The sequence below is a fragment of the Benincasa hispida genome, chromosome 4 (assembly GCF_027475165.1).
Source record: "Benincasa hispida cultivar pf3 chromosome 4, pf3_genome.v1.1, whole genome shotgun sequence".
NCBI classification, from domain to species: Eukaryota; Viridiplantae; Streptophyta; class Magnoliopsida; order Cucurbitales; family Cucurbitaceae; genus Benincasa; species Benincasa hispida.
In genome coordinates this window covers 5,669,386-5,788,539 of record NC_143481.1, presented here as the reverse complement: position 1 = coordinate 5,788,539, position 119,154 = coordinate 5,669,386, and the positions used below count along the sequence as shown (strand labels likewise).

Below are 119,154 nucleotides of genomic sequence, written 5' to 3'. Positions count from 1 at the left end.
AACAAAAACAAGTTTTTAAAAACTATTTTTTTGTTTTAAAGACTACTTTTTTGGTTTTCAAAATTCAACTTAATTTCTAAAAATATGAGTAGAAAATAGATAACAAAACAAGAAATCTAGAGGTCTAAAGGTGTTTGTAGGTTTAATTTTAAAAAACTAAAAACCAAAACTCAAATAGTTATAGAAACGAGATCTAAGGTCCCATTTGGTAACCATTTGGGTTTTTCTTTTTGTTTTCGAAAATTAAGCCTGCTTACCGTTCTAAATTTCTTTATTTATCATATACTTACCAATGGTTTAAAAAACCAAGTTAAAATTGAAAACTAAAAATATAGCTTTTAAAAAGTTGTCTTTATTTTTAGAAATTGGCTAAGAATTAAACCATTGTATTTAACAAAGATGCAAATCATTGTAAAAAAATTAGGAGGAAATAAGTTTAATTTTCAAAAACCAAAAACAAAAATCGAAATAGTTATCAAACGAGACATAAATTTTTAATTTTAAAAGTTTAGAGATTAAATAGACATAAATTGAACAGATGAATAACTAATCTAATTGATGAGATAGTTTACTTTTGTTGGTTTTTCACCTAATTGAGTTATTGCAAAGAAAGGTGTGATATCAAGCTTAGAGTTGTCAAATAGAAACGTGGATCCAATTTGGGGAATTTTTGGCACAATCATTCAATTAGTTTGGATTTGTTAATGGTTGAATTGGAACCAAGACAAAATTATTTGTTAATGTTGACCTCTACAACATTGAAATTCATGTTTTAATATTAATTAGGTATATGGATTCATCGTTTTACTTGATTAAGTAACTAACCTTCGTATTATCAAATGATTAATCATTTTACTCAATTCATCATCTTATCTAACAACTATCTTGATTTTACTAGACTCTTCACCATCTTAATTAGTTTGTTGAGTTAGCCTTACTAATCCAACTAATTCAATCAACTAAGACCTATGTACTTTTAGGATTTCTAATATTACAACCGAATAAGAAAGGGCAATTTTGATAGGGCACAAGATCTTTTATGGTTTAGGGTTAGGCAGGTCACATCAAAATATTAGTAAAAAAAAATGTAACAAGTTAGACCTAATATACAAGAGATGGGATCTATATTTGAAAACCTTTAAAAGAGAGGTGACAACACTTTTGACCATTGATACCAATCTCTCTACAAAACCATTGATACTTAAAATGATTATCTTTCTAACTAATCCTTTTGAAATCATTATCATGATTAGCCGTAAGCAATTTCTGTCTCAAGCTCTCTCACCAAGAATAGTACCATTGCACCCACGATTTTAAGAGAGCAAGAGAATGAAAAGAATTGACAAGAAAAATAGTAAATTTTAAAGTTTCATTTGTAAAAATGGTAAAAAAATTTTAAAATTATAAAAATAGTAAAACAAATTTATGTAATAAAAAAATACTAATTAGTAAATGATAAAACTACTTTAAAACAACAAATTTAAGTAAACGAGAATGCAAAGATACACGGCTTAAGAACAACTCGAATACCATAAATACACCCTACCTAAACATCGAAAATTATAAATACACAATATCTAAACAATCCATAAGCAAAAATTAAAATTCACCTAATATGATTTTTAATGCTTCAGGTTGGCTATAGAACATGTTTATGCAAGGGAGGAGGATGACCAGGCGGTGGAGGTCATTAGAAACTTATGGATGTCCACAACAATGGACTTCCTTCAAGGTGAGAAAGAGTAAAGTTGATTGTACCAGTGAAGTTGTTGTGCTTGACAAGTGAATATTTAAAGGAATTGCAACTTCATGACGATGTGACTATTGGAAATATGATTGCGTTTGACACCCAGCCAGTTGTAAGGAGTTTCATCATCTTTATTCCATCTAACCATTTTGCTCATAGGATCTTGAAAGCCAACTTCAAACACTATCAATCACAGAACGTCATTGTTGAAAACGATGTTCAAAGTATAAACAAAAGCAGGAAACGTGTGTAACAAAAAAAAAATCAACGACCTGGTGAGAGTGGTTGTCAAAAGCTAGCCAAGACGATGGAATTTAAGAAAAGGTTGTTGAACCAACGATCGCAAACATGAGATTGATAAGAAAAAAAAAAGAAAAAAGAGATTTTGGAGACGGCTAAGTGAAGAAGATGAGATTTATGGTCTTTTGTTATCATATTTTAATAATAATGATGATGATAATGATAATAATAATAAACTGCCTATATATATATATATACACACACGCATATGCTTCAAATATTTAAAGTTTAGCTCCCCATTATATATTTCTTTTTAAGTATAACAAGCCATTTTTATGTGTTTATATGAAAAATTGAAAACATCGAAAATATGAAGAAAAAAAATCATTATTTTGATAGCAATATGTATAAAATAATGACAAAATATTTAGATACAATTCAATTGGTAACAAACATTTAAATAAATGGAAAGTTAGTTAGATAAAATCAAATTTGATAATAAAAAATAAATTCAAATATAAATTGGAAAGAAAAACATAAAGTTTTTGTTTATTGTGATTAATTCGGAGAAAAAACAGGAAGGGAACTCATTTATTTACAATTAAACTATAGTCATAATTTCATTTTCATTTAAGCTTCAACAATTACTCAGTATTTATAACTTTATCAACCACGAAACATTTGAAAGAGGAAAGAGGCCTAACTCATTATAGAGGCATAGAGAAAATAGTTTGATTGCAAAATTGAATATTTATTTATTTGTCAAAAAGACAAACTAATGATATAATAATATAATAAGATGATAAAGAATAAAAGGTGATTAAAAATACAAAAAAATGATAAAATTTAGATGAGATATACAGTTTGTTAGATGATAATATGTATAAAATATTAAGTAAAATCCTAATCAAGATATAAAAAATTTTAATCCGAATTTAAAATAATTAAAAAAAATCAATAAAATAATGTAAAATATAAAGATATATTATAAATTAAAATCAAAATGGTGATAAACAAATTAAAGATTGATTAATTTTGAATATTTTTTAAAAGTTGTTAAATCAAATCAAAATAGATATGAAATCATCAATTCAAATTTTAAAATGGGAGAAAAATTCAGCACTTTAATCTCTTGAATCCATTAGGTTAAAATTTCATAATCGACAATTTCATTCACACTGTATTTCTATTAAGAATTGATGCACAGTCTCATAATAGACGATTTCATTTACACTGTATTTCTATTGAGAATTTATACATGGTACGCAATTACACAATACTAAAAACTACTAATCGACAATACTAGGGGAAATTTGGAGATTAAAAAAACATATGTCATGTGCATGACATGCTTTTTGTAAACCCCTGAAGTTGTTTTACTTGTTAATCAAGTTTAAGACCTCTTAATTATGAGTTAAGACGTGAATTAACTTTAATGGAATAAGTAAGTTAAGTAAGTATAGTGAATAATTTGTATGAAATATAAGATAAGAAAAATTTTCTAAATCTTATAACTATATGCATTAAGGTTGTACCCTAGTCGATGCGTAGAGAGTTGAGAATAACAATGGAAAGACGGAATAGGGCAAAAAAAATATGTTAAATGTGGAATGCTATGTTCTCGGGTGAAGTACAAACGAGTTAACACTTAGGAAAGGTAGAAGGTTCCCTGCGTTAAAACTATGAGGCACCATGTGGCCAGAGGTCCAAGAATGGGGACGTTATGGCTAAGTACAACAAGTGGTATGAAGGATTTATGCAACCAACTTTGTATGTCATTGATGAGGGATAAGCTGGTAAGTGATGCGACAAAAGATCATGAGTTGAAAGGAGAAAGCTTAGGTGGCCACAAGGCCATACGGTCAAGTTAAGCTAAGGAATTCAGCTTAAGTAACGAGTAAGTAAGTCATGTGGAAGCCTTGTAAACATCAGTAAAGGGATAAGTTTTCCAGATGGCAATTAATTAAGCAAACTCCTCATGCAAGCCCAAGTATAAAAGGGCTTAACCAAGAAGGAGACTGTTTTGCCAAAATTTTTCTGATGCCTAAGTGAGGGAAAGTTGTTTCCATCCGAAGACTTTGAAAGTTGAGCCAAAGGATAATTTGAGAAATTTCTAATTGATTTTGGAAGAAATGATGCTCAAACTCTAAGGTAAGTAAAAGTTAAGATGTTTTTTAGAAATTTCGTTTAAGGGAGTTTAGCTTTTATGAGCGCTGGAATTAAAGCTAAGGGATCTGGAAAATTGAAGTTGGAATGTTGAGGTTGATGCCCTAAACTCTTGTAGGGTTCTGTAGTTTGTAAATACCTGTATGAACAAACGCTTGTGATGTAATAATATGAGATGTTTTATTTGCATTTACCACAAACCAATAAACTAAGATCTTTGCTTGTCGTTGTAACTTAAGCATGTATGTGGAGACACACAAGTGGATCATGCCTTAAGTGATAACCAAAATGGTCTATAGTATATGGATATAGGATGGAACCATTATCCTGATGATACTATGGATGCAGCCCGCTTTGTAGATAGTTATAAGTGTTGTGATGTGCTACAGATGGTCTGATCCTTATCATTCATGTGGAGACATGCGAGTAGAGGTGTCTTATACAAAGGAGTTTGTATAAGACCAGACCATGAAGTGTTTAGTCTCGTTATATAACAACATTCATGACAGAGACTTTATTTCATTAGGATGACGATAGGTAATATGACCTTAATCCTGAGTGAGTTGGGAACTCTTGCCTTTAAGGGCGGTCCTTTGATTTGCAGGGGTGCAAGTGGCTAGATTATCGACTCAAACCTACTACTTTGGGGATTCGTCTGATTGGGGAACTGGAAACTCAGCTACCAAGATGGAATTCACTTCTTCCTCGAAGCAGGAGTAAGCAGATAGATTGTTCCCTTCTCATGGCCCGAGAGGTGTCCACTCATAGTAGGACTATGATGTATTGTTCATTAGAGGGATCAGTGGTACTTAAGAAGTTAGATGTAACTACAGGGGCAAAACGGTAAATTGGCCCAACTGTACTTACGAGCATCTGTGAAGGGTTATCATACTGTTGACAAGTTATATCCGATGGACACAAAAATATATCTATAGTGAGAAGAGTGCAGCTGTCGGTCTTTAGTGGAGTGTCCGACAGTTAACGGATGGTGGATCTCGTGACTAAAGAGTTTAGTCAGCTATTCATGTACCGTTGGAGCTTCAAGCTACAGGTCCATAAGGTTCTCTTGGTAGCTCAATGGATTCAAGTTGAGAATCAGATTTTGGGTCAATTTAAAGTGTTCAAATTGACAAGAGGGAGTTTATTATATATGATATGATTAAACTAGTTTTGTTATATATGATGTATGAGATACATTAATTGGAGAAATTTGATATAAATATGATTTATATCAAGTAAATGAGAAAAGGACTATGATTTAAATGTTACATATGATATGATATTAAAACTATAGGTTATAAATATAGTATGATAAGTTAGTTATTATATTTATTTATAATTAAAACAATTATATGATAATTATAGGCAATTTCTCCTTTAACCGTGTGTGAAGTGGGAGGTTATATTCATTTTTCATAACTGAAGGATAAAATGAAAAATGTTTTCATTTTGTAAAGAATCGCTTCATTAAGTACATTGCTAATAGTTTAGCTCACGAGAGACTACAAGAAAGCCTTCAAGTGTTTGTTTAAACGATCATATACAGCACCATTCTCTAAATGATCGTGTAACATTTTACTAAACGATCGTGTGGTTAGCGAGATTCACTAAATGATCGTGTAAACGATCAGACCTTTTTTTCTAAATGATCGTGTACCTGCTGAGATTTATTAAACGATCAAGTAAACAAAGTCTATACGATAGACAGTTCATTCTCCCACTTGCTTGGTCGTATAGTGCGATCGTAGTTTCCTCTAACCTTCTACCGAATTCATAACAGAGTCCACACCTCCTGAATTCTCACTCCGGGAATACCAAGGTTACTAAGCTGTGGTATTAGAGAGGTTACTTGTTCGTGGAGAAGTGTGTTCGTGACTACTGAACGATTGGGTAGACGATCTGGACGAGAGCGAGTTATTGCTGTCCAAGTTCTTCACGCAAGCAAGAGACCTGTGAAATAAGAGTTCTTCAAAGGTAATCCTCTCTCTCCTTTTGTATTTAATTTCTAAAGCATGTCTAATTTGTTCTGAGATGTATAACTTGTTTATATGCTTGTGAATGCTTGTAATTCTGTCACAATGAATGTTGTGTATGAATAAGCAAGCAGTTGCATACAAAGAACAAGTAAGCAACTGACTCAGTGATGTTATGTGTTGATGCATACAACATAGCTAGTTCACAACAAAGGTGCTTGAAGTACGTCGCATAGTAAGTGTTCATCACAAAGGATAAGAAGGTGTTTCAGCGCTTACTCGAGTGCCTTGAGAAAGAATTTTCAATTATCGGCTAAGTTATAAGGTAAGATGGCTAAGGATAGTTGATGCGTTAAGGATGGTTTTGATGCATCGAACTTAGCTATGGTACGATAACTATTAGTATGTGATGAAGTTAAGCTATGCGTTAAGCTAAGAAAGAAGCTAAGTATACTGACCAAGGGACCTTTCCTTTTCAAGGCAAACACAAATAGGAGATTGGTCCGAAAAAGTTGCACATTGGTAGTGCGATGGCACTATCGTGCAAGGTTTATTGCAATGAGGGTTTCTATTGGGCAGTTTGATAGTGATGTCACTCAAAACTACATCAATTGATATAATGATATTACAAGGCACTATGTTACTCATTCGGAAGCAGCTGTGGGTCATCTGGTATATAAATAAATATAATCTAATTATTTTTAATTTAAATTTATTTTAAATATTGTCTAATTGTTTTATAATTCACAGAGATTGAACAACAGTAGACTCCGTGATATTGAAAAATGATCTGAACTAGGTTCTTGCTATATGCAGTAACAACGAGAGCTATATAGAGGAGATACATTATATGTACGATATACCTATTGTTTCTCTACCCGTTCCTAAATGTAGGGGACCCGTTCGATAAGAAGAAGATGAGCTTGATGAGGTTGCCCACAATGTAAAAGAATTGCCCTCTATGATGCAAACGCTAAGCCAAACTGATTATGTTAGTCCGATGATGATGATGCCAGCATTTGGTTCAAGATATTATGATTCAGAGGCTGGTTCATCGTCTTCATACGTGCATGGACATGGCCGCAGCCGTGGAGAGTATAATGAACATTTATACTATGAAGCATCTGCAGAAGTACCAGAGCAACATCAAGAGGAACCAGAGCAACCTAAAGTTTGAAGTCGACGACGACAATCAGCTTGAAATCGACGACGTCTACCTTGTGGTACACATTGATTTTTTTAATTTTTTTTAATGAATGAGATAATAGTTGTACTAATATGAATATTTTAATTTACATTTTATTATTTTTAAATTATGGAAGAAAACATGAATGAGATATCATTTTTTTAATGATATTTCTTAAAGTTAAGTTAAAGATCAAAGGTAATATATTATTATTAAGAGTTAAGAAAATGATGGTCGAAAATAATAACAAAGAGAGATCGAATATAATAAATAATAAAATGAAAAAAGGAGGTCGAATATTAAAATAATATAATGAAAGGGAATGAAAAAGTCGAGTGTTGAACACTCGACTTACCTTTGTCGAATTTTGAACACTCAACATACTGAAATTTAAAAAAAAAAAAAACACACAATATTTCTCAAAATTCTTTTGAAACTAAAATATTTTTCTAAATAGTTTTAAAAACAACAATATTAATCCAAATTTACCTTTTGCAAAGAATAGATTGTACGGTACCATAATAATAATAATAATATTCTTTGTCAAAAAATAAAAATAAAAAATTTCAAGTCGAAGACTTGTGTTGGACACGTAGTTAGGCTATACAAAAATGGGATAATGTCCGGGGGCGGGTATTTTTCATATAAAAACGTGAAATAATAAAAAAAGCATATTGGCATTTTTCATTTGTCGTGAGATTACCCAGCCTGATCGATTTCCTTATTCTTCAACCATTCAGCAAATTAATGGCCATCTGATCTTAGTAATTATCAGAACATGAAGATTCTTTTCGGACATATAATTTTTTAAGCATTTGCTTTAATCTCTACCTATTCTCAATGGCGTCTGTTTATAGTTGGCGTTGTGGCAGCTTTTATTTCAATATCACATATTCTCATGGTATATCCCTTTGTACTACCTCCCTACTAACTCTTGCTTTGGGAGCAAATATTAAACCCCTTTTTCTTTGTCATCTCTAAAACACATTTAATATTATATTCATGGTTCATTTACCACTTTACTCCTTGCATTTCGATGCTTGTATCATCAAAATTAATTACTCCAAATAAACTTTCAAAAGTAGTTTTTAAAAAATGCATTATTATAAATTATATGTTTGAAGCTCGTTCGCCCTTTAATATTCTTATGCGTAGCATATTGTTAAATCATGAGAAGGTAATATTGTTAGAATTTGAACACATGACCCCTAGACCACACTCTAATACCCTTATTTATAGAAAAGTCACTAATGTCTTGATTGTTGAGTTATACTCACATTAACAATAAGTTAATTTATATTATAAAGGGATGTTTGGGGCTAAGGAATTAATTATCATAGTTCTAGATTATTATAGTTGGGTTATAATAGTTTATGTTTGAGGTGTAGATTATTTTAGTTTGATTTATAATAGTATGTGTCGTTTGAGGTGTAAACTATTTTAATATGAGAATGAAATAGTAAATACTGTAGTAAATAATAAAAGAAATAGATGAATGTAAAATAATAAAAACTGTAGCAAATAGTAAATACAAGTAGAAATTTTGAAATAATATTGACTGTCGCAATAGGTGATTATTATAGTCTTAGGATACTACTTACCCTAAACACACCCTAAATCTCTGTTTCTAATATTAACTTTGACATATCATAAATATTTCAAAATTATTCTTGGAACAGAAATCCATAAAAATTTTAGATTGAAATAATGACTTGAAATGCTTGTGTAATGTTGAGCTGGTGTGATTTGGCAGTGTTTGAATCTCAATTTTTTGTTTCAACTTTCAAGTTTTATACATGGGCTAGAAGTGTCTATGAAGGGTAAATAATAATATCACTACTTTAGAAAGAAATATTTTCAATGAAGAGAAGGGTATTTTTGTAATTTAGTAAAAATGACCCATCAGTAATTGACTAAGCCTCTTCTTTTTTTAGTATAAATTAGGCAATATGCGGCAAATCAGTTGCATAGTTGAAAAGAAGTAGGGAAAAAAAAAAGGAGAATATCAGATAATGTTGTACGAGAATTTTGATCCCTTATTCCCGGACCAGCCGGTGGTCGACCGGTATCTCCCGGTTTGGGCTAGCCTTCCGGCGTTCCGGTCGAAGCCGGCGTTCATCTGGTCAGAAGACGGCACCGCCGGAAGCCTGAATGACGGCTCATTTCTAACATACCAGCAACTTCACGATTCCGTTCAGTTCATCTCCGATCAATTGCTCCGGCAGCTGCGGCGGCGCGACACGGTGGCTGTATTATGCTCGGCGGGGCTGGAGCTTGTCCAGCTCATTTATGGGTGTCAAAGAGCTGGCCTAGTGAGTGTCCCAATTAGCCCGCCCGACCCTTTTCTCGAGAATGAAAATTGTCACCATCTCGCTAGAGCTCTCTCGCAGACCAAGCCTAGAGCCGCCATAGCTCACCAATCTTACATCTATACCATTTTTCGGTACGTTTTGGACAGGAGAATCAAACTTTAAATTTCGAAGTCGAAATCAACCTAAAATATTTTATGCTATTTAAATTAGGGTTATTTTAGCTTTGGTCAATAGCTTATTATATATTTAGTATTTTACAATTTTATTCTTTCTAGTGTATTTATATAATGATGGCAAATTTAAATATGTATTTTACACTCTCTTATCAATTTTTTTTTTAAACTAATATTTAAGACTATGTGCAATTTTTCATTATTTTTTACCATGATTTTCATTATTTTTAATTAAACAATTAAATTACTGTTGATCGAGCTTGGCTATAAAAAAAAAAAAAAAAAAAAACACTATTAGTGTATTAATTAAAGAATTCGAAATACATCAACCCACCATTTCTCATAAGAATTTATGTTTTATGTTCTTTTTTTACTCGAATGAATAATCGAATTTTTTACGACAAAAATTACTTAAAGAGAAACTCACTTTGTCTTAATATTTTTTTTATTAAAATATAGCTAAATTTAATTTTTTTTCCTTACAATATGTGGAATGAGCATATCCAACATTTGACTTCAAGGTCAATAATACAAACTTTATGAGCTATATACATGTTGAGTTAAATTTAAGGAGGTGTTTGGATCCCAACTTAAAGTTGATAGAATGGACTCCAAATATAACATTGATTTTTACAACTATTTATAATCTATACTTATCTGCAATAATACCTCTTTTTATTATCGATTTTAGTATTTCCTATCTATCATCTCTCATTTACTATTTTATATTTGTATTATAATAATATGTCTTCCAAACACAGACTATTATAACTCAAACTCATATACTATATTGACTAAGTGAAGGACTCAAATACCACTTACAAATTTTGAATCAACTAGTTATAGAATATATATTATTTGACAACCCTTCTATATCAAAATTATTACAAAAATATTATCCAATCTCATACTATGAAAAAAAAATAATAAAAAAAAAGGAATTTGGTTTTTTTTCTCCTTTTGTTTATATAGGTACCTCTCCTCGTCCCCGACCGACGAGAAGCTGGCTTTGTTGTTGCAGAGCGTGCAATGGATTTCAATGGACAGTTTAAAACAACCCGACAAGAAAGCAGAGGTCAATCAAGACAAACACCAACCCATTCTTTATCATTCTTCCTCTTACTACGGCTGTAATCCAAAGGAGCCTTATCTGATTCAATACACCTCAGGCGCCACCGCAATTCCCAAGCCGGTGGTGGTTACCGCCGGCGCCGCGGCCCACAACGTCCGTGTGGCTAGAAAAGCCTACAACTTAAACCCAAACGACGTCATCGTTTCATGGCTCCCACAATACCACGACTGTGGCCTCATGTTCCTTCTTTTAAGCGTCATAACTGGCGCCACCTGTGTGCTAACCTCACCCATGTCTTTCGTCACCAACCCAATCAGGTGGCTCCACCTCATCACCGCTTTCAAAGCCACGTGCACTCCCGTGCCGTCTTTCACTCTCCCACTCGTACTCAAGCGGGTGAAGGATGAAACACCCTCTAGTAAGGGTTTGGATTTGCGGAGCTTGAGGAATTTGATCTTGATTAATGAGCCGATTTACCGGGCGGCGGTCGAGGAGTTTGTGGATGAGTTTAAGGCGGTTGGGTTGGACCCGGGTTGCGTTTCTCCGTCGTATGGTTTGGCGGAGAATTGCACTTTTGTTTCGACGGCGTGGAGCGGTGGCCGGAGGTGGTGGTTTCCGGCGATGCCGAATTACCGGAAGTTGTTGCCTAGTGGGAGGTTGAGGGATGGATTGTGTACGGAGATTAAGGTGGTGGTTGTTAACGGCGAAACTGGGGAGGTGGTTGAGGACGGCGTTGAAGGAGAGATTTGGGTCTCGTCGCCTAGTAATGCCTCAGGTTATTTTCTTTATTTGGATAAATCAAACTTTACCTTTTTACCAATCTCGATATTATCCTAATTTAAATAATATTAGAATTTAGTCGATATAGTTGTAAGAATTAAAATTAAACCTATAATTTTTTTTATCAAAATAATAAAAGATTAACTCTACCCCTGGAATGATATTTTAAGTAAAAAGAACCCTTCAAATGAGAAATGTCGATATTTTTCTCATTATTTATCAAACTTACCTTTGTCCTTTTGTTATTATTATTATTGTTTTTTTGGAAATTAAGAAAATTCTAGGCTAAGAGGCAAGTCTCAAAGAAGATATATCTTAAAAAGTAATATTTAAGTACAATTTAGACTACACCTAATTTCATACTCCCCATTTTATATTCACCAAAAAAAATTTAAAAAATATTTTATAATACAAAACTATCACGTGACAATTCCCTAGACTATATAGGGATAAATACATCACAAAAAGCACCAAAATATTTCCTATCTCGAATTGCATTCATGTTTTTGTAGTTTATTTCAATCCTTCGTTAAAATACATACATATATATGATTTGTGATTTGGCAAACGATGGGATGATTGGGTGGATTAGAGAAAGACAAGTAATAAGAAAATACTTATTACAAACATAATAGGTTATAGATGATTTGGCAAGGTTTTTTTTTCCTCTTCTTTAAACTAAAGGAAGAGGACTAATACTTTCAACCGGACGGTTTTTTTCCTTTTTTTTTTTTTTTTTTTTTTTTTCAAAACAAGAATAATAAAGTGGAAGTTTTTTATTTTTGGTGGTTTGTTTTATATATGATTATCTATATACACGTAAATTTTATATTCAAATATTTTTTTTTAAAAAAAAAAAAAAGGACGTGGCCAAATATTTTAGAGAAGTGTAGTTTTATAAAAATAATGAAATTTGTTAAAAAAGAATGGCGGTAGAAATAAGAATATAGAAATGTAGTTTTATAAAAATAATAAACTTGGTTGAAAATTAAGATTATTTTCTCTCCATTTCTTAAAATGATGTATATTTTTATTAAGTATAATGATTGAATTCTTAGCTAAAATTAAAAAATAAAAACAAGTTTTTGAAAGCTACGACCTCGTTGGGTAACTTTTTGTTTTTTATAGTTTATTTTTTAAACTATTGATAAAAAGTATATCACAAAGAAAGAAAATTGGAAATGAAAGTAGTGTCTATAAACTTAATATTCAGAAAACAATTGGAAGTAGAAGCAATGTTTATAAACTTAATATTCAGAAACAAAAACCAAAATCTAAATGGGGCCTAAAAGAGTCTATTTTATAACTATTTGGTTTTTAAAAATTACAAATATATTCTTTTAATTTTTTTAGCATGATTTGCATTTTTTTTAATTAAGTAAAATGGTTTAATTCTTTATCAAAATCTTTTTTTTTTAAAAATTACAAACTTTCTATTCCAAAACCTAGGTTCTTTTCTTGATTTTATAACTATTTGGTTTTTAAAAATTACATATATTTCCTTTTAATATTTTAGCATGACTTGCATTTTTTTTAATTAAGTAAAATGGTTTAATTCTTTGTCAAAATCTTTTTAAAAAATGTACAAACTTTCTTTTCCAAAACTTAGATTTTTTTTTTTTTTTTTAAATAGCAGTAATAAGTAGATAAAAAGTCTAGATACATAAATGATGTTTATAGGCTTATTTTAAAGGAAAATTAAAATAATATTAAAAAAAAAAAAAAAAAAAAAAAAAACCCTAATTTTTTAGGTCTATTTATTTAATTGGTACTCTAAAAATAAAAGCTCTGACCAAGAAGATAAATTATCCTCCCTCAGGTTACCTTGGCCATCCATCTCTAACCAAAAAGACATTCCACAGTAAAATCAACAACAAATCAAGCCCTAATTTCATCCGCACCGGTGACAGAGGAGTAATTAGAGGCGCCGACAGGTTCCTCTTCGTCATCGGACGGTGTTCAGACCTCATCAAATTCAACAACACCCAACAAGAAATCCACCCTCATTACATCGAATCCACAGCTTACAACAATTCCTCCGCCTATCTTCGAGGCGGCTGCATCGCCGCCGTCAAAATATCGGAGACAATCGCCGTCGTTGCCGAGATGCAGAGAGACGACAAAAACGACGCCGAACTGCTGAGAAAAATTTGCGAAGAGATTCGAAAAGCAGTGTCGATTGAAGAGGGAACTGAATTAGGGCTTGTAGTTTTGGTGAAAAGGGGAAACATCCCCAAAACGACGTCGGGGAAAGTGAAGAGATGGGCGGTGAAGGAGAAGCTTGCCGGCGGCGGATTGGGGGTTTTGATGGCCATCGGATTTGAAAAAAATTGTGAGGTTTTACAGAGAGAAGAAGAGTTGCGAACTCGTCCTGCCCTGCTCTCTCTGCTTTAATTTGAGTCTTATATGTGGGTGAAATTAGAAAATGTTGGCTACACCCACTTTAATTTTTTGGTCTCTAGCTTATGCTTACAACACATATAATACATCTATGTATAAGATTGGAAGATTACTGTAATTTTCCTAAGCACGACTTTTATGTTTCAATAAAATTTTTATATGTATTATGATAATAGATGCTTATTAGATGAACTAGTGTATCGATTTTCTAAATGATGTTCAAGTGTCTTAACTTTGTCCATGTAATCACCTCCATGAAAATTATAGAAAGTTGAGAATTTAGATAAATTTCTTATTTTATATTTTATTAATTTAATTTATTTTATTTATTTATATATTATGTTTAATTTATTTTTATATTATATTTTATTCGTATCCGTGTTCCCGTCGTATTTTTCAAGTTTACAACACGTTATCAATACGAATACCTATTGTTTTTCCCGTTAAAGGTAGGTTTAAAAGGTATATCGATTTTTTTCTCTTCGTTATAATTAATAAATTTAACGTTATTTTGCATATTTAATATCTATTAAATTTCTAATATAGATAAAGTATTTTATGATACTACTACCATAACATATCTCACAAAATTAGAATTTATCGCCTTGATATTAATGACAATAATTATTTGTCATGAGTGTTTGATGCCGAAATCCACTTGAATGCTATAAATCTTGGAGAGACTAAATACGACATACAGTCAAAACAAAGCAAAAACTATTATTTTCCTTCGTCATCATCTCCACGAGGGATTAAAAATTGAGTATCTTACAATAAAAGATCCCCGTATCTTGTGGAAAATTTTGAAAGAAAGGTTATGTGAATGATTGTGAGGTCCGATGCGGAAGCGTGAATCGTGTCCCAATTTCAATTTCACATAATTATAATACAGAGAAACACAAATTTTACAGAATTTTACAGCATGCTATTTAGATTAAACAGAGAAGGATAAGGAATTAGATTTTATACGTATCCTTGAAGAACAATCCAATCCAATTTGGACGCCACCAAGAGGTAATTGTAGGCTTCTCCTTAGGGATTGAGAACTATAGAAATTGTAAGCTCTATTAATCTTGGAAAAGAGAGAGAAATTTTGGAAGAGAGGAAGTTTTCTGTAAGAGAGGTTCTGGGTGTTTTTTGGAAAAAACTACATTAGTTGTTGATCTCATAGATCTTCTGTGATCTTTTAGGGAAGAAGTCAAAACTTCCCAAAAAAATTTCGAGTATTAAGGGGAGGCTCCCTCCCTTTAATTTAAAATTTAATTTAATTTAATTTAATAAATAAAAAATATAATATATAATAACTAACTTATATATATATATAGCTTACATTATATCAAATATAATATAATCCATAGTTTTAAAACTCTCAATCATTCATGATATTTAATATAAATCAAATTTATATTAAATTTAATTATATGAATCTAATCCATATAATTAATATTTGAATTATATTCAAATATTTATTTCCTCTCATAATAAACTTTATATAATGTATCAAATACATGTTACAGAGAGAACCTTGTGGACATGTAGATTGAAGTTCCAATGGTACTTGAATAATTAATTAAATTCATTTAGTTAAATTAGTCAACATCCCTTAACTGTCGGTCACTCCACTAAAGACCGACAGCTGCACTTTTCGCACTACAAATATATTTCTGTGTCCATTAGATATAACCAGTTAACAGTGCAATGACCCTTCACAATTGATCCCTCTGATATATAATAACTATGACCAAATCCTTCTCAGGCCAAAAGAGGGTGTGGCGCCACATTGTTCAAGCCTTAGAATCAGCCCTTAATGTAACAATTTATCTATTTATCCCAACATTAAAAAATGAGTGAATTTTATCTTGTGTAGTTGTGCTCTCAACTCCCCAATCAGACGAATTCTCAAAATGGTAAGCATATCGAGTCAACGATCTGCCACTCTCACTCATGCAAATCAAAGGATCGCCTTTATAGGCAGGAGTTCATAACTCACTTAGGATTCAGGTCATGTCACCTATGGTCATCCTGGTGAAATGTAAGCTTCTATTATTAACGGCGTTATATAATGAGACTATTCATATCGTGGTCCGATCTTATGCAAACTCTTTTGTATAGAACACCCACGCTCACATGTCTCTACATGAATAATCAGGATCAGATCGTTTGTAGAACTTTACAATAATTACAACATCTATAAAGTGGGTTCTATTCATAGTGTCACTAGGATAAGGTACTCAGTCTTATCCATTTACTATAGACCATTTAGGTTATTACTTAAGCATGATCCACTTGTATCTACATACACATTTAAGCTACAAAAGATAATCTTGGATGTTAGTTTATTAGTTTTGTGGGTTAATGCTACTAAATGTCAAATAAAATACCTCATATTTTATTAAATAAATAAATTATTTGTATTTTATAATTACAAACTACAGGACCCATGAGATTTAGGGCATCAACCCCAACAGTATGATCATAAAAAAAATAGTTATTCTTCCTAAAGTTCGTTATGAGTGGATGCACTTGAGGCTACAAGATTTCAAATCAGCAAGTGATTACAACTCCACATTATTTAAAATCAGTTCGAAACGGTTGTTATGCAGAGAGAAAATTACCGATATTGATATATTAGAGAAGACATTTTCTACGTTTCATGTCTCAATTATGCTTTTCTACGTTTCATGTCTCGATTATGCTTCTGCAACAGCAATATCGAGAGAGGTTTTAAATTATATTCTAAACTAATTTCATGTGTTTCTCATGGCTGAACAAAATAACGAGTTATCGATTAAAAAAAAAAAAAAATCATGAACCTTAACCAATTGGAACGACACCATTCCCTAAAGTGAATGCTGTGAATCTTAATAATAACCGAGGTCAAGGTCATGATGCTGGTCGAGGTCGTGACCGTGATATAGGAAGAAATAATAATTATTTTTGTGGTGGTCGTTCTAGTCATTCAAATTTGAAAAGAACCACAACAAATGATGATCACAAAGGAAAAGCTCCACAATATAAGAGTTTAAAAAGTATAAAATATAAATGCTTTTGATGCGGAATGACTGGGCATTGGTCACATACATGTTGTACGTCAAAAAACTTAGTTGATCTCTATCAAGCATCCTTGAAGGAAAAAGAGAAAAATGTGGAATCAAATTTTGCATACCAGGATAATGACACATATGACCCATCCCATATGACAAAATTTGGATGTGGCGGATTTCTTTGAATCTCTTAAGGAGGAAATGGCAGAATTGATGGAACATCAAGTGTTTCCGTTGACTTTGAAAATATCTAGACTTAGTGTTATTTTTTTATTCATCTCCATGTTTTTTTCTCTCTCTTAATAGATGTTAATCTTTGTATATTTCAAATGTTGTCTTTCTTATTGTAATTATTTATTTTTAATGAATAAACTTTGATCATTTTCATATGTTGAGTGACTAAAAAATGAGTAAAAAAGATTTATGTTTGGTAGACAGTGCAACTACACATACAATACTTACAAGTAGAAAATATTTTTTCAAACTGGCAATGCTAGAAGCAGAAGTCAATACAATATCAGGTTCTGCTAACCTAATTGAAGGGTTTGGAAAAAAAAAATATTATTTTGCTTAGAGGAACAAAATTTACAATTGACAATGTATTGTTCTATAGTTAATCAAAGAGAAATCTACTTAGTTTTAAAGATATACGTTGCAATGGTCATCATATTGAGACTGATAGAAAGAATAATATGGAATATCTTTATATCATATCTATTGTCTCATATGAAAAACGTATACAAGATTTGCATGTTTTATCTTCTGGATTATATTATGCTCATATACAAGTAATTGAAACATATGCAACAATGAACCTGAAGTTCATAAGTCCATACATATTTACAATTTGGCATGACCAATTGGGTCATCCAGGATCTATAATGATGAGAAGAATTACTGAAAAATTTAAATGGACACTCACTGAAGAGCTAGAAGATTCTTCAATCTAATAAATTATCATGTGATGCTTACTCTCAAAGCAAATTAATCATTAAACCATCACCAGTTAAAGTGGGGACTGAATCACCTGCATTTTTAAAATAAATTTATAGTGATATATGTGGACCTATTAACCCACCAAGTGGACCATTTAGATATTTTATGGTATTAATAGACGCATCCAACAAATGGTCACACGTGTACTTATTATCAAAGCGAAATCTTGCATTTGCAAGATTACTTAATCAAATAATTAAGTTACGAGCACAATTTCCTGATTACACAATTAAGACCATTCGTTGTGATAATGCTAGTGAATTTACATCCCAAACTTTTGATAATTATTATATTTCAAGTGGGATAAATGTTGAACATCTTGTAGCTCATGCTCATACACAAAATGGTTTAGCATAATCATTCATAAAACGTTTGCAGTTAATTTCTAGACCATTACTGAGAGCTAAGCTTCCTACTTATCTTATCATAAGTACTCACCATTACAATTAACTTAGGTCATGAGCCAAATATTTTCCATTTGAGAATTTTTTAATATGCAGTATATGTTTCGATTACTCCACCACAACGTACTAAGATGGGTCCTCAAAGGAGGTTAGGAATATATATTGGATATGATTCCCCATCAATTATTAAATATCTTGAACCCCCAATGGGTGATGTATTTACTGTATGATTTGTTGTTTGTCATTTTAATGAGACAGTTTTTCTAATATTAGGGAGAGAAATTAAGAAGTTGGAAAAATAAATTATATGGAATGCATTGTTATTGTCTTATTTAGATCCCTATACAGATTAATGTAAACTTGAAGTTCAGAAGATAATTCATTTGCAAAATATAGCAAATCAGTTACCAGATGCATTTATAGATGCAATGAAAATAACTAAATCACATATACCAGCTGCAAATATTCCACCGAAAATCGATATCCCAATGCAGCAAGTTGTCATTAATGAGTCTGGAACACGTAAAAAGCATGATAAACTAGTGGGTTCCAAAGATAAAAAACATAAAAAAAGAAAAAGAATTAATAGTAAAAAAGGCTTGGTTGAGGATGTAAATACCCATGAAGAAATCTTTGACATGACTAGTGAGGAAGGTAAAATACATAAAGATGATAACGAGATTTCAATAAACTATGTTGTGAGAGGAAAAAGATGGAACCAAACTCATGTAATTATTGAAAACATTTTTGCATATAATATTGCTCTTGATATTATATCTGAAAATGAGAATTTTGAACCAAAAACTGTTGAGAATGTCGACATAGAAAAGATTAACTTCAGTGGAAAGAAGCAATCGAAGTAGAATTAAACTCACTTTCAAAACATTGGGTTTTTTGACCAGTAATCTGAACATCAGAAGATGTCAAAGTTGTGAGATACAAATGGATATTTGTGAGAAAAAGAAATTAAAATAATGTGGTCACAAGATATAAAGCACTAGTTGCATAAGGTTTCTCACAAAGACCTAGTATTGATTATGAGGAGACGTATTATCCGATAGTGGATGCAATTACATTAAGATATTTAATTGGTCTGAATGTCAACGAAAATCTGGACATGCATCTTATGGATGTAGTCACAACATATTTATATAGATCTCTTGATAATGATATCTATAAGAGAATCCCAGAAGGATTTAAGGTATCTAAAACATATAAATCAAACCTGGAAATTGTATTCAATAAAATTACAAAGATCATTATATGGATTGAAACAATCAGAACGAATGTTGCACAATCGCCTGAGTGGATATTTTTTCGAATGAATGATATCAAAACAATCGCATATGTCTATTTGTTTTTATAAAGAAATCACAACCAAAATTTGCTATTATAACTGTATATGTTGATGACTTAAATATAATTGAGACTCTTGAGGAGCTTTTAAAGGCAATGGAATATCTTAGGAAAGAATTTGAGATGAAAGATTTCGGAAAAACAAAATTTTGCCTTGGTTTACAAATTGAACATTTAGCATATGAGATATTTGTTTATTAGTCGAATTATACAATTTTTTTTTTTTTTTTTTTTTTTTTGAAGAGGTTCTATATGGCAAAGCACATCCATTGAACATTTCAATGAAAATTTATTCACTAGATGTGAAAAAAGATATATTTTGACCTCGAGATGACAATGAAGAACTACTTGGTCCTGAAGTGCAATTGGTGCACTTATGTATCTTGCTAATAATACAAGGCCAAATATTGCATTTTCAGTAAATTTATTAACTAGATATAGTTCTTTTTCCACAAAAAGACATTGGAATGAAGTTAAGCATATACTCCATTATCTGAACGATTTATATGAATTTATTTTATTCAAATAAATCAAAATTTGATTTAGTTGGTTATGCAGATTCTGGATATTTATCTCATCCACACAAAGCTAGATCTTAAACAAGTTATCTACTCACGTGTGGAGGAATTGTTGTATCATGGTGGTCAGACACAAATCATAATAGCTACTTCTTCAAATCGTGCTGAAATTCTTGCAATTCATGAGGCTAGTCAAGAATGTATATGGCTAAGATCAATGACTCGACACATTCCTAAAACATATAGTTTGTCTTCTAATAAAAAACTTCTAACAATATTATACGAAGACAATATACCATGTATATCCCAAATCAAAAGAAGATGTACTAAAGCAGATAGAATAAAACCTATTTTACCAAAGTTTTTCTACACTTATGATCTTGAAGAAAATGACGATATCACTATACAATAAATTTGTTTGAAAGATAACCTAGCACACTTATTTACAAAGGTAGTACCTATCGCAATCTTTGAAAAATTGGTGCAGGACATTTGAATGTGGCGACTCAGAGATCCTAAGTGATGTTTCCATGAGGCAGAGTAAATATACATTTTAGAAGTATAAATTATACGAAATATATACTCTTTTCCCTTCTCTAGGTTTTTTTCCCTTTTTTTCCTAGTAGGATTTTAACGAGACATATTTTATATATATAATGTCAATCTAAAAAGAAGTATTATAAATATTATGATAATAGATGCCGATTAGATGCTCATGCTTAGTGTTCATTGACCATATGTCATGTCTCCATTTCCCAAAGTGTTGTCCATGTGTTTCAACATTACACATTATTAGTGTTCATGTAATTCATCTCCTATTTACCAAATTGCTTATAAATAATGACATTTGGTGGGTTTTGGAAGAAACACACATTGGGCAAATTCTATGAAAATTGAAGAAAATGGAGAATTTAGAGAAAATTCTTATTTTATATTTTGCTAATTTATTTTATTATGTTTATTTACATATTATGTTTAATTTATTTTAATATTTATTCATTTTTTATTGTATTATATTATATTTATTTTAATAATATATTTTATTGGTATCCGTGTTCCCGTTGTGTTCCTCAAGTTCACAACAATATATATATATATATATATATAAGCTCGTTCTTGCATTTTTTTTAGAGGAAAAATTTCTTCTGTCATCTCTAGATTAGAATGGGTGGTGTTAAATGATTGATTGTTGTATGGATGATCCAGAAATTTGGTAAAATAAAATTTGACCAATTTTTCAAAACAAAAAATTTCTAATTGTTTACTTGAGTCACCATTGTTAGACGCATTTAAATACTAATACGTTTAATTAAAGTATGAGTTATGTATGTGAACTAATAATTTATCACATTGGATTATTTTATTAGATTGGACATATTATGTGATCTAATTTATTAAGACCTAGATTCCTAATTGAGTATGAACTAGTTAATTAGGGTTTAATGGGAACCCTAGTATAGTATATAAATAGACGTTAGGACTATGGTCCCAACATACTAAAACAATAAGCATTCGGTATTTCTTAATCCAATCTAGAGAGAAATCCCAGGACATTCGGAGTTTGAATTGAGGAAGACAAAGTCACTTTATAGCCATCATCAATCTTTCAATAGAATCCGGTACATATATATTCTTGACAATTTTGCATGAACAATTCAATATAGATTTAAATCAATTATGCTAATAACCATGTCTTCTCATGTTTTCTTCTGTTTTTCAGTTCTCACACACGAATTCTTCCTCTTGCTTCCTCATGCTTTCTCCCTTTCATTTACTTGTTTCCTATGTACTTTCCTCAACATGAATGAAATATTAATTTGAAAAAATGTTATAAAATCTAATTTTGAGAAATTAGATCAAATATTGCTTGAACCCAACTTTTGGGACAGTCTATTAAATTATTCTTAAATAACGGTAATTTTTTTAAATAGTAAAATCACTAAAAATATTTTTAAATATAAAAAAAAATGTAATTATTTATTAGTGACACTATAGACTGGAACTAATAAATAGTAATATTTTAATATATTTATTAATAAATTGACTCATTTTGGTATATTTAAAAACCACTGCTTTTTATTTTTTGAAAATGTTTGAATGGTTGAGCTTTCATGTCTTATTGAATCTACTTATTTTGGGTAAAAAAAAGAAAACATCATGAAAAACGAGGCACGTGATGGATGCTATTAGGCATTGTAAAAACAGGCCCATTGAAAATAGCCTGACGTCGATAATGGGCCCCATCTTAAAGTAACGAATGAAATACACTTGAGCCTAATTTTCCCAAGTCGAATAAAGCCCAAAACAAATGTTATCCTTATAGAAAAATGAATAAAATAAAAATCAAAGTTAATGTAAATTTATCAAAATCGAGTTAAAATATTTCAAACATTTTCTAAAATGATCACAAAAAAATAGCAAAAACAATATAACAAGCATCGATGAGTCATTATCATGACGATGATCTATCATATTCGACTTAATTATTGGCTGTTATTATTATAATTTGGATTAATTATCATTGATTTGAACATTGTAAGAGTGAAAGTTAAAAGCTAATTCAATGGAGTTAATCTAAATTATGAATCTTCTTATAACAATCATTAATAATTAATAACAACTAAAAAGTAATTCTCAAAATAAATAAATAAGTAAATCAAAGTTATAAAAACTTATTATATATATTTTTTAACGTATAACAATTAAATACATACCTCCCCCCTCAAAGTTCAAAATTTTATTTAAAACTTTTAAAGTTAAGAAATTATTTAGACACTTTATTCAAAAAAAAACCAAACTTATAATAATAGAAGAGTTCTAAAATTTTACCTAAAATTTCAAAATGATTTTCAAAGTTGTAGACTTATAGGGGGGAAAACAGAGTTCAACGAACCGATTTTATTTTATTTTATTTTTAATAAAATATCGAATTACATCTTAGAGGAATTTAGAAAGGTCGCAAATATTGGTTAAAAAAATACTTAAATAGATTATAGTTTCTATCTGTACTAATAATGTTCACCTTTTTCGTCAATAATCGAATCATAGGCTCAACGATTAGGCATGTTTGACTTAAAACAATCCTACCTTGGGCTCCTTAAAAAGAAGAAAAAAACAATTATATATTGGGTAACCTTTTGGATGAGACAAATCATTCTGAAAGGACCAAGATGCTTGTTGGCAACAAAATTGCAGGAGATATAGGACGTGTGTGAGTCGAATCAGATTTTGATTTTTAATGGCTTGAACCATCATATTTTATAGACCTTCACAAAGTTTAGAAATATGTTAAATACATGCAAAAGCCATCAAACAAACCCATAAAATAAAAAACGCTAGTTCATTTTGAGTGGTTTAAGAAATTGACAATCAAAGAAACACATAAAAACTATTAGAATGCCTTGAAGTTGTTGTTTGGCCCTAGAGGCATACATTATGTTCTAATAAAATTGTTCCCTCTACCTCATAAACATAGATAACACATTGTCAATAAACCACGTAAATCTGTGTATCAATTCTCTATATTTTACATTTTTTGTATTATTTATTTGTCAATTTCGAAATAAAAACGTAAAGAGTAAAGAAATTATCATAGAGATTTACATGATTTACTAAAAATGTGTTAGTTAAGTCAACTAACAGAATATGTTTATTATTAGAGAGAAAAGATCACTTTGAACAAAAGAGGAAGAGTTCATATAACGTATTCTTCTAAATCCTACGATCAAAATCATAAGTAATATAAATATCATTATAAATCAAGATTCAAATGTGCTAACGAAACTTTGTAATTGATTATTTGAAATCCCAGATAACTGATTTAAGACATTTGAACCCGTATAGAGTTAAAAAGGGAGGGAAGAGAGAAGGGGGCTTAGGGTTTGGTTGGTTATTGGGAAATAGGATTGGGGATTGGTTGAAGAAGTTTGAAGGAGCTGTGTGGAGCAAAAGAAAGAGAGAAAAAATGGGTTTAGGGAAAAACAAGTACCAAAGCAAAGACGTGGAAAGAAAGACAAATAAAAGCCATCGATTGCATCACAGAAAGGTAAAGACATTGCTTGGGGCAAGCGTGCTGTTGCAGAGGTTTCAGAATTAACCTCTTCCCTTCTCTCTCTCTCTCTTCTGTACCAAACCCAAACACACACACACACTCACACAGAAAGCAACGCGACAATCCCATTTACTGTTCACCTTCTCACTTTTCACTTTTACCCCTCCCATTTTACTCCACTGTTAATTCATGTGGTTTATCAATGTCCCTTTCTCCTTTCATTTTAAATCTTATTTTAATTCATAAATTTTCGTATTCTAAAAGCTTTAGATATGTTGTTTTCGTTTATTTTGCTGTCTCTTAGTTGGATGATATATTTGCAGCGGATATTTGAAGTTTTGTTGGTCAGGTTGAGTTTGGATGTCAAAATGGATTGAATTTTTTTCGTTAAATGATATATAAATGACAAAAAAAAAAAATGAAAGACTAAAATAAAATGTGTGATAATAAGTTAAGGTATCAAGAGAAATAAACCGACAAAAATGTGTTAACTACGTCTATAGAAATAAACAGTCATATTATCTTGATGAACAACATAATACATGATATATAGATGATGTGCAAGTAAGATTTATAATGGTTTATATGACATCCCTCCTAAACTCTAAACAAAATAAGTCTAAAATAAAGGTGCAAAACTTCAATATCATGAAACGATCACGTCAAGTGATTTGAAATGTTAGACAACAGAGTCAAGATAGTATATAAAATATGATGGTGAAGTTGATGGTTAATCGGTTAATAACATTTGGTAATTTAGGGGTGTGAGTGAGTGTATAGATTAAATTAGTGTGAATTTAAAAGGATTAATGATATATGTGGACTAAATTAAATAGGATTTAACATTTTTTTTTTAAAAAAAAAAAAGGATTTGTAATGATTAGCTTCATACACAGAAAATATATTTTCATGCATGGTTTCGTTTGAATATTATGGGACCGCAAAATGATGTACCAACAAATGGTAGAAGGTCACCTATACAACAACAAATGAATTAGACTAAACCAAGGAAAGCAATAGATAGTGCATCCTCGAGAGCTTGTTTTTTAGTGATGCATATATTTTTTTTTTCCTCTTTTTCGTATGACATTTTGAAATTTTTAATGAGAAGATTTTTTTTTGAATTTTAAATATTTTCAAAAAAAACTTATTTGAATCCTCAAATCAATGAGTGAAAAGTGTCGCGCTCAATTAACATGCATTTATACTAAATAAAAAAAAGACAATTGCAAACATAAAGAGAATGGATCCAAACGTATTAACAGATATAACATAATACAAAAGAAATTTGTAGATGTAGAAAAATTTAGATCTATTTGTAGATACAGACAAATTTAGATCTATCTTTCGATGTCTATCAATGATAGACTACATCGCTAATTCAAGTCTATTACTAATAGATTTTGCTATATTTGCAGTTTTTTAAAGATGTTGTTATACACTTAATTATTAATACTAAAAGTGCTCTATAGTTAGCCTAAAAGAGAGGGAAAACTTTAATAAACAAGAGTATGTTTGGTTGACAATCCAGATTTTGTTTACATTTTAAGATTTACTAAAATTAACAAATATGTGTTTGGTAGACAGTTTAAATATATTTTGTTTATGAAAACTGTTTTCAAATTATGTGATCCAAGTAGTGCAAACTCAAAATAATATTTATATGTTTTTTTTATTATAGGGTCGTTTTCAAATATAGAAAAATGAACCAAAATATTTACAAATAATAATAAAATATCAACTACTATCTGTGTATATCATGACACAGATAGACACATATCGATATTTTGCTATTATTTGTAAATATTTTTAACAGTTTTACCATTTAAAATAATTATCCTTTATTATATCTAAAATTTGTAATGATAGTATTTAAGATTCATGATTATATATTAAATAAAGATAGAAAGTTTATCATGTTACAAGCCTAATTTTTTGTAAAAAAGAAAGAAGTTAAATATGTATCGCGTGGTTTAATATAAATTATATAATAATACAAACTAATAACTATATAATTTTTTTATTAGAAAATATGTTCATAAATTAATTAATAATAATTTATAGTCAATCTAATATTAAACCAATAATTACAACTAGTTTTATGATTTACAAATATGAAATGAAACACAATTATAATATGAATTTATTATCAAATACATATATTTAAATTAGATTAATTTTATTCTCTCAAACTTCCGTGAGATTGAATATTTAACCTCATTTTTCTTTTCCTCCATAGAATACATATTTAATATAAGAAGAATGATCTATTTTAAAGCAAAAAATCAAAAGCAAAATATCGAATAATTAAACTCATAGATCGAATCATTATTCCAAGGAAAATAAATGGCCAATAATCATAAAAGCCAAGCAAAAAAAATAAAAAGAAACTTACATGATTATTAGTTATAGTGGTCAGGAGGATATATAATATAGAGTTCAATGTTTTTTTTTTCCTCTGATTAAAAATGGGAGTACAAATCTTGTTTTGATCCTATAACTTTCCTACCTATTTCACTCACTTTATTTCTTAAACCTTTCAAATATTCTAATTTATAAATTTCTCAACTTTAAATATTCTACATTTTCCCCAAACACAACTTTAAATTTGTCTTTTTTTAAAAATAATAATAATAATAATTATTATTATTAAATCTACCCTATCATTCATTCTTCATTAACCAACAAAGATATATGGATCAGTTTCAAATTTCAACACCTAAACTTACAACAATAAAGTCGAAAATACTTGGTCTATGCGAAGACGGCCTACATATTAGGTACGATAAATTAATTGAAACACGCGCCTATATACAATGTGTCTATAAAGCAAGTATATATTTATATGTTCATGGTTAAGTTACATGTTTAAGCCCTAAATTTCATGATTTATTCGATATTGGAACTTTAAAAGTAAGTCTCTAAATTTTTAAATTTGTGTTAAATAGGTATCTAAGTTTTTAAACGTGTCTAACATGTTCTTAAACTTCTAATTCTTTGTTCAATATATCCATGAATTTTCAATTTTGTATCTAATAAAACATTGCCTTATTAGGTGCTTTTTAAAATTCGCAGTTCTACTAAGTACAAAAATAAAATTTTAGAGTTTATTAGACATGAAACTTTAATTTATATATAATAGATCAACTATTTTTTTCCTTTAAATTTTGAATACATCAATGACCCTATTAGACACAAAATTGAAAACTAAGTATTTATTAGATATATTTGAAAGTTTAAGAGCAAAATAAACACCACTCTAAAAGTTCTTAAACTAAGGTTATAAGAAAAAAACTTAAGTGCATACTGCACTACACCCATTATTGTACATTTCACCCAAGTGTCAAATCACGAGTTGCCAAGAGATAGATTTTTATTTTACTTAAAAATATTTTTTAAATATTTTTTTCCCTTTATGATTGGAATGGTGGTATGAAGATGAGTGTAATTCGAGTTTGGCCTAATTGCAACTAGTGATGTAATCTTTATTTAACTAAAAATATATATTCTTAAACTTTGCTCTTTTTCAAAAACACTTTTATTCTTTGAAAAGTCGCAATAATATTGAGACTTTATACAAATATTTTTAAATTACAATTATAGCATTAGACCGTATGTTGAAACAAAAATGACATGAAATGATATAACAATGACTAGTATATTTGGTTGGATAAAGTTAAAAAGAATATATTTAAATATTATCAACTCTTCGTCCACCATCCTGATAATTGTTTAAGGATAATAGAGCGGATTTTACGACGAACTCCAATGTTTTTAAAATATAATTTGGTCTCTAAAAAAAGAAAGAGGGATTAGGATGTGGTGGTAGAGATATGTAGGGTGCACTTAAAGTAATATGCTACCACAAAATAATATATTTTTTTTTAAAAAAAAAAAAAAACTTGTGATATGTGTCAAAATTGAATTGAGGAGAGAAGGGGTTAGGAGGTAAGTATTTTGGTAGTTAAAATGAAAAGAGAAAGAAGTTGAATTAAGGAAAAGAAAGAAGAAAAGATGAGGGTATTTAGGGAGGGGGAATATGAAAGGGAAGTAAGGTCGCATCAAAAGGGGGTATGGTTATGAGTAGTAGTACAGAGCATTGTGATGGACCATGGTCAAGTGCTTAGAGATAGAAAGAGAAATAAAGCAATAATGAAGGGGGTGGGTTCTGGGTCCCATTTATGGCAGGGCGTGGGAGAGGGATGAACATGACGTTGTCGGTTGTTTTTGTGTATTGCCCTTCTCTTTGGGTGCCATTTTACCCATTCCAAAAAATTCCAAAATTACCCCTTCCTCCCCTCCCTTCTCTCTCTCTCTTCTTTCTCCTTCCCTAGCTTCTCCTTAAGCAACCAACCTGTCTCTTGTTGGATATGTACCTAGCCTGTTGGATCCCTTGAAGCATCCTTCCTCTTTTCCTTCTCTCTCTCTCTCAAACCCTAATCTCAAAAAAATTGGTTTCTGATTTCTGATCACTTTGATCTTTTTTAATGGCTAACCCCAACCCTAGCTAGCTTGGTCCCAGTTCTTCTTTTCCTATTATTCCCTTGTTTTTTTCTAATTTCATGGAGGAAATTCAAATGAGCATGCAGCAGTAGTAGCGGCAGTTTAATTTAATTCGATTTAATTAGATGTATGTAGTACCTGATTCTTGCTCTCCTTGCTTCTTTGAGATCTGAGCTTTTATTTGTTCCTCCAATTCATTCTCTATCTATCTCTGTGGTTTAGGGTTTTGGAATTTACTCGTATGGATATGAGAGAACAAGAGAAGGAAGTAATAATGCCTGGAGCTTCTTCCGGTGGCGCCGGTGCTTATGGTCATATTTTTGGGGAAACTTCCTCAGAAAGGAGAATAGACTCGATTCATAACGGCTCTCATCACCATATCCAAACCGACCACCACAATGGCGAGAATGTTGGTGGCGGCGGCGGCGGCGGGGGTGGTGGAGGTGGAGGTGGAGGTAATTTTTCCGCTGGCGGTAGATCCAAGGTACGGGGGGCGGTTTCTGGAGTTAGGTATCGTGAATGTTTGAAGAATCACGCGGCGAGCGTTGGGGGGAATATTTACGACGGATGTGGAGAGTTTATGCCGAGTGGTGAAGACGGAACCCTAGAGGCACTGAAATGCGCTGCTTGTGAATGTCACCGGAACTTCCACCGGAAAGAAATCGACGGTGAGAGTCAATTGAATATTAGTCCTAATTACAGAAGAGGTCTAATGCTTAACCATCTCCAGCTTCCTCCACCATTGCCATCTCCTTCCGCTCTCCATGGTCACCATAAATTCTCCATGGCATTGAACCTTCATTCCAGTCCTACTGCTCCAATCATCGCTCCGATGAACGTCGCCTTCGCCGGTGGCGGCGGAAACGAGTCTTCTAGTGAGGATTTAAACGTTTTTCAGTCTAATGCCGAGGTCATGCCGCCGTCTTCCTTCTCCTTGTCGAAAAAGCGTTTCCGTACAAAGTTCACACAGGAGCAAAAGGATCGAATGCTTGAGTTTGCAGAGAAAGTCGGATGGAGGATTCAGAAACAAGACGAAGAAGAAGTGGAAAGATTCTGTACGGAAGTCGGAGTGAAACGTCAAGTTCTTAAAGTCTGGATGCATAACAACAAGAACACTGTGAAGAAGCAGAACGAAAATCACGAACCTGAAATCGCCGGTACCGGCGCCGGTGCCGGCATTATGAATGAATCGTAACTTTGAATTATCCATGGCCAATACCTGCAGAAGAAGGTAAGAATCACGTACGTTAAATTAGAGGAATATAACGTTTATATAATTGAAGGAATATTGAGAGACGATTTTATGTCAGAGACCTTCTTTGTGATTCTTCATCTTAATTAATTTTAATCCCTCAATTATTTATGGTTTTAATTTTTTTAATCATTTTTTTCTCAACAGCTTTTCATTATTTCTGACCAATGGGACCAATTTTAATCCCCTTTAATTTTGACTTAAAATTAATATCCCTCCCTAAGTCTAATGCTCTAAAGTCTGACACTCACATTATTGTATTGTTCATGTTTATATAATTTCTCCATGTCTTAATAATGTTTTAAAACTTTTTTACTAGTGACAAATGTTAACAAAATTATAGGTTAAAAAAAAGGTTTAGAGAAGTATTATTTTGTTTTTATTTTATTTTAGTTTGACAGAAATAATAAATCCAAGTTAATTAGCTGTGGAAGTGGACAATTAACTCAGAGAAAAAAAAAAGGAAAGAAAACACATGAAGCAAGGATTGTTCCAAGAACAGTTTCTGAAAATAAAACTTGCCAATTTAGTTTATGCATCAAATAATTGTTTCTTATCCTATCTTTAGTTTTGTCCTCAAATATGCCTCTATTAAGTACTCTTCATAATTAACTAGGCAAGGGACTGAGCTCATACTTGTTTTTCTTTTTCTTTTTTCCCCTTTAAATTACTAATTTTAGCTTTGGAATTATTTGCTATTAACGATTTTGTTTAAATAATGATGTGACATGCTAATTTAACCTTTTTTTTAAAAAAAAAAATCATTTATCTAAAAATGTATCGATTAGAATGGATATCGATGGAGACATTGATGTCGTTAATCAAACTTTTGAGATACATATAATGTTTCTCAAAAACATTTAAGAAAATATTGTCTTTTGACGAAAAAAAAATAAAGCTATTGATGTTATGTATGATAGAGTATGTATATTGAAGATTTGTTATTATTATTATTATTATTATTATTATTGGAAAGAAAAACATTGGGGCCAATGAACAGTTGTAATGAATTTATTTTAGATGGGGTACGTTAAACTTTGAGGTTATTGTGCTCCCAGGAATAATATTATGTTACGTATATAGAGAGATTAGATTTTAGGTTTAAATTCCTCTTTTAACTTTGGGTTTTATTTTGATGTATAAAACTATGAAAAAGACTATTAAAAATAATGATCATGGTATATGTTTAAAACTAACACGAATATTTTCTATATTTGTTGTAATAAAAACCCACACATAAATTTAAATATATATACAATCGAAACCATTTAAATGCAAAAGAATCAAAAAAAAAAAAAAAACTTTTATTTAAAATGAACATATACTTCAACTAGTATAAGGTTTGTGCGATCGACCTTAAAGTCAGATAATGTTCGAATCCAGTAACTTCTATATGTTGAGTGACGACCCTTTCATTTAGAACCATTGGATCACTAAATTCAAATTGTATCTCTATTTGACGGGCGAGTCCTACTGTCAATCTCCCTTCTACATTTGCATTGGATGGTCAATCTCTGTTTAGTTCAAAGAAACCTTTGCACGCCTTTATTACCTTTTGGGAGGACTATATCCTATAGAAAGTTAAAACCTATGTATCTGTCTCTGAGACTGTCTCTTTGCTCGAAGATCCTGATACAAAGTTAGAATTATAATTCTACCTATCTCATATATTGTGAAAAAAAAAAAAGTTAAAATATAAAAATGAGGATAAGATTTAAACCTAGGTTTTAAGTGGAGCTATATTAAAGTATAATTTGGTAAAAATTATAGTGCAGAAATATGTGATATTTATTATTATTAGTATTATATTTGTGTTGGGGGCCTCAAAAGAGTCCTTTGGATTTGGAGGGATGCGTGAGATTGAGTGTGATATATAAAGCTGATTTGACTTGAAGCTTTATTTATTTATGGTTGAAAATAGGGAATGGGTACATGAAAGATAGGGCTACCCATAGGTTACAGACTGGGAGGAGGAAGATGTCCCCCTCGTTTTAAATTTAAAGTTAAAAACTATATTAATAATTTAAAATATATATACTTATCAATTTTGAGATTTTGTTACACGTCTGTATTTTGAATTTTGAAAATTTTTATTTTTACTTTTGAATTGTGTTTTTTGAATTTTTAAAATTTTTATTTTTACTTTTGAATTTTAAATGTCGTTGAACTTTAAAATTATTAAAAAGAAATGAATATATTCTTTTATTAAGATAAAATGATGAAAAATTATTTTAAATGACAAAACTATTTAAAATATTTATAAATAATAATAAAATATCATAATCTATTTATGATAGATTGTGATAAATTACTTATTATCTCAAATGGACGGTGAAATTGTACTATATTTATAAATATTTTGGTTTATTTTCATATATTTGAAAACAATCGATAAATGGTAAAAGAAAAATAAATTAATAAAGTTGATGTGTAAATTTCTAGTTTTATTTCTAAAAAAAATATGTATGATATTATTTATTTATTTTATCTTTGAAATATTGTTACAATCACTTATGTAATCAATTTTTACACCTTAATTAGTTCGTTAATTATTTAGATGCATGATGCTACAAATAATATCACATTAGCATTTTAATTTGTATACATTAATTAATTAGTTGATGCTTTAATGTTTATCTTATTTTAAAGAGAAAAAAAAATCTCTTCAAATGTTTTTTCACGAACAAATCAGAGATGGAGAATAAAAATAAAATTTTCAAAGTTGAATGGTTGAAATGTTCAAGAGTATTTTGCATTATTGAACATAGATTTAATATAAACTATTGAATTGGATTTTATATTTAGTGCCAATTTTATTTGTTTTAAATTATGAACTTGTTAATCATTCTACGCGTTACGTAACCGATAAAAATTAGTGCTAAACACCTGAATAATTCAGGGTAATTAATAAATACCTTTTCCCTCGAAATTTCTTTCATATTTGGTGCCCTCAAAAAACTAATAAAATTGGACTTATGAAATCTACTCTATAACATCCAATCAAATTTGATTCGGTCGGATAATCATTTGATTTTTTTTAAAAAAAAATCAAACCTATAATCATTATTTCTATTCCATTAATTTTTATGTGTGCTGTTTGCATTTCAAGAATGTTTTCAAAATCAAAACAAACTTTGAAGATTAAGGTCACTTTTGATAACCATTTGATTTTTAGTTTTTGGTTTTTAGTTTTTTGTTCTTAAAAATTAAGTTTATAGACACTACTACTACCTACAATTTTTTTTATCTACTTTTTACCAATAATTTAAAAAATAAGCCAAAATTTGAAAACTAAAGAAATAGTTTTTAAAATATTTGTTTTGTTTGCTTGTTTTTTTTTTTTTTAATTTGACTAAGAATTCAACTATTATACTTAATAAATATGTAAATTATTGTAAGAAATAGGGAGTAAATATACCTAATTTTCAAAATTAAAAAAAAAAACGAAATGATTACCAAACGAGGTATAAAAAAGTTTTCAAAAAAATCGTTTTTATTTTTAAAAATTGACTAAGAATACAGACGTTTAGATAAGAAATATGAAAATCATAAATAAGAAACGAAAAGAAAACACGTCCAAATTTTAAAAACAAAAACCTAAATCGAAGAAAATGATTACAAAATAGAACCACAATTGTTTTAGTATAGATTTTATAAATTCAGAATCATTAAAACACATGAAGCCAACATCCCTTGGAGTTCGATGCATATGAACAACGTAACAGATTGGTTTAATAGGAAAGTTTGAAAGACTTTGCAGACTTCGTGGCTAACTAAAATTGGAATTGGAACAACACATCAAATATGACTTAATTTTTATGGTATTTTGGGCATCGACTTTGTGGGCTCATATATAACTTTTTCTTTCTATTTTGAATGAATTATAAATATATATATTGGGAAAAAAAATCAATATATAGACCGAAAATTTCAACCTTCAATTTTTAAAAAATGCATCAAGAGTTATGTAAATTACTATATAAGAATGAGGGGCCAAGTTTGTATAATATATACATTTAGATTAGGTGAATGAACTTGTATTGGTTGTAGTGTTTCTTTTGTAATACAAGATCTAAGTTTTACAAATTTTGAATACGATAATTGTGAAGATAGAAAATCGAACGTTGGATAAAAAATATGTGATAATTAGGTTAAATTAAATTCACTTTTGAAATTTTATAGGTTTATGTTAATGTTTTAGTTGTGCTTTTAATAAAATGAGACTTTATAATAAGCCAATCAAACACATAATGGAAAAGTTTACCTTGATTTTTACATTTTTTTAAAATTATTTTCTCCATAAATATCAATTTGTATTCTCAAATTTTGAGAGTTGATCTATTTAACTTTAAATTAATAATTATATCAATTTCGACCCTAAACTTTGAGGGTTATCAATTTAAACCATGAACTTTCATAAGTATATGAATTTAAATTCTGAACTTTTCTAAGTATATCCAAATAAAACATGATGAAGGATTTTAAGTTGATAAAAAAATGAAAGTTCGGAATTTAAATTATTAATTTGAAGTTTAAATTGATATAACTTTAATTTAGAATTTAATTTGATATAGCAACTAAAGTTTAAAGATATAAATTGATATTTAGATTTTTTCGAAAACAAATTGTTCCCTGAATTTGATACAGAACAGTGCATGGGATGTGAAAAATCAACTTAATTTAGAAACAATATAATATACTTATTGTGTTCAGTTAATTTGATAATCATTAGATGAATGCTGAACTCAGCCTACTTCCTTCTAGATTTGTTCACCAATGACCCAATCCATCATTTGGTGGCACTAATCTCCATCACTTATTTTTTTAATATATATATGTGTGTGTATTTATTTATTTTATTGTAGGCATACAATGCTTTTCTAAAAACAATAAATTAAAATAACACACTCCATCTATGTATTCTTTTTTAATATTTTTTCATGTAAAAAAAAAAATACACTGAAAATATTCCATAGTTATGAAAAAGTGATAATAGACTAAATTTAAAGTTTTATTAAAGTACGTAAACTTAAAGATTTGAAAATATGAAGATTAAAATAGAAAAAAATCTAAAGTACACGGATCAAAATGATGTTTTAATCTTTCATAAATCTTAATTTTTTTTAGTGGTACTTTAGGTTATTTTTCTAATTTTTATTCGTTAAAACAAAGTTTTCTTTTATCAAAATTGATAAAATAATAATATTCATTTTCATTAGAAAAATGACATAATGTGAATATATTTTCAAAATTCATACTAGAAAGTGGATATGAATTTTGATATATATATATTTGTTTTTTTTAAATAGATTGTAATTTTAAGATTTAATGAAAGTAAAAAAAAAAAAAAAAATTAATGTATATGGAATAACATTTAGCAAATTTTATAGTACATGGAACATGATCTCGTTTTTGCCAAAGATTAAATTACGAATTTATGTCACTAAATTAAACTTTTAGAATTGTGTATAATAGGTAATAAAAAGTTGTGTATAATATGTTAAAAAAATTTATAAACCATCTAATAGGTTATTAGATTGTAAAAAGTGATATATAGGTCTTTAAACTAATTTTCGGTATTTATTGAGTTTCTAAACTTTAAATTTTGTATTGAATTGGTCTTTTAATATATTTGACATTTTAAAAATTCACACACTTGTTGTACACACTTGTTATACGCGGTTAAGATATTGACCTTTTAGTTTTATATCTAATAGGTCTACGATCTACATTTAAAAAGAAAAAATTAAATAGGTCAATAACTTACTAGACACTTAATTTGTGACATCCCAAATTTATGTGTAAATTAAATTAAGTTATTTTGTAATATTTAAGAATTATTTTAGATTTTTGAAGATTAAATTAGATTATTGTGAAAAATTATTTAATTTTAATTTTTTGCTTAGAGAAGAATTTTGGAATTTAAATTTGATTAAAGGAAAATTTGGAATTTATGTCAAATTATTTCAATTTTAATTTAATTTAGAAAATTGAATTAAAATTGGGAGATTTGGATTTTGGAATTTAAGAATGAAAAGGGAAAAAAAGGAATTATATATAAATGTTGTAGGGTTTCCTTTAATTTGAAAAAGAAAAAAAAAAAAAAAAAAGCAAAGAAAATTTATTTAAAAATTGTCACTCTTCCTTTAGTAAGTGTGCGCCAATACCCCATCCCCAACCCTCATCTCCGTTCGTGTGGGAGCCTTTACGCTGTTGTCTGCACGAGCCACTAGCCAGGCTGCCATCCTTCCACCACCAGATCCGTAACCCTCATCGTTCATGAAAGAACTTGTGAAGGCCCTGAGTGAAAACGTGAGGATTAGTCTCAATTTTAGATTTACACAAAAAACAAATTACAGTCACAAAATTATGCAGAAAAATGAATTTACAACATGCCATAATATAAAAATAGAAAAGGAAATTAGGGTTTCAAGAAACCCTTACCTTTGAAGAACATTTTTCTTCACGTTATTCCTTTTCCAAAACAGTCATGATCAAAATCGATTTCCAAATGGCTACCACCACAAATGTTACCTCTGTATTCTCTGAGATAAGAATCACAAGAGTTTAGTGTGTTTTGTGATTTTTGGAGAGAGAAAGGAAGAGAAGAGGATAGATTTGGGAGAAAAACTTTATCCCCTCACACACAGAGAGCTCTGTGAAGAAGAAGGAACTGATATAAGAAAAAACACCACCCTCCCCCCACTACGTGAGAGTTGAGAGAACTAAGGGGAAAGACGCTATTTCCCTCCCTTTATTTCAAAATAAAATTAAAATAAAAAATAAATTAATTCTAATTTAATATATAAAACATATAACTTATAGTTTAATTTAATATTTTATCATATACAATATAACCTATAGTTTTAATTCTCTCATTAATGACATTTATATTAAATTCAGTTATATGAATCCAATTCATATAATTAATATTTGAATCATACTCAAATATTTATTTCCTCTCAAATAAACTTTATATTATAATGTATCAAATAAATTTTAGTAATTATATCCTATATAATTAAATTAAATTAATTATATCACATATAATTAATTCCCTCAATTAATTTAAAAAATTCAAATTCATCCAAAATTGATTCTCATTAAATCCTTGTTGAGCTATAGAGGGACCTCATGGATCTTTAGTTTGAAGCTTCAATGGAACTTTGCCACTTAGAGCAACAGAGGAGTGACACATGGTGGGCTTTTGATTTTTTGATTGATTTTAAAAAGAAAATGAATTTAATATTATTTTAGGTTTGTGTCTAACGACTAGTTTTGGAATAATTAATTAAACTCCTTTAATTAAATTATTTAACATCGATTAACTGTCAGGCACCCCACTAAAACCCGACAGCTACACTCTTCGCACTACAGATATATTTTTGTGTCCATTGAATATAACCAGTCAAAAGTACGATGACCCTTTACAAATTGCTTGTAAGTACAATCGGGCCAAAATTATCGTTTTGCCCCTATAGTTACATCTAACTCCTTAAGTACCACTGATCCCTCTAGTGAATAATAAGTCATAGTCCAACTATGACCAAATCCCTGTCAGGCCAAGAGAGGGTGTGGTCACATCGTTCAAGCCCCAAAATCAGCCCTTAAGGGAATAATTTATCTACTTACCCTGACATCAAGGAAGGAGTGAATTTCGTCTTGTGCAGATGTGTTCCCAACTCTCCAATTAGATGAATGCCCAAAATGGTAGGCATATTGAGTCGACGATTTGACCATTCTCACCCACGCAAATCAAAGGATTGCCTTCATAGCCAGAAATTCACAACTCACTCAGGATTCAGGTCATGTCACCTATGGTCATCCTGGTGAAATGTAAGTCTCTACTATTAACGGCATATAATGAAATTAGTCGTGGTTCGATCTAATACAAATTCTTTGTATAGGATACTCCCGCTCACATGTCTCCATATGAATGATCAGGATTAGATCATTTGTAGTACTTTACAACATCTGCAACATCTACAAATGAAGTCGTATTTGTATTGTCACCAGGGGTCCATCTACTACAGACCATTTAGGTTATCATTTAAACATGATCCACCTGTATGTCTCTACATACATGTTTAAACATAAAATAACTAAGGATCTTAGTTTATTGGATTGGGTAAATGCTCATAAAACAATAATTATTTTATTAATAACAATTTTTTTGTACAATGTTTACAAACTACGAGAAAACAATATAGATTTAGGACACCAATCCCAATAATCTCCTACTTGTCCTAAAGCTTAAGGAGCCAAATGTACAATACAAATAAAGTATAAAATACAATAAACTAGGGCATACTCTATACCCCAGTAACTGAATGAACTCTTATACAAGAGTACCTCTAAGCAGAAGCAGATCGTTCCAAACTCATTATGACAGAATTACCACATTTACAATCTAACAGAATAGATGTGCATTTAACAACTAATTACAGGCATGTTTTTAACAATTAAATAATAAGAGAACGACTACATACTAGTTGAAGACTCTTCTTCATAAAAACTTATTCTCCTCCAAGGAATGCTCTTCTCGCTCTCTCTGGAAAAGTCCAAGCAAACCGTCCACCAAAACCCGGCCGTTTACCTATGAACGGTCGTCACACGAACACAGCAATAGGGAGGACACCACCACTTAGAACCCTCGGTATTCTCGGTGTAAGAATTCAGGAGGTGTGGACTCTATTGGATTTGGTAGAGGGAAGGAAGAAAGGAAGATCGTATACCACGACTAAGTAAGTGGGAGAAGACTGGTGTCTATCATATAGACGATGCTTGATCGTTTAAAAGAAGGTACACAATCGATTAGTAGATAGGCCACAATCATATAGATGATAATTTAGTAAATGCTCAGGCGCACGATCGTTTAGGAAAGAGCTAGACGATCGTTTAACAAATCCTATGCGATCGTTTTGAAAGAAGCGCGTGTGTATACGATCATGTAGAAACGCTGAGATATCATGTAGGCTCTCGGTTTGCTATGCGATAGGCAGTATACAACTTTCGTGAGCGAATGACCGATCCCTTTGCAAAATTAAAACGATTTTCATTTTATTCTTCAGTAATGAAAACTGAAAACAACCTCCCACTATCACACGGTTACGGAGAAAACGCTGACACAATTATCCTATAATTATCCAAATTAAATAATAAATATAATCATATTATATTCATTAACCTATGGTTTAATATCACATCATATGCAATACATTGACCATTGTCTTTTTCTCCTCTACTAGATATAAATCATATTTATATCATTTTCCTCCAAATAATGTATCTCATACATAAAGTCAATCATATCATATATAATCAACCCATTCAATCATATCATATATAATCGAACGCCCTCTTATCAATTTGAACACTTCAAACTAACCCAAAAACTGATTCTTAACTGGAATCCATTGAGCTACTAAGGGGACCTTATGGACCTATGGCTCAAAGCTCCAACGGTACGTGAATAACTGACTAAACTCTTTAGCCACGAAATCCACCATCCATTAATTGCCAGAAAATTCCACTAAAGACCGACAGTTGCACTCTTTTCATCACAAATATATTTCTGTGTCCATCGAATATAACCAATCAACAGTACGATAACCCTTCATAGATGTTTGTAAGTACAAGTGGGTGAATTTACTGTTTTGCCCCTATAGTTACATTTAACTTCTTAAGTACCATTGATCCCTCTAATGAACAATACAACATAGTCTTACTACATGTGGACATCTTTCAGGCCATGAGAAAGTGTGTGGTGCCACATCGTTCAAGCATCGAGATCAGCCCTTAAGGGAGCAATCTATCTACTTACCCTTGCTTCGGGGAAGGAGTGAATTTCATCTTGTATAGTTAAGTTCCCAGCTCCCAAATCAGACGAATCCCCAAAGTGGTAGGTTTGAATTGGTGATCTGGCCACTCGCACCCATGCAAATCAAAGGACCGCCCTCAAAGGCAGGAGTTCCCAACTCACTCTGGATTAAGGTCATGTTATCTATGGTCATCCTAGTGAAATGAAGTCTCTGTCATGAACGGTGTTATATAACGGGACTATATCACTTCGTGGTTCGGTCTTATATAAACTCTTTGTACAGGATGCCCCCGCTTGCATGTCCTCACATGAATGATCAGGATCAGACCATCTGTAGCAAGTCACAACACTTGTAACTATTCTACAAAGCGAGCCGCATCCGTAGCGTTACGAGGATAAGGTTTCCCTCCTATATCCATATACTACAAACCATTTTGGTTATCACTTAAGACATGATCCACTTGTATGTCTCCACATACATGCTTAAGTTACAAATGACAACTGGGGATCTTAGTTTATTGGTTTGTCGTAAAGCAAATAAAATATCCAATGTTCATAGACAAGGGTGAAGAAAATATCATATATTATATTTGTTTAAAATTATGTTTACAAACTACAGGACATGAGAGTTTAGGGCATTATCCCCAACAATCTCCCACTTGTTCTAAAGTGAGTGGAGTGTATAAATAACTAGTACAAAACAATAAACTAGGGAAATAAGGCCCAATACAAAAATATCTCCCACTTCCCTAGTCCAGTTGTGGGCGGTCCTATAGACCCATGCTCTAAAGGTGACCCTCAAACACTGTATCTGTGAGAGCCTTCGTAAACGAGTTAGCAATGTTGTCTCTAAAGCGATCTTCATGATAATCATGTCCCCTCGACGCATTATCTTGCGGATGAGATGATACTTCCGCTCTATGTGTTTGTCGTGCCTGTGACTCTTGAGCTCCTTGGAGTTTGCCATAACACCACTATTGTCACAATAGAGGGTGATGGGCCTAGACATGTCTAGAACAACTTCCAGATCTATCAGGAACTTCCTGAGCCAAATGACCTACTTAGCAGCTTCACAAATCGTTACATACTAGGCCTCCATCGTGGAATCGGTGATGCACCCTTGTTTAGTGCTTCGCCACACTACTACTTCTCCGTTAAGAGTAAAAACTGACCCTGAAGTGAAGTTCCAAGAGCCCTTATCAGTCTGAAAGTCAGAGTCCATGTTTTTAGTAAGGATCAAATCCTTAGTTTCATACACGAGCATGTAGTCCCTCGTTCTCTGAAGATACTTGAGGATATTCTTAACTACGGTCCAGTGACCTGGCTTGGGTTAAATTGATACCTATTGACTATTCCCACAGCATAACAGATGTCTGATCTAGTACAAAGCATCACATACAACAAACTGTCAACGACAGATGCATATGGGACTCGTCTCATCTCCTCAACCTCTTGAAGCATCTTAAGACAAATTTCCTTAGACAAAGTAACTCCATGCCTGAATGATAGTAGGCCCCTTTTGGAGTTCTGTATCGAGTACTTGAGCAACATCTTGTCAATGTATGATGTCTGAGATAGTTCTAGCACTTTGTTCTTACGATTCCGAAAAATCTGTATACCCAGAACAAACTGAGCCTCTCCCAAATCTTTATTTGGAATTGGGTTGCTAGCCAATTCTTAATTACAGTTAGTAGTCCTACATCATTCCCAATTAATAGGATATCATCTACATACAACACTAGGAAAACTATTGAACCGTTGACGATCTTCTTGTAGACACAAGGCTCATCAACGTTTTGGTCAAAGTCATACAATTTAATCGCAGTATCAAACCGAATATTCCAAGATCGAGACGCCTGTTTCAGCCCATAAATGGACCGATTCAGTTTGTAAACTTGTTGTGTTAGCTTTAGGGCTTCAATTAAACCAAGTATTTTGATGATAACAAACTCAGATTTTTTGTACTAATATTTTCAGTGTTTCAGGGTCACTATCTTGTAGAGCTCGAAAAGAGGATTCCAACGCAATTTGAATCGCTCAAATCAGAGTTCAAATGAGAAAGTTATAAGCAAAAGAAGATTGGAGAGGAAATCCAACGCGATAGTGACACGTGGCACCTTGATGATGTGGCATCCGACGTAGCGGCTGACGTGGCACACAAACGGTCAATATTGATGGCGTGGAGCTCCAACCGGTCACCTTTTTGCTGACATGGTGATGACGTGGCATATGATGTGGCAGTGACGTGTCGACCGTAGACGAATGAGATAATGACTAGTGGCGGTCACCTAGCTTCACACGCGGACGCGCGCGTGTGCCACATGTGCCACGGTTTCTTCACAAAATGCGGCATGTGACGCTCAATTTCCTCCCCTGTGCGCGTGGTGCTCATATCATCCGGTTATTTTTTTATTTTTTATTTTTATTTCCTTATTTTCTTTTAATTTCCTATTCCAATTTTCTCCAAAATTCTCACCAAATTTCAGTCTTTTTCAAATTTGATTTCCTTCCTAAATTGTCATCTTTCAAATCCTTTTTATTCTCCAAATCTCAATAATTCCAATCTTTCAAAATTCCTCTTTTAATTACAAATCCTTTCCTTTCTATTTTTATTCAATCTCCACCCTTCATTTGCAATCATATCCAATGGCCAAAATATATCCCCCTCGCCTATAAATTCGAATTGATTTTACTCTTCATTGATACACCAAAAAAAAAGCTATCAAGTCTTAAGCTCTCAATCCTCTCTACTCTCAATTTTTTGTCCTCCATTGCTCCTAAATTGGCCTAGAGTTATTTTTATGAGTTTTTTTTGTTTTGAGTGCTCAACTTGTGTATTTAGCCTTCAAGAGGTAATATTGTGAGATTTTCTTTTAATTTTTGGGAATTGTATTAAGATGTGAGTACACCTTGAGTTGTGAAAAAAAGAAATTGGTTTGATCCTGAACCAGTAGAAAAGATTTTGGGTTTCTCTTTAGCCTAGGAAAAAGAAGATCGTGTGTCGGTTTGGTCCTCACTTACAAGAGGATCACTCGGTGAAATACCCAAGAAGGAGTCTTGGAGAGTGGAGTAGGCAATTTGCCGAACTACTATAATTCCTAGTGTTTTCTCTTCCTCTCTCTTTTATTTCTTGTTTTCAAATTTTTTTGCTTATTGTCTTAGTTATTTTTTTAATCTTTCCTAATTGCATGATTTAATTTTTAGTGTGTTAATTAAATTTATCCTTGATTAAATTGTCTTTAAATTTGAATTTATCATAGCTTGCATGATTTAAGTTGTCTTGCATAAATTTTCTTTAATCAAATTAGTGGGTTAACTTTATTGAACATTGTTTGAAGATAAAATTATATTTTAAAGTAGTCAACCTTATTCACTGCCCTCTAGTGTTGCCTTTAGATCCTACAATTGGTATCAGAGCGGGTAGCTCGATTTTCTTATTTAAAACAGGTTTTGTAATTTTTTCCTTGATTTTACATTCTGTTTTTTTAATCTTATTAAATCTGGAATTTTTCTAATTTTTGCAAAAAAATTGAAAATTTGAGTTTTAAAAGTCGTTTTCATTAGAAATTTTTTCCTTGAAAATTGGTTATTAAAACCTTATTTTTTTCTCTACTTCTTGATCTTTAAAATGTTTTTGATTAAAATCTAAATTTTGGAAAAGTATTTCTCTTTATAAAAATCTTTAAAAAAATCATTATATTCTCTTCCTTTTTCGAAAAACTTTATTGTTCGAGCTTATGACAACTATTGGAATAAATGGATATGGTGAAGGTCAATCTACCACTAGGCCACCTTTGTTTGATGGAAATAATTATGCATGGTGGAAAACTAGGATGATAATTTATTTTATTTCTATTGACTATAATCTATGGGAAATTGTTTTTAATGGTCCTTTAATTCCTACTAAGATAGTTGATAATAATTATATTCCTAAGGAAGAAAAAGAGTTTAATGATGAAGATAAAAAGAAGTTTTCTATTAATGCTAAAGCCATGAACTGTCTGTTTTGTGCATTATGTCCTGATGAGTTTAATTGAGTCTCTGCATGTAATTCTGCTAAAGAAATTTGGGATATGCTTGAAGTAACTCATGTAATCAAGTTAAAGAGTCAAAGATTAACATGTTAGTTCATAATTATGAATTGTTTAAAATGGATGTAAATGAAACTATGTCTGAAATGTTTACTAGGTTCACGAATATTGTTAATGCTTTGAAGGGATTAGGAAAATCTTATACCACCTTTGAAAATGTGAGAAAAATTCTTAGATCGTTGCCTAAGAGTTGGGAAGCTAAGGTGACGGCGATCCAAGAAGCAAAAGACCTCTTAAAACTTCCACTGGAGGAGCTCATTGGATCTCTCATGACACATGAGATAATCATGAAGGCCAATGTGGAAGAAGATGTCAAAAAGAAGAAGAGCCTAGCATTAAAGTCCACTCAAGTTCAAGAGGACTCTGAAACTGAAGCTGAACTAAATGATGAGGAGTTCGCGAAGTTCAAAAAGCATTTTAGGAAAAGGAACTTCTCAAAGAAAGTCAACAATCAAGAAGGCAGAGGAGAAAAGAGCAACAGAGATACAATCATCTGTTATGAATGCAAGCAGCCCGGACACGTGAAGTGAGACTATCCTCAAAGAAAAGCCATTTCAAAGAAGAATAAGAATGCCATGAAAGCTACTTGGGACGAAAGCGATGAAAGCGAATCTGAAAGCGAGGAAGAAGTAGCAAATTTGTGCGTTATGGCTTTTAGAGACGACGACGACGACGACGATGAAGTAAGTCCTGAAAACCTTACTTTTGATGAGCTCATTGATGCACATAATGAAGTTAAAATTGAATTTGAAAACTAGGTTGCAAATATATGTCTCTTAGGAAGAAAAATACTAAATTAGCTCTTGAAAATAATAATTTATTAATTGAGCTAGATAATCTAAAAGAGAAAAATGAGACATTAGGAAAAGATATAGATTTATATAAATCCAATTTGCATGCTTTAAAAGAAGAGTATAAATTATTAGAAAATAAAAATGAAGATATTTCGTCTCATCTTTTAAGTTTACAAATGGGAAAAAGAATTTAGATATCATGATGGATAAACAACAATGCATATTTGATAAAAGTGGCTTAGGTTATAAACCTCACTAAAAACAAAAGAAATTTACAAACTACTTTGTCAAAGAAGGTTCTATTATTTTTCATGCATATGGAAAACATGGTCATAAAGTTTATGCATGCAATTTAAGAAAAATCAATATTATGATTGAAAAGAGATGGATTCCTAAATTTTTGTTAGCTAAACCCCAAGGACCCAAACAAATTTGGGTACCTAATGTTACACCTTGAGAATTATTTCTCTCAGGCATGTTTGAGATCCATAAAGAATAAGTGGTACTTGGACATCCAAAATATATGACTGGGGACCATACAAAATTCACATACCCAGAAAAGAAAGATGGAGGAACGTTACCTTCGGTGACAATAAAAAGGGTAATGTTGGCAAAGGTAATATTAGTAACGGTTCAAATTTTCTTATTGAAAATGTTTTGTTGGTTGATGGTTTAAAGCATGATTTATTAAGTATTAGTCAATTATGTGATAAAGGATATAGAGTAATTTTTAGTGATAAAAATTGTACAATAGAAAATGCATGTGATGGAAAATTTCTATTTGTAGGAAATAGAGATAAAAATGTTTGTACTTTTAATCTATTAGATTGTCCTATAGTAGAAAATAAATGTTTATCTACATTACATGAAGATTCGTGGTTATGGCATAGAAGGTTAGGTCATGCTAGCATGCATTTAATTTCAAATATTTCTAAGAAATCCCTTGTTGGAGGTCTTCCAAAATTAAACTTTGAAAAAGATAAAGTTTGTGATGCTTGTCAAATGGGTAAACAAACTAAGTCTTCTTTCAACCTAAAGAAAATGGTTTATAATTCTAGACCTTTGCAACTGTTATATATGGACCTTTTTGGACCTACTAGAGTTGCAAGTCTAAGTGGAAAACATTATACTTTTGTTATAGTTGATGATTTTTCGAGATTTACTTGGGTTTTATTTTTATCTCATAAGGATGAAGCTTTAAAATATTTTATTAGCCTTTTAAAAAGAATTCAAAATGAAAAAGGTTTTATGATTTCGAAAATTAGAAGTGATCATGGAGGAGAATTTGAAAATGCTTCTTTTGAAAATTTTTGTGAAGAAAATGGAATTTCTCATTATTTTTCCTCTCCAAAGACACCTCAACAAAATGGTGTTATAGAAAGGAAAATTCAATCTTTACAAGAATTAGCTACCTCCATGCTTAATGAATATGATTTACCAAAATCTTTTTGGGCTGAAGCTGTTAATACTGCATCTTATGTAATGAATCGTGTTTTAATAAGACTTGTTTTAGATAAAACTCCTTATGAGCTTTTTAATAATAAAACTCCAAATATTAGCTATTTCAAAGTCTTTGGTTGTAAATGTTTTATTTTGAAAGACAAAGGGAAACTTGGAAAGTTTGAGTAAAAAACGGACATTGGCATATTCTTAGGATATTCTACATGTAGTAAAACATATAGAGTTTTTAATGAAAGAACTCATGTACTTGAAGAGTCAATGAATGTTGTTTTTGATGAAACACATGTTGCCACTAATAAAGTTTCTGCTAGTGATGAATTAGAAATACCTGTTGAAGATCTTAGTATTAAAGATAGGGAAGCAGTATCAAATGAATCTTAGAAAGAGCCAGAAAAATCCCTCCCTCAGGATTGGAGATTCTCCACTCACCATCCTCAGGAGTTAATAATAGGTGATGTATCTCAAGGGGTAAGAACTCGCTCTTCTTTAAATGCTTTAAATAATGTTGCTTTTATGTCTCAAATTGAACCAAAGTCTTTTAAAGATGCTGAATCTGATGAGTTCTGGTTAATTACTATGCAAGAAGAATTAAATCAATTTGAAAGAAATAATGTGTGGGAACTAGTCCCGCGTCCTAGTGATCATCCTGTTATAGGTACTAAATGGATATTTAGAAATAAAATGGATGAATCTGGTAATATTGTTAGAAATAAAGCTAGACTAGTTGTTCAAGGCTATAGTCAAGAAGAAGGAATAGATTATGAGGAAACATTTGCTCCTGTTGCTAGATTATAACCTATTCGCATGCTGCTTGCATTTGCATCTCATAAGAATTTTACTTTATTTCAAATGGATGTAAAAAGTGCTTTCTTAGAAGTGTATGTTGAACAAACTCCTGGTTTTGAAAGCTTTGATAATCCAAATCATGTTTTTAAATTAAATAAAGCACTTTATGGTCTTAAACAAGCTCCTAGAGCTTGGTATGACTGTTTGAGTAAATTTTTGCTAGAAAATGGTTTTAAAATGGGACTTATTGATACTATTCTTTTTATCAAAATTAAAGATAATGATATTTTATTAGTGTAAATCTATGTTGGTGATATTATATTTGGTGCTACTAACTCTTCTATTTGTGAAGAATTTTCTAAGTGTATGCATAGTGAGTTTGAAATGAGCATGATGGGAGAACTTACATTCTTCCTTGGGCTTCAAATTAAACAACTTGAAGATGGAATCTTCATAAATCAAGAGAAGTACACAAAGGCTCTACTCAAAAGGTTTAAGTTCGATAATGCGAAAGTAGCAAAGACCCCGGATGAGTACCACTACAAATCTTGATAAGGATGAAAAAGGTAAAAACATAGATATTAAAGTTTATAGAGGTATGATCGGATCCTTGCTTTACTTAACTGCGAGTAAGACTGATATTATGTTTAGTGTATGCATGTGTGCTAGATTTCAATCATGTCCTAAAGAATCACACTTACATGTTGTAAAAAGAATTCTTAAATATTTGCTTGGTACCGTTGATTTAGGCTTATGGTATCCTAAAAATGCATCTTTAGATTTGATTGCATATTTTGATGCTGATTTTGCTGGTGACGAACTGATAGAAAAAGTACTAGTGGAACATGTCATTTTCTAGGTAGTTCTTTAGTATCTTGGTATAGTAAAAAGCAAAATTCTGTTGCATTATCTACCACTGAGGCTGAATATATTGCTGTTGCTAGTTGTTGTTCTCAAGTTTTATGGATGAAACAAACGTTGCGCGATTTTGGTTTAAATTTTGAACAAGTATCAATCTTTTGTGATAATACTAGTTCAATTAATTTAACTAAAAATCTCATTCAACATTCTAGAACAAAGTATGTAGATATTAGACATCATTTTCTTCGAGAGCATGTGCAAAATAAGAATATTGTCATTAATTATCTTAATACTGAGAACCAGGTAGCAAATATTCTTACAAAGGCATTAAATGAAGAAGCCTTTTGTAAAAATAGACTTGCACTTGGTATTATTAGAATTGCCTAATTATGTTTGATAGGGGAGCATTATTCATATTTCTTGAATTTATGTGTTATAATTTATTGAGGGGGAGCATTATTTATATGATTAAGGAGGAGAAAAATCACTTGTATATCTTTTTGTTGATAACAAAAGGGGGAGAAGTATTTTTGGTATTATAGTGGTTTGTCATCATCAAAAAATGGGAGATTGTTAGCTTTAGGGCTTCAATCAAACAAGGTATTTTGATGATAACAAACTCAAATTTTTTGTACTAACATTTTCAGTGTTTCAGAGTCACTATCTTGTAGAGCTTGGAAAGACGATTCCAACGCAATTTGAATCGCTCAAATCAGAGTTCAAACGAGAAAGTTATAAGCAAAAGAAGATTGGAGAGGAAATCCAATGTGGCAATGACACGTGGCACCCGACGTGACGGTTGACGTGGCACACAAACGGTCAATATTGATGACGTGGTGCTCCAACCGGTCACCTTTTTGCTGACATAGCACATGATGTGGCAGTGACGTGGTGACCGTGGACGAATGAGATAATGACATGTGGCGGTCACCCAGCTTCACGTGCGGACGCACGCGTGCGCCGCACGTGCCTACGGTTTCTTCACAAAATGCGGCGCGTGACACTCAATCTCCTCTCCTGTGAGCGTGGTGCTCATATCATCTGGCTATTTTTTTATTTTTATTTTTATTTCCTTATTTTTCTTTAATTTCCTGATCCAATTTTCTCCAAAATTCTCACCAAATTTAAGCCTTTTTCAAATTTGATTTCCTTCCTAAATTTTCATCCTTCAAATCCTTTTTATTCTCCAAATCTCAATAATTCCAATCTTTCAAAATTCCTCTCTTAATTACAAATCCTTTCCTTTCTATTTTTATTCAATCTCCACCCTTCATTTGCAATCATATCCAATGGCCAAAATTTATCCCCCCCTCGCCTATAAATTCGACTTGATTTTACTCTTCATTGATACACCAAAAAAAAAAAAAAAAAGCTATCAAGTCTTAAGCTCTCAATCCTCTCTACTCTCAATTTTTTGTCCTCCATTGCTCCTAAATTGGCCTAGAGTTATTTTTATGAGTTTTTTTGTTTTGAGTGCGTAACTTGTGTATTTAGCCTTCAAGAGGTAATATTGCGAGGTTTTCTTTTAATTTTTGGGAATTATATTAAGGTGTGGATACACCTTGGATTGTGAGAAAAAGAAACTGGTTTGATCCTGAACCAGTAAAAAGGATCTTGGGTTTCTCTTTAGCCTAGGAAAAAGAGGGTCGCGTGTCGGTTTGGTCCTCATCTGCAAGAGGATCACTTAGTGAAATATCCAAGAAGGAGTCTTGGAGAGTGGAGTAGGCAATTTGCCGAACCACTATAATTCCCGGTATTTTCTCTTCCTCTCTCTCTTTTATTTCTTGTTTTCAAATTTTTTGCTTATTGTCTTAGTTATTTTTTTAATCTTTCCTAATTGCATGATTTAATTTTTAGTGTGTTATTTAAATTTATCCTTGATTAAATTGTCTTTAAATTTGAAGTTATCATAGCTTGCATGATTTAAGTTTTGTCTTGCATAAATTTTCTTTAATCAAATTAATGGGTTAACTTTATTGAACATTGTTTGAAGATAAAATTATTTTTTAAAAATTGGTAGTCAACCCTATTCACCCCCTCTAGTGTTGCATTTAGATCCTATATTGTGCTCTTGACCTTGGGCAATGAATCCCTTGGGCTGTCACATATAAATAGTCTCTTTAAAATTATCATTTAGAAAGGTCGTCTTGACATCCATTTGCCAAATTTTATAATCATAATAAGTGGCAATGGACAGGAGGATGCGGCTTAACTTCAACATGGAAACAGACGAGAAAGTCTCCTCATAGTCTACTCCTTCTACCTGAGTATAACCCTTTGCCACTAGTTGGGCCTTGAAGGTTTGCACCTTCCCATCGGCACCCTGTTTTTGCTTATAGATCCATTTACAATCTATAGGTTTAACCCCATCAGGTTGATCTAAAAGATCCCATACTGAGTTGAAGTTCATCGACTCCATCTCGAGATCCATAGCTTTGACCCATTCATCCCGGTCAACATCCTCCATTGCCTTCTGATAAGACAATGGATCCTCAACGTCACCGTTGACTACCATAGCCAAGATTTCCGTGAAATCTAGATAGTGAACAGGTGGATTCGCAACCCTCCCACTGCGTCAAGGTTCCCTCAACTCTTGAGGTGCAACCGACCTATTAGATGAACTATCATCAACAACTCTTACTAATGAAGTAGGCCTTTCAATAGTTGTTGTTGAAATATCAGTAGTTTTGTTGGAAAGCTCACGTAACACTACCTTACTACGTGGACCGTGCTCTATAATACACTACAGTCTCCACTGCAAAACCCCAAAACGAGTCTGGTAAGGAAGTATAGCACTTTGTGGTCCGGTCTTATAGAAACTCTTTGTATAGAACCCCCTGCTCACATGTCCCCACATGAATGATCAGGATCAGACCATCTGTAGCAAGTCATAATACTTGTAACTATTCTACAAAGTGGGCCGCATTCGTAGCGTTAACAGGATAAGGTTTCCCTCCTATATCCATATACTATAGACCATTTTGGTTATCACTTAAAACATTATCCACTTGTATGTCTCCACATACAGGTTTGTAGAAAAGCAAATAAAAACATCCAATGTTCATAGACAAAAAGTGAAGAAAATATCATATATTATATATCACAAGCGTTTCTTCAAAATGTTGTTTACAAACTACAGAACAAGAGAGTTTAGGGCATCATCCCCAATAGTAACATCTCCCACTTTTCCTAGACAATATGCTGCATGTCTCGTAGACCTAAACTTTCTAGATGACCCTCGAACACTTTAGTCGTGAAAGTATTTGTAAACGGATCAACAACGTTGTGCTCTAAAGCAATCTTCATGAAAATCACGTCACCTCGATGCACAATCTCCCGAATCAAGTGATATTTCTATTCTATGTGTTTGGCTCTTCAATGACACCTAGGTTTCTTAAAATTTGCCACAGCTCCACTATTATCACCTATGAAGCATAAATACTTCATGTGAGGCAAAGAATCAGTATCAAATACGTATCAGATACTAATACTTCTAGATACTTTCTAGATACGTATCTGACACGCAATTTAACGTATCTATACTTTCAGATACTTTCTAGATACGTATCTAGCACACGATTTGACTTGTCTATTTCTATGCATACCTTTTTTAAGAAAAAAGACAAGTAACTCATTTAATCTTTCCCAATCTAAAATAAGGAAACCTATTTAAAAAGCTCACTACTCGAGTCCAAAACTAAAAGAAGAAAAAAAATGACGGACCAAATCCTAGACTAGAATCATCTAATCTACATCTTCACATTCGAGTCCCCACAAAATCCACCAAAATAACCATTTGGATATCTTCAACAATAAATTCTTTGTTTATATTCATACTTCTCTCTCTAATATTCTTCTTTTTCTTCTTTGCAATATGAGTAACTTTTCTATTGCATTTTATTAACTATTGTACTTCAACATCTTAGATGTTGCTTTTTTTTTGTATTGAATTTCAGTGTTTGTATTATATTTTGTGCTATTGTTATTAATTTGTATGCTAAATTTATCTATATCCTAGATTTTTTTTTTTAAAAAAAATGTATCTTCAACGTATCAGTATCCTCATTTTTTAGAAATATATATATTAAAAAATATATATAAAAAAATGACGCATCCTTATACGTATCCATATCTTAGTTTTTTAGAAATTAACAAATCGTCGTATCTGATCGTATCCGTATCGTATAGTCGTATCTGTGTCTGTGCTTCATAGATTATCACAATAAAGTGTGATGGGCAAAAACATATTTAGAACAACTTCCAAATTAGTAAAGAACTTCTTGAGCCAATCAGCCTTTTTAGTAACTTCACAAGCAACTACGTATTTGGCTTCCATAGTGGAGTCTGCGATGCATCATTGCTTGATGCTTCGCCAAACTATAGCTCCTCCATTCAAATTAAACACTAATCTTGATATGGATTTTCGAGAATCCCGATCAGTCTCAAAGTCAAAGCCTGTGTATCCTATTCTTATCTCCATACATAAACATATAGTCCCTCGTTCTCCAAAGGTACTTGAGGATTATTTTGACTGTTGTCCAGTGATCTAATCCTGTATAGCAAATATCAGGTCTTGTACATAATATTGGATACATAAGGCTACCAATAGCCGATGCATAGGGAATTTTTCTCATTGCCTCAACTTCTTGAGGAGTCTTAGGACACTGGTCCTTAGACAATAAAATTTCTTGTTTGAAAGGTAATAAACCCTCCTTGGAATTGTGCATTGAATATTTGACAAGCATCTTGTCAATATACGATGCTTGAGACAATGCCAACATTTGTTCTTACAATCCCTAATAATCTGGATCCCTAGAACAAACTGTACCTCTCCGAAATCTTTCATTTGGAATTGGGCAGCCAACCATTTCTTTACATCAATTAGCAAACCTACATCATTCTCAATGAGTAGGATATCATCCACATATAGCACGAGGAAAGTTACTGAACCGTTGATCATTTTCTTGTAAATACAAGGCTTATCAACATTATGATTAAAACCACAAGATTTGATCGTAGTATCAAATCTTATATTCAAAGATCGAGATGTTTGTTTCAGTCCATAAATGGACCGATTAAGTTTGAAAACCTTTTGCTCTTGATCTTGTTTAGTGAAACCTTCTAGTTGATTCGTGTAGATGGTCTCTTCAAGATTGTCATTCAAAAAGGCAAGCTTGACGTCCATTTGCCATATTTCATAATTATAATATGTGGCTACGGGCAAGAGAACTCTAATATAACATGACAATAGGTGAGAAGGTTTCTTTATAATCCACTCCCTTAACCTGGGTATAACCATTTGCCACAAGTCTAGCTTTAAAGGTCTGGATCCTTTCCATCTACACCTCTTTTTCTCTTATACATCCATTTACAACCTATAGGTTTTACCCCATCAGGTTGATCTACAAACTCTGAGATAAAATTGAAGTACATAGACTTTAGTTTTTGATTCATGACTTTATTCCATTCATCCTTGTCAACATCTTTCATTGCTTATTTATAAGACAATGGATCCTTAACACCATCATCAACTATGATGTCTTGGGATTCTATTGAACCCATGTAGCATACAAGTGGGTTCATAACTCTTCCATCACGTCGAGGTAATCTCAACTCTTGAGAAGGATGTGAATGACTATATGAACTGATATCAACATTTCTTGTTGATGTATCAGTCCCTTCAACAACTTTTGTTGAAGTCTGAGTAGATTCATTAGAAATTTCACTTAAAAAAATTTTTCTTCATGGTTTATGATCCCTTATGTGGTCTTCTTCTAAGATGGTAGCGTTTGTCGGCACAAACACTTTATTCTCATTTGGATCAAAGAAGTACCCACCTCTTGTTTCCTTGGGGTAGCCTACAAATAGGCATACTTTTGAACAAGGTTCCAACTTTTTGGGGTTTGCCATTAGCACATGGTTGGACATTCCAAATTCTAAAGTGGCGTAAACTACCTTTATGACCTCTCCATAACTCAAAATGTGTTTCAGAAACACTATTTGAGGGAACGTTGTTCAAAATATAAACAACAGTCTTTACTACATATCCCCAAAACGAGTCAGAAAGTTGAGCATAGCTCATCATAGACCGAACCATGTCCAATAGAGTTCTATTTCTCCTTTCTGATACACCATTCTAATGAGGTATACCGGGGGCTGAGAGTTGGTACGTAATTCCAAGTTCTATCATATAGTTTTGGAATCAAATCGTAGTGTTTTTATCTTTTTACCTAAACTTCGGTCTTATACTCTTTGAACTTTTCAAGTTCTTCAGACTTATGTTGCATTAGGTATATATACCCATATCTAGAATAATCATCTATGAAAGAGATAAAATATTCATACTCTCCTCGTGCTTTTACATTCATCGAACCATAGACATCTAAATGTATAAGTTCCAAGGTCTCTTTGGCTCTATAATCTTTTCCAGTAAAAGTCAATTCGTTATTTTGTCTTCATGACATGCCTCACATACAGGTAAATAGTTTTCTTCTAAACCATTTAGAAGTCAACTTTTCACCAATCTCTTAATCCTATTGAGATTAATGTGACCTGACCTTAGATGCCAAAGATGGGCATTTTCTTTAGGATAAACTCTCGGTATTTTCACAGTTGTTTCTGTTTTGAACATTTCAGTATTTAACACGACTTTTTAACTAACGACATTAGTACATATAAGTTACTTTTTATTGAAACAAAGCCTAGTTCCATTTCATTCTTAGAAATAAACACTTTATTTTCAGAGAAGGATATGAAATACTTTTGTTCAATCCGACAAGAAACAGAAATTAAGTTCCTCTTGATATGAGGAATTACACATACATCATCCAATAACATATATCATTTCTTGTCCAAAAATAACTTAAGGTTGCCTATAGCAACAGCTGAAATGGCCTCACCAGCACCGATCTGAAAGTCATCTCTTCAGTTACTAATTGTCTCCAAGAATTAAAATCCTGATAGGAAAAACACACATGATTAGTAGCTCCTGAATCAACTATCCAGGCAAAATCATCATTCTCTACTAAGCACATCTCCAAGACAAATAAAGCAAATTTATTTTCTTCAGTGTTTTTCCTCTTTCGAAGAGTAGTGGGATCAACTCAATAACCTATATCATAAACTCCAAGTTTCATCTCAGAGGATAGTCCTTGTTGATTAACTTCACTAGATTTAACAATATTTTCTTTTTCTATTAGTCACTTGACATTCAATATGGCGGGAGTTTATCTAGGGAGCTGACAATACTGGTTTCATCGTCATCAACCCTATTTTGCTTGAATTGTGAGAACTTTTGTTGAAATAATTCTTGCTTTGATTGTATGATCTAATATGTAGTGACCATACTTTAGAATCTTTTTGCTAAGGCATCAGGTATGCTTGCCAAAATATAGACTCGAGCCTTATTATTAGCATTCGTCCACATTTCATATGCATCACGAACATTTTGTGTTGCATAAGGGGATGGACTTGAAGACAATCCTTAGTCAAGATGATGTTGAGGTTGTTAACCACAAATTTTTTTTAATTGAATCTTTCCAAGTCGTATAATTAAAATCGATCAAATTACTAGAGGCAAATAACAGAAAAATACACTTTGACATTTTTGTTGAAAAGAAACAAATTGATCTACATTAAATTTTAGTATAACTTTAAAACATCCAATCAATTTTAGCAAAAACTACATAAATCCCAAATAACATCTAATTTTTGCAATGATGCTTTATTGATTTAGGACAAAAGCCACCGAATGGTAGTCAGTTGTCCCTTCATTGAACTGAGACATTCTTGTTGGGTTGTATGTCCTAAAACTTGTAGTTTGTAAACAACAAACATACATAAAGTTTATTAAGACAAATGTTGTTGAATAAAAATGAATTGATAACTCTAAATCCAATAAAATACGAACCCTTGGCTATTGTAATGAATACTTGGACTTTATATGGAGACATAAACTGGATCAGTTTGAGTAAAATAGCCTAAACAGTCCATAGTACTTGAATTAGGTTGGGTACATATTTTTGGAGATACTATTGAATATGATTGGCTTTGTGATTGTTACTAATTTTTTAAAGTGTCATAAACGATGTGATCAGTTCGTTCATGTAGAGACATGTGAGCGGGGGTATTCTACACGTTGAGATTGTGTAAGACTGACTACGAAATAATCACTCCAACTATGAATGCAATATCTGGACGCGTGCATACTTGAGCGTACATTAAACTTCCAACAGCCGACGCATAGGGAACCTTCTGCATCTCCTTAGTCTCGAGTGTGGTATTGGGGCATGGACCTAAATGAAATTTATCACCTTTAGTGATTGGGGTATCTCCTGGTGCATAATCTTTCATGCCAAATTTACCCAAAATCTTTTCAATGTAGTTCTTTTATGACAATCTCAAAATATCTTGAGAATGATCTCGACGTACTTCAATTCCTAATACAAAAGAAGCATCACCAAGATCCTTCATCTCAAAATTCCTTTTGAGAAATCTATTAGTGTCATGCAATAAACCTACATTATTACTTGCTATGAGTATGTCATCGACATATAACACGAGAAAGATTGCTTTACTCCCACTAAACTTGTGATATACACACAATCTTCCATTATATTTACCTCAAAACCCTCTTTTTTTTATTTCTTTTTCGTATGATCCCGAGAATGATGACCCAATGCAGTCGACTACTTCTAGTCGATATAATGGAGGGGGGTTAACGAAATAAAATCTTACGATCGTGTAATAGAAGGGCCGAAGACGCATCCTTTAAAAATATTCTCCGTCTTCAGTCCAAACCTTTTTTGTCGTGTGAAACTCTGCTTCTTAAGAGCTTCTTTGGACAGACTCACTCCGGATTGGAAAAAGGTTAAAAGATTAGTCTATTGCAACTCGAAGACTGACTTCCCTTCCAAGTAGTTAGTGTTGTAGTAAAGGAGGTTATCACTTTATGGAATTTGTGATACCATTGACGAGAAGCTTGCTTGAGACCGTAGATAGATTCCTTCAATTTGCACACCATAGACTTTGAATTATCAGACACAAAGTTTTATGGTTGTATCATATAAATCGTCTCATCAATGTTCCCATTGAGAAACACAGTTTTTACATCCATCTGGTGTAGCTCTAAATCAAAGTGAGCTACCGGTGTCATGATTACCCTAAATGAGTATTTCAATGAATCCAGAGAGAAAGTCTCTTTGTAATCAATGCCTTCCTTTTGAGTAAAACCCTTTGTAACAAGATGAGTCTTATATCTTTCAATATTGCCATGTGAATCCCTTTTGGTTTTAAATATCTATTTACAACCTATGGGTTTCACTCCTGATGGCAATTCGACAAGTTCCCAAACGTCATTATCTTTCATGGATTTATTTCCTCTTCCATGACACTTATCCACTTTTAAAAGTTAGAACTTTGTAAAGCTTGTCGGAAGTTGATTGGATCATCTTCCATTACGCCTACATCATTCTAATGTTCTTGAAGAAACACAATATAATAATCTGAAAGTGCACTTCTTCTCTCTCTAGTAGATCTTCTTAGTGACACTTCCTGAGGTTGCTGAGTTTGAACTTCAGGTTCAACAACGGGGACTTCAATATTGTCTTGTTCCATAGTTGGTTCAATAGTGAAGTCAGGAATTAGAGCCTAAACATCATTTATAACCACATGAGGAAAAGAAACTAATTCCTCTTCAAAGACAACTTTCCTTATGTTATCTTTTCCCACAAACTCAATATCCTCAAGGAATCTAGCATTTTCCGTCTCAAACAATGATCTAAGAGTGAGATCATAAAACTTCAAACCTCAAGAGCACTTAGAATACCCAAAAAATAGCAGCTAATAGTTCTTGAGACTAATTTTCATTTCATTAGGCCTGTAAGGCCTAGTCTCAGCTGGACAACCCCATATGTGAAGATGCCTAATACTAGGCTTCTTTCCTGTCCATAACTCACAAGGGTTTTAGCTACTACTTTACTAGGTATTCTATTAAGGATATATACTGCAGTGTTTAGTGCCTCACCCTAGAGGGATTCTGGTAGATAAGAATGACTAATCATACTACTTCTTACCATATCCTTAAGTGTCATATTTCACCTTTCCACTACACCATTCATATTGGGTTTGCCCGACATAGTATATTGCGGGACGATTCCACATTCCTTTAGATATTTGGCAAAGGGTCATGGACATTGTTCATCAGATCCATCATATCTACTATAATATTCACCATCATGATCAGATTTGACAACCTTAATTTTCTTTCCAAAGTTGAAGTTTGAAAAACTTGAAAACGTCTAAAGATTGAGACTTCTCATGAATTAAATATAGGTACCCATATCTTGAATAGTCGTCTATGAATGTAATTAAATATTATTGTCCATTTCAAGAAGCCATAGAGAATGGACCACAAATGTCTGTATGTATTAATTTTAAGACGTCTGAGCATCTGTTGGCACCTAACTTTCTTATGTTTGTCTATTTTCTCTTACTGCATTCCACACAAATGTCGAAGTAAATTAAATCAAAGAAATCAAGAATTCCATCTAACATAAGTCTTTGAATTCTCTGTTTAGAGATGTGACCTAAACGCTTGTTTAGTGGAATCCTCATTTAATTTACGGTTTGTACCACATGAATTAGATAATAGGATCTTGTTGAATGAAGCAAAAAAATCAAGCATATATAGACTATCAATTAAAGAACCAATACCAATAAGCTTAAAATCTTGAAAAAGACTAACTTTATTATTTTCAAAAGAACAAGAAAAACCAAATTCTGTCTAAATGACGGTACAACAAAAGTCTCATTCAGATCTAAATAACAACAGTTTTTAAACGTAATCTAAAATTTCCAATAGCTTTAACTGGAACTGCTTTGCCATCGCCCACATAGATGAATCTTTCAGCATCACTTGGCGACTGACTCCACAAGCAATCCTGCATTGATGTACTTATATAAGTAGTAGCACTGGAATCTACCCACCAAGTATCTGTAGGTACAGAAGCTAAATTAACTTCACAACAAGCCAAAGTAAGAAGTTTACCCTTCTTTACACACTACTTGGCGTACTTGGAACAATTTTTTTTGAAGTGACCTTTCATTTTGCAGAAACAAGACAGATTTTCAGTAGTTTGTTTCTTGTTTTTATTCTGCTGAGATGTCCCATCTGCAGCATCGACAAATTTCCTCTTCTTCTTATCATGTGAGCCCGTTGCCAAATGAACACTCTCTCATTTCTCTCTTAATCTTATTTTCTTCTTCGATACATTGTGAGATAAGCTCATTAATACTCCATTTATCCTTTTGAGTATTATAACTTATTTTAAACTGAGTGAATTATACAGGAAGAGAAATAAGTACTTGACGTACGAGTAAATTTTCATTTATCTCGATATCAAGTGTCTTTATTGACTGCGAGATTGGACATTTTCATAATGTACTCCATTATATTTCCATTGCCCTTATAACCCATATAAGTTAAAGAAGTCAAAAGACTACTTACTTCCACTTTTTTATTTTTAGCAAAAAATTTCTCAATTTGAGCAAGGAACTTATTGGCATTTTCACTTTCCGTGATAGAGCCCTGAAAAGAATATGGAATGGAGTGCCTAATGATCATTAGACACATGCGATTTGACCGTTCTCACTTCTCTATATTAGCCATATTTGGTTGTTTCTCAGTAGAAGTAGGTTTATCAGTCCTTATTGCAAGGTCCCAATCCATACACTTGAGAAGTATCTTTAGACTTTCCTTCCAATTCTTGAAGTTCGATCAATTCAACTTAGGGATTAAACTCAGATTTCCATATATTTGAGTAAGACCACCTGAAACAACAAACAAAAAAACGTATACTCACAATTAAAATATAACAAAATAATGTCACGTATGTGGTGTGCCCCTTTAACAATATACCTAGCACAACATTGATGTCCAACCTTTGGGCAAAAACCACTAACTGTAAATGGTACTCTCAACGTAGTAATCGAAATGCTAACAATAAACTCTGTCAGAAAATAATATTTCTTTGGACCGACTATTTTTCACATGAACAATCCTTATAATTGCCACATAATCAATACCACATGCATACCCACAATTTGGCCAAATAATTATCTTCCTTTGGGCCGATAATTATCCTCATAAATTCATGAATATGCACATCTTGTATTTCATATTTAAACCAATTTAGATAATATAGGCTACTTTGGTAACATATTATTTTTTACCAACTCAATCTAAAATATAAGATACAATAGTATAATAATATTATTGTATAAAAATAAAGGAGGAAGAACATCAAATAGTCTTTACCAAAATTCACTTAATAATTGCATACACATAATACAATTTACGTAACATAAACATGCGAATATCACAAAAACAATCAAATTGTGGATTTTAATTCACAAATTTATCAGTCAATAACTAAGAACCCTTTTCAAGAATTTCACCAAATTATTAATCAAGAAATCTTAGAAACGCGGGCAAGAAATTCAATCAGCAATCAATCCAAAAAGTTGAAAAATTAAATATTATCAAACTATTAAAAAATAAATTCACTTAATTCAATCATTTTTTTTTAATAAAAACTTTAAAAAAAGCTATCGATGTCCAAAATTATCAATCACAATTGAGTTTTAGAAACTCATTCATCAATTAAGTATTAACATAATTTTTCAGTTAAAAAAAACAGCGACAACATTAACTTTTTCATCACTAATCAAATTTCAAATCGAATTCATAATGTCATCCGTTAAAAACTAGAGAATAAATAAGAAATTGATAATTAAAACCAAGAACCATCAACAAGACTTTTATCGGTGATTGACCGATACCTTCGTCTGACGACAACTCCAATCGGTCACTGACCAAAAGTCTTGATAGGCAAAACTTGTAGTGGTAAGAGACCCAACTCTTTCAGTCGGTCTTTAACCTTTTTCAATAGATTTCATCATATTGGTGGAATTTTGTCAAGAATGTTGAACTGAACATCCTCAATTTTGACAATAATAGAATTTTTTTTTTTTTTTTTTTTTTTTTTTTTTTTTTTTATAACTTTAGGAAACCATGTTCAATCAAAATAATCAATAAAAAAATTCACTTTAATCCACCACTAGCACATCATTCATAATCGGTGATGGGTATGCCAAATACCACGGACAAGAACACGGGTTGCAAGAACACATATTGTCGAAGAAAAAAATGACTGTAGAGATTTCCAACCTACCGCTGGTGAGATTTACAATGTTGCTATAGTAAGTCGGCCATTTTTTTTAATTCTTTAAATTCTTTATTGGAACCAAAATTTAATCAACAATACCAATGGAAAATACATAAAACTAATAATCCAACATGAAATCCATACTATGATACCACTTGTTAGCATAATTACTTTATATCTATATTGAATAGATAAACCTTAGGATCATTCATGCCAAATTGTCAAGAATATTTACGTACTAGGTTCCATTGACAAATTGATAATGGCTTTATATGGTTATTGTCTTCCTCAACCAAAACTCCCAACTCCGAATGCCCTAAGTGGGATCTTCCACTAGATGAGATTGGAGAAAGATTGATTGCTTATTGTTTTGGTATCTTGGGGACCATAGCTTAAGGGCTCTTTATATACTAGTTCAATTAAGGTTCCCATTAAACCCTAATTAACTAGGAACTATCCATTAAGTCTATACTCAATTAGGAATTTAGGACCTTAATTAATTAAATCACATAATATGGCCCAATCTAATAAAATAATCTAATAGGATAAATTATTAATCCACATACATAACCCATACTTTAATTAAACATACTATTATCTAAAATAATCGGTCAAGAATTCAACTTATATTAAAATCATCATATATCTGTTTGGATATTAATAGTGAAAGAAAATTAGAAAAATGAATATTGAAATATAAACAAATGAATTTAATTATATAGATTGAAGGCCTATTTGGATCGACTAGATAAAAAAAATGTTTTTTTAAAAAGTAATTTTTATTTACATTCTTTGGATAAAAACGGTTTAAAACACTTTGAAAGTGTTTCAAAAAGTTATTTTGAGTCGTTTCCAAACACTTCAAAATTTTCCAAAATGGTTTATTTTCAAAATTGAACACTTGAAAAGTTAAACCAAATACACCACAAAATCATGGTTAGAAACTTTCAAATTGGATTAAAATTTCAAATTTAGATGATATTCATATGCAAATATAACATATATGAAAGTTAAATTTGTACTTTCTTCAATTTGAATGAGTTATGTTTGATTTTGGTCAAGTAACAACTCAATTGAGTTAAATTTGACAAAGTAATCAATTTTTGTATTTATTTGATTTTATTTTGTATTTTGAAGAGTTGCTAAGTTGTTGACCTATAAATAACAACTTGTTTCTTCATTTGTAGTATCCTTTTTCAAATTGAAGAGTTATCTCATTTCTTTATTTCTTTTGATCTTTAGTTGAGTTGATGACAAATATCTAAGATTTTTGTCATATCCAAGTAGTTTGAGGTTGCAATTTTATTAGAGTTAGTCATTGTATTATTTGAGATAATCGTTGTAGTTTGCTTGCAGCTCATGTAGAACGAATAATTGTTTTCAAGATAACGCTTATCAGAAACGTGTCTCAGTTACCTACATTGATGTCTCTAACATATATCTCAAGAATTTTAGTTATTTCAATTCATAAATTTTGTTATTTTTTTTTTTGCTTACTTTTAAAATTTGAGCTTTAGTTATACAGTATATATACTATATTTTGTTGAGGTGTAATCAGTTTATGTATATCACTTCTTCCGACCATAGCAATTTAACACATGTAGAATCACTTTAGAGATGAAATGTAATCAAATGGCTCCCAAGTCACAACTAAATTCACTTTTGAGATGATGTATCCAGCCGTAAATTATTTTAATCTTTCTTAAGAAAATTTTTAATTAATAGTTTATAGCTTTATACAACCTCTCGAAGACAGCACTAAGAAAATAATATATCTATATATGTCGGCATAATTAGTATTACAAAATTATTGTATATTAGATAATATAAAAACGGATTTATTGGATACACAACTTGGGGATGTAGCTCAGATGGTAGAGCGCTCGCTTAGCATGCGAGAGGTACGGGGATCGATACCCCGCATCTCCATTATATTGAGCTTTTTTATTTATCTCCGGAATCAACGGCCAAGATGTGATCGTCAGACGTATTTCCCACTGTATCCTCGACTCCCAAGCTTTCAATGGAAGGAAGATCTGACCGTCTTAGCGCGTCTCATTTCGCAAATTTCCCGCCAATTCTTCTTCCAGTTGAGAGAAGAATCGATCCCAATCCTTCGTCCTCTTCTTCTATTTCCACCTTCTTCTTCGAGCTTAGTGTGCCTTTCAATGGCTTCTCCGTTACAGGTCAGTATCATAAATCGCGGTTTCGTGTTGGTTCTGGTTCTCGATTACTGTTCGTATCGAAGTTTATGTTGATTAACTTTTTTTTTGTTCCCTCAAAATTTCGTTCGTTTTTCAGCTCAGGATTGAAATGTTTGATCCGTCATTTGAATCGATTATTCCAGAGAAGTTACTCATTTCCGTTATCAGAATTTACATGCGGTAATCTCGTCTAGAGTTCAGTGAAATAGATCTTAAGACGTCTTGGTTTGGTAATTGTTCGGCTCTGTAGTTAGTAATCTTCCACTGTCTTTCTCAAATTTCATAGTTTCTTTTTGACCTCAGAATTTTGAAGTGGTTTGACGGTCATCTTCTTGCATCGATTTTACTGAAGAAGTCACTCATTCGGTCTCAATTTTACATTAACAATTATCAAGAAGTTACGGTATGACTCTTGGATCATTATTTATTTTTCGTTTGTTCACTTATTATTCTGGTTCTTAATGTTCTGTCGATAACTTAGTTGATGAAATGCTGGTGAGTAAATAATTGAATTGATCCTTCCACTTTATACTGATTAGACATAACACTGGCTAGCCCATAGCATAGGAGTATTTTTTGTAGCGATAAACAATAAAGGCAAGCAAATATATTACATGATATTCCTTTCTTTTCTTTTCTTTTCTTTTCTTTTTTTTAATGATTAGAATGCGAATGAAACATTAATGATAGAAGTACACAAAAGCAGAAAAATCGGGTACATGAACAAACAGGTTACAACATACAATAGTCTAGTTCGCTTCACAGGTTACAATAGTTTAGCAATATATGCTAGAAAGGACAAACAGAGCGGGAAACTAGAGAAACACTGACACCAAGCTATATTCTTGAAATTATCGACAACAACGCTTCGACAGCACTTATTATATCGTTGGTATAAACCTTGCCTTATTGGAGCTTTAGATTCTTCATGAGCCTGCAATAGTTTAAAAAGAAAGGGATAGAAGGATTAGTTAAATGTTTCTTAAATGTGAATATATGGACAAGTAATTCTGCAAGGAGGCAGTGGTATTTTTCATGACCCTGCCATAGTTAAAGGAGGAATTGATGTTTAATTAACGCAACCCATGTTAGGTTAATAGTTTTTTTAATCAGTACTTTTGTGGCCAAATACTGAAGTAGATCCAAATGTTAAAGAAGCGATTTATAAATAAATACGTAGATGTCTGAAGTCAGAAATACAGGACCATGTGCATGTAATTTAAAGCATGGGAGATTAGATTTCACGTGGTCTTTTTCTTAGAAAGGGGAAGTGGGAATGCATGAATAGGAATAGCATGAAGTCTTTGTAGAAAAGACTTCTTTATGAGAGATATGCGGTTGGGCTTAAGTTGTAGCTAGTTCAGTTGGAAAAAAGAAAGCGTGGTACCTAAGGATACGCGGATAAGCTATTTTGTAAGAAGATAAAATAATATAATCTTTTCTTTCTCTCCTCTGCATACATACTGTTTATAGAAATTCATTCAAGAACGGTTATTTCCTTTTATATAGCCTCGCAGTCATTCGGACTTATGAAAAGGAAATTGAAATTTTAGATGGTTGGGATGCCAACATATGTCTAGTCTAACTAAAAGCAAAGTCATTATCTCTATCGCTATCGATACGAGGTTTTTGGATGAAACTAAAAGTAAAGCCTTAAGGATTTAAATTCAAAAAATGGATAATATTATACCATTGAAGAAACAAAGGAGGTTGGTTCTCCTAATAATCCTCGTGCTACTTGTAAGAATCATGTTAATTTGGAGGTCTTTTTCACTTTTGAACTGAGGTCTTGATGACTTTACCAGGATGAAAGTATAGGATAGAGACACATGACATAAGAAAAACGCTTAAAAGTAGTAAGCAGCACGTTACCTCTGCTCATCAGCATACACTGAACCGTTGGAAACAATGGGCTTGTAGTTAGGAAGAGGAACTTTTCCAGATTCTATATGCATGAGATCTTGCAACAGGATATCATAATGCCTTTTTACTTCCTCAGCTGTTTTTCCACCCACTGCCCTGGCCACCTTTTGCCACCGATCCGGTGTGTCCTCGGGATATAAAACCAGAGCGTCCTCAAATTTTTTGTTTTGCTTAAGCGTCCATGAGGAGCTAGAACTTCCTGAAGATTTAAAAGAGCTTGATGCCATTATATAAAGGAAGTTTGGATGGAAAGTTTTGAAATACAGGAGAATAAGTAGGTGAAGATACTGCAAAGAAAGCCAAAGAAATATGGTAAGAAAGAGACCAAGGATCCCGTTTAAGAGAGGACCAAGTCAAGGTATGGTGTGAAAATGTGGGCTCTGAGTGCTTCTTATATACTCAAGGTGATGGTAGTGGGATTAAACAAGTTGAAGAATACGTTTTTGGGCGATTCCCTTTGCTTGAGAAAGTGCAAGTGACCGACCAAACGAGTCGTAAAATCTTTTCAAAACACTGTTCTTGTCACTTATAATATCATCACTTCATCAGCAATGGGAAATTCTTGAGAATTTATAGGCTGGTGGAGGGATTAGATCCAATTCTTAGCCTACGCAATAACACACTGATGCTGCTTTCTATATAATTAAATTGTTGGTCCGTCTCCATTGCATATTTCTTCCGCTACTTGCAATAAATTTAATCCAACAATAGGACTATCTCTCTCACTACTTTTTTAACCGGAAAAAACGGCTACCACTGGTACAGGCCTTTTTGCAACATTAGCTTAGATGTGGAAATAAACTTTTAAAAGAGCCTATAGAATGCCCGCATTTGGGAACTTTAGGGATAGAAACTTTTTTAGAGATATCAAGTACAGAAAGAAAATAGACACTAGAATCAAAGTGTGCTGAAATGAGGAAATAGGATCAGTAGAAATACTCTGAATTCTGGGCAGGTATAACTTAGTAAATAAGACTTTAATTACCATTTCAAAAGTTGATGGTTTGATTTCCTATTAACGCACTTGTTTAGCCTTTCACTTTTATTTTCTAAAATTTAATATAAAAAAAAAAATAGTACAGCTTGATTTTGTTTGTTTGTTTTGAGAGTAGCTTCATTCTTGTTAATTTATTCGTTATTTGAAAAGAAAAATTGAATCTGATTCTAAACACTTCGGATTTAGAATATCTAGTTTCACAGAAATATTTATATGTTAGTGAGAAATTTCTTGATTTTAGCATGTATTGGTACTATTTTTTTTTGGGGTCTCATTAGCATTAAGTACTTTATAAATATATAAATCTACATATTATATATAGAGATACACTATGCATTTTGTTGAGTTTTGTAATTCTTCAAGCAAGCAGAACACCGTAAAAACAACTACCAGAATAATGAACAAGGCTTTAAATTTATAGCATGATCAAGAGTAGAAGAAGAGAGAACACCAACAATTTATAATGGTTTTACTATAAAAGTCTACGTCCACTTTCAGTCACTTTTATTAGGATTTAGCAGCTCATTTCATACAATATATATGTGATAGTATCCAGTTCACAGAAGAGGACTAAAAGAAGAAAACATTGATTAGATTCTTCATTCACCTAATTCGATGGATTCTTCTTCAACCGGCCGACAATCTTCAACTCTCACTGGAAGAAGATATAATAGCTCTAACTCGAGAATTTCTCTTGTTATATTAAAAGGATTTAGTTGGAAATAGGGTTTTTAACCTAGGGGCATTTATGTAATTGTGTAAGACCTCTAGAACTTCCTACTGTCTATTTATACAGTGAGTCCCTGTGTATTTAGTATATCAGTTTTAATAAGAAAAGACTTTATATCGTGGTTTTTCTCCTTGCACTAGGGTTTCCACGTAATCATGTTGTTTTCTCTTCCTTCTCTTTTTAACATGGTATCAGAGCGCGGTGACGAAAACCTAGTTGTTATGGAAGAGAATCAACCTTAATCCTCCTCTGTTGATGGGTCTTCAAGTTTCGACATGAGAACGATAATCCGGGCAACGGTAAAGGAATGTTTTCAGGACGCCCTACTGGAATTAATATTTTCCGTTCAGGTACAATCCTTGGAAAATCGTCCTCAGCCAATCGGGTATCACTATTTCAGAATAAGTCAGAATCCGATCGGAGCTGGAGCTGGCCGCGAGGAACCTTCGATTCACGATCGGAGCTATCACGATCAGGGCAGAGTTGATGGCGGTCACGGCAGATTCGACGGTCTCGGACGTGAGGAACAAGCTGGCCGTGAGGAGGTGTTAACCGTCGATCGGAATTATCAGGGCAGTGGAAGTAGTATCGGGGGCGAGGAGCAGAGGGGGAGGATCAGATTAGGGTTAGTACCGGTCTGGAGCAAACCGGACCGGTTCGGGTTGAACTAGGGTAGACCAGCCATCGATATTTTGATTTTAATTCCGACCCGAACCAATCCGACAACTCGAACCGATCCGACCCGAGGCAGAATGTTGTGTTTCAGTCTGACCTGCGATTCGATCCACGACCCAAGAGCTCATCTGTCCGACCCGAAAGCTCTTTTACCTAGTTTTTTGTACCAGCCGATCCACTTTTAGCCCATCCAGCCCGACTCGGTGATCCAGTTTCTTCAATAGTCAAACCGATGGTTTTTTCACATCCAACAACTGAGGTCTCGAGCAACCAGTACCTGTTCTGATAAATTGTGGTTCAGCTCGTTACCCAGACGATGTAAGACAACGGTTGGCTTACCTGCAACAACAGATTTCTGATCTGGATACGATGTTCGGTGCAAATCCTCAACCGGTTTATTCAGAAAATCTGGTAAACTCATTACCTATAGTGCCTAACGTTTCCTACTTATCTGGTTCGATGGGTAATTCTGCAGGATTTAACGTCGGAGAAAAGTTAAATGGCCAGAACTATTTTTCTTGGTCTCAATCGATCCGGATGGTCTTAGAAGGGTGCCATAAGTTGGACATTTGACGAGTGAAATTCCAAAGCCAACCCCAGGTGATCCACAAGAACGAATTTGGAAAGGAGAAGATTTGTTGCTACGTTTTGTCTTGGTGAACAGTATGGAACCCTAGATAGGAAGACCGTTACTGTATGCTGCCACAGCCAAGGATATCTGGGAGGCGGCGCAAGATCTATATTCTAAACGATAGAATGCCTCTCGGCTATATACACTCTATAAATAGGTTCATGAATCCAAACAAGGGTCTATGGATGTTACCTCTTATTTTAACAAACTGTCGATGCTGTGGCAGGAAATGGACTTGTGTAGAGAAATTGTCTGGAATTGTCCACAAGATGGGGCCCAATATTTGAAGATTGAGGAAGTAGATCGTGTTTATGTGTTTTTGGCTGGATTAAATCCAAAGTTTGATGGGGTTCGTAGTCGGATCTTGGGCCAGCGTCCGATTCCTTCACTTCGAGAAGTTTGTTCTGAAATACGGCTGGAAGAAGATCGGTCGTGTGCCATGAATAATACAACTTCAACTACTGATGCAGCTACTTTTATTGCCAAGCCGTCCGGTACTGATGGTGATAAGAAACCTCCTTCCGTTTGTGAACATTGTAAAAAGCTTTGGCATACGAAGGATCAATGTTAGAAATTACACGGGAAGCCCCTAAATATCAGACGACGACAGTCTCACGAAAAATCTAATACTAGTCTTGCCTTGGCAAGTGATTCAGTAGATGACCAAACTCAGAAGAGATCTCCTGGTGACAGTAAACACAGTTCAAGTACCGTTGGGGTTAGTGCAACTGCATAGTCAGGTAATTTTCCTTCTTTTGGCCTAATTAGTGTGAATGGTAAGAAACCATGGATTGTGGATTCAGAGGCTACTGATCATCTTACGAGTTCCTCAGAGTTATTTATGTCATATAATCCGTGTGCTGGTAATGAGAGGATTCAAATTGCAGATGGATCTTTTGCCCCTCTTGCAGGAAAGGGCAATATCTCTCCATCATGGTTTAATTCTACGTGATACCTTACATGTGCCTCAAATATCATATAATCTGTTATTTGTCAGTAAACTAACAAGAGATTTGAGGTGTAAGGCGATTTTCTCACCTGATTCAGTTTTATTTCAAGACCTGAAATCGGGGATAACGATTGGTACTGTCCGACACGATAGGGGACTCTATTTCCTTTCTGACGAGGCTTCCTCTAGGAATGATCACCAATCATGGTTTATGTCTTTAAATTTCTCTGTTTCTGAAAATGATGTTATGTTATAGCATTTTCGCATAGGACATCCGAATTTTCAATATATGAAATACTTATTTCCTCATTTATTTCGTAATGCTAATACTTCTTCTTTTAATTGTGATGTTTGTATTCGTGCCAAGCAACATCGTGTTTCTTTTCATTCTCAGCCTTATAAACCCTCGAGTCTTTTTTCTTTTGTTCATAGTGATGTATGAGGTCCCTCACCGGTTACTACTTCCACGAGAAAACGGTGGTTTATCACGTTTATAGATGATCACACCCGTCTCACTTGGGTTTTCCTGCTCAATGATAAATCTGAAGTGTCCTCTATTTTCCAACAGTTTTACACAACTGTCGAAACTCAATTTAAAACAAAGATTGGGATTTTAAGAAGTGATAATGGGCGAGAGTTCTTTAATGCCTCTTTTAGAGAATTTCTCGACTCTAAAGGTATTGTTCACCAGAGTTCGTGTGCTTACACTCCACAACAAAATGGAGTAGCTGAGCGTAAAAATCGGCATCTGGTTGAAGTAGCCTGATCTCTTATGTTATCCGCCACCATTCCGTCATACCTTTGGGGAGATGCAGTTCTTACTGCTGCTCATCTCATTAATCGGATGCCCTTTCGTATTCTTAATCTTCATACCCCTTTAGAGTTGCTTAAAGAGTCTTTTCCTACTACTCGGTTGATCTCTGATGTTTCTCTTCGGGTTTTTGGTTGTGTTGTGTTTGTTCACTCCCATGGTCCAAACCGCACAAAATTTTCTCCTCGTGCTCAGAAGTGTGTCTTTGTTGGATATCCACTTCATTAACGTGGACATAAGTGCTATCATCCGTCATTTCGAAAGTACTATGTCTCTATGGATGTCACCTTTCTTGAGGATCAATCGTTCTTTCCGTTAGTCATCTTCAGGGGGAGAACATAAATGAAGAAGAGACTAACTGGTCCTCTTATGCTATTCCTTTAGAGTCAGCGCCTATTCAAACCTTGTCTAAACCTAATCCTGATCATGATAGTTTGGTTCTTCCTACCAATCAAGTTCTTTGGAAAACGTACTACAGGAAGAATCTCAGGAAGGAAGCAGTATCACTTGTTGAACCAGAACTGTCGGCTCCAGTGCAGGAGTCAGACCTGTTATCAGGTCCAGGTACGTGTATTCCTAATGATGTTGATTTATGTATGGAGGATGATGAAGGCAAGCGTGACAAGGGGGAAGGAAGCAGTGATACTAAGAGAGTAATAGAAAGGGAAACTGTAGAGGATGGAATGATCGAAGTTACAGAGGATGAAATAGCCCGTGCTAATGATGATGTGGAAGTTACTACTGAAGTTTCTGATACACAGATAGTAAATCATGGTGAGAAGCCTGAAGAGGTGAAAGAACGTGATGCGTCACTTGATCTTTCTATAGCCCTCAGGAAAGGTACCCGTTCATGTACTAAATATCCTATGCATAGTTACATGGCGTATAATAATCTGACATCCGAGTTCAAGGCTTTTACTACTAGCTTGGACACTGAAGTGGTTCCAGATAACATAAGTGTTGCAATAAAAAAACTAGAATGACGGTCTACTGTTATGGAAGAAATAAGAGCTTTGGAAAAGAATAAAACCTGGGAACCAGTGACTTTGCCTGAAGGGCACAAAACAGTAGGATGTAAATGGGTGTTTATTATAAAGTACAAGTCAGATGGGACGATTGACCGATACAAGGCTAAACTTGTTGCAAGAGGTTTCACCCAAACATATGGAGTGGATTATTCTTAGACGTTTTCACCTGTGGCTAAACTTAACACGATCCGAGTGCTTCTGTCAGTAGCTGTGAATAAAGATTGGCCCCTATACCAACTTGATGTTAAAAATACTTTTTTGAACGGGGAACTTGAGGAGGAAGTCTATATGAGTCTCCTTCCTAGGTTCGAGAGTCAATTTAAAAATAAAGTGTATAGATTGAGAAAATCACTATACGGACTGAAACAGTCTCCAAGGGCTTGGTTTGACAGGTTCACGACGTTTGTGAAAGCACAGGGATATGTCCAAGGACATTCTGATCACATTCTTTTTATAAGAAGATCAACATCAGGGAAAATTGCTGTTCTTATTGTCTATGTTGATGATATTGTTTTATCTGGGGATGATGATGTAGAAGTCACAAGACTAAAAACAGAGATGGCTAAAGAATTTGAAATTAAAGACCTCAGGAAGCTAAGATACTTTCTGGGAATGGAAGTGGCTCGCTCAAAAGAGGGTATATCAGTTTCTCAACGAAAATATATACTGGACTTGTTAAAGGAAACAGGTATGACTGGGTGTAAACATGTTGACACGCCAGTAGAATACAATGCAAAAATCGATGATAAGAATGATGGAATTCCTGTTAATAAGAAAGGTATCAGCGGTTAGTTGGGAAGTTGATATACTTGTCTCACACAAGACCTGATATTTCTTATGCAGTAAGTGTTGTGAGTCAGTTCATGCAAGCTTCTTGTGAAGATCATATGATGGCAGTTGAACGTATTCTTCGGTATCTAAAAGGAACTCCTGGTAAAGGTCTAATGTTCAAGAAAACTGATAAACGATCTGTTGAAGCTTACACTGATTCTGACTGGGCAAGGTCTGTTGTTGACAGAAGATCTATGTCTGGATATTGTGCGTTTGTCTGGGGAAATTTAGTCACCTTGAGAAGTAAAAAAACAAGGAGTTGTTGCTAGAAGTAGTGCTAAGGAAGAGTATCGAGCCATGAGTCTAGGAATTTGTGAAGAAATTTGGTTGAAGAAAGAATTATCAGATCTCCAGCAAGATATTGAGCTTCCAATGAAATTATTTTGTGATAATAAAGCTGCCATCAGTATTGCAAACAACCCAGTTCAACATGACAGAACTAAACTCGTGGAGATAGACAGACACTACATTAAGGAGAGATTGGACAGTGGAAACATATGCATCCCTTATATTTCTTCAAATCAACAAGTTGCTGATGTTCTTACAAAAGGGTTATTGAGACGAAATTTTAATTATTGTGTAAGCAAGTTGGGGCTTGTTGATATCTATGCACCAACTTGAGGGGGAGTGTTGGAAATATGGTTTTTAACCTAGGGGCATTTATGTAATTGTGTAAGACCCCTAGGGCTTCCTATTGTCTATTTATACAGTGAGTCCTTGTGTATTTAGTGTATTAGTTTTAATAAGAAAAGACTTTATATCGTGGTTTTTCTCCCTACACTAGGGTTTCCACGTAATCCTGTTGTTTTTTCTTCTCTCTTCTTTTTTTAACAGATTTCAATATCTATTCTAGAATCCTTAAGCTTGATTAACCTCTCAGTGAACCTCGATTGAATTCTACACACACACCCTCTGCCTTCAACCTAACAATCAACTTTTATTTATGGAGGAAAAATCACAAAAATGCCTTGGGTGAATCACGTGTTCTATCACTTGAGGACCAATAACAAATTTTGTTATTCTGCATGTGATTTCTAGCCAACTTCTGACCTCAATTGATATCACTTGCTTCTAGAAGGCAAAAAAAAAAAAAAAAAAAAAAAAAGATAATTAGCTATCATTTTCAACAAATCTCCACCTTGATAGCTTAGATCTTTTTCTTCAGTTGCAAAACATCCAACTCAAAAGTGACTTTCAAACCATATCTTCTACACAGAACATATTTTGAGAATTTTAAGGCAACTCTCAAGTTTTCCATAAGGCAAAGCTTTTAGTGAAAGTATATGCTGCATTTTCATTTGAAGATATTTTCTCTAAAGTGTATCTACTACTTACCAAAATATCTCTTAGAAATGATATCGGACATCAATATGCTCAGTTCTGTTATGGAAAGTTTGGTTTTCTGATAGGTATACAACATTCTAGTTATCATAGAAAACTCTAACAATACTTTTGTCACGGACAAGTTCATTTGTAATTTCTTTTAACCAAATTGCTTCTTTAAAACTATCAGAAACAATAATGTATTTGGATTCAGTAGTTGGCAAGGTTACAACCGACTGTAGTGTCTTCCAACTAACTAAATTTCTTAAAGACAAAAAAAAAAAAAAACATATCCAGATAATGACCTTCTTTTATCACAGTTTGTTGCATAATCAGCATCCTCATATCTCATTAAGCTATTTTGGTTTGAATTATCTTGAGTGTATAAAAAACCGACAAATAAGGTTGATTTGATATACTTGAATATCCATTTGACAACATTCCAATGTTCTTTACCCAAATTTTCCATAGATCTACTTACACCACTCATTGAATGAGTTAAATCAGGTCTGGTACAAACTATCAAATACATCAAGCAACCTACAACATTTGCATAAGGAATATATTCCATACATTGCTTCTCATCCTCTGTAACTAGTGATTGAGAGGTAGAGAGTTTAAAGTGTTTAGCTAAATGGGTGTTAACTCCTTTACAATATGCCATATTAAATCGAGCAAACATCTTAGAAAAGTATTGTTCTTGTGATAGGGTTAACTTCTCCTTAGATCTGTCTCTCCTTATATCAATACCCAAGCTCCTTCTAGCTTGCCTCAATTTCTTCATCTTGAACTCTCCTTTCGATTGACATTTAAGTTTCCCTATCTCTAGTTTATCTTTACAGGAAATTAGCATGTCGTCTACATAAAGTCCTAAGATAATTGGGGACTTATCTTTACTATGTTTGAAGTAGACACTTTGGTCAAGCCTGCTCTTAAAAAAACCACAAGAAACTATAAATGAGTCAAATTTCAAGTACCATTGCGTTGGAGATTGCTTTAAACTATATAGGGATTTGTTTAGGAGACAAACTTTGTTTTCTGGTCCTCTTTCAACAAATCCTTGGGGTTGAGACATATATGGTTTCTTATAAATCTCTATGCAAAAATGTTGTCTTAACATCTAGTTACTTTAATTCCAAATCAAAAGCAACAGTTAAAGATATGAGAATTCTAATGGATGTATATCTAACCACGGGAGAAAAAATATCTTCATAATTTATCCCTTGAGTTTGTGTAAACTCTTTGGCAACCAATCTTGCCTTAAATCTAGATGGTTCTTTATTATCAACACTTGGCTTAAGTTTGAAGATCCATTTACAACCAACTAGTTTTTGACTAGTAGGTTTGTCAACTAAGGTCCATGTGTTGTTCTTATGTAATGATTCTATTTATTCTTTCATGGCCAACATCCATTTATCTTTATTTGGTGAATTAATAGCCTCTTTAAAGGTTAAAGACTCATTATCAATATCAATCACATTTAGTGCATAATAAACAAGGTCAGCATAGGCATACCTAGGTGGTTGTCTTATTTCTCTTCTTTGCCTATCCCTTGCCAACTGATAAGATTGTAAATCATTCGGCAGCTGGACGAGTAATTCATGCTGACTATTATTAGATGATTGTTCTGTTGGGTTTTATGTCCTAAAACTCGTAATTTTTAAAATGATATACATTTTCTATAATCAATAAACTTATTATTGATTTTATAAATTGTCTATATGAAAGTCGAAATCCAATAAACTAAGACCCATAACTATTTCGTTAATTGATGACTTAGGTAACTTAATCTTAATCCTGAACTAATTATGAACTCCTGTTCACTCGGAATTATCCTTAGATCTGCATAGGTGAGGGCAACTCATTATCGCTGGCCCAATAAGCTTCCTATTTTAGGGGTAAGATTAGGTAGATAGCTGGGAACATAGGGTGCAAGACAGAATTCACTCCTACCCGTCATAGGGATAGTAGATAGGTTGTTCCCTTTAGTACTGAATCCAGGTCTTGAACAAGGGGCCGCACCCTCTCCTTGGCTTGAGAGGGGTTCAGTTTGTAGGTTTGACCTTAAACCAATTGTTCATTAGAGGATTAGTGGAACTTAAGGAATAAGATGTAGTCTTGGAGATAAAACGATTTTATGACCCAGTCGAGATTACGAACAACCTGTGAAGGATTAACTTACTAATCATGGTTATATTATATGAATACAAATATATCTATAGTGAGGGGAGTGCAACTACGGGACTATAGTGGAATGACCCGTTAGTTAACGAATGTTGACTAGCTTCATCTAAAAAGAGTTTAACCAGCTAATCTCGGATCGTTGGAGCCCATGATCTATAGGTCCATTAGGTTCCCCTACTAGCTCATATGGAATAAACTTAGAATAATATGATAGAATGATTCGAATTGTTCGAATTAGGTGTAGAGAGAGAAATCGACAAGTATATGTGATATAGTGGTCGGTTTTCAGTTTAGAGATACAACTTTAATGATTAAATGTGATTTAAATATCAAGAATATGAATACGTTCATATTTGGAAGTTCAGAAATAATGGAAATGGTCAAAGATGTAAAAAGTCAAAGAATTGACTTTTGACTTTGAAAAGTCAAACTTTGACCAGCCTTATATTCAAATGTGATTTGAATTTCGAGAAAATGAATACGGATTCATACTCGGGAGGTTAAAATTAGTCAACATGGAAAAAGTCATAAAAAGTCAAAATGTTGACTTTTCGGTCAAAATTTGACTTTGACAAAATGACCATTTTGCCCTTTGACTAAAGTTAGTGGAAAAATTCAAACTTTTGTTGGATAATTCCACTAACAAGATAGTGGGCTAGGTGTTGGCTTATAGTAAAGACATCAAACCCACTTAGATAGTGGATTTTGAGGTGTTGGGTTTTTATGAATTTGTTTCACGCAATTTTTGCATGGTTTTTTCTATAAATTTGGGCTTTCAATTTGGATAGAGAACTTTTGACAATTTTGCCAAAATTAGTTTCTAAATTGGGTTGAAAAAAAAACCCAACCCAGAACCAATCCATCTCCTATTTCCATTTCTTTCTCGCTCTCGGTTTCTTCATCCATCGGGTCCCACAACTGGTTCTAAGTCCAGAGGATAGTAGGTAAGCTCTAGTGGTTGTCTGGTTCGTGTTCGGGAGGAGATAGAAACGTTTCAGGAGCTTCAAAGGTAATATTTCAAAAAACCCTAATTAATTAATTTAGGGTTGTACGCTATTTTTGTGCAATTAGAGTAAAATTGGTCCTCAATTCCGCTACGCATGCCTATTTTTCTATCATTAATTTGGTTTAATGAGTTTAGCCAATTAATCTCGGATCCTTGGAGCCCATGATCTGTAGGTCCGCGAGGTCCCCCTACTAGCTCGTAAATGGATTAGCTCTAGAGTAGCTTGATAAGTTAATTTGAAACGTTCAAATTAGAATTAAAAGAAATTAGTAATTATATGAAATATAGTTACTTGTTCAATTTGAGAATTAAATGGAATAGGAGAATTTATATTTAAATATGATTTAAATAAAAAGATGGATATGTGTAAAAAATCAATTTAATATTTGATATTAAATTAATTTAATTTGTGAAATTAATTTTATAAAATTAATAAAATTTTCACTTTTAAAATCAAAATTGATTTTGAAATTGATTTTGATGGAAATTGAAAAATTGACATAATGGACAAAGGAAAAACAAGTTTTTCCATTATCCATCTTCTACTTGCTCATACAAGATCCATCACCATTGCCTTTAATTATTCCAAGCATGAGCTGCATCTCATGCAACTCTCTTCCTTGCATGATGGTCTGCAATATATTGAAGAGATTGGAGTGAATTTGGGCATGCAATCAAGAGAATTTTAGTTGAAAATTCGTGGTGAAGAAAAGGTTCTTCAACAAGATTGCTGCTGTGGAAAATTCTCCATAATCCCTTGATTTAAACTTGTTTTGAGTCCCACAACTCAATCTAGAGTACTAAGAGAATAGCGAGGAAGATCTTGAGGTAGTCTACAACGAGATTTTGAGAAGATTGTAGTTGAAGATCGAGTTTTGAAGAAGTTCAAAGGTATGTCATGAAACTCACTTGTTTATGCAAGAACATGCTTTATATTTTGCCAAAATTAATGAATTAGAGTGCTTAAATGATCCTTACTGCTTTCGTTGTTGCTGATACAATCCTTTATGTTCTGATTCAACTTGGAGGCTTTGTTTTGAACAAGATTGACTCCCATTGGAATCAGTGCTGGAAGCTCCACCTTGATCAAAACTGTCTTCTACAACAACAGAATATCTCATATGATTGGTCGGACTGCTTTCAAGATCTATTTCAATAGAGTTGTTCTTCTTTTCTTTTGAGCCGTCTTTTAGAAATACTTGTTTCATTACCATAGTTGATTCATCGAAGTTCACATCCCGAATTATGATCAGGTTTTCATTCCATTTTTCCATGTTCCATAATCTATATCCTTTAACTCCTTATGGATATCCTAAGAAGATGCACTTCTTAGCTCGATTATCCGATTTTCCTTCTTTGGTACGTGCATATGCTACACAAAAAATATTTTCAGATTGGATAAATCAGGTGGTGTCCCAGTCCACATCTCTATGGGAGTTTTGAACTTAATTGCTAAGGATAGTTGTAACGACTGCTTCTCCCCAAAACCTTTTATCTAAGTTAGCACTAGATAAGTCAGTTAGTCCATTTTGTTGTGGTGTGCCCCTTACTGTGAAGTGTCTTTCTATTCCTTCTTTCTCACACATGTTTTTGAATTGTTGATTCACAAATTCAAGTCCATTGTCTGTGTGGATATACTTAAGCTTCCTATTTACCTTGTTCTCTATGAGAACTTTCCATCGATGAAACTTTTGGAATGTTTCATCCTTGGACTTAAGTGGATAGATCCATTCTCTTTTTGAAAAATTATCCACTATTGATAAGAAGTACTTAGCACCTCTTTCTGGTCCCCACAAATCAACATAAACATATTCCAAAATATCTCCAGAAGTGCATTCCCTTTATCGAAGGATACTCAAGTTGCTTTCCCATAACTGCAGCATTCACATAGGCCTATAGAACCAATGGAATAAGATCCAAGTAGCCCCTGTCTCTCTAACTCTGTTAGTCCCTTTTCACTGATATGCCCCAATCTAGCATGCCACATCACTGCAAGTTTTTTATCATTATGATGGCAATAGCTGTTGTGCCTAGGATGGTAGAGCTTTCAAGGATGTACAAACCATTTATTAGTTTTCCATTTAGTTTTACCATAGCTCATTTGATGATCTTCATTATCCCATTTTATGTTTTACATAAATATCCAGTTTTGTCAAACACCCCAAGAGAGAGAATACTTCTCTTGAATAGATCCAATCTCTTGCACTTTGCATTCATAGTGGTTGCCTAGCAAGACTGTTCCTTCATTCAGAGATTGAAACTCTTGAAACCATTCTCAGATAGATGTCATATGGTATGGGCATCCAGAGTCTAGTATCCAATCAGAGGATCCAAAATCAAATACATATTCTGCTACAATCAAAACTTCAACTGATTCATAACCTTTAGTGATGTTTGCATTGCTGTTTTCTTCTCCCTTTTTATTCTTTGCCCTTCTTTTGTTCTTCAACTCAATACAATTTCTTCGGATGTGCCCTTCCTTATGGCAATAAAAACATTTTTTGCTTTTCCCTTGAGACTTGAATCTTTCTCTATTATTTTTTGACTTTTCCCTACCAGAACTCCCTTTCAAAGACTTCTTTTCAGACCTTCCTCTAGTGAAGTGAGTTTCACCATCTTTGGAACCTGTCTTCTTATATTCTAGATCAAGAGATCTTAGGGCATTAATCACAATTTCTATGGTCAAGCTATCTCTACCATATTTAATAGCATTCTTAATCTCATTATATGATTCAACCAATGAGTTAAGCAATATGATAGCCTTATTTTCATCATCTAACTTCTCACCAATGTTACTTAAATCAGTTGTGGTCCTATGAAACTCATCTAGATTATGTTCTAAGTCTTTTGAGGTATCCATTTTGAAGGCAACAAAACTTTTGCTTAAGGTGTAGCTTATTAGTTAGAGACTTAGTAAGGTAAATCTCATCTAATTTCTTCCATACCACTTTTGCGGTGTTCTGTTCATTTACTTGCTGGAGAACATTATCTGTCATATACAAGATGATCATACTGTATGCAAGGTTTGTCATCAAATTGGTCTAGCGCCTTAGCTACCTTCTGCTGCACCAATAATGCTCTCATCTTCTTTTTCTAAAGAGAGAAATCCCCTTTTCCATTGAACCTCTTGGCAATGAACTTGGTCGTCATGTTCCTCAGAAAATGAAATAGTCAGTAGAAATTGACAAGATCGAAAGGTACTCTCTGATACCAATTGTTGAGTTTTATAACTCTTCATAGCAAGTAGAACACCATAAAAACAACTACCAGAATAATGAACAGGTCTTTAAACTTATAGTAAGATGAAATTGAAATTGAGCAATAGGGTATGTTGCAGAAAAATGGATGCATCTCAAGTTGCACTAAAATATTTTTTCTTTATTAATGGATAAATTCTAGTGCACATTTCTCTTTGCATCATGTCAATAACTAACGGGCTAAATAATAAATAAATAAATAATAAGTTTTGTTAAATAATAAATAAATGAATAGTAAATTACATGAATAAAATCGACAAATTATTAAGAGCTTTTAGGCCAAAATGTATTAGAGTTCACGAACGTTAGTTCTAGGATTTTATAATTCATCAACGTAGATTTTAGAAAAATATTGTTTTATTAGGAGAGGGATTCGAATGCCACTAGATTATGATTCAGGTTCCAATCTTAAGAAAAAAACAAACACTAAGCTCATGTCCATAGTCAAGTAAAGTAAGATACTTAAGTATTTAAAAAGACATCCAACTTTTGGCTAATATGCTAGTCAACTACATCTATAGATTGCCTCTCGAAGTATGAAATACCTTTTCCTTTTAAAAAAAATAGTTTATATGTTATATAATCTATTTATCTGATCTCTTTGGATTTTGTTTTATAGCTCCACTTAGAGTAAATTTATATTTAGTGGCACTATTATTTTAAACCAAAGTATTTTCAGGGAATTCAAGAAAAAGAAGAGGAAAAAAAAAAGTTTTAACAAAATATTATTGTATGACCGTGCTCTTCCCAGTTGCTTATGCTTTCAAATGCACGGGTGTAAATAAAAAAATCTGCTGGTTTATAAAATCTTTGATGGTAAGAATTATTTATGAGAAGTTTATTAAACGATAGATTCATTTATGAAGTTTTATCAAATCAAAATAATTAAGATTGTATTATGATCGCAACAATCTTTGATTTTTATTGTAAAAATTATTTATTCTAACTTTTAAAATCATTGGATTAAATTTTAACTTTTTTATTTTCTTCTTGTCATAAGAACCAAATTGATAAATTAACCTACTTTTTTTTGATTAAATAATCTTTAAATTTTTTACCTCGCATATTATTAAATTCTAACTTATTTTGAGTAGTGTGAGTCTTTTTTGTTTGGTGGTTGTTTTTCTTTTGTTCATGTTTTCTCTCTCTCCTGATTAAGTTTTGATTGTGCTTTGATTACTGGTTCTGAGGTCTCTTACTTTTAATACAATCCAATACCTTTGAAAAAAGAAACTAATTAAAATTTCACTAAATTTTGGCTAACTTAACAATAAGGTTTAATATTATAACTTCTTCTTTTCGAGTATAACACAATGGATTGGAATTTGTACCTCATTTTTAATGGAGTAGATAGAATAACTTAAATTTTAAGTTATTTTTGGCTATCATTGAATTCACATTATACTTGTATAATTAACTGTTGTCTAAGAAATTGATTAGAAGGGTTGTGTTGTTTGAAGTCTACAAATTTCTTAATTTTATATTATTCTATTAAACTTTGTCATTCATGTGGGCCACAAATATTTGAGTTGAGATAGAATATCTATTTGTTCACGCACATCTAACATTGGGTGGACACTTGAACTAGAATGTTAGATCTTGTACAACTTTTTTACTGAAAAAAACTATTGACTTGAAAAGAAGGTAGTATGAATATTGAATTGTGGTCTGCGTATTTCCATGCTTTTTACAATTGGCTCACTGTCTTTGTCATAGTCTGGTTAATCTTGTGAATAGTGGCTATCATCAATATTATTTAAAAATTTTATAACAACACAACTTTTTGAAAAAGAAAGATCTAATTTTTTAGGTAATTATTTACATTTGCCTTGCTTAGGTTTTAATTACCTTTAAATAAAATGTTTGAAACATACAATAAAACTAATAAAACCACTCCGTTGGACCTGATAGAAATTCTTCGTTAGAAATCAAAGATTAAAATACCAATGTCAATATCGAGATTCTAATTTTACGGATATATCAATAAAATATCGATAGTAACAAATATTTTTTTTTAATAAGTCATGAAATTTACAACATTTATTTAGATTAAATAGTAGGTTACTTTTTACTCCCAAATTAAATTAGGAATATTGTTTTTAGTATTTATCTTTATATTTGACTTAAATAGATTATATTTTTTTATGTTCTATCAGCATTTATAAAAAATATTGGAGATATCAATGGATATTTAATATCGATATTGAATGCTTTATGGATATATCCATATGTTAATGGATATTTTGATCATTGTTAGAGATTATTGTATATTTTGATCATTGTTAGAGATTATTGTATATTTTGATCATTGTTAGAGATTATTGTATTCAGGTGGACTATAAATAAGTGCGTGCATATTACTTATTATTACAACTTGCTGGGAATGTTGAATTGATACGCAGTTTATTCCGTTCCGACAAGAAGGACCAAGCAATAGAGGGCAATATTCAGGTAAATGCTCTATCTTTTTCTCTTGGATTCTTCCAAATCTATCCTAATTCTCATTTAGAATCCTTATCATCACAAGTTCTACACGATAAATGGAAACCACTCCGTTAACTCTTCGCCATTGTTTTATTTTCGTTCGGGCGTTTTCTTTTTCTTTTCTTCTCTCTCACCACTTTTTTTTAATATATTATTCGATCAAGTTGTCACACTAATTTTCATGGGAGGATTTAAATTTTGTTTCTTACTTTCTAGTTTACTTCTCAATTTTTTTTGTTACCCACAAATACATTAATTGTAAGAGAAAACAATGTTTTTGTTGGAATCTTCATAATATACTACTCATTTTTTATGAGATTTATAAGATAATAAAATGGTTGTTTTGAAACAATTTTAAAACTTGAGTTAAAATGAAAATTTTGAAATGCTAAGAGTATAATTAAAATAAATCTTAAAGTTTGAGGGGTAACTTATATCATAGATACCATTATTATTCTACAAATCATTGTTACATTATTTTCGTTCAATTTAACGATAGAGATGATGGAAGAGTTATTTTAAAATAAATTTAAAGTTTAAGTAAGTGTGTAACTAAAATCTACCCTAAAGTATGGAGGTATATTGTGTAATTGGGGAATCAAACTTTAGACCACGAGATTGATAGTATGAACACTATGTCAATTGAGCTATGCTCTTGTTAGCGATTGCAACGATTTTGATAGATGATAAAATTAATCAATTTAATACAAAAATTATTAATTCCACAATACGAAACATTTAGAATAAAAATTCTTTTGAAACAGAAATGAAACAGATAAAAACTCTTTTATTTAACATACATTTAATCATTATTAAAATAACTAACCTATTTTCTAACGATAATTTTCAATTTAGTTGTTTTAAAAGTGCAATCCTGTCATTTAAGTTTACAACGTTTTAATTTTAACAAATTTTAAAATTGGTTGACGATAAAATTATACAATACATATTACATGATACTTGTAGGGAGTTGGCACAATTTTGGAAAATGAATTAAACTACTTAAATAACAAAAGTAAAAAACTTTGCTTAGAAATTTGAAGCGAAAATTAAAAACTTTTCTCTTCAACATTTTTGCTAACTAAATATAATGTTATGTATCGCCAGGTATGTTTATCATAAACCAATCTTAACAATCAAGAATAAGGTTATAGATTTTTTTTTTTTTAATAAATGCAAAGAAGTATCAAAACTCTTTAAATAATATATATTATAAATATTACAAATTATGTGTAAAATAGATTCTCATTCTTAGTGTTAAAAGCCAAATGACACTCTCTCTACACCCTATATTTATTGTCATGTGTCTTATAAATATTCATTCTTAGTGTCCAAATAAACCACCTCCTATTTGTCATTTTGCCTATAAATAAAGGCATTTGTTGGAGCTTGTAAGACAGATACACAGGGTAAAACCCATGAAAATTGGAGAAAGTGGAGAATTTAGAGAAGTTTCTTATTTTAATTTTGTTAATTTATTTTATTTTATTCATTTATATATTATGTTTAATTTATTTTAATATTTATTTATTTTATTATTATATTATATTACATTGATATTAATATAATATTTTATTGATATTTATGTTCTTGTTGTGTTTCTCAAGTTCACAACATGTTGTCAGCATCAGCTTCTTTCATTTCCTCTACTGAAGGTAAGTTCTAAAGATATATTGGTTTTTTTCTCTTTATTATAATTAATAAATTAAATGTTATTTTATATATTTTATATATATTAAAATTTTAATATAAATATAATATTTTGTAATAGCGTTACTATGAAAAATATTATAAAAATGAATTTTGTAGAATTTGATATTAATGGTAATAATTATTTGTTATTAGCGCTTGATGCCAACATACACCTAGATGCCATAAAAATGTGACCATCAAGAAATAATTTTTCTTCCTAAAGCTCGTCATAAATGGATTTTAAACCAATATGTTAAAGAAGATATTTTTCTACATTTCGAATATGCTCTTACAGTAGTAATATCGAGAGATATTTAAAAAGTATTATATTGTCTTTTCTTGGTTGAATGAGATAATGAGTTATAGATAAAAAAAAAAAAAAAAGAATCTTAGCCAACTAGAACAACACTCCCTAAAGTGAATGTTCTAAAATTTAATAATCGTGGATGAAAAATCGTGAATCTCGACCAACTAGAACAACAATATTCCCTTAAGTGAATGCTGTGAACTTTAATAATCGTGGTTGAGATCGTGGTCATGGTTGAGGAATAAATAATTATTATTTTTGTGGTGGCCGTTCTAATCATTCAAATTTCAAAAGAACCACACAAAATGATGATCACAAAAGAAAAGCTTCACAAGATAAGATTCAAGAAGTGTGGAAAATAAATGCTTTCGATGAGGACTGATTGGACATTGGTCACATACCTATTTTACATTAAAATACTTAGTTGATCTTTATTAAGCATCTTTGAAGGAAAAAGAGGAAAATGAGAAAGAAAATTTTGCATACTAGGATAATGACATATTTGACTCATCTCATATGACAAATTTGAATATGGCAGATTTCTATGAATCTCCTAAAGAGAAAATTGACATAATTGATGGAACATCAAGTATTTCCTTTGACTTTGAAAATTTTTAGATTTCATGTTGTTTTTTTTTCTTCATCTCCATGTTTTTATTTCCTCTTAGTGAATGTTAACCTTTATATATTCTAAATATTATTTTTCTTATTGTAATTATTTTCTTTTAATAAAGAAACTTGAATTATTTTCATATATTTGGGTGACTAAAAAACGAGTAAAAAAGATTTATGTTTTGCAGATAGTGTAACTGCACATATAATACTTACAAGTAAAAAATATTTTTCCAAACTGACAATCTTGGAAGCAAAAATCAATACAATATCAAGTTCTGTAAATTTAATTGAAGGATTTGGAAAAGCAAACATTATTTTGCCTAGATGAACAAAATTTACAATTGACAATCCATTGTTTTCTAGTCAATCAAAAGAAATCTACTTAATTTTAAAGATATACGTTGTAATGGTTATCATCTTCAAACTAATAGAAAGAATAATATGAAGTATCTTTATATCATATCTATTGTCTCATGTGAAAAACGTATACTGGAAGAGTTGCTTGCTTTATTTTTTAGATTATATTATACTCATATACAAGTAATTGAAACATACGCAATAATGAACCTAAAGTTCATGAATTCAGACATATTTACAATTTGACATGACAAATTAGGTAATCTAGGGTCTATAATGATGAGAATAATTATTGAGAATTCAAATTAACATCCATTGAAGAGCTATGAGATTCTCCAATCTAATGAATTATCATGGGATGCTTACTCTCAAAGTAAACTAATCATTAGACCACCACCAGTTAAAGTGGAGCCTAAATTACCTACATTTTTTAGAATGAATTCATAGTGATATATGTGGACCTATTAACCCACTAAGTGTACCATTTAGATATTTTATGGTATTAATAGAAGCATCCGGTAGATGGTCACACGTGTGCTTATTATCAATTGAAATCTTGTATTTGCAAGATTACTTGTTCAAATAATTAAGTTAAGAGCATAATTTCTTGATTATAAAATTAAGATCATTTGCTTGATAATGCTTGTGAATTTACATCCAAAGGTTTTGATAATTATTGTATGTAAATTGAGATCAGTGTTGAAACATCTTGTAGCTCATATTCATAAACAAAATGGTTTAGCAGAATCATTTTTTAAGATGTTTGTAGTTAATTGCTAGACCATTGCTTATGAGAGCTAATATTCCTACATCTGTTTGGGGATAAGCTATTTTGCATGAATGTAGGCATTAGGCTAGTAGTTTATCATAAGTACCCGCCATTACAATTAACTTATGGTCATAAGTCAAATATTTCCCATATGAGAATTTTTGGATATGCAGTATATGTTTCAATTGCTCTACCACAACGCACTAAGATGAGTCCTCAAATGAGGTTGAGAATATATATTGGATATGATTCCCTATCAGTTACCAAATATCTTGAACCCCTGACAGGTGATGTATTTACTTCATTATTTGCTGATTGTCATTTTAATGAAACAAATTTTCCAACATTAGGGGGAGAAATTAAGAAGTTGGAAAAGAAATTACATGGAATGCACCGTTATTGTCTCATTTAGATCTTCGTACATATCAATGTGAACTTGAAGTTCAGAAGTTAATTCATTTGCAAAATATAGCAAATCGGTTACTAGATGTATTTATATATGCAAAGAAAGTAACTAAGTCGCATATACCAGCTGCAAATATTCCACAAAAAATCGATATCGCAACACAACAAGTTGTCATTAAGGAGTCTGAAAGATGCCAGAAGCACGGTAGACCAGTGGGTTCCAAAGATAAAAATCCTCAAAAGGGAAAATAATTAACAGTCAATAAGACTTGGTTGAAGATGTAAATACTCATGAAGAAATTCATGACATGACTAATAACGAAGGTGATACAAATATAATAATGAGATTTCAATAAACTATGTCATGCTAGGAAAAAGATGGAATCGAACTTATGTAGTTATTGACAACATTTTTTGCATATAATATTGCTTTTGATATTATATCTGAAAATAAAGATTTTGAACCAAAATCTGTTGAAGAATGTTGACATAAAAAATATTTATTTAAGTGGAAAGAAGCAATCGAGACAGAACTAAACTCACTTTCAAAACATTAGGTTTTTTTACCAGTAGTCCGAATATCAGAAGGTATCAAACCTATGAGATACAAATGGGTATTTGTGAGAAAATAAAATGAAAATAATGAGGTCAAGATTTAAAGCAAGACTAGTTGCACAGGTTTTTCACAAAGAACTAGTATTGATTATGAGGAGGCATATTGGTGGATGTAATTACACTAAGATATTTAATTAGTTTGACTGTGTATGAAAGTCTATATATGCATCTTATGGATGTAGTCACGACATTTTTATATGTCTCTCTTGATAATGATATTTACATGAGAATCCCAGAAAGATTTAACGTACCTAAAACATATAAATCAAATTCCTGGAAATTGTCTTCAATAAAGTTACATAGATCGCTATATGGATTGAAATAATTAGGAAGAATGTGGTACAATCGCTTGAGTGGATATTTGTTGAAAGAAGGATATCAAAACAATCCAATATGTTCATATGTTTTTTTATAAAGAAAGTAGAGTCAAGATTTGCTATTATAATTATATATATTGATTACTTTTAATTAAGATTCTTGAAGAGCTTTTAAAGACAATAGAATATCTTAAAGAATTTGAGATGAAAAATCTTGGAAGAACAAAATTTTGTCTTGGCTTGCAAATTGAGCATTAAATAGATGAGATATTTGTTCATTAGTCAACTTATATAGGAAAAGTTTTGAAAATGTTTTATATGGACAAAACACATCCATTGAACATTCTAATTAAAATCCTTTCACTAGATGTGAAGAAAGATCTATTTCGATCTCGAGATGCTAATGAAAAACTTTTTGGGCCTAAGGTACTATATCTTAGTGCAATTGGTGCACTTATGTATCTTGCTTATAATACAAAATCAGATATTGCATTTTCAGTAAATTTATTAGAAAGATAGAGTTCTTCTCCAACAAAAAGACATTAGAATGAAATTAAGCATATACTCTGTTATCTCCGATGAATGATTGATATGGATTTTTTTTATTCAAATAAATTGAATTTCGATATGGTTGGTTATGTAGATTCTGGATGTGGATATTTATCTGATCCACACAACTTAGATCACAAACAGATTATCTGTTCACATGTGGAGGAATTGCTATATCATGGCGATAAGTGAAACAGACTATAACAATCACTTCCTCAAATCATGCTGAAATTCTTGCAATTCACGAGGCTCGTCGAGAATGTGTATGATTAAGATCCATGACTTAACACATTCATGGAACATGTGATTTGTCTTCTAGTAAAAATCTTTCAATGATATTATATGAAGACAATACAATATGCATATCCAAAATCAAAGGATGATATATTACAGAGATAGAATGAAGCATATTTCACCAAAACTTTTCTACACTCATGATCTTGAAGAAAATGGTGACGATGTACAACAAATTAGTTCAAAGAATAACCTGACATACTTATTTACAAAATCATTGTGAACCGCAACCTTTGAGAAATTGGTGCATAACATTGGAATGTGGCAACTTAGAGATCTCAAGTGATGTTTCAATGAAGGGAAGTAAATATACTTTATTCTTTTTAAGAGTATTAGATTGTATGAAATATGTACTCTTTTTCCTTTGCTAGGATTTTTTTTCCCAATGGGTTTTTTCGTAGTAAGGTTAGACATATTTCATATATATATAATGGGTATCTAAGGGGGAGTATTATAAATATTATAAGGGGGAGTATTATAAATATTACAAATTATGTGTAAAATAGATGCACATTCTTAGTGTCAAGAGCCAAATGTTAATCCATCTACACCCCATATTTGTTGTCACGTGTCTTGTAAATACTCGTTCTTAGTGTCCAAATAAACCACCTCCTACTTGTCATTTTGCCTATAAATAGAGGCATTTGGTGGAGCTTGTAAGACTTGCACAATGGACAAAATCCATAAAAATTGGAGAAAATGGAGAATTTGATAAATTTCTTATATTATATTTTGTTGATTTATATATTATGTTTAATTTATTTCAATATTTATTTAATTTTAATATTATATTATATTAATATCTGTGTTTTCATTGTGCTCGAGTTCACAAAGTTAACTGAGATATAATAATGTAGGCTGAAAAATACTATTTAGTCATAAATTAAAAAGCTTACATTACATACTTTTTCCCTAAAATTTGATGAGTAGATTTATGAGAAACTACTTGCATCTGCTTTGAGAAGAATCTTTGAATAAGTAGAATCCTTGTAGGGCACGATTATAATTATTTTGAATCTATATTGAAATAAGAAATCCTTCGTGCTCGATTATTCCAAATGATAAGAAATAAAAGCCAATCTGAACTTTTTAGCATGTTGGACAATGATTTAATCTATTATATAATTAATTAACACAACTTGAGAGCAATTCTTTGATTTTATTCTGATTAAGTATATATGTTTTATTGTTTTTAACTGCCAACAGTAGGAATATTTGTATGATTTTATATCCCTGTTTAAGTGCCCTTTGGGTTTATTTATGAAAGATTCCAAACCATTTTTTCTTTTTCTTTTTCGAGAGTGCACTCCAACTCTGCTTGTAATTAGTTGATCACTTACCCATCAAATTTAGAGAATTCAATTTTATATTGGTAACTTTATTCTAAATGAGATAGCTTTAAAATAAATGTATTTAATTCATCATTTTTACAAAATAAATGTATTTAATTCATCATTTTTACAAAATAAATGTATTTTATTTGATAACAATTTAAATTTTTAGTTTTTATAATTAAATCTATAATTTTTTATTCCACTTCTAAATTTGAATAATTGCAAAAATAGCACTTTTTAAGTTTCACCTTTCACAACTAGTACACTTATTATTATTATTTTTTTGTGCTTTTTGGCCGAGGTCGACCACCGAGATTTATATAAAAAGTTATTTTTTTCAACTTACACTACAAGAAATAACGGATACGATAGCTAACGAAAAAACAATAAAAAACCTTTTATAACCTTATAGCCTTTTTCGAAGGTTCTGACTGTTCATGTTATTAAAAGTTTGTGATTCTTTATAGTGTTTTTGTAGAGCTATATTGGATACTTTTAATAAAGTATGAAAGTATAGCTTTTTTACTTTGCTATAAAAACATTTAATAGCGTTTTTTATTAAAGCAATAGTATGTTTATATAGCTAAAATAATACGCTATCTTTAACTTATAATAGCACTTGTTTAACGCTATAATATACCATTCATAGCTTTAATCTTATGCTATAGTAAGGTTATTTAGACTTTTCTAATAGCTATAATTATTAGAATAATTTTTTTATAGCACTTTTTTTCATTATATAAATTTTGTTATAGCTTTGCTCGTGGCTATAAAAAGTACAATTTTTTTTCTCAACAAGAATAAACTCGTGACTCGAGCCACATATTAAATACTTCTTAATACATTAAATACCATAACTTTCATTCATAATTGAAGTTTTATAAATCTATTAACATTACCAATATATATATAATCATTTCTTAGAACAAAGTACACAAATGATATAAAATAATATATCTTTCTTGTTTATTATTGCAAGTAAATAAAATATTTTGCAAGCCTTCTTTGCTCACTAATAATTTCTAAGATTCTCTTGATCTTCAATGAAAGTTTCTTTTGAAGGTTGATTTGACATTTTGATGGATACATATTAAACAAAAAAAAAAACTAACGATAGGGTCTTCAAGATCCCTCCAAGATCTTCCTTTGTGAGGAAACATCAATGGAGTATCGTTGCAGAAGCATTCTTCTCTTTCTGTTCGAAGTGATCTTCAAAACCATCCATAGATCCATCTTTCCCCTTGAAAGTGGTGAACATCGAAACCCAAAGAATCTTCAAGATCTCCACCATACTTCTCCTCCTTCAAGATTTTTAGAACCATCGACAGATTCATTTTCTCCCCTATAATCAAAATGACAAAGAAGTGAAACTCAAAATGGAACAAAGAGGAAATTCTAGCTAACCTGAAACTTGGTTTCCAGCACAATATTGCCCTTGGTTGAGGTTTCAAAGCTCTCCAAAATCTATTAGAAAATTCTCAGATAACCCTGCATATGACCAAAGATTTGACTCTCCACAAAAAATGTCTTCTACACCTCAACTAAATCAGACAACAAATGCTACAATTTTGAAGAAACCAAATAACCAACAAGAACAAATGCAAACTGATCCCAAAAATCTTAACCTGAATTTACCTTAGAGATCTACATGTCATCCTGATACAGAATACCATCAAAATATTCTTCCTAACTTTATAAGGACAAAGGAGTCTGAAAACCAATTCAACAAAAAAGAAAATACATTATCTAAATAAAAATAAAACCTCAACCGAGAAAGACCACAATAATCAACAACCCTCTAATATTGGAAATACCAGTCTATCCCCTTCACCAAAAAGATTAAAATCTTGAAAAAAAGAAGAACCAATGAACAGATGGATCTCAACATTGAAGAATCCATTAATAAAGAAGAAAGATTTCCCATTAATAAAGAAAGTAGAACCATCAAAACAAGTATTAAAAAGGGTGAGGAAATGTCAACCTCTAACCATTAATAAAGAAGATTTCTAAAATATTTTAACTAACCAATATGCTTATATTGAAAACGTAATTGCAATCTAAGAGCACTATATCAACAAATGTTATAATTGATGTGATTTTCCAAGTTTTAAGTAGTAAAAGGTATTACTCACAATATCCAAATAATTAAGATTTCCATTCACTTTAATAATTTCAGCATTACATATAAGTTGGTGCTTACATGAATATAGGTTTGACCAAGAAAATGCCAGCTACACAAATTTATAACTACAAGTTTATTAGCTTGCAACTACACAAGGATTTACTGGTAATTTTATTTATTCATAAATTTTCAAACCTATCAAACTTATTATGTGAGTGAGGAGAAAAGCAAATGACATAAAACATCCAAATGAAAGGTACTCTTAATCAGACTACCGGTGAAAACCAATCAAGAAGAGAAGAGAATAACTCTAGAACTTATATGAGTAATACAAGTCTATTTATATTAGTAATCAAGCGGTCGAAAAATAGCTTGTAACCTTAGGGGTCTTTTAGTAATTGTGTGTATCTTATGGCTTTCCACTAGTCTATTTATTTGGTTTTTTCTCTTGTACTTTGTGTATCAAAATTAATAATAAAAATCAATGTCTATCGTGGTTTTTCTCCCGGTACTAGGGTTTCCACGTAATTGTGCTTTTATTTTTAACATGGTATCAGAGCCAATAAAGCCTAAAAGTGGTCCAATAAGAAGAAATTATGATCCGATCAAGATTGGTGAACCCAAAAGAGCCACCATCTTTGTGTATCAGAATTAATAATAAAAATCAGTGTTTATCGTGGTTTTTCTCCCTGTACTAGGGTTTCCACGTAACTGTGTTGTTATTCTCTTCCCTACTCTTTTATTTTTAACATGGTATCAGAGCCCATAAAACCCAAACGCTGTCCAATAAGAAGAAATTGTGATCCGATTAAGATTAGTGAACCCAAAAGAGTCACCATCTTGAGGGGGCAGGTTGAGAATATCATATTGGAAAAACCAAGGGGACTCACACTCTTTATAAGATAGATAGGTTACTCCTCTCATTGTCAATTAGTTTTGAGATGGAACCCCATACTATCAAACATTATCAGCCCAACCACATAACAACTTCATTTTACCAATTCTCTAAGAAAAAGACATTGATCACCACAGGCACTCAACAAATCCCCAAAATGAAAATTTCAATAATTAGCTACTAATCAAAACTCCTGTTTCTCGATCCAACATCACAAACCAATGCATAGAGACTGTTGTTCAAATGAACTAAGAAATGTTAAAATTTCAAAGATCATATCTTATTTTTCTAAATAAAAGTTACATGATAAAACTGCAAGAAATTATTTCAAAACATAAAACCACAACAAATCCTTTTAGAATAGAACATGGGAGGAAGTAGAGCAGTAGAGAGGAGGAAAAGAGAGGAAAAGAGAGAAATACGGTTCATCAATCAATTCCAAACCTTTGCTTATTAAAATAGACTCCATCACATATACTTGCTTACTTCATTGACCAAATAGTTCATCTCTAAGTATCTAAAATGAAAAGAGAGAGAGATAAAGTCTTACGTCAAACTAAATCAAAACTTGTTTATAGAAGAAATATTACAAGTTGAATTGAAAACATCTTCTAAAAATGGATTTTTAAGGCCACTATGCATAAATAAGAAATGACATCAAGGTCTTTATCACAAACAATATGTTTAAATAGACATAGAAACCTAGTTAACAAAAGTTTTCAGCCATTAGTGAGTTTACGATGATCAGAATAAAAAAAGGATTTAACCACTTAAAGTATACATAAAGACAAATATCATAATAGTGGTGAAATATACATATCTGTACAATCATACATTCGAAGATCAAATGAAGCAATTGAACTCTCAAATGAAAAGTTTAGATCATCATCACTTTACGATTATGGAAAAATTAAGGGATATAAAAATCTTTACGATTGTACAATATAGAAATTAAGAAATAAAAATCATTGATTGATAGCTTAAACGGTCGTCAAGTTAAAAAAAGAAAGAAGTGCAACAATTGAGAGGTAGAAGGGAAATGGAAAGTGTCAGAGAGAGAGACTGACGGTGAGTTTGGTGTTGAAGTCATTTGACTTGGACATCTGTTATCTGTAACTTGAAGAGAGATTAAGGAAGTTTAGCTCTAAAACCAAAACATAAAAAAGACCATTAACAAAATTAATATTTATAAAAGCTATTGTCTTTCATACACAATAACATTACAAAGAGATTAATAATAATTTCAAATGAATCACTTATGCTTCATGTGTATAATATACATATAAGAATATAGTGAACAAAACCATCCTTTATTAATTCAACTATGCCCTTCTTTTTTGTACCTTCTGTTATCCTTTTGTTTAGAGAAGTAAGAAAAGTGTTCAACTTTGAGAAGAAACTCTACCTTATATATCAAAAGAATTATAAAGATACACATATTCTCTTGAAAAAGAAATCACCATTGCCAAACTAAGTCACAAAAGTACAAAGAAACCTACTAGATTTCATCTCTTCAAATGGCTGGTAGAAGCTACATACCTCATTTTCTCTAGCCAAATTTGTCCTCCCCTGTAACGAAAATAGAAAATTTCATATATTTGTAACATTAGTGTAAGTCATTAACATTCATATTCAATACCAAGGACATTAATGTGTGTGACTGAAATAACAAAAACCTTATTTACCTAAATTTTAGCATTGACCAACTTCAAATGGGAGGAAAATACAAAATAGTAATGACAGTGGACTAGGAGAAAGAGTAATTTACCTTGATGGCTAGATCTTGTTTCAAACCTCACTACAAGAAAATCGATCTTTTTCGAAGGTCAAAACCTTCGAAAAAATATTTAATAGACATTTGATACATTTTTTTTTAAAGATTATCTCAACCTTTGAAAAGTGTCGAAATAGATCCCGTCGAAAAAACTTTTTCAAAGATTTACTAACCTTCGAAAACTATTATTTTTCAAGGTTGATTAACTTTCAAAAATTATCTTAAAAAAAGAAGAGCAACCCACTTTTCAGAATCGAAAAGAATCATGGGAAAAAAGGAAAAAAAACAACTAAATCATCCCCATGAGCTCACTGATTATTAGGGTTTTTTTTTTTTTTTTTTTCATTTCTTTTTCCTTTTCCCCCATTTGTTTAACGGGAAATCGGGTGAATTTCAACACAGAGATTGAAACCCACCAAGCAAATTGAAGTAAGAAAGTGAATAGAAAAATGTAGTGGAAGAAGATGACGAAGGGGATTCCAGAATAGAGAAAAAAAATTTGAACCAATTCTTAATCTTGAACTCTAAAATGACACTATAGTCTAAACTAACTCTAATTTTTGTTTAGTCTACAAATTGAAAACTTGGAAACTACTAGTTTGAAATATTCATATTAGACTTCTTTAAATCAATATTTCTAGAACAGAGTAACAAAGATGATAAATTAATGACCTTTACTCAAACTCTAACCAATAACATCATATCTATCCATTATTTTATACTTACCATTTTCTCTTGTGTAGTTTTATTCACAGTCAATCCATTATTGCTCAAGTGAGTTAGCTCCCAAATTCTAATTCGACTCGGTTCTTCATTAGTAACTCGAACCTATTTAAGTGAAAATATTATATATTAGATAATTTGACCAAATTAAAAGAAGTTTATGTAATTTTTCATCTAATTATCTATTTTTCAACTCTTTGTTGTATACTTTGTGAACCACATGTGTGATATACATTCAATTTAGAATGCTTCTTTTGGTTTCTTTCACACATCTCCTGTATTTCAAAAGTAGAGTATGAGCAACAATAAAAAAAATAATAATAAGTACAATTTTTTTTTATTTTTTTATGTACAAGAAAAAGATATTAGAATACAACTTGATATTCAGTTGACTTTCACAACTTTGAAAGATATTCTGCATTGTCTCTTGTAATTCCTGGTGGAATATTTACTAAAGCTTCTACAACTGTATCATATTTGTACAACCATTTTTTCTTTAAACTATCTCTCCAATTATTATAAGATCAGTGAATTTGAAGCAATACTGAAGTCTCATGACCTTCAACTTTAAATCGTTCCTGCAAAAAAAATGGTAGTTGTAATCTAATTATGTAGGAAGTAAATTAAAGGAAAAAAAATAATTATTTTTTCACATACCAATGTAAACTCAAATAGTTTCCTTTTTGTTGTTGTATCAATATCTCTCAAACTTTTTACTTGCAAATGAGTAAAGTTGACTTGTCTAACTAAGATAGTGCATTGGCTTTTAAAGATATCAACATTATCTCCAACGGGTTGTTTCTTCCTCCATGACACATCAAATCTAATCTCATGAAGTAGTTTAACTAGTTTGAGATTACGTGTGAGACCACGTACTTTTCTTACTATAAAAGAAGATTCTAAAGTAAAAAGAAAGAAAAGAAAGTAAGTTACTAATAAATAAAAAACAAATAATATATATTACAAAAAAAATGTTACCTCTATTAAGAATTTTTTCATGACTAGTAGTTGATCTAATTTCTCCCGTAATCGATGATGAAGCTTCTAAACCAACTTTAAATTTTGTTGAAGATTGTTGATCTTCAACTATTTGGTTAGATGTAGATGCAATCGTAGTATTCTCGTGACTATCTATATTATTATCGTTGTTGAATCTACTTCTTACTTTTTTCATCCTTTACACAAATAATGAACTTGTTGGAAAAAAACAAGTTAGATAAATAGCATAATAAAAATTGAGTATTAGTTTAAGAAATAAGAGATCATATATTATAAAGTTAAAAAGAGATTACCCAACATAAACGATAGACAAAAAAATTAAGAATTAAATTGCTCAATTTACGTCTTCTTCGTCATCTTCTTCTTGACAATCTTCATCTATGATCAAATGGATATTGTAATAATCTCTTGGATCAACTTTCAACACAAAATACCAAACCGGATTTCTTCTATCTTCAAGGTAAAAAACTTGTTCAGATTGGCATGCTAATACAAATGGCTCATTTGTAGCCAATGTGTACATTATATTCACACTAGTTAGTCTATGATCATCAATTCTAATTCCTTTACCAATACTGTTGATATTCCGCCATTTGCATTTAAACAAAACGACATTGTTTCCACCCATATATTACAATTCAATAATCGAAAGGGGCTTCCCGTTTTGTTTTAGCGCGCAGTGTCATGCAATACACCAAAGTACTCTTGATCATCAGTTCCTCTCACTACTATCCCACTATTTTGTGTTTTTCTTAAATCATCATCATCCTTGATACGAAATCTAAATCCATTAACAATGTACCATTTGTAGCATGTTTCTTCTTGTGACGAACCTCGAGATAAATCTAATAATTGTTTTTCAACTTTCTTGCTTCCATCGATATATAATTTAGTAACCTACATAAAAAATAGTATCAAATTTTAAAATGAATAGAAATTGTATAGATGAATAAATATCATAACTGTTGTTTTTTCTCACTTACATGATCTTTAAACCATTTTACAAACTCTTTATCATGTTTTTTTTTTGTGCATTTCTGGGGTCAAGATGTTGTAATCCTTGTATGTGCTCACTAAAAAATTAAAAAGTTACTTTAGATTCTATTTAAAAATATTTTAAAAAATCATCAACAAGAAAACTTTTACATACCTAATATATAGGAGACCATCATCACAGTTCTTTAAAATATAGAGATGAGCTTGTCTCCACTCTTGTATCGTTAGCCTTCTTGTTTATTTGACTGGTCCCATAGGACGACCAATTGGTTTAAAGATAGATATTCCTTCATAAGGATTATGATCATTATCTCTATTTCTTCTCTTTTAGTTGAACTTAGCTTCTATAGTGTGAAAATATCTAGTGTAGAACATTACACATTCATTGCTGATATAACCTTCTGCAATAGAACCTTCAGGATGATCTCGATTGCGTACATAAGCTTTTAACTTACTTACTTAAATACATTTCAAATGGGTACATCCACCTATACAGAATTGGTCCACCAACTCTAACCTCATTCGGTAAATGGATTAATAAATGCACCATTATATCAAAGAATGACGGAGGAAACATCATTTCCATTTTACAGAGAAGTTTTGCTATTTCAACTTTAAGAAGATTTATATCGTCTACTTTAACCACTTTTGAGCACAAGATCTTAAAAAAATTGCTCAATTTAATCAATACATCTCGAACTTCCTTTCTCATCAACCCTTGAAGTGCATATGGAAGCAAATATTCCATAATAATATGATAGTCATGACTTTTAAAACCAAATAATTTTCTCCCTTTTAGATCGACACACCTTCCAACAATAGAAGAGAATCCATTTGGAACTTTTAATTTCTTCAACTACTCACAAAATGCATTTCTTTCATCTGATGACAATGTACAACATGAAGCTGGTAAGTATAATTTGTTTTCTTGTATTGGATGCAATTCCTTTCTTATATCCATTTCTTCAAGATCAAGACAAGACTTCAAATTATCTTTAGTCCTCCCTTTAAAATTCAATAATGTACTGATTACGTTTTTACAAACATTTTTTTCAATATGCATGATATCTAAATTGTGTCGTAGTAATAAAGTGCTCCAATAAGGTAGCTCAAAGAATATGTTTTTCTTTAGCCAATCTTTAGAACATTTTCTCTTTTTCACACTATTGCCAAATACATGTTCTCCAAATTGGTTCACTTGTTCAAGTATATCACTTCCAGACAAATTCTTAGGAGGTAGGTTTTCTTCAATAAACCCATCAAACAACTCTCGTTGTAGTCTCCATTCATGTTTTATGGGTAAGAAACGACGATGACCGATGTAGCACATCTTTCCACTATTTTTTAAATAAAGTGATCGAGTATCAAAATTACAGAATGACAAGCTAAAGTCCCTTTTATATTCCAACCAGATAAGTTTTCATATGCTAAAAAATCATTAACTGTCCATAATAATGCAACACGCATGTTAAAATTTTGTTTTAGTGAAGCATCATAAGTTTCAACCTCTACATCCCATAAGAACTTCAGTTCATCAATTAACGGTTGTAAAAAGATGTCAATATAATACCAGGGCCTTTAGGTCCAGGAATGAGTAATGATAACATGAAATAAGGCTCTTTCATACACATCCATGGTGGCAAATTATATGTGATAAGAATGACAGGCCATCTCGCATCGAATGGGAGTTCTCTTTCTTAGAGCTCTTCCCACTTTTTAGTAACAAAATAGGCCAGACACTATAAGATATACTCATATTTCCAAATGGATTAAATCCATCACTAACCAATCCAAGTTGAACATTTCGAGGCTCTAAAGCAAATAAACTATATGATTCATCAAGTGTTTTCCAAGCAATAGTGTCAGTAGGATACCTAAGAACTCCATCATACACTCGTCCATTCAAATGCCATACTATATGATTCATCAAGTGTTTTCCAAGCGATAGTAAAGTAAATGATTTATTACTCTAACTTCCAAAAGACTTTAGATGAAACAACTTCATAATGAAAGACAACTTAGAATATTTTTTACACCTAGGATAAAGCTCTTTTTCTGCATCATTCAACAATCTATAAAACTGAGAAGCATTCTCATTAGGTTTTTCATCATAACCATGCTTATTTGATTCTCCTTTACCAATCCAGTTATTCATGTTAAAAGCACCAAAATGATCCTCTAGTATTTCAAAAACATCTTCATCATCAGTGTCATTATCATTTTCTCCTACTTCATAAGTAAAACTTTCTTCACCATGCATTGTCCATCTAGTGTAACTTGGAACTATTCCAAACATTAACAAATCTGCTTCAACATCATCTTGAGTCTTAAGTACTGCATTATTGCATCTTTTACATGGACAAGATATTTGACTAGTCGTTGCATGCATAAATGCAAAATCCAAAAAACTTCTAACTCCATTTCTATATTCTTGCAATACTCGATTTCCAATTTGCATCCAACTTCTATCCATGTTATACACTTTTTTCTAAAAATTATAAGATTACCTAAACCAAATTAGTACTTTAAGCTAATTTACAATTCAAAAAATAAAAGCGAGAAAATGATAATAAATGAAAAGTAAATAATGTATTTAAAAGTAGTTTAAAGATCATCATAATACAAATAGAGAATCATTCATTCTATTCTCTTTTTTCACACTTTGGGTTGATGTTGGCAAAAGGGTGTTACTCTGCATTATACACTTTTATGCACTTCAAAATATGAAATAGTAAGAGAATAAAAATGGGGAAGATGGAGATTCAAGAAGTATTTTTACCTCAAAAAAAGCATCCACATTTGGCTAAATATTACTTTAAACTAATTATTACATCCAACAACATCAAATTATTACTTTAAACTAATTTACAATTCAAAGAATAAAGGGAGAAAATGACAATAAAAGAAAAGTAAATAATGTATTTAAAAGTATAAATAATATAAGTATTCATCATGATTTTTCATTGTGTTTTTAGTTTAAAAGATTAAAAAACCTACTTGTTTAAAGGTATGTGCTCAATGGTCCACTAGTTGGTATTGTTCCAAACAAGTCATTGTTTGAGACATCCGTGAAACAAATGAGACACAATCCATCATAAACTAATCACATGACATGGCACAAAACTTCAACCAGGGATGTATATCACCTAAATGAACTAATACACAAGGGTGAAATTATACAAAGACTTACACAAGTTTAAGACTTGTAATTCCAGTAAGTTCTCTCGAGATTGGTCCATTTAATCGGTTATCATTAAGCCGTCTACGAAACAGAACAAGAGTTCAGACAAAAGATTGTGAAAAGAAAGGGTCACAGGAGAAAGCATTGATTCAGATTTTACTTCCATCCAGAAACAAAAAGATGATAGCCATTGGTTTTAGAATCCTTACATGTCACACCTCGCCCCATCATTTAGTTCCTGCATCTATCGCATAACTCCAACGGCCCATCGTGTAGCTCAATTGTTTAGTAAATGATCTCGCTTTCAACAATCTCGCACATAGCCTATCGTTTAGCTACCGCACCCATCGTTTAGCGCAGACGCCTTATCGTCTAACGCATCTGCCTATCACTTAACGTCATCGCCCAGCGCCTGCGTCTATCGCCTAACGCCCATCGCTTAGTATTATGCCTATCGTGTAGCGCGTCTGCTCATCGTTCAGTGCAGCACGACTATCGTCTAGCGCCTACGCCCATCGCGTAGCGCGATCGTGTAGTCTATCGCTTAGCGTCCGCGCATCACTTAACGTTTAACGCTATCATCTAGTGCTATCATCCAGCTCTACGCTTATCATCTAATGCTTTCACTGATCGTACAGTACTTTGCCTATTGTATAGCCCGATCGTCTAGCGCGTCACTCCTCATCGTTTAACGCGGCATGTATCTTCACGATTGTCTAGTGCATCGCTTAGCTCCACGCATTGCTATACAATCGCCTACCTCATCGTTTAGCTCCCCACATTGCTACAGGATCGTTCAACGCCCGCATATACAATCGCCTACCACATCGTGTAGCGTCGCTCATTTACTAGACAATCGTCTACCTCATCGTGTAGCTTTGCTCATTTGTTACACGATCGTCTACCCAGCGCCTTGCGCTCAACATTTCTCTTTCTCTGCTCTTGCTCACACATACCCAATACATGAGAAACTCTTGGCAACACCTCTTGCCAATACTTCGGTCAATCATGTGTCCAACCTTACAAACGCATGGTTGCCTTCTCACCTTACAACCTTACAAATGCATGCGTCCAACATTACTTTCTTCAACATTCTGATCCATACAATCATAAAAGCATAAGTCTACCAAAATAAAAATCTCCATTACAGTTTACAGAGGAAATATCACAAAAGAATATTCTGGTAAGCATTTGTATTTGAGAATATAAACCTTTCATAAACTAGATGCGATTTAGACAGATTTTATGTGACATGAATAAAACTAAGAATGGTTGATAATGTAAGAGATGCAAAAACACCAAAACATTATGAGCGAAGCTGCTTGAAAACCTAAGAGTGGAGATCGGAAGCAGAGATCGAAGCTTGAGCTTGAAAGTGATGGAATGGCAGAGATCGGAGCTTTTATTAGACAAAGCTGCTTGCGAACCTAAGAGTGAAGATCGAAGCTTGAGCCTAAAAGTGATGGAATGGCTTGTCGGAGTTGGAACAGAGCGAAAGAAATGAAACTTAGCAGCAGAACGAATAGTGCGAAGATTCGAGGAAAAAGCAGAACAAACAGCGCGAAGATTCGAGGAAAAGGCGGTACAAACAGAGCGGAGGAGACGGCGAAGGAGATGATGGGGGAGATGGCAGAGGAGATGATGAGGAGACGGCGGAAGAGATGATGGAGGAGATGGCGGAGGAGATGGCAGAGGAGATGGCGGAGGAGATGATGGAGGAGACGGCGAAATTAACCCTACAAGTTTTTTTCTTTTCTAAATTAACCCTACGGCGGAAGAGTGCTTATGAAATATCACTCAATTTTTAAAAATTAAGCATTCCATAGATTATTTTAAATAAATAATCTAACATTCCATATTAAATAAAGAGGGCTAAATAAATAAAATAAATAAATATTCCATATTAAATTGATTCTATATTTAAAATTATTTTAAAAATAAATAAATATCACTTGTGCTTGTAGAAATAAAATATCCACAAGTTTTTTTTTTCATAATAAATTATTTCTTTAAAAATAAATAAATAGATATTTCCTCAAAGGTTTTTTAAAACCTTCGATTAAGAATAATACATATTTCAAAGATTTCAAAATCCTTTGATAAATGTATATCTCTTTCAAAGGTGTCTATAACCTTCGATAAAAGTATATATATTTTTCAAAGGTTTTTTAAAAGACATTCGATAAAGGATAATACATTTTTCAAAGGATTTTAATGTCCTTTAATAAATATATACCTCTTTCAAAGGTATCTAATATAACTTTGGATAAACGTATATATTTTTCAAAGGTTTTTTAAAGACATTTGATAAAAGGTAATACATTTTTCAAAGGATTTCGATATTCTTTGATAGTGTATATCTTTTTTAAAAGTTTTCCTAACACTTCGATAAATATATATATATTTTTAAAGGTTTCTATTAACCTTCAATAAAAATACATATTTCTCGAAGGTTTTTTAAAGACGTTCGATAAAGGGTAATACATTTTTCAAAGGATTTTGATAACCTTTGATAAATGTACATCTTTTTCAAAGGTTTTTCTAACACCTTCGATAAATATATATTTATTTTCAAATGTTTCTATTAACCTTCAATAAAAATACATATTTCTCGAAGGTTTTTTTTAGACATTCGATAAAGGGTAATACATTTTTCAAAGGATTTTGATATCCTTTGATAAATGTATATCTTTTTCAAAGGTCTTCCTAACACCTTCGATAAATATATATTTTTTTTTTCAAAATTTTGTATTAACTTTTGATGAAAATACATATTTTTCGAAGGTTTTTTAAGGATCTTGGAGAAACGTACATCTTTTTTGAAGGTTTTTTACAACCTTGGATAAAAAATGGTCGTAATGGGTCAATTTTCTTTAGTGTCTCTTGGTAGTGTTTGCTTCAGAGACTGAAAGGTGAGAGAGGTAGCAAAACAACCTTTGTGATAACACATGCTAAGATGCAAATCAAGTTCAAATGAGAAGGATACACAAATCTGAACATTCTATATGATGGATCATATATAGCTTATCATAGTTTTACTTATAACCAAAGTATAAGCACCAAGAGACTAATATATCCCAATAAATTTCTATATGAACTCTCTTTACTGACAAACTTATTAAGTAATATTCTGATAGTATAAATTTAGTCAAATCAGTTGTTAAACTTAAATTTAAAACATAAAGAGAAGAATACATCTTAATGAATAAAACTGGTATTCGTGGCCAAATTAATAAACTTACAAAATTATTTAGAGTTTTTCATAACACATAGCAAAAATTAGAAAATACTAATACATAGCAAGATAACACCTCACCAATACATCAACAACTTTAACATCATCTAATTCATACTAATAAATTTCAAAGAATTTAGTAGGAAGGTTAATATCATAGAACAGTGGGATTTTAAAATAACTAGTTTTAGAGGCAAGTCTTTAGCAACTAACATCATTCATAATATATCATTAACAATTAATAACCATTCTAAAATGTTTATATAAACTGTGTATGATAATCTAACACATTTTAAATAATGGTTGGATCTAAAAGTACAAAAAATAAAAAATAACAACAAATAAAGAAGCATAAAAGAGAAAACTTGCTAAAACAAAAAGGAAATAATGCCAGAAGAGAACCAACTTGAATATTTTGAATATAAAACTCATAAAAGTGAAGAATCTAGCTCTGAGACATAATAGTTACAGTGAGCACAAAACTTTTTTTCACTTGTATATATATATCCAAGAGGTTACATCATTTATCCTTTCCTTTCCATGAAAGGTTACTAGAGAGTATATATATATGTATATTCTTCAACTTAATGGTTGCCGCAAAAATCCAATAAATCATGTCGTACAATTTTTTTAGCTCATAAGGATGGATTTGGTCTCTGTTTAAGAGAACCTAGATAGTTAAATTACAAAAATTTGAAATGTATGAAGTTTATAAGATATGCCTTCAAACTAAAATAAAATTACCTTGAGCATTGTACCGTATAACAAACAAGAGAGATTCAAAAGAAATATATGAGGCAAAATTGAGAAATTTATGTAAAAACAAAAGTCGATTAGATAACAAAAAAAGATAACCTTGAAAGAAAAAAAACGTAGTATATCAATTCTTCGCTTGCCTAAAGACAACACAAAAAAATTAGCCATTAGCCAACAACAAATAGATTAGTGAGCTGACCTTGAAAGGAACAACAAACGATTTAGGAATTCGAAGCTTAAGGCATTTGAATCAAAGTTTAGCTACACTAGGAATCTTTGGAAATATGTTTGTTAAAGCAATATGATTATGAATCAACAATCTCAAATTGTCTCTCAAAATCAAAGACGCAGAGAAGTAATGCAGTTGTTTCAATTGTGCTTACAAAAGACACCCTAGAAATTTGCAAATCGACAATCAAATATCATATTCCAAAAGTTACAATAAAACTCAATTTCCATAATATTCAATGTCCATAAAGCAACAAGCACGCCAATTAAGCAATGAAACAAACTTAATAATGGAAAGCATGTTTATATGAATGGAAAGTATGTTTTGCTTGGTTATTATGCGTATATATAAAAGTTATGTATAGTGTTGAAATTAGGGTTTTGCACTCTAGGAGCAATTTTGTCTTTTTCATTGTATCCTAGGGTTTCCCTGTTCTCTATTTAAGCTGTTGGTCTGTTGTATTCCTTTGTATCAGTTTTCTAATAAGAATTCCCTTATCCCGTGGTTTTTCTCCCTAATTAGGGTTTTCCACATAAATTCTTGGTGTGCTATTTTCTTTTCCCTACTCTATTTTTCATCATGGTATCAGAGCATGGAGACGAAACCCTGGCCACTATTGAGGAAAATCCAACAGGAGAATCCAAACCAATAACCCAGATATAACCACTATTATCCAAAAAGCCATTGACAGGTACTTCCAAACCCTTCTTCCCCACTTCCGTGAAGACCAGCCGCCGCCGCCCTACCCACCGCCGGTCGTCTCCTTCACAGACCCAACAACCAGCCGCCAGACCCAACTCAAAACTTGTCTGGCCGCTACCCATCTGAACCAGCCGCGCGCAGATGAAGATGGCCATTCGGTTCAGACGCACGCAAACGAGGGTGACCAGCGACCGGCCACACGAAACTTGTCCGATCGATCCCAGACGCTGCCGACCAAGGCCGTGGAGCCCCAATCCGCTATACCCAGCGTCGATTGATCCAGATCAATGATGCTCGAGCCCCAATCTGCTATACCCAGCGCCGATTGGTCCAGATTCATGATGCCCAACACCGATCAGTCAAGTTCCCGTCCGTTGGGGTTGCCGTCAGCCTTTTCTCAGATCGGTGCCTCATCTCAATCTCTACCACACCAAAGGACAGATGGAAGAAGTATGGGTATTTTCCAGCCGGGTATGAGTAACCGAATGGGGCAGTTTTCGCCGATTATGGATGAGTTTGGAGGGGGTGAGTCTTCATCATACCACCAGGACCAAGGAAATATAATCCAAGATCAAGTTACCCAGTTGCAGTTGCAGATTAAATGACAGAACGAGATGTTTCAGCAGCAACTTACTGCTATTGGGGAAGCTATGGGATCGACATCCAAGATCCAACCAGATCTAAATCCATACCCTGAAAACTCGGTAACTTCATTCCTTACTTACCCTTCAAATTTATGTTCTGGAACTATAGGCAATTCTTCTGGAATTATTATAGGAGAAAAATTGAATGATGATAATTACTTCACTTGGTCCCAATCTATTAAAATGGCTCTTGATGGCCGTCACAAATTTGGATATCTGACAGGTGAAATACCAAAACCAAGGATCGGTGATCCCCAAGAGCGAATGTGGAAAGGAGAGGATTCTTTGTTGAGATCAATTTTGATTGGAAGTATGGAACCTCAGGTTGGAAAACCTTTATTGTATGCAGCTACAACCCATGATATTTGGGAGGCAGCCCAGAACTCTACTCTAAGAGACAGAATGCCTCACGTTTATATACTCTACGTAAGCAGGTCTATGAATGCAAACAGGGAACGATGGACGTTACTGCTTACTTTAACAAGCCATCTCTGTTGTGGCAAGAGATGGATTTGTGTCGTGAAATGATTTGGAACTGTCCTTGTGGAGGAGTGTTACATTATCAGTCTGAAGAAACGGAAAGCGTGTATGACTTTCTTGTAGGATTCAACTCTAAATTTGATACAGTGCGCAGTCGTATATTGGGGACCAGACCTATACCATCCCTAATGGAAGTCTGTTCTGAAGTTCGCCTGGAGGAAGATAGGTCGAGGGCTATGAACAGTACACCTATAACACCAACAGATTCTGCTGCTTTCAAAACATCAGACCTTGTACAAGATAAACAGAACAGTAAGCCGCCCCCAGTGTGTGAACATTGCAAAAAACCCTGGCACACTAAAGATCAGTGCTGGAAACTTCACGGTCGATCGTCAAATGGTAAGAAATGACAGCTAAGTTGGGCTCTTGTAGGTGAATCTGTTACTGAGATACTCAGACTCAGAACCAGGAAACTACTCACAGCACTACTACAGTGAGTGTAAGTGCAATCGCCCATACAGGTACTTTTCACTCCTTTGGCCTTGTGAGTATAACTGGTAATAAACTGTGGATATTAGACTCAGGAGCCACAGATCACTTAACTGGTTCTTCTGATCAATTTTTATCTTATCAACCTGGTGCTGGAAATGAAAGAATCAGAATTGCAGATGGGTCCTTTGCCCCCGTTGCTGGAAAAGGACGGGTGTCTTTGCCGGCTTAATACTCCAAGATGTGTTGCATGTGCCAAAAGTGTCTTACAATCTATTATCTATTAGTAAACTTACAAGATATTTGAAGTGTCGTGTTATCTTCTCATCTGATGATGTTGTTTTTCAGGATCTGACTTCGGAGATGACGATTGGCACTGCCCGGCATGACAGGGGACTCTATTTCCTCACTGAAGAAGCTTCCTTTAGGATATGCGATAGGACTAGTTTGTTTTCTTCTCATTTTTCTATTTCTGAAACTGATTATATGTTATGGCATTATCGCCTTAGCCATCCTAATTTCCAGTATATGAATTATTTGTTTCCTCATCTTTTTCGCAACATTAATATTTCTAAATTGAAATGTGATGCGTGTGTCCAGGCCAAACAGCCTTGTGTTTCTTTCTCTTCTCAGCCTTATAAGCCCTTTAAACCCTTTGCTCTGTTCCATAGCGATGTCTGGGGTCCTTCACCAGTCACTACCATAACTGGGAAGCGTTGGTTTGTAACCTTTATTGACGATCATACTCGACTAACTTGGGTTTTCCTTCTAACTGATAAATCAGAAGTCACTTCAGTTTTCCAACAATTTTACAATTCTATAGAAACTCAGTTCAACGCTAAAATCGCTATTCTCAGGAGTAATATGGTCAAGAATACCTTAGTAACGCCTTACGCGAATTCCTTGTCTCCAAAGGTGTTGTCCATCAGAGTTCCTGTGCGTACACTCCTCAACAAAATGGAGTGGCCGAACGGAAAAACTGTCACCTCGTTGAAGTTGCCCGCTCTCTTATGTTGTCAACCTCTCTTCCCTCTTATTTATGGGGTGATGCTATCTTGACAGCAACCCATCTAATAAACCGCATGCCATCTCGGGTCCTAAAATTCCAAACCCCCTTAGATTTCTTCAAAGAGTCTTAACCAAATTCCAGACTTCTTTCTGATGTACCCCTTCGTGTCTTTGGTTGTGTGATATTCGTCCATACACACGGATCTAACCGTACCAAGTTTACCCCTCGGGCACAAAAATGTGTTTTTGTAAGGTACCCTCTACATCAGTGTGGGTACAAGTGTTATCACCCTCCTTCCAGAAAATACTTTGTCTCTATGGATGTGACATTATTTAAAGACCATCCATTCTTTCCCAATGGTTCTCTTCAGGGGGAGCATTCTAGTGAAGAAACCAATTGGGGTCCCAACCTTTCTGCCTTACCTGAACCTAAACCCATCCTTGATGTCAGTATCAGTACCAACGCACCTATCCTCCTAATCAAACAAGTCCCTTGGATCACATACTATAGAAAGAATCTCAGGAAGGAAATAGCGTCGCCTGTTATCTCTCCGGCTCCAGTTCATGAGTCTGAATAGAGATCAGTTCCAGGTATTAGTAGTCCTATCCCTAATCATGATAATAAATGTGATAAAATTGATGCTTGTGTTGAAAATGTTGAGAGAAAAAGCAGGGAAGATAATGTCAGCAAGGATGTGATTGAGGTCGATGATGGTGCAGAGACAGATGATTGTGTGACTCTTGAAGACATGGTAGAACCTGGAAAAGAAGCATCTCTTATTTTCGCTGGAAAAAATGTTGAGAGTGGGAAAATAACAAAACCGGAGGGAGAATGCAGTATGTCAGAAGAAAATAAAGATAGAGATGAATCCCTTGATCTTCCGATTGCCCTAAGGAAAGGTACGAGATCGTGTACTAAATATCCGTTGTAGAGTTGCTTGTCCTATAGGAATTTATCTCTTGAGTTCAAGGCCCTCACTACAAACCTAGACACAGTGGTGATACCAAACAGTATACACACAACGTTGAAAAGTCCTTAATGGAAAGCCACAGTTATGAAAGAAATGAGAGCTCTCGAGAAAAATCATACGTGGGATCAAGTCAATCTTCCAAATGGTCATAAAGCAGTCGGATGTAAATGGGTGTTCACAATAAAGTATAAGCCCGATGAAACTATTGACAGATACAAAGTCAGACTAGTGACTAGGGGTTTTACTCAGACTTTTGGGGTTGATTATTCAGAGACCTTTTCGCCAGTTGCAAAGCTAAACACAGTTCGGATCCCCTTTCTATTGCAGTTAATAAGGATTGGCCTCTTCACCAGCTTGATGTGAAGAATGTCTTTCTCAATGGAGAACTGGAGGAAGAAGTCTATATGAGTCCTCCCCCAGGATTTGAGAAACAGTTTAATCACCAAGTTTGTAGATTGAGAAAGTCCTTATATGGGCTAAAGCAGTCACCAAGGGCTTGGTTTGGAAGATTTACTATGTTTGTAAAGTCGCAAAAATATAAACAGGGTCATTCTGATCATACTCTGTTTACTAAAAGGTCTGTATTCGGGAAAATTGCAGTTTTGATTGTTTATGTTGATGACATTGTTATTTCAGGCGATGATACCTCAGAGATTGACCGATTAAAGGTAAAGATGGCTGAGGAATTCGAGATCAAGAACCTTGGAAAACTAAGATACTTCTTTAGAATGGAAGTAACTCGATCAAGAGAAGGAATTTCAGTTTCCCAACAGAAGTATATTCTGGACTTGCTTAAAGAAACAGGTATGACGGGTGCAAACCAGTTGATACCTCTATAGAAGCAAATGCAAAGTTAAGTAATATGAGTGAAAGTGTTCTATTGAGCAAAGAAAGATATCAGCGACTTGTTGGGAAATTAATATATCTATCTCATACTAGAACCGACATCTCTTATGCAGTGAGTATGGTAAGTCAGTTCATGCAGTCTCCATATGAAGAACACATGAGGGCAGTTGAGTGCATTTTGAGATATCTGAAACCTCTTCAAGGAAAGGCTTGATGTTCAGGAAAACTGAAAAAAGATGTATCGAAGCTTACACTGATGCAGATTGGGCAGGATCTATAGTAGACAGAAAATCAACATCAGGGTATTGTACCTTTGTGTGGGGCAACCTTGTTACATGGAGAAGCAAAAAGCAAGGTGTTGTTGCTAGAAGCAGTACCGAGGCAGAATTCAGGGCCATGAGTTTAGGGATCTGTGAAGAGATCTGGCTTGAAAAAGTTTTGAAAGACCTGATCAAGAGCATAACGGTCTAATGAAACTCTACTGTGATAATAAAGCAACCATAAGCATAGCAAATAACCCTATCCAACATGACAGAACAAAGCATGTGGAGATTGACCGACATTTTATCAAGGAAAGACTCGATAGTGGCAACATTTGTGTTCCTTATATTCCCTCCAATCAACAAATTGCAGATGTCCTAACCAAAGGGACTTCCCAGACAGTTGTTTGACGCATGTGTGAGCAAGTTGGGACTTATTGACATCTACGCCCCAACTTGAGGAGGAGTGTTGAAATTAGGGTTTTGCACTCTAGGGGAAATTTTGTATTTTTCATTGTACCCTAGGGTTTCCCTATTCTCTATTTAAGCTGTTGGTCTGTTGTATTCCTTTGTATCAGTTTTCTAATAAGAATTCCCTGTGGTTTTTTCCCTAATTAGGGTTTTCCACGTAAATTCTTGGTGTGCTATTTTCTTTTTCCTACTCTATTTTTCATCATATAGTAATGACCGGACATTGCATGAAGCATGACACATAGGTTATTTTATAAGTGTTATAAACACCTAGTTGTGCACAATGGGTTTTAGTTGTTTCTTTTTAAAAGTTAAAGAGAAATTAGAACTAAAAGTAATAAGAAAGGCATACATGCTCACTTAGGTTTAATTCATGGTTTTAAAATGTTTAAAACTTGGATCACATAGACCTATGATCACGGTTCTAATATGATTAGCAACCCTAATGCTTTAATCTTTTAATCAGTTTAATAGGATTAAATTGACTAATAAAAGGTTAAAGTGTAGCAAATCTATCAATAAGGGACCTTTTGTCTAAGGCGGGTTTTATCTAGGCTAGGGTATTTAAGTTGATGGAAACATAACACCCCTACCTGGGAACTTACCTGGAAAGATGAATTAGATAGTTTTGATGTATGCATGCAAGTTAAGGACACTCCATTAAAGTGTTTAAATGTGGCTACTTGAACTTGTTCATATTTCATAGATAAACGTTGTTTATGAGCAGAGTTTTAAAAAGACGATTTAGACTAAAATCAGTAACCAGATTGTCCAGGTTAATGAACCCCTAGGTAGAACATTCAGTGGGAGGTACTTGGGGCATAAGATGTTTCACTTAAACTTTTCACATTTCTCTTAAATAGTCCACATCTTGAGATCTACCCTTGACCTCGAGGCACCTTTGGCGTGTCCCCCTAATAAATGGTGTTTGGGTAGGTCAATATCAAGGGGAATAATGTTGCTGAACTTAAACCTTTCATGTTTCTCCTAAATAGTCCATACCGTGAGATCTACCCTCGGTCTGGGAGCACAATGTTGCTGATCCGTTTACAAAGGCTCTCACGGCTACCGTGTTTGAGGATCAAATTCAGAGCATGAGTCTACAGGATCGCCCGCGGCTGGAGTAGGGCAAGTGGAAGATTTTCTTGTACTGGGCTTTTATGCCCTAATTTATTGTTTTGTACTAGTTTCATGTACACCCCACTTCGCTTTAGGACAAGTGAGAGATTGTTGGGGTTGATGCCCTAAAATCTCGTGTCCTATATTTTGTAAACTGTTTGTACGAACGCTTATGTTGTTTAATATATGATATTTTACTTCACATCTTGATTTTGCTCAGTTGTATGTTTTATTTGTTTTACCACAAACCAATAAATATAAAATCACTAGTTATCTATATATAACTTAAGCATGTATGTGGTGACATATAAGTGGATCATGTCTCAAGTGATAACCAAAATGATTTGTAATATATGGATATAGGAGGGAAACCTTATCCTGGTAACGCTACGGATGCGGCTCGCTTTGTGGAATGGACACAAGTGTTGTGACTTGTCACAGATAGTCTAATCCTGATAATTCATGTAGGGGACATGTGAGCGAGAGCGTCCTATACAAATAGTTTGTATAAGACCTGACCACGAAGTGTTAACATCTCGTTATTTAACACCGTTCATGACAGAGACTTCACTTCACTAGGATGGCCATCGGTAACATGACCTCAATCCAGAGTGAGTTGAGAACTCCTGTCATTGCTTTGATTTTTATAGGTGCGAGTGGCCAGGTCGCCGATTCAAACCTATCATTTTGGGGATTCGTCTGATTTGGGAGTTGGGAACTCAGCTACACAAGATGAAACTCACTTCTTCAGCGAGGCAAGGGTAAGTAAATAGATAACTAGGCTGATTCCAGGGCTTGAATGATGTGGCGCCACACACCTTCTCTTGGCCCTAAAGGTGTTCACATATAGTTGGATTGTGTTGTATTATTCATTAGAGGAATCAGTGGTACTTAAGGAGTGAGATGTAACTACAGGGACAAAATGGTAAATTGGCCAAACTGTACTTATGAGCATTTATGAATGGTCATCGTACTCATGATTGGTTATATCCGATGGACACAGAAATATATTTGTGGTAAGAATAGTTCAGTTGTTGGTCTTTAGTGAAATGCCTGACAGTTAACAGATGGTGGATCTCGTGGCTAAAAAGTTTAGCCAGCTATTCATAGACCGTTGGAGCTTCGAGCCACAAGTCCACTAGGTCCACTAGGTCCCCTAGGTAGCTTGGATAAAGTCCAAAATCAGTATTTGGGTCAGTTTGAAATATTCAAATTGACAAGAGGGAGTTCGATTATATATGATATAATTGGACTGGTTAATTATATATGATATAATTGACTAAATGTATGAGATATATTATTATGGAGAAAATTAGATATAAATATGATTTATATCAAGTGGAGGAGAAATTACGATGATCGATATGTGATATCAAACTATAGGGTAAGAATATAATATAATTATATTCATTTATTATTAAATTGGTTAATTATGAGAGAATTGACCGAAATATTCTCCTTAATCGTGCGTTAGTGGGAGCAGCCGTGTTTGGTTATGGTAACCGAAGAATAAAATGAAAATTTGTTTCATTTGCAAAAAGTTTGAAAATTCGCAAGCAGTGTGAAAACGTATTGGTCGCTTAGCTTGAGAGCCATACGATAGAGTTTCATTGTCTAAACAATCGCACACCCGCGTCTAAACAATCGCATGCCTTTCTTTAAATAATCGCTTAGCTTTCTCTAAACAATCGCTTAGTGTGCCACGTTTTCTAAACGGTCGTATACCTATTACTAGACGATCGCTTAGTAAAACCTACACGATCGTGTAGCTTTGTCTAAATGATAAGCATCCCTGCTATACGATAGCTTTCTCTCTCACTTATTTATCGTCTACACGATCAGCTTTTCCTCCTACCTCTACCAAATTCACCAAATACCACATTTTGGATTCCAACTCCGAGAATACCAAGGGCTCCAACTGGTGGCGTAGTCCCCGCTGCTTACTTGTTCGTGCTTGTTTGTGTTGCTATCGTTCATGTAGACGATCGTGCTGCAACAGCCGACTGATTTACTGGGCGATAGAGTTCGTAAGGGTTCTTCCGCTGCGTTTGAGTTCGATTTTGAAGAGAGTCTTCAACTGGTATGAGAACTCTTTCCCTTGTTTTTTATTTATCAAAGCATGTCGTTAATTAGTGTTAATTTGTATAACTATATGTTAGAATGTATGTGTTGTATTTTGATCACAATGAAATCGGAAAGATCCAAACGCGCTCATAGATGCTCTTCGTTAAGAGTTCCTTCAGTCTATAATCAAGTTCTAGTAGAAATTTAATATCAAAGTAACTTTGCAACTAAACAATCTAACAAAAAGTTAAATAATCTCACGTGTGTATAAAAAAATCACAAGTGCTAGAGGAACAAGATGGAACTTAAACCAAAATGGTAAAAAATACAAATTATTATATCATCTCATTAATATTTTCCAATATCAAAATTGTAAAGCATGGCACTATAATTATCAAATATATACTATATCAACCGATCATATTTGTGGGTTAATGAAAAAAACGTGAGGAAAAATCAGGCATAATTGGGATAATTATGAAAGTTTATACTAACACATTATGGCAATTCAAACAAAGACATACAAAAAAAGTTTCAAACCTTATTGATCTTGGGAAGATCAGATTTAGTTCCTGTTCTTGAGTATTTCTTCAATCAACTCTTCTTTTTCTTGCTTGTACTCTGTGCACATCACGAATAAGTTGATAACCAAATGTAACATCATAAAGAAATCAGAAAGCCAAAGCAGATGGATTTTTGTACATGAAACTGAATCTAAACAATTATCAATTTGAAATTTAATGGAAAAGTGTTAGGTAAATGCATTTTTAATCCATTTAGTTAGATTTTGTGAGCTAATTTTTCAAGTGTGAAATAATTTTGAAGTTTGAATAAACTTCAACAGTTTGTTCTTAGAAATATGATCAATTCTGCTATATTAATCAGAAAAATGGTTTGAACTCTGATTGGTAACAACGATTTCCCCAATTTGAAAGACAAACAAAATCTAAACGAGCAAACGAGAAAAAAAATTAAAGCCACAATAATCACTCACAAATCGTCGATTATACAGGTGGGAAAATTCGAGCAAGCCAGATGAAGGTGAGGCTGAGGAGTTTCTTGAGCTTCGTCCGCCGCTTCTCTCTTTGTGGCGTGCCCTAAAAAATGAGTAGCGAAAACAGTGGTAATGAATTTGAGGCGTGCCCTAAAAAATTAGTGGTACCTCTCTTAGTTTTCGTTTTTCTTTTGAATTCCGACGTCCAACAATGGAAAGTCATACCATCTCTAAGATCAGTGGTAATGAATTTGAGGCTTGCCCTAAAAAATGAGTAGCGAAAATAGCAGTGCATGGTGGATTCAACAAAAATTATAAGGTTGACATTCTCATCAATCGAGAAAGTTGGGTTCTAAGAGAAGAAATATAGGTTTCAAGCGTCGATAGTTGTGATTTGAGAAAATAAGAGTTGAGATTTGAGAGAAAGAAGATTGGGATTTTGTGTGAAGAGATAAAAAAGGAAAGAATAGAAATAGAGAAAAAGAAAATATGAGTTTTGTGTGTTTGAAAAAAGGGTGAAGCGTGCCCCCAAAGTTTTGTGTGTTTCGGCTTTGTTGAGCTTTCTTGGTGGAACCTCGGCTAGGATGAGGATCGAGTTTCACATTAACTTTTTCCAAATCTTAATCTTTCAGATCTTTCCAAAATTTAAGAGTCACATTGCCAAATATGTAGAATTTAGAGGAATTTGAAAAGATAATTGTAATTCAATTTGAAAATTCATGCAAATATAAATTGAACATAAGATTTGCAAAATTATGCAATATTTTGTATAAGATTTGGGATAGAACACATGAGAAAATTTGAAAAGAGCTAAGATTTTGTATAAGATTTGGAAAAATTGCACAATATTTGAAAAAATTATATGGATTTTGATGTTCATCTTGGACAAAATTGTACTGAGAAAGCCCAAAAGAATCAATAGTTGAATATAAGATGAAAAGTTATTTTTTTATTCAAATCTCGGTGTTGATTTCGGTCGAGAAGGATCAAGAAACTAATTTAATGAATTTTAAAAAAGACTATTAGTTGAAAAACGTAACGTCCAAGTTTAGGAGGGGACATGAATGAACTGATATCAAATCTAAATGAGAGGGATCCTGAGTGTATGAAAGTATGATTAAGAAAGTCTTAAAAGAATTGAAAGTCACTATCTACATCAACAATCATAAGAACTTCATAGATAAGCATGCTTAGCTTGGAACAATTCTATATTGGGTGACCTCATGAGAATTTTCCTAGAATGTATGTGAGTGAGGACAAGGCATGCTAAAAAGAGTAGTGTTTGTTTGTGGGGATAACTTTTACTTCTAGAAGCATTCAAGACAAGTAAGGATGACGGCCAATGTTGGTTTGTGAGGACAACTTTCACTGTTAGAAGCATTCAAGACAAGTAAGGATGACGTAGCCATGTCGTAGGGGATGCAAGGCAATATTGGGACCATAAGACGTCGACGTTCAAGACAAGTAAGGATGACATAGCCAGGTCGCAGGGGATGCATGGGAATGCAAGGACCATTAGGCACCGAATCCAGATTCCAGATCCTAGTCTGAATCCTGGGTTGGGGCATTACATGAAAGATGAAACTTGAAGAGGTTTATTTCTAACAATTTTTCTCTAAATTTCTTGCTTTATTATCTATTTTCTACCAGTTTTGTAAAAGTCAAACCAAGTTTTGAAAACTAAGATCCCGTTTGGTAACCATTTCATTTTTTTTTTTTTTTGGTTTTTGAAAATTAACTCTATTTTCTCACCATTTCTTACCATGATTTGCATCTTTATTAAGTATAATGGTTGAATGTTAACCAAATTCCAAAAATAAAAACAACTTTTTTAAAAACTATTTTTTTAGCTTTCAAATTTTGACTTGATTTTTTAAATTATTGGGAAAAGTATATATCAAAGGAAGAAATTTGGAAGAGTAATGTCTATAGGCTTAATTTTAAAAAACAAAAACAAAAAACCAAATGGTAACCAAGTAGGGCCTAAACAAAGTAGTTTTTATTTTTAGAATTTAGCTAAGAATTCAACTTTTTTTTTTTTACTTATAGATATTTAATTCTAAAAAACTGAATAGTTACAGTTGAAACTTAAAATTTAACAATTTAGATCTGTAAATGGGCTAGCAATGAGTCAGAGTCGAGGTTAATAATAAAAGTCCTAGAAGAAATGAATTAAATGTATGATGACTATGAAGCACAGATACTTCATGTGAGGCAAAGAATCCGTATTAGACACGTATCAAATACCGATACTTCTAGATACTTCCCAGATATGTATCTAACACACGATTCGATGTATATATTTCTATGCATACCTTTTTTTAAAGAAAAAAGACAAGCAACTCATCTAATCTTTCTCAATCTAAAACTAGGCAACCTATTTAGAAAGCTCACTACTCGAGTCCAAAACTAAAAGAAAAAAAATAAATAAAAGACTAAACCCTAGAATCATCTAATCTTCATCTTCATATTTGAGTCCCCACAAAATCCACCAAAATATAAACCATTTTGATATCTTCAACAGTTCGACGAAGAAGTTCTTCATTTATTTTCATACTTCTCCCTTTAATCTTCTCATGCTTCTTTGTAATATGAGTCACTTTTTTATTGCATTTTATTAACTATTGTACTTCAACATCTTAGATGTTGCTTTTTTTTATTATTATTTTGTGCTATTGTTATTAACTTGTATGCTAAATTTATCTATATCCTAGATTTTTTTTAAGAAAAAGAAAATATATCTTCAATCTATCAGTATCCTCGTTTTTTAGAAATATATATAAAAAATGACGTATCTTTAGACGTATCCGTATCTTAGTTTTTTAGAAATGGATGAATCGCCGTATTTGTATCGTGTAACCGTATATGTGTATGTGTTTCATAGTATGATGACTATATTCTTAGAATTTAATATTTTACTAAGTTTTATGAACAACTAAATATAGTATGGTTAAGTGGCGAAAAATTATTCATCTTTGTGCAATTTGATTTAAGCACCAACAAAGGAGTTTCATTTGAGAAGACAATTGCAATACGGAAATAATATATGTATAATTTGTATCATGATCTTTACTTGATTATCCTCAACTAGGTAATGACCTTGTAGTTCAAATTCTGTCAATCTACCATAGTCTTGGACATCTAAACTCTACCTATTTGCAAGTGTTTATTTCCTTCATTCCTTTTTCTTTAAAAATAAAAAATAAAAAAATCTTTCAACCATAAAATATGTCAATTCTTTCAACAACCTCGCCATCATTTTTCTCCTCATTCTTATATTCCATTCAAACATTTCGCCCTCTTATCCACGGAGACATTCTAAGACCTTCAAGGGTAAAATGTATTACTAAGACACATAGGTTGGTTTCTTGTATTAATGGCCCGTTTGGATTGACTTAAGAAAAGAATATTTTTATTTAAAAAATATTTTTATAAAAATAATTAGAATATACTTGAGAAGCTATTTTGAGTAATTGTCAAACACTTCAATTTCTTTTAAAATGACTTATTTTTTAAATTAAACACTTGAAAATGTAGTCCAAACATACCCTAAGTTGATGGTCATGCTTATTTGAGTTGGACGTTTCTTATGAAAGGATAATTTTGAAACTAGTCAACTATTCAAAATCTTCATAAAATAATCTAATCCAAAACCAACTGTTTGAATCGGCTACCCTCCAATAGTGAAACTTGACAGTAGCGAACAATGGCAGTTGCCAGAAATGTGAAACCTGCAAAACATAAACTCGTTATAGGCTGGGTCGCGGACCTCACTCTCTTTAAGACGTTTCATGGCCCTGTCCAAGTGTGCAAGCAGGTCAACAGTATTGCCATGCCGTCTCTAGGATAAAACAACCAAAAAATGTCTCGATGGAAAATGCACCGTATTCGATCAAAAAACTCACACTCTTCAGACTGATTTGCTTGGAAAACCAAAATGTAAAAAGAAATGGTTTGAGAGAGAATCCTGTGAATTTTTGGAAATAGAAACTGAGATGATGAAGAAGTTGAAGGCATGCGCCTTTTTATAAGCGCAGAGGGCCAATAGACACTGATGCAGAGAACGGGCAGTCGCTAAACGTGCAAACCTGCATGCGAAGTGCGTGGACGACTTGGACCAGCTCGTGAGCACATGTGTTGGTTCAGTTTCGGTTGAAAGATTAAAAAGAAAAAATAATTATTAAAGTAAAATAAAATTAAAAATAATTTTTATTAAAAAATAATCACGCCGCCACGCCCGACCGTGTGCATGTGGGATGTCCACCATACCCACATTGATCTATCTCCTCACTCCCTCTAAAATATGGGTACCCTTGGGGCCCAAAACCCGAAGTCCAAGATGGGAGTAAAAGAAGGAGACTTCCCTCTAAAAAATAATCAATGTGGTATTCTCAACCAAAAGTTTTTTTTTTTCTTTTCTTCTAAAACTTGAATTTTCTCCCAATGATCCCTCACTTGAAAATTTAAAGCATAAGAAAAATATTTTTTTCATCAAGCAATATCAGTCTATACAATATTGTACATAAGCAAAGGTGTCTCTAGTTTACAGGTTGGGTTTTTCTCACAGTGACTCATCTCTCTATAGGTAAGAGTCTCATTCTTTCTGAGGTTTTGAAAACCTTTTATCTAGCCAGTCATTTCGTCAAAGGATCTGTCAAGTTTTCATTAGTTCGTATATGATCCACTCTAACTGCACC

The 119,154-nt window shown here is 32.5% G+C and overlaps 4 protein-coding genes, 1 long non-coding RNA gene and 1 other non-coding gene across 7 annotated transcripts; 4 read left to right on the top strand and 2 right to left on the bottom strand.

Annotated features, from left to right (window-relative positions):
* Positions 1-9,304: 9,304 nt before the first annotated feature.
* On the top strand, positions 9,305-14,222 carry LOC120075500 (uncharacterized). Its single transcript, XM_039028950.2, has 3 exons — positions 9,305-9,755; positions 10,770-11,644; positions 13,469-14,222. The coding sequence occupies exons 1-3, from the start codon at positions 9,325-9,327 to the stop codon at positions 14,041-14,043; spliced, it is 1,881 nt and encodes a 626-aa protein (XP_038884878.1). The 5' UTR covers positions 9,305-9,324; the 3' UTR covers positions 14,044-14,222.
* A 14,460-nt stretch (positions 14,223-28,682) lies between these two features.
* Positions 28,683-30,293, top strand: HB33 (homeobox protein 33). Its single transcript, XM_039028285.2, has 2 exons — positions 28,683-29,048; positions 29,144-30,293. Coding segments are annotated over exons 1-2 (975 nt in total). The 5' UTR covers positions 28,683-29,046; the 3' UTR covers positions 30,117-30,293.
* A 14,366-nt stretch (positions 30,294-44,659) lies between these two features.
* On the top strand, positions 44,660-84,089 carry LOC120075501 (uncharacterized). Its single transcript, XM_090313121.1, has 6 exons — positions 44,660-44,767; positions 63,243-63,398; positions 63,514-63,596; positions 63,720-63,819; positions 82,164-82,212; positions 83,853-84,089. Exons 1-6 carry the CDS (start codon positions 44,660-44,662, stop codon positions 83,909-83,911), a joined length of 555 nt encoding a protein of 184 aa, XP_090169247.1. The 3' UTR covers positions 83,912-84,089.
* On the top strand, positions 63,069-63,141 carry TRNAA-AGC (transfer RNA alanine (anticodon AGC)). Its single transcript has one exon. It is a non-coding gene; the product is annotated as a tRNA-Ala (tRNA).
* LOC120075165 (protein RADIALIS-like 4) lies at positions 64,090-65,709 on the bottom strand. The gene is made up of 2 exons (XM_039028349.2): positions 65,289-65,709; positions 64,090-64,350 (listed from the first exon to the last, which is right to left on the bottom strand). The coding sequence occupies exons 1-2, from the start codon at positions 65,564-65,566 to the stop codon at positions 64,323-64,325; spliced, it is 306 nt and encodes a 101-aa protein (XP_038884277.1). The 5' UTR covers positions 65,567-65,709; the 3' UTR covers positions 64,090-64,322.
* Positions 84,090-95,325: 11,236 nt separating the features above from the next.
* Positions 95,326-114,980, bottom strand: LOC120076362 (uncharacterized). 2 transcript variants are annotated; one of them, XR_005481509.2, is made up of 5 exons: positions 114,458-114,980; positions 97,163-114,084; positions 96,996-97,085; positions 95,671-96,909; positions 95,326-95,591 (listed from the first exon to the last, which is right to left on the bottom strand). It is a non-coding gene; the product is annotated as an uncharacterized LOC120076362 (long non-coding RNA). The 2 variants fall into 2 exon arrangements; XR_016529398.1 differs by lacking the exon at positions 96,996-97,085.
* Between the last annotated feature and the right edge of the window lie 4,174 nt (positions 114,981-119,154).

What these genes read in the sequence shown, in the direction of transcription:
- LOC120075500 (XM_039028950.2), top strand. Translation starts at nt 9,325, where the DNA reads ATGTTGTACGAGAATTTTGATCCCTTATTCCCGGACCAGCCGGTGGTC. An exon ending in TACATCTATACCATTTTTCG is followed by an intron (nt 9,756 to 10,769) that starts GTACGTTTTGGA and finishes TTGTTTATATAG; the next exon opens with GTACCTCTCCTCGTCCCCGA. An exon ending in GTCGCCTAGTAATGCCTCAG is followed by an intron (nt 11,645 to 13,468) that starts GTTATTTTCTTT and finishes ATCCTCCCTCAG; the next exon opens with GTTACCTTGGCCATCCATCT.
- LOC120075501 (XM_090313121.1), top strand. Translation starts at nt 44,660, where the DNA reads ATGAAAGCTACTTGGGACGAAAGCGATGAAAGCGAATCTGAAAGCGAG. An exon ending in ACGACGACGACGACGATGAA is followed by an intron (nt 44,768 to 63,242) that starts GTAAGTCCTGAA and finishes TTTCAATGGAAG; the next exon opens with GAAGATCTGACCGTCTTAGC. An exon ending in CAATGGCTTCTCCGTTACAG is followed by an intron (nt 63,399 to 63,513) that starts GTCAGTATCATA and finishes TTCGTTTTTCAG; the next exon opens with CTCAGGATTGAAATGTTTGA.
- LOC120075165 (XM_039028349.2), bottom strand. Translation starts at nt 65,566, where the DNA reads ATGGCATCAAGCTCTTTTAAATCTTCAGGAAGTTCTAGCTCCTCATGG. An exon ending in GTGTATGCTGATGAGCAGAG is followed by an intron (nt 64,351 to 65,288) that starts GTAACGTGCTGC and finishes AAACTATTGCAG; the next exon opens with GCTCATGAAGAATCTAAAGC.